Source organism: Lactuca sativa, chromosome 3 (genome assembly GCF_002870075.4).
Source record: "Lactuca sativa cultivar Salinas chromosome 3, Lsat_Salinas_v11, whole genome shotgun sequence".
Classification (NCBI taxonomy): domain Eukaryota; kingdom Viridiplantae; phylum Streptophyta; class Magnoliopsida; order Asterales; family Asteraceae; genus Lactuca; species Lactuca sativa.
This window is the reverse complement of record NC_056625.2, coordinates 312,448,842-312,593,020: the sequence shown is the minus strand read 5'-3', so window position 1 is coordinate 312,593,020 and position 144,179 is coordinate 312,448,842. Positions and strand designations below refer to the sequence as shown.

The 144,179-nt window shown below is 39.0% G+C and overlaps 5 protein-coding genes across 6 annotated transcripts; 1 reads left to right on the top strand and 4 right to left on the bottom strand.

Annotated features, from left to right (window-relative positions):
* Positions 1–2,089: 2,089 nt before the first annotated feature.
* On the bottom strand, positions 2,090–2,776 carry LOC111920225 (glutathione S-transferase T2-like). The gene has a single exon (XM_023915809.2). It carries the CDS (start codon positions 2,774–2,776, stop codon positions 2,090–2,092), a length of 687 nt encoding a protein of 228 aa, XP_023771577.2.
* A 10,881-nt stretch (positions 2,777–13,657) lies between these two features.
* LOC111920236 (uncharacterized) lies at positions 13,658–15,773 on the bottom strand. The gene is made up of 5 exons (XM_023915822.3): positions 15,601–15,773; positions 14,776–14,993; positions 14,417–14,647; positions 14,163–14,317; positions 13,658–14,006 (listed from the first exon to the last, which is right to left on the bottom strand). The coding sequence occupies exons 1-5, from the start codon at positions 15,697–15,699 to the stop codon at positions 13,834–13,836; spliced, it is 876 nt and encodes a 291-aa protein (XP_023771590.1). The 5' UTR covers positions 15,700–15,773; the 3' UTR covers positions 13,658–13,833.
* Positions 15,774–30,956: 15,183 nt separating this feature from the next.
* LOC128132708 (uncharacterized) lies at positions 30,957–37,265 on the top strand. Its single transcript, XM_052769612.1, has 2 exons — positions 30,957–31,750; positions 37,043–37,265. Exons 1-2 carry the CDS (start codon positions 30,988–30,990, stop codon positions 37,078–37,080), a joined length of 801 nt encoding a protein of 266 aa, XP_052625572.1. The 5' UTR covers positions 30,957–30,987; the 3' UTR covers positions 37,081–37,265.
* Positions 37,266–43,780: 6,515 nt separating this feature from the next.
* On the bottom strand, positions 43,781–67,214 carry LOC128132965 (uncharacterized). Its single transcript, XM_052769985.1, has 3 exons — positions 67,045–67,214; positions 63,393–63,480; positions 43,781–43,907 (listed from the first exon to the last, which is right to left on the bottom strand). The coding sequence occupies exons 1-3, from the start codon at positions 67,212–67,214 to the stop codon at positions 43,845–43,847; spliced, it is 321 nt and encodes a 106-aa protein (XP_052625945.1). The 3' UTR covers positions 43,781–43,844.
* Positions 67,215–73,929: 6,715 nt separating this feature from the next.
* Positions 73,930–81,177, bottom strand: LOC111920237 (U-box domain-containing protein 33). 2 transcript variants are annotated; one of them, XM_023915823.3, is made up of 9 exons: positions 80,310–81,177; positions 80,008–80,129; positions 79,607–79,728; positions 79,420–79,524; positions 78,913–79,333; positions 78,679–78,819; positions 76,642–77,181; positions 74,580–75,332; positions 73,930–74,305 (listed from the first exon to the last, which is right to left on the bottom strand). In XM_023915823.3, the coding sequence occupies exons 1-9, from the start codon at positions 80,560–80,562 to the stop codon at positions 74,123–74,125; spliced, it is 2,640 nt and encodes an 879-aa protein (XP_023771591.1). In that variant the 5' UTR covers positions 80,563–81,177; the 3' UTR covers positions 73,930–74,122. The 2 variants fall into 2 exon arrangements, with proteins under 2 accessions (XP_023771591.1, XP_023771592.1); XM_023915824.3 differs by having other exon boundaries at positions 78,679–78,816.
* Positions 81,178–144,179: the final 63,002 nt, after the last annotated feature.

Sequence of the window (144,179 nt, the reverse complement as noted above, 5' to 3'; positions counted from 1 at the left end):
AAAACCCACTTGATAAAGAGAATTTGGTGTCTTAAGGTGAAGAAGAAGAAGAAGAAGAAGAAGAAGAAGAAGAAGAAGAAACCCTTGAAGAAGTTGATTGAGCTTGTAGATCCAGGATCACTTCCACTTTTGCAAGCTTTTTGAGGTAAAAAGCTTACACCTTTGTGCTCTTCTATGTTAGATCTAGTTCATGGAACTTTTGTGCATCTTTTGAGTCCTTTGTATTAAAGGAGATCTTTTGATCTACTCCAGAGGCTATGGATGCTAGATCTTAGCTCCTTTCAGTCCCCACGTTCATAAAAATGCAAGCTTTATGGTGTATCTTGAACCATGCATGTGTTAAGACCTTTGTTAAGCTCTTTTTGAGCTCTTGATCCCCATTAAGCCATGCATGTGTGTAAATTTTCCAACTTTACATGATAAGTGGTCTTATAGAATCAAATTTAAGAGTTTGGCTTGAAGTCTCGATGAATTAAGTGCTTAATGGAGTAGGATGGTAAGCTGGGGAGTACGCTGGACGTACCAAGTTGGTACGCTGCATGTGTATCAAAACTCATATAGGTTCTTTCGGAAGGGAGGTAATGGGTACTGAGGGGTGATGTGTGGGTGTGGGTTAAATAAAAAAAATATACTAAAACTTAATAAAAAAATTAACTTATGAATAAAATAGTAACTTTAGATCAAATGTGAAACATCGTGAAGATTTAATGATTCGATCATGTAAGAAATTTAAACTATAAGGACCGTATGTTTCAAACAAAATAATTTGTTAACCACGTACACTATTGATATTATTTATTCTTATTTGTTTTCTTTTAAAAAGATTGTTGTTATATAAGAGCTGTAAAAAGGATCTTATAAACAATAATTATAAATTAACTTCATTTAGTTTTTTTAGGATATATGAAAAAAATAAAATAAATAAATAAACAAGTATTGGCGGTTTGATTTTGTTGACGTTAAACTATAAAGGATATGGTTTACGAAACCAAATGAAAGTCACTAGAAAAATAATACTGTTAACATCTGAAAATAAGAACAAATTGTCACATTTGCAATCATTTTGTCCTCGGTTGTTTTTTTCTTATACGGTATACCATTAAACTTCATTTTTCTTACATTATACATATCCTATTTGTGTCCATTCAAGGGCGTAACCAATACAAGGGCATGAGTATGTTTTAGCCCACCCACACAAAATTAATGTTATATATATATATATATATATATATATATATATATATATATATATATATATATATATATATATATATATATATATATATATATATATATATATATATATATATATATATATATATATATATATATATATATATTTGTTAAACAAAATTTTTAGAGTTGTAACATGGCTAATTCAATTCAAAACTTGAAATTAGTAGAAAGTGATACATTGTTGTAAAACAAAGCTTAAATAAACAATTTAGTTAATAATGCATATATAGTTATTTTATTATCATTTTCATATTTTGTATACTATTTGGCCTACCTTAAAACAAAATTCTGGCTACGTCCCGCTGTGTCCATTATAGTTGATGTGGCATCTTATTTTGGATGGATAGGTTGTGGGCGATCTTCGTATCGGTGATGATGGTGGTTGTAACTATGTTGGAGATGATGGCGAGTTTATTTAGCTTCTCAGGTTTCTTTAAGCATTAGTCGCAAGTGGGCTTCATAGAAAGGTGTTAGTGTTAAGGTGTCGTCGCTTTGTAGTATGTAAGGCCATCCGTTATACCCACCACATACCACATATGTGGTGGGTGCCACATCATCACCACATTCCACTACCACATACATGGGGTACTTACCACTAAACACACCACTCCACCTCAATTTTTTATTTAAATTTAATTCAAAAATACATTAAAAACATTTTTTAATACTATTTTTCCATTAAATTAAATTACCAAATTACATTAAATAAAAACTAAATTAATTGAAATTAAAAACTAAAATAAAAATAACAATCAAAATAAAAATTACATTAGTTAATTTAAAAAAAAAATAAAAATAAAATAAAAATAAAAAACATTAAAAAACTAAAAATTCCAACCATACATAAAATAAACTACCCCCTACGCCTACGTCGGGCTCGAACCGACTCTTTCATTGCTAGAAAAAGTTCCAAGTCTTCGCCCTCAAGGTCGTCCGCTTTCATTTTCAAGATTTCCATGTCGGTTTTTGTTTGAAGTGTCTCTTGTGCCTCTTGAAATGATGTTTGTGCTTTGATCATTTTTTGTTCCATCCGAGTCATCACCTCGGCCTTCGTTTCCTGAAGCTGCACATATCGATCAAATTTATCGCCGAACATATCCATAACACTAGAATTCGAAGATGTTGACGCCGCTTTTTTTGCTTTATTTCTTCCAACGGGCCGAGGAAGAGGTTGGTCGGTTTCAAGATCTATCGGATCGTCGTTGATGTCGATGTGTGTTCGACCGTCCGATTGTTGAGAAGCTCCATCGGGGTTTCTCGAACGCTTTGAACCGGAAGATTGGGAACTTCCTTCCGTTTGCTCTTTCCATTTTGGGGAGTCTTTCAATTTTAGCCACGGCTTCATATACGGAAAAGCTTTGCGTGTAGGCGTTGTTTTTTCATATTGGTCCATGGCCGCCTTGAAAACATCAAAATCGTTCGAGCCGCTTTTGCGTATGTTTAGGAGATTGTTGTAGATTCCTCCAAAATCGGTGCATTTTAATCGAATATCTCGCCATTTCGACGTAATTTGATCGGCATTTCGAGCTTCACTTTCCATTAACTCGTAAAAAATGGCTCAGACTTTTTCCCAAAAACTTCCGTACGTCTGGCTATCTCCTACAATTGGATCTTCGGAAGCCGCCACCCATGCCTCCGCTAACTTTTCTTCTTCTTCTTTTGTCCATGGGACCCTTTCTTGGTTGGTAGTGGGTCGGGCCGGTTTTTTTCCTTTTTTCTTTTTTGGTTGAGGTGGTGGTGAAGGTTGCGTTTCCGGAACAAAATCCGGCGAAAGTGGTGGTTGTGAGCTTGGTGGTTGTTGTTGTGACGATTGTTGTTGTAGTTGTTGTAGTTGTTGGAATTGTTGAAATTGTTGGTATTGTTGTTGCATTTGTTGTTGTTGGAAAGCCGGAAAAGGTTGATATTGTTGTTGGAAAAGTGGTGTTTGTTGGATAAGGGAACCACTTTGAAGTAGATTGATAAAACCGCCTTGAGGTGACTCCATCGTCGGGAATTGTCGAGGTGTTGTGTCTAACGCAAAAGCGTTATCGGGTTTGCGATTTCGGTAGTTTGGAGGGGTATTTTGGTTGGGATCCATAATTTTTGGTTGTGAAGATGTAGTGTGTAGTTTGTGTATAGAGAAAGAAAAGAATGGTGTAAAAAATAAGGAGTTAAAATATGGTATTTATAGGTAAATAAATTATTTTTTTTTTACAATTTAGCCGTTTAACAACGGCTACTAAAACGGATACAAATCAACGGCTACAAGAAAGAAACGAATTCATTGGGCGTTTGGGTTCGTTGTCCGGGCCACGGATGGCCACGACCACGAGCCACCACGAACCACCGGGGTGGTGTGCACGGCCGTGGTTCATGGCCAAGTAGACCACGGACCGATTCGTGCAATGTATACCGGATGCTCTAAGTAGCAAACTCGGGCTTATAATTCGTTGAAATTCACAACCGCTTAGACCAATGACAGTTGTAGAGCTTTAGGAGTGGGGGCACATTCACCCAATGGCTAAAAACTTTTACATATAAATACTCAATTTATTTTAAAAATTTACTTGTAAAACCCTTTATGTTTTTGAAAAAATTCAATAGTTTCCCCCAAAAAAAATGTTGGAATCGCCGCTGAGTTGGAGCATGAGGACTTGATTAGATACAAGTGCATCGATGTTGGAGAGTTTAGTGGCTTAAGATATTTATTTCTTGGCAATATGTTGAGATGTCACAACATTGTCGAGAATGGCATGTCTAAAGTTTACATTTCGTATAAGGCCTATAACGCTTCTTCATTCATAAGAAATATATCTTTCAAAATAGTTACACTTCAAGCATGAATACCAACCATTGCATTCATGTTGGTGACGTCTTCACCAAATGGAGCTCTTTTGTTATCTACTCTCTAAGTTGTGCATTTGTAACCTTTATACTCCAACTTAAACATCCTTTACTCTTTGCCCCTTTCAAGCTTTCTTTCTATGTACACCTTTTGTTTATCTCCCCAATTCTTCATTATTATCAATAAGAAAATGCAAGCTTGAAAGCTGTTGAAAATAGTGGAATATTTCAATCTTATATTTATTTGTTTTCTTAAAGGGTTATTATGTTAAAAGTGTTTGTTGTGGGTTTAGAGTGTAAATGCAGGGACGGACAAATGCGCGGATCTTTGATATGAGTCAGGTTGATCCATATTCGTGATACTGAGATATAAAAGAAGAGAGAGAGGGAAGATATTTCGCAAATGAGAGTCTTCAGCTTAAGAAATAGATCTAGGGTTTTCTCTTCTTTTCTTTGTTCGTACTTTTGCGTCTCTCTGATCTTGTGTTGTTAACAAGTTGTTATAGTCTTTCGATTGTTTTGTTGATAGATCAATGATCGGATGGTTCTTTTCGTATGATCTATTTCAGGTTAGGGTTGAGTGTGATTGAATGAGAGTAGATTAGGGTTTTGTAGTGAGGTTTCAGTTGTAAGTACATGAAAACCTTCTGTTTCTTTGTCCTAAATTGATATAAGAAATGAAGATGTTGGGAAAAATATTTTGTGTAATTTCAACATGGTATCAGAGCACTAAGGCTCATGTTCTTTGATCCCGACGCTTTGGTTGGCTGATCGTGGTTTGGTGATCTTCGTTCTCAACGATCTAAAAAGGTATACCGATTCCTTTATTTTTTGGTTTGTTTTCTGTTGAATCTGTTAGATCTAGGGTTCTTTTTCTATTTACCATAGTTCGTTTTTTGGATCCTGGTACTGCGAGATTTTTTGATTGATCTTGCAGATTGGCGCTTCTTCTCATTTACTTGTCGCTGAGACTACAAGTTTGGACAAGAAGAAATACACTCTGAAAGCTATCGATTAATCCCTTTATCTGAAATAATCCTCTTGGGGTCGGATTTCATCACCGATAAACCCTTGTAGGGAACGGATTCAGGGAGTCGATTTGAAGGAAAAAAATAAAAAACAACATCGCTTCCTATAGCATTGTGAGGGTGTTCTTTCTCTTTTATCTTCCTTTTTGTTTTCGCGTATACTGTGTTTGTTTCTTGTTCTTTGTTTTCGCGTATACTGTGGTTGTTTCTTGGCTGTTTCTTTGACTCTGTGGTTGACTGTCTTGGGCCCCGACATACTATGGTGACCATCTGGACTTTAAGTCAACACAGGGTCGGTTATTTGTTCTGTGTGTTATGTATTTCCTATCTTTTCTGTGTGTTCCTTGTGATTTACAATGGCAGGAGACACTCCTGAAGGGAGTGGTACTCCTAAAGATGGTACTACTGTTGATTTTGATGATCCTTTATATGTTCATCCTTCTGATTATGCTGTAGCCTCAATTATAACCATTAAACTAACTGGAAATGAAAATTATTGGTTATGGCGTAGTGCCATGTCTAGAGGTCTGAAGGCTAGGAATAAGTTGGGTTTTGTGGATGGAACTTTAACTCTTGAAAAAACTGATGTCTCTAAAACCTCTAAATGGGAGCGTGTTAATGCTGTTGTATGCAATTGGATTTTAGGGTCTATTTCTGAATCCATTTATGCTAGTCATGTTTACTCTAATAAAGCTAAGGATATTTGGGACGAATTATTTGAAACTTATAATAAGGCTGATGGATCTGTAGTTTTCAATATCCATCAACAAATTAATACCTTAAAACAGAATGGTTCGTCTCTTTCCGATTATTATAATAAACTTGACTCTTTATGGAAGGAATTTGATGGCTTGACTAGTTTAACTGAATGTGTATGTGAGGCTGCTACTAAGCTTAATGATCATTCTAAATTGATGAAACTAATGCAGTTTCTGAGTGGTCTTGATGAGTCATATAATCAAGTAAAAAGTCATATTCTTTTGATGGATCCTTTACCAAATGTTAAATCTGCTTTTTCCATCCTTTCTAGAGAAGAATCTCTTCAAAGGAATGGGTCTTTAAATTCTATTGTCCCTTCGAAGTCACAGGTGTCTGTGTTTAATAGTAAAGTTAATGATTTTAAGAAGGGACAAGGTCCAAACAGGATCAGAAATCAAGGATTGCAATGTAAACATTGTAATCTTAAAGGCCATACGATAGATAGATGTTATAAACTGATTGGCTTTCCAAAGGATTTTAAACAGAAAAATGAAAATAATAACCAAAGTAAATCTTTTTCTATAAATTCATCTTCTGTCAGTTCAAATAACAATATTGTAGGTTCTTCTGAGACTGTTAACAAGAGTGATGCTCACTATCTTACAAGTGAACAATACTCCAAATTTCTTCGTCTTATTAGTGACAGTTCTACCAATGAGGATGTATCTGTTGTTGCTAATATGGCAGGTACATGTTCGTTTACTTGTTGTAATTCTGTTGTCAGTGAAAATAATTCTCAGAGTTGGATTGTTGACTCAGGGGCAAATCAACATATGATAGCCTCTGAGTCACAACTTCGAGACACAGTGGATGTGTCTAAGCTCAATCTTCTTGTTAAACATCCTAATGGGTCTTCTGCTCCTATTAACAAAATAGGGAACATTCAATTATCTTCTCATCTTACTTTATTTGATGTATTTGCTGTTCCAGACTTTAATGTTAATCTTTTGTCTGTACACAATCTTTGTAAGGATAGTGGTTGTGAAGTTGTATTTTCTGAACATAATTGTAAAATTCAGGATTCACTGTCAAAGGAGATGGTGGAGAATGGTAGGGAATCAGGGGGTCTTTATTACCTTGATCATGTTCCCTTAGGTAATTTTACTAGTTTAACTATTCCTAAGTGTTTTGTTTCAAAATTTACCTGGCACAGTCGACTTGGTCATCCTGCTGACCAGGCTTTAAGTGCTCTAAAAGATAAACTGAATTTTGGAAATGAATCCTTACCTCCTTGTGATACTTGTCATAAAGCAAAACAGACTAGAGAATCCTTTTCTCATAGTCAGCATCATTCATCTCAATTAGGTGAATTGATTCATCTAGATGTTTGGGGTCCCTATAGATTGGCTTCTGTTGAGGGTTATAAGTATTTTTTGACTATTGTGGATGATTTTTCTAGGGCAACTTGGGCTTTCCTTTTAAAATCTAAAAGTGAAGTTTTTGATTGTTTTAAGGTTTTTGTGAATATTCTATTAAATCAGTTTGGTGTTAACATTAAGACTATAAGGTCTGATAATGGAACAGAGTTTGTAAATAATCAAATGAAGTTTTATTGTATAGAACATGGAGTCATTCATCAGACCTCTTGTGCTTACACTCCACAACAGAATGGAGTTGTGGAAAGAAAGCATAGACATATTCTTAATGTGGCACGATCTCTTATGTTTCAGTCAGGAGTTCCTGTTAAGTATTGGGGAGATGCTGTTTTAACTTCGGTTTTTTTGATAAATAGAATGCCTACTTCTGTTTTGAATGGGTTATCTCCTTATGAACTTGTTTTTAAAAAAACTCCTAATTTTGACCATTTAAGAGTTTTTGGCTGTCTTTGTTTTGCTGCTAAACAAAATGTATCTGATAAATTTTCTGAGCATGCAGAAAAATGTGTTTTGTTAGGATATTCATCTGATAAGAAAGCTTATAAACTTCTTAGTTTGGATACTAATTGTTCTTTTGTATCCAGGGATGTGAAGTTTTATGAGTCAGTGTTTCCTTATAAATTGAGGTCAACTATTGGTGATAAAACTTTTAATACTTTTGGCCCTGTTGATCCTTTTTCCTATGATGACTTTGATAAAAACGAATACTTAAATGATTCTATAAATTTAGATGAACTGAGAGTGGAGTCACAGGAGGATGGTATTAATGCAGCTACTGACTTGGATAACAGTGACTTGATTGAGTCAGTCAACCGTAGTGGCGAGGTAAATATGCCTCCTTCTGCTGGTTCTATTCCTTTATCTTCTGATATGTCTGAGGAAAATAGTCATATTTCTTCAACCCCTTCAGTAGAGCTGTCTATAGGTGCGTCTAGGTCTAGACGTGAATCACATATGCCAATTAAATTTGCTGATTATGTTATAGAAGGAAAATATAAATATGGCATAGAAAGATCTATTAACTATTCTTTGCTTAATACTGATGCTAAATGTTTTGTTTCGAATCTAAATAAGACTGTAGAGCCTAAAAATTACTATGAGGCTCTTTCTGATCCTAATTGGGTAAAGGCCATGAATGAAGAAATGGAAGCTCTTCATCGTAATCACACTTGGGAAATAACAAATTTACCTAAAAATAGGAAACCAATTGGTTGCAAGTGGGTTTTTAAAATTAAATATAAGTCAAATGGTGAAGTTGAAAGATATAAAGCTCGGTTAGTGGCTAAGGGGTATAATCAAAGAGAAGGGATTGATTTTGAAGAAACATTTTCTCCTGTTGCAAAAATTGTGACTATTCGAATTGTTATTTCCTTATCTGTGCATAATTCTTGGCCTTTATATCAGTTAGATATAAATAATGCTTTTCTTTATGGTGATCTATCTGAGGATGTGTATATGTCTCTTCCCCCTGGATATTATTCTGAAAATGATTCTAGGGTTTGCAAGCTTACAAAATCATTATATGGTTTAAAGCAAGCTCCTAGAAAATGGAATGAAAAATTGTGTGCTTCTTTGTTTATGTTTGGTTTTCAACAAAGCATAAGTGATTATTCATTGTTTATTAGAAGATTTGAAAGTTCAATAACTGTGTTACTTGTATATGTTGATGATATTATATTAACAGGTAGTTGTGAAACTGAATTAAAAAAGGTTAAAGAATTTATGAAAACTCAATTTCTGATTAAAGATCTTGGAGTTCTTAAGTATTTTCTGGGTATTGAATTAGTTAATATTGATAATGGTTTATGTTTAAATCAAAGAAAGTATTGTTTAGAGCTTTTGCATGAGTATGGGTTGCTTGGTTGTAAACCAGTTAGCACTCCTTTAGAGACAAATTTTATGATAAATACAGAAAATGATGATAAGAACAATGGGTTATTAGATAATAAAACTGAATTTCAAAAGCTGATTGGAAAACTTATATATCTTACTATTACTAGGCCAGATATTGCTTATGGAGTTCAAGTGCTAAGTCAATTTATGCACAAACCTAGAAAATCTCATTTGAAAGTTGCTTTAAGGTTGTTAAGATATTTAAAAGGAAGTCCTGGAAAAGGAGTTGCAATAACTAAATCTGATAATTTTATATTGAGTGGTTTTGTTGATGCAGACTGGGCAAAATGTCTAACTACAAGGAAATCTGTAACTGGTTACTTGGTATATTTTAATAATTGTTTGATTTCATGGAAAAGTAAGAAACAGTCTACTGTTTCTAGATCTTCCACTGAAGCTGAATATAGAGCTCTTGGGTCTATTACTTGTGAAATAATTTGGGTTTTGAAAATATTTTTTGAATTAGGAGTTAAGAATTTTATTCCAGTTTCTGTATTTTGTGATAATGATTCAACAATTAAGTTAGCTCTTAATCCAGTGTTTCATGAAAGAACTAAACATTTTGAGATTGATTTGCATTTTGTAAGAGAAAAAATTTCAAATGGAGTTATAAAACTTGTTAAAATTGTTTCTTCTGAACAGAATGCAGATATACTTACAAAATCTTTGAATATTAAACAACATGATTTTTTATCTAAAAAAATGGGCCTCATTGATATTTTTAAGAAAAACAAATAAATATTTCGATTGAGGGGGAATGTTGAAAATAGTGGAATATTTCAATCTTATATTTATTTGTTTTCTTAAAGGGTTATTATGTTAAAAGTGTTTGTTGTGGGTTTAGAGTGTAAATGCAGGGACGGACAAATGCGCGGATCTTTGATATGGGTCGGGTTGATCCATATTCGTGATACTGAGATATAAAAGAAGAGAGAGAGGGAAGATATTTCGCAGATGAGAGTCTTCAGCTTAAGAAATAGATCTAGGGTTTTCTCTTCTTTTCTTTGTCCGTACTTTTGCGTCTCTCTGATCTTGTGTTGTTAACAAGTTGTTATAGTCTTTCGATTGTTTTGTTGATAGATCAATGATCGGATGGTTCTTTTCGTATGATCTATTTCAGGTTAGGGTTGAGTGTGATTGAATGAGAGTAGATTAGGGTTTTGTAGTGAGGTTTCAGTTGTAAGTACATGAAAACCTTCTGTTTCTTTGTCCTAAATTGATATAAGAAATGAAGATGTTGGGAAAAATATTTTGTGTAATTTCAACAAAAGCTTTTAGTTACACATATTCACATTTTAAAATATAACATATAAACTTTTTTTCTAGAATGGTCTTCTAAATTTGAAAAACCATAATTTAGTCCAAAAAAAATCATTCTCACATATTTACAACTTCAAATAGTTAAACTTATCCGATTTCATATAATAAATATCGGCCCACATGGTTTTGGTAAATTTTCTTTTACGATAAGGATTTTCTTGCTAAAAAAAAGTTAAATTCCGATTAGACAAGATTGTGAAAAATATGGAAATCACAAACAAATTTATTTTCGAAAATTCAGCGAGCAATCGATTTTTTATAAACTCTACCTTGAATTATTATTTGTTTTGTAATTGTTTTTATGTTCGAACTTGCTATAAAATAAACCCCATCGAACTCAAGTAAAAGCTCGATATATTTGAAAATGTGCCATTATTATCTAGGTTTGCTTTATCAACAGTTGAGAATAGTTTAGATTTTTTGGAATTATAATTAATTTAAAATCATGTGCACATTATTTGTTGTCATTGAATGATGAGAAATTAGTGTCACATGAATAGTAGCAGAGTTAGGAAGGTCTTGGTCCTACATCATTCAATGTTTTCTTTATTAAGATTAACAATTTTTCCCCCAAAAATATTACAAATATAATTTGGAAATCGTAAATAATTTTAAAAAAATAAATAAACTGCACTGTTCAGGATCGGTCCAAAGATATAGTAGACCCCTCCAAAAAAATAGGCCCTTAAAGTTAAAAATAGACAAACCGATTCACTATTAATATTAAAAAAAAAACAAAATTATGGCCACAAAATTACAAAAACAACTAATTTAAAAAATATATATATTTTTTCTAGCATTTTTAGATAAATTTATTTATATATATATATATATATATATTCTAAGAATTTGAGCCCCTTAGAAACATGGGTCCTGGGTAACCGTCCGGTCTGCCCACCGTCTGGACCGGGCCTGACACCATTTGAATGGTCCACATCAGCACGCCTCAACGTCCACGTAAGAGGTCAATCGTGGAACACTAATGGTATTTTAGACATGCAAGAGTTTGAACATTGGGTCTCCTGTGTGGATTTTCACACCTCAACTGATATGATATATGCATATTTTATTGGGTCGTAGATCATCAGAATCACTATACCTTGATAGGGTTTGAGCTCGGCTTGATAGAGCGAAGCTAAGATCGAACTCGATTTGATAGTTCGACAATTCATTATAATTTATGATGACGGCTTGAGTTTGGCTCAAGGAAAATTCAAGCATAAACTCGAGCGCTTGAATAGCTTGAAAATATAGATCGAAATATGTTAATAAATTCAAGAGCTTGAATAGCTTGAAAATATAAGATCGAAATATGTTAATAAATTCGAGAGCTTGAATAGCTTGAAAATATAGATCGAAATATGTTAAATACATCAAACTTAGATTTTGAGTTGTGGAATTTGGTAATTGTTGAAAGTACATATCATTGTTGCAATGAGAAAGCAATTTGGTCCTACTCTTGAAAGAGAGAGCAAGGTGTAGAGCTCCATGAATATGTTTTAAGGGTTGGCTTGTATTGTATTCTTAGACCTGGAATTATAAACAATTGTTTTATATATCGATTATGTGCACTTGTAAACATGTTACAAAATCAATGGAAACTCTATGATTCAGTGTCATGGGTGTACTACAATGATCATAATCGTGTGAACTACGTCAGTGATGTTTCTTCTTTACTATTCTTTTGCATCTTATATTATGCATGTTTTGATTGAAACCTTGATACTCAACTCAAAATCATGACGACTAAAAGGTATATTTACAAGGAAAGCAAGTATAATTCGAGAGTTTATTAGCTAAAGATACTTATCAACAAGGTTGTAGAACTCGTTACTCGGTACCTGTTCGGCTAACTACCGAGTAGCGAGTACTCAGGAGAACTCGGATTTGGTAATTTATGTAGAAATATTTTTTGGGAAATAATATATGTCAAAATCATAAATTGATTGAAATATATAACAAAATTAGATACATGTAAATACACAAAAACTACAAAAAAAATAATAATAATAATAATAATGGTCTCATTTCGTGAATAATTACTAAAAATTTAAGATATATATGTAGTAATAATCACATGTGTGTGTTAAATAATAAATCATTAAATATAATATAATTATTAATCACCAATTTGATCGAGTTTTACAACACTACTCAGTTCAGTAAGGGGCCGATCGGGGAGTACTCGGGATTCTGTAATCGCCTCGGTAAGGGGCCGAGTAGCGAGTACTCGAAGGAATAATCAGCCAACTCGACGAGTTTTACAACATTGCTTATCAAAGCTATAATTAGTAGACAAAGTTGGACTTGAAAGCTTAAAAGCTAAAAACATTTATAGAACAACAAATTTTATTTGAGTTTAACCCAAAAATACTAATACATGAAAAGACGGCTTTACTACAACATTGCATTTTCTAATAATTTGTTATTAGGACGTTGTACTCTAAAAATTTATCCATCAATACACTTTAAAATTTTGAACACATATTGCATCTTAATCAATAACTAGAATATGTATATCCATTAGGGTACATGATGATGGGGTATGTATACCTTCACAACTCGAATATGCTAGTGTGTAGGAAAGTTTTTTGAAACTTTTAATATCAACAACATGAACAATATAAATTTTGTCGTGTATTTCCTCTAATTTTATTGGTAAATCTCAAGTTCAAGTTGACATGGAATTCCGCTTTAAAACTAGATTTAAATCTCAAGTTGAATCAAGACCGAAATGCATTCCAAAATAGAGGCCTAAGTGAAAGAAAAGTTTTGGACAAAGTACAGAACAACACTCTTGAAAAAGGATGAAGAAGGTAGTTCAACTTCCTTAAATAGAGGATATAATAACGATGGGTTACATTTTTCTTAAAAACAATCAGCGCATGTTTAGTGTTTGCCAATACAAACTAGGACAAGAAACCTATTCATGAAATGATTTTTTTTTTTTTTCTTTTTGTAAACATATTTAAATGTAATGTGATCTTTTGTGTATATGTTTCCTTCATGAAATGATCTTCTTGGAACATATTTGACTCGATGTGTGGTGTCTTAATTAAAAGTATAATGTTGTAATAAGGAAGGAACGTTTAATGTTAAAACCAAAAAAAAAAAAAAAAATCGATAAAAGAAATTAAGACAGAAAGTGTTCTATAAACGACAACGGCATGACATTAGAACATAATAACTAGTGACACGTTTGGTAGAAGCCATATCACAAAATGATCTGAAAAGAGCACTAATAAGTCTTATAATATGTCATACAAGGAAAAATGGAAGAAATAGCATACCTATATATATCATGACATCCATTGAATTTATAAACGAAACCTTCCTATTTTTTTTTTCCCTTAAAAAAGTAACCCTAATTCGTTAACAATATTGGTGTATAATAAAATTCAATCGATATTGTGAAATCCAGGGAGAAGAGAAGTAATGAAGCCAAAAACAATCAATTGTATCTCCTTCACAATTCCCCACCATCGATTATTGTTTCCATTATCAACTTCACCTTCTTCATTCACATCACCTTCACGGTTTTGGTTTTCATTTTCGCCTCCAACTTGTCCATCTAACAACAGAGTTTGTATTCCAAAATTAAAAAACAGTTAAAATGTAAGAAATAGCACTTCCATTTTTTCCTATTACAAAAATAGGATAAAAAGTGTTGCAGATCATTATTTTAGTAATACTATAAACTATAAAGGGCTAATAAATGCATGAATACCTGGCAAAGGAGGATTTTCATGTTCTTGCCTTGCAGCTGGAGGGATGAGATCTGCTGCCCTAACGCCCGGTCTACCTTGTTGTGGAGGTGCACCCGCCCTTTGCATTCCTTGTGAGAGCCACCGTATTAATGGTGCGAGAGCGCCCGTCTGATACCTGCCACACACACACATTTTTGTTTAATAAGTCTGAGATAATAATAAAAATAATAATAATAATATTTAAAGGAGAAATAGAAATATTAAGATAACTTACAGATAGATGAGTGAGGCAAAGAATATGAGCAGGACAAGCCTTTTCCTTGAGCCATCTTGATTGAAGAGGAAAATAACAGCTGCCAGCTTTAAAATCAGCATCAAATCAAGATGAATTGCAATTTGAAACCTCCGAACCACAACTTGTCTTTGTTGTCCTGCCCCCTGCTGTTGCTGCCCGACCTGCCCGACCTCCTCACCCCCTGTTCCACCTTCAGTAGGACTTTGTCCACTGATACAAATCAACACTTTTTTTTTTAATAACTTTATACTCAATTGAAAGTACACAGCTATTTCTTTTCTTGCATTTAACAAAAAGATGAAAGGATTTTAAAAAATCCGAATGATATGAATACTTACGTAGGGATATTGTAAGTAAAAGGGATGAGAGTATTAGTTGGAATTCCAGCAACGGGTCCCATGAATGAATTTGGAAAAGTGGGAACAGCGTAGATTCCTGCTCCATGATCCATCTGATCCTGACCCTGTTGTGGAGGAACAAGCATTGGGTACATGATTGGAAACATTGGGTGTTCCCCATTTGGTGCTGTGAACCCATAGAATGGATATGGAGGTAACTGCAAAGTTAAAATAGATTATTAACTACCAAAATTTTCTCAGAACTATAAATATCAGACTTTCAAGAAGGCCATTACAATTTGCAATCAATAAGATACTGATAGAACATCAAATTATACACTTCCATGTTGCACATATATATACGTCAGATATAAGAAATACTCCCTGTGTTTAGCTCCAGAAGTTTATACAAAAATCAAATACTTCGAAACAATTTGGGAACTATAATGAAGTTTGTTACAAGTGCTACGAATAAGAAACTGTTGGTGTCAAATTTATAAAAACATTCTACATCAAATCTACGCCTGCTAAGTCAGAGTTATATCGTTCTGAACGCAAGGAGAATTGCATATGGTTCTTGGCAAAATTTGAAATCAATTTGGTCTTTAGGGTTTTGAACGAATTACCAAAAGTGATATTTTACATTTTATCTCAAACTAGTTTAACAATTCAGCTACAAATCAACGTCGTCATCTCGCCACAAACACACAAAAATTAAAACCAATCAAACGATCGGGAAAATGTAACAAAAAAACCCCTAAAATTGATCTTGATTGAAGCTCGCAATGTCAAATCACATATTTGAAATCAATAGAGGTTCCAAACCTGCTTAGGATCGGATTGAGAAGAATTAGAAGACGGATTGAGATGTTTCTCGGATCCTGATGCTGTTGTTATTGTCGGAGTTTCGGTTTCTTCGGCCATTTTTGTTTAGAACTTTGTTAGGAACGCAAGTGTCACGGCGAGCTGCTCCGTACGAAGGTGGGGAGATCGGTAAAAGTCATCGATTCTTCTATTTGCGTGGTGAAACCAATAACATCATGCCATGTGTGCAATATGTATTATTAGATTATTAATTAAAGGGAAATTCATTAAATTAACCATTGTAAACAAAATATTTTAAACAAAAATATATAACCATTTTTTACCTTATAAAAAATGATCACTTATTTTCGAATACCCCATTCTCGAGTACTAATGAATATTTCGGAGTTGGTGGTGGTTAACCATAGTCTTGTTCGGAATCTAACATTCTCATACATTTTGGATTGTAAAAGTGCATTCTGTAGCGTATTCCAGAACATACAGACATTTTGGACTAAAGTTCCTGACATTTTATATTATGGCATTTGTATTGTCGTTGTTGGGTAAATCTGTAAAGCTTTTGGATACTAAAAAATGAGTTCCTGACATTTTATATTATGGCATTTGTATTGTTTCGGATTATATATGTTTGATGTAGATATAAGAAGTAGATTCAATATTTTTTGGGTTATTACGTTGGTTGCTTCCAAGTTTAGGTTACACACCAATCAAACATGTCTATATTTTTCATGTCATTGATCAAACATAGTTATACATATTCTTGATAATACTTATGTCAAATATTTTCTTAGTTTGTTAGTAGTATGCATCCTCACACAATACAATTGTTTGTTGTTAATCATGCTATGAAAAATGGTATTAATCGGTTTCTAGGGAAAATCGTTATGATGACAATGGGTCTTCCGATGCTAAATATAACCAAATTTGTAATTTATTACCTATGACATTAAATCATATTCCTTCTTACACTGGGCATGTAGAAAAGTTGACTTTAGTTATAAAGGTAAGGTTGTCGATGATGTTGCTCCAATATTTGATGTTGATGAATTTGTAAATGATAAGGTAAAACTAATATTGTTGATGATGATGGTAACATAATTTCACATTGATACCTGGTTGAACAGTTACAGAGCTTCACTAAATTTGCTAAAGATGAGACTAAATCTAAAGATGATGAAATTGAGAACCGACAAGCCTGAAAACCCTGACATGGAAAGTACCCTTATTTATCATATTTTGAAGAAACAAAAACTACTCATTAGGGATGTCTAAACCCTTACCATTGCCTAAATTATCATAATAAAAACGTAAAGGTTTGTAGCCCATAACTATTTTTCATATGTGAAGCTATTTCAACTGTTAAAAAACAAAGAAGACCTTAAGCTTAACTTGATATTCAAATTTTCTACTGAGAGCTTTCAAATAAGAGTGAGGAAATCTACAAAAGACATGTTTGAAGTTGTTTGTTTTGTAAAGAAATGTAGTCGTTGCCAAAGGATCTGTCACACAAGTAAAATTGTGACACTCTATATCCAACATATTCAACTAACAACGAATCATCAAGTAAGACCAAGACAAGTGTCAAAAGTAAAGTTAGACATAATGACAAATTTAGTCAAAAATAGTCTAAGAGTATGATATTATTGATATAAAACCCATAGTCATGTTTCTACTAAGTTTGTAACTTCTAAAATTAAATTAAACACATTCACCGGTCAAACATACTTGTTTATATTACAACAAACAAACAAAGAGAATCTTCTGTTGACCTTTCTCTCCCAATCCAAATATACTTCTGGATCGGCCACACCAATGAATTCATGCAATTTGTTGACCTTGCAATCTTTAGTAACCCTAAATTGCCCACGCCTAGCTTGCCTCCTATCTCCTTCTTGCAAGCCACGCAAAGCTTCACGCAAGACATTAACGAAGTTTGGATCATCAAAGTTCATGGCTCCTGATGCGATTTCAACAGCACCAACAACACAATCTGGAAATCGAATAAAATTAAACAACTTATCAAGAAAATCGAAAATATGTGCTCTGATACCACTTATGATACGAATATGGAGGGGGTTTGCTTTCAAGTATTATGAATGCAACGGAAATAATAACTTAATCAACAAGAAAACAAGAAAATATAGATTTGATAAACAATCCAGACCTATAGATTGAGTATTGATGAAGACAAATAGAAACCTATTGATTTGAATTCGATTCAATCTAGAAAACGCGTCCTAGAATTGACAAATAGCGAGTAAGGAACTCAAAAGAGCACCAAAGCTCTATTATTCAAAATTCAGTCATGCATTCATAAAGTTTGACAATGGGGCTATTTATAGTCTGAAAATGATTACAAAAAAGAAACTGCCTATTAGAGGCTTACTAGAAACTAAAATAAATAGAAGTAAATATTGCTTCCAAAAATAAAGAGAATCTTCCATCCTTAATCCATGCAAGTTACCATGCAAACCCCACGCGCCATTGATTCTAATAAGTAGACTATGTATCCCATAGTAAGCATCAATCGTTCGGATCCAATAATTAGAGATGGTGATGGCTTGCGATCGTTTGCAACCAGTCATATCCAATCGCAACCAACATACTCCTCAATTAGAACTCATTTCAGAATTTGAATTTGGATATGTGCCTTCCATTATCTTCCGATCTTTGCAACCAATCGGAATTGAAACTTTCGCTCCCAGTCGCATTTGACGTTTGGAACTGTAACGCCCGTGTTTCTGGGCTTGCAATTTTTAGCAATGTAATAGTCTAGGTTAACCTTTGTAACACCAATTTGAAATAATAAAATGTATTATTTGTGAATTATGTGATTTATGTGTGTTTTCTTAATTATTATAATTTAATGAATTAAGAATAAAATAAGCGTCAAAATTTAAGTGTAAAATAAACTTGATATCTTTGCATAAAGTTGTAGTGGTCGAAACGAGGTTTCCGAATATATATATAACGCCCAAATCTGACTTCGTATGAGGAAGTTATGATTTTCTGAAGTTTCGACTTGGCAGTATGCAGCCCGAATACTCGATTTGAGATCGAGCGGTTTTTAGTCGAAACAATCTAAACGAGAATCGAAGATCTCGTTGTTAGTAGTAAAACGATGAAAAGATAGGCGAGAACGGACGTCGGACGAAGAAGTTATGAATTTCTAACGAAGTTTTTCTGTCCCGGCCTTCTAAAAATAAATAATAAAAAATAAAGTCAAAATTAGCCAACGGAGTCTAACCGAAAGTTGTAGAGTATGGTCTCACCTACGCGTGGATATAAAGAACGTCGAAAACGGAGCTCATATGCGAAAGTTACGCAATTTAGAAGTTTGACGAGTCAAATTACGTCGAGCGTAATTTGAGTACGCCCAGCGTACTCAGACGGGTGCAACTTCTCTGACCAATACTCGAGTGCCACCGGTCGATGCACGCAGTGACGTCAAAGTACGCCCAACGTAACCCGAGTACGCCCAGCGTACTGAGTACGCCCACCGTAATTTGAAATTACGCCCAACGTAATCCCAGACCCAGCAGCCTATAAATAGAACTCGAGATCAGCCATTTTCCATGCGATTTTTCTTGCTTTCTCTCTATTTTTGCCTCGATTTGCGTGCCAATCATATCCCGAAGCCCCAGTATTATTCCCGAGCCCCTAAGCAAGTTCTGAAGTCCCGAGGATCCCGAGAAGTGAGATTTCCGAGCCGAAACCCTGCCCGCGAGGAGCCCGGTTTTTGTGACGATTTTCCAGATCTACAGAGAAACACTACTTCTGCAAGCCGTAGTGCTGCCCGATCATCTTCTGATCAAGTGAGTGTGTAGTCATTTTCATTCCAATGCAATATTATGAAGTATTCTATATAAAATACGTGCTATGCGTATATATTTTGTTGTTATATGTGTGAATGTATATTCGCTCTCTTCTATCTCATAGATATGATATATTCTCTATGAAATACGTGTTATGTGTGTATGCCTCATCTGTTATGTGGAATATGTATTGATTAAAGCATGCTATACAGGTTTTTTAAACAATGTATAAAAATGTATATTTTTATCTACTAATATGTTGGGTAGAACATGGGTAGATAATTGGTGTGAAATAAACAGATGAGAGGCCTTGGTGTTATTGGTGTTATTCTAGTCATTCAGCAGAGTATGGATGACGACCACGGACTATTCAAGACTGTCCTGTGGAACACTAGCATGCTCATTACCTGTAGGTGTTGTGAACGACGTGTTCACTGGTGTACTCTATCCCCCACATGGTTGCCTTTAGGGCACTTATTGTTGAGGAAGCCCCTCTACAGTAATGTCCGTCCCGATGAAAATCCTGAATTAGGTTCTTTATAATAGATGTTATTTTAGGGACGTAAAGCGAGGAGAACGGGAATGGGTAATCGGGTTTATTGTGGATTGTTGAAATTAAATATAATTATTGTGGGTTGAAAACCCTATATGCTCACCAGGCTCCCAAGCTTGACCCACTCAGTTTATTTGTATTACAGGAAGTGGCGCAATAGCTTAAGATGGGCGAATCATCAAGTTGTTTTGTTTACAAGTCTGTATATGTATATATTTGTTGAATGACTTGTAATGTTATCGTTTATGCTTTATGATCTGTATCGGAACATGACATCCCGACTTTTGATTATGAAATGAAATCATATTTCTATATGAAATGTTTTGATAAATATCTATTTTATCATGTTTTGTTTTTGGGAACAAATTACGCATCTCTTTTAAAATTAATAGGATTTACTCTAAATATGTTTAAAAAGCATAAATGAAATCGGTCTTTTCTGGCCGAGATTTTAGGGATATCACAGTTGGTATCAGAGCATTAGTTTAAGCGAACTAGGAATTTGTAGGATTTCTAGACTTAAACTTAGTATGCTAAGTGGAGATTGTGAGATGTGTGTCTGATAAATTTTAGACACGAGCACTAGTTTATTTTAGGAAAGTTGCCTAAAATGCTTTTATGTGCTAAATGTTATATGTTGCCATATATGATATTATTTGTTCGGATCTACGGTTTGTTGCCAACCGGATATGAAGGTTTATGTGTTTAGGATTCTAAGCGTATGGTTACGTTATTAGATCTAGCATGTAAACGTTTCGGAGTGATAAGGATGATTTGAATATCTATCGTGAATGAAGATCTAAATTTCACCTTATTCGGTGTATAGATCAAAAATGGTGAGAACAAGAAGCGGAGTTGGAAATGCTAATGAAAACAGGAATCAACCGCCTGTAATTCAACAAGTACCTGTTGTAGCTGCTGCACCTGAGCCGATAACAATGGCTGGTGTACAAATGATGATTCAAATGATGTTTGGATCGTCAGATGGAAGAAACAAGACGTCTGCTTAGGCAGAATCGTGAAGAACCGTCAATTCAAGTGGAAGAGCCTGAGGAGAATGGAGGGCAGTCTGAAGGAGAAAACTTAAGTGGGATCATTGGTCAAGACAACCCACTCGTGGTTAGGCGCAATAACCAGGATGGAGGAAATGATGGGCATGGGTGCAAGTACAAGGATTTCATGGCGTCCAAACCACCATGTCTATCCGGAAGCCCGATGCCGGTGCAAGTTATGGACTGGGTCTCCGAAATCGAGACTATGTTTGAAAGTTGCGAATGCAACAACAGGCAGAAGACCGCTCTTGCAATCCCTCTGCTAAAATCTGGCGTGTTGAGTTGGTGGAATCTGTTAGCTGACTCTATGCCCAAGGGAGAAGCAAGCAAAATGTCTTGGGAAGACTTTGTGGAACAACTAAAACTGCAATACTGCTCCGAGCAGGACCTTCTGGAAATCAGTAATGAGTTTCAGAATTTGAAGAAAGGGAAATTGAGCGTTACTGAATACGCTGCAAGTTTCACAGAAAATATGAAGTTTATCCCATATTTGGTGCCTACAGAACTCTCTAAGGTCAACAAGTTTTCCATTGGACTACCAGCGGACTATGGTCCAATGGTTAAGCAAGAAACCACATTGAAAGCCGCCATCTGGGCTGCTAGAAATGTTGAGACCCAGATCAGGGAAAAAGGTCTGGAAAGGTCAGAGGTTGGTGAGAAAAGGAAAATCGATGGATTTTCAGGGTCTAGCAAGAAAAGTAAATTCTCGAAAGCTGGTTCGAGAGGAAGTGGAGGAAAGATAGAGGCGAAGTGGTGCGAAAAGTGTAAGAAGAAGCATCATGGGAAGTGTGACGGGGAAACCACATGCTTCAAATGTGGAAATCCAGGGCATTATGCCAACGACTGCACCTTCACCAAGAATGTCTGTTATGGTTGTGGTGAGGAGGGGCACATCTCAAAGGATTGTCCGAAAAAGAAGGAAGCAGCAAGACCCAACATTCCGCCAAAGCCAAAGGTGAGAGCATTGCAGATGACACTGGAAGCTGCTAAAGATGAAGCTGATGTCGCTTCAGGTACCTTTCTCGTTAACAAATTGCCTGCCCAAATTTTATTTGATTCTGGAGCCAACTACTCCTTTATATCGCATGAATTTGGTAGAAAACTAGCTTTGCCTATTGATAGACTAGATAATGCCTTATTAGTCGAAGTTGCTAGTGGCAAGTTTGTACCTGTTAGCCATCGTATGAAAAACATCTTAATTGATCTGAATGGGAATAAGTTCCACGAGGAATTATTGCCTATCGAACTTAACGGTTTCGACATCGTTTTGGGAATGGATTGGCTTAGCGCCAATGATGCCGAAATTTTATGCAAGAAGAAAATAGTGAAAGTGAACCCGCCTGGGAAGGAATCGTTTATGGTGTACGGAGATAAACGCAGAGTAAATTCTGGAATCATTTCTCTAATGAAAGCCAGAAAATGTTTGACCAAGGGGTGTACATCATACTTAGCATTCGTGATCGACGCTAAGAAGGAAAAGAAGGTGATGCAAAATATTCTTGTTGTGTGTGATTATCCGGAAGTATTTCCCAAAGATCTTCCTGGATTACCACCCGATCGGCAAGTAGAATTTCGTATCGACTTGTTGCCCGGAACAACGCCAATTGCAAAAGCACCTTATCGATTAGCACCGACGGAGATGAAGGAGCTGATGATGCAACTTCAGGAGTTATTGGATAAAGGTTTCATAAGACCTAGTTCATCACCCTGGGGAGCTCCGGTGTTATTCGTAAAGAAGAAAGATGGAAGCATGAGGATGTGCATTGATTACCGAGAGCTGAATAAGGCAACAATAAAGAATAGATATATGTTGCCAAGGATTGATGACCTATTCGATCAACTACAAGGTTCAAGTTATTTTTCAAAGATCGACCTGAGGTCAGGATATCATCAGCTGAAAGTAAGAGAGCAGGATATAGAGAAGAATGCATTCAGAACGCGATATGAACACTATCAGTTCTTGGTTATGTCGTTTGGACTAACCAATGCTCCAGCAGCATTCATGGATTTAATGAACAGAGTTTGTAATCCATTCCTAGATAAATCTGTGATAGTGTTCATAGATGACATTCTGATTTATTCGAAAATCCAAGAGGAGCATGGCAGACACTTGCGAGAAGTGTTAGAAGTCTTGAAGAAGGAGAAGTTGTATGCTAAGTTCTCCAAATGTGACATTTGGATTCATGAAGTCCAATTCTTGGGTCACGTGGTCAACCAAGAAGGGATAATGGTTGATCCAGCGAAGATCGAAGCGGTGATGAAATGGGAACAACCGAAAAGTCCTACGGAGATCCGAAGCTTTTTGGGATTAGCCGGATATTACCGAAGGTTTATCCAAGGCTTTTCTTCAATCGCTACTCCGTTGACAGCTTTGACCCACGAAGGAGCTACTTATGCTTGGAATGATAAGCATAAAGAAGCATTCGAGAAGCTAAAGAAGAAACTATGCGAGGCACCGATACTTTCTCTACCCGATGAAGTTGAAGACTTCGCTGTTTATAGCGATGCGTCTGGGGTTGGATTGGGTTGTGTTTTGACCCAAAGAGAAAAGGTGATAGCGTATGCATCTCGACAGCTAAAAGAGCATGAAAAGAACTACCCAACTCATGACTTGTAGTTGGCAGCGGTAGTTTTCGCTCTGAAAATATGGAGGCATTACCTCTATGGCACGAAGTGCAAACTTTTTACTGATCATAAGAGTCTCCAATATCTCTTTGTTCAGAAAGAATTGTATATGAGCCAACGACGCTGGCTGGAATTACTTAAAGACTACGACTGTGAGATACTTTACCACCCCGGTAAAGCCAATGTTGTTGCTGATGCTCTCAGTCGGAAAGTCAATCTTGAAAGGAGAAGTACAAGAGTGTTGAGAATTAAAGTTGTCTCGACTATTTTGGAAAGTATAAAGAAAGATCAAAGCGAAGCTTCTGAGAAGAATGACCGAAATGAGGAACGTTTGGGCAAAACGTTGGTGTTCGGTATAAACAGTCATGGACTGAAGGTGTTCCAAGATCGGATTTGGATACCTAAGACAGGAGGAGTCAGCGATCTTCTGATGGAAGAAGCTCACAAAACCATGTACTCGATTCATCCCGGTAGCACAAAAATGTATAGGGACCTGAAACCCTATTATTGGTGGCCGACGATGAAGCTCGACATTGCGAAGTATGTGGCCGAGTGTGTGACTTGTGAAAGACTCAAGGCACAACATCAGAAACCATACGGGAGTTTAGAACCTTTACCTGTGCCTATGGGTAAGTGGGAAGACATTGCTATGGATTTTGTCACTAAACTGCCCAGAACAAAGAGTGGTTACGACATGATTTGGGTGGTCGTTGATCGATTCACTAAGAGTGCGCATTTCATAGCAGCCAATGAGAAATGGTCTATGGAAAAGCTTGCGAATTCTTACATGAAGGAAATTGTGAGGCTTCACGGTGTTCCATTAACGATTGTGTCGGATCGTGATAGCCGTTTCACCTCACGATTTTGGAAAAGTCTACAAGAGGAATTGGGTACCAAGTTGTGTTTAAGTACAGCTTACCATCCACAGACTGATGGTCAGAGCGAAAGAACGATACAAACACTTGAAGATATGCTGAGAGCATGTACCCTGGAATTCCTAGGTAATTGGGATGAACATTTACCATTGGTAGAATTTTCCTACAATAATAGTTTTCACTCGAGCATAAAGATGGCACCTTATCAAGCTTTGTACGGGCAGAAGTGTCGTACGCCGTCTTGTTGGATTGAGGCTGGGGAAAAGCAGTTTATGGGACCGGAGATAGTCCATCAAACTGTTGAAAAGTTGAAAATAATTAGGGAAAGAATGTTAGCAGCTCAGGACCGTCAAAAGAGTTATGCTGACAAAAAGCGAAGACCGATGACTTTTGAAGTTGGAGATTCGGTTTTGCTTAAAGTCTCGCCGTGGAAGGGACTTATAAGATTTGGTAAAAGGGAAAGTTAAGTCCAAGGTTTATTGGACCATTTAAAGTTCTTCAGAGAATTGGGAACCAAGCTTACAAGCTCGAACTACCCGAAGAACTGAATGGAATTCATAACACTTTTCATGTGTGTTACTTGAGAAAGTTCACGGAAGAAGTTCTCGACATAATTCCACTTTCGGAGTTAAGAGTTGATGAAAACAAAAGGTTGATTGAAGAACCAGAGGCAATCGTTGACTAGAAGACTAAGAAATTGCGACGTAAGATGGTTGAGTTAGTGCTTGTCCGTTGGAAACACACGAATGGGCCGAATCTCACCTGGGAAACGGAGAGTGACATGATGAGTCGCTACCCGCAGTTGTTTGTTGATGTGTGATTTCGGGGACGGAATCATTATAAGGTGGAGAGAATTGTAACGCCCGTGTTTATGGGCTTGCCATTTTTAGCAATGTAATAGTCTAGGTTAACCTTTGTAACCCCAATTTGAAATAATAAAATGTATTATTTGTGAATTATGTGAATTATGTGATTTATGTGTATTTTCTTAATTATTATAATTTAATGAATTAAGAATAAAATAAGCGTCAAAATTTAAGTGTAAAATAAACTTGATATCTTTGCATAAAGTTGTAGTGGCCGAAACAAGGTTTCCGAATATATATAGAATGCCCAAATCTGACTTCGTATGAGGAAGTTATGATTTTCTGAATTTTCGACTTGGCAGTATGCAGCCTGAATACTCGATTTGAGATCGAGCGGTTTTTAGTCGAACAATCTAAACGAGAATCGAAGATCTCGTTGTTAGTAGTGAAACGATGAAAAGATAGGCGAGAACGGACGTCGGACGAAGAAGTTATGAATTTATAACGAAGTTTTTCTGTCCCGGCCTTCTAAAAATAAATAATAAAAAATAAAGTCAAAATTAGCCAACGGAGTCTAACCGAAAGTTGTAGAGTATGGTCTCACCTACGACCACGGACCATTCTAGACTGTCCTGTGGAATACTAGCATGCTCATTACCTGTAGGTGTTGTGAACGACGTGTTCACTGGTGTACTCTATCCCCCACATGGTTGCCTTTAGGGCACTTATTGTTGAGGAAGCCCCTCTGCAGTAATGTCCGTCCCGATGAAAATCCTGACTTAGGTTCCTTATAATAGATGTTATTTTAGGGATGTAAAGTGAGGAGAACGGGAATGGGTAATCGGGTTTATTGTGGATTGTTGAAATTAAATATAATTATTGTGGGTTGAAAACCCTATATGCTCACCAGGCTCCCAAGCTTGACCCACTCAGTTTATTTGTTTTACAGGAAGTGGCGCAAGAGCTTAAGATGGGTGAATCATCAAGTGGTTTTGTTTACAAGTCTGTATATGTATATATTTGTTGAATGACTTGTAATGTTATCATTTATGCTTTATGATCTGTATCGGAACATGACATCCCGACTTTTGATTATGAAATGAAATAATATTTCTATATGAAATGTTTTGATAAATATCTATTTTATCATGTTTTGTTTTTGGGAACAAATTACGCATCTCTTTTAAAATTAAAAGGATTTACTCTAAAAATGTTTAAAAAGCATAAATGAAATCGGTCTTTTCTGGCCGAGATTTTGGGGATGTCATAGGAACCAACACTCAGTTCAGAACCAACACAAAGTCCAGGAACTACCCCTCCTTACTCCCTAATAGGGAAGTAAGAGTTAGGAGTTCAACTTGCCTCACTATAGGAAAAACCTCATTCTGCATTTCCCAAGGTTCTAAAAGGCGTGAGGCGTGGCGTGGCGGCAAGGCCAAGCCTCAAGCTTAACGAGCCATGGCGAGCCATGCTGTTTTTCAAGGCGTGATGTAAGGCGGCGATTTTATATTAATTTATAATTATATTACCGCATAAATATAGATTTATATCAAATATAACTAGTTTTTAGAAGCGTTATATGAACAACTAATAACAAAAAGTTAACAAAAAATACAATACTTGTATGTCCGATTAGAAAAGACATAAAAAAGAGCAAAAAAACGTGTCTCAAATGAAAAGACACACGCCATTACACGCCATGGCACGCCATATCACGCCTTGCCACGCGCCACGCCTAACAGCAACGTTATGAGGCTTTTCGTAACGGAGACGTCGCGCCTCACGCCATGGCGTGCCTTTTAGAAGACTGGCATTTCCTTGTTCACTCTATCGGATTAGTGTAACGCCCCGATTCTCAGGTATTGTTTTAAATAAGATTTCTTGGGTTAGGCCCTACTCAATGAGTTGGTTGCCCTACTCGTCGAGTAGCAGCGGGGTGGGATCGCGAGTTAAGTGACCTACTCGACGAGTCCATATTGGGACTAGGCGAGTAGGATCTGGCAGATGAAACCCTAAATCCTGGGGTTTTGCACCCTAATTAAAGGAACCTTAGTCTCCCTTGGGCCTCTTTACAATTCTAAAGTGTCCTTGAGAACCCTAATACGTGTGTGTGCCCATTGTGTGTTTGAAGCTTGAAAGGAGGTGTAGCACCTGGTTTCCGGTATGTGAATTTTATTTGAGCATTGCCCTAATTTAGCCTTAGACTCGGCGAGTCACAGGGTCCGACTCGCCGAGTAGGGACGAGACTCAGGACGCGTTTTAAGTAGGCGACTCGACGAGTCCATATCCTGGACTCGGCGAGTCACCGCTGCGGGATGAAACCCTAAGTTTCAAGGGTTTGCACCCTATTTAAACTCTCATTCCGCCCCAACTCGTCCCCATTCACCCCCAGAACTGCCCCTACATCGTTTTCCCTTGTTTTCTTGAGAGTTTGAGGTGTTCTTGGTGTGTTCTTGAAGGTTTTGAAGAGTTAGAGGAGTAGATCAAGAAGAGGAGAAGGAGATCAGCCATCCTTGTGTCATTTCAACATTTCCTTTGAGGTATAACCCGTTTTCCCCTTGATTCTATGCTTAAAACTTCATTTGGGTCCTTCTTGGTCAATTCCCCAAGTTTGCATGTCCATTATATGTTGTAATAAGGCGTTTGGCCTTTGGATCTATGTAAGATTGAGCTCCAGGAGCTCAGATCTGTTAGCTTTTTGGCCTCATGAGGATTGTTAGCCCTAGATCTACCATTTTGAGACATTTTGAGCCTTATAATCCATATTGGTGAATATCCACACGTAAAGTTGGAAACTTTACGTGTGATTCGTGTCCTAGAAGTCCAGATCTATGAATGGCATGGTCTGGAACCGAGCAAATCGGTATATTTAAGGAGTGCATGGCGACGACTCGGCGAGTCGCATAGGTGACTCGGCGAGTCTGGTCGCGAGTCACCGATTTGGTCCCTTCTTCATGTGTCGAGTTGAGCCTTGAGTCACAGGGGGTGACTCGGTGAGTTGGGAACTGAACTCACCCATGTTAGGACTCGGCGAGTCAACGCCCTGACTCGGCGAGTCCAAGGCAATCTTCTTAGCTCAAGAACAGACTCGGCGAGTTGTTCATACAACTCGGCGAGTCTTAGCATTAAGTGTTCATCGGATGAAGATGAACTCGACGAGTTGTTCATACAACTCGGCGAGTAGGATGAAGGTGTTGAATGGCAGTTAGAAGGTGAACTCGTCGAGTCATAGCCCGACTCGACGAGCAGAACCAGGGACCCAGGACATTGGTTTGCTAGGGACTCGGCGAGTGGTGATCCACTCGGCGAGTCGGGTCAACTGAAAGTTGACTCCAGCTTTGGCTTAGAGTTAATCCAGGGGTAAAATGGTCATTTTACCTAAAGGACAGTTAGCAGTGTTTGATTGAGTATGTCGTGGAAATTGCAGCCGGAGGACTCCCGGAGCAGCAGCAGTCAGTTAGTTCCCGATCTGTTCAGCAGCTACTTTGAGGTGAGTTACCTTCCAGTAGCGGTGGGTCTAAGGCCACAATGCCGACCCACCAGTAGGAGTTGTATGATAGATGATTGTCTTTGTGATATCATCTAAGTTCGCTAGTACCTGACATGTTATATGTTAGCGTGATATGCTGTATGTGATAGTAGTAGAGTTTGGTTGTTCGGACCGAAGGGTAGTCAGACACCCCAGATACGTCTGACAGTATGTGACGATATGTATGCATGTTGGCTTGTTATGTTATATGTGATCGTAGTAGTAGGGGTGAAATAGTCCCCGAGGATCGGTTGTTAGGACCGATGGGTAGTCAGCACCCCAGAATGGCTTGACACGGGTAAGACGGCACCCCAGAATGGCCGTATGGGTAGGTCGGCACCCCAGAATGGCCGTACCGGGTAGTCAGGCACCCCAGAATAGCCTGGCAGTATATATATATGTTATGTGTTTGTATGGTATGCGGTACGTTGGGGGAACTCACTAAGCTTTGTGCTTACGTTTACACTTTTGTTTTCAGGTACCTCTGCATCGAAGGGGAAGGAGCCGGCGCGGTAGCGACACGTCATACACACACTCTTCGGTTTCCGCATTTATGAGATTTACTGGGATTGTACTCTGATATTTGATGGGATGTACGGTTTGGCTTTTGAGAACATGGTTGCAATGTGTTATGGTGTGAACAAACAATGTTTCTTTTTATTTAGACAATGTTTTTATTTATTAATATTTTCTAAAGTAATATCAAAAAAAAAATTTTGGGTCGTTACAAGTTGGTATCAGAGCCCTGGTTTGAGGGATTCGGACACGCCTTCGGGAGTGTTTGGACTCAAACCGAGGGATTGAAAGATTTTTCCAAAAGAAATTATTCTTTAAAACCCGGAAGAGAGTCACGAGAAAGAGTAAAGTGTGTGACGCGCGCGACCGGCCGAGCTCAAGTAAGTATTCCCCATAGTACCCATACAAGTTTATGTTATGTTTATCAGCTTTATGAATATTGCATGCTAGAATAGGCTAAGGATCTAGGGGTGATGCCTTATGTGCCTGTTTATTTGTTCCAGCTTATTGAATATTGCATGTTAGAATTGAGTAGACAGCAGTAGGGTAGCCTGTTTAGGTTATGCCTGATAGTATGAGCTTAGCATCCTATGTTAAGTGTCGTTTCTTGTTCTAAGAACAGTTTTGGCTTGAGTCTGTTTTTCCTTATCCGAATGCTGCTTGCTTCGTGCTTGGTGGGATTCTGAGTAATGGGAGTGAGCCACTAGGTAAACACGTCACACCACAGGTAATCAGGGTTGAATAATCCCAAAGTGTTGGAACTGGCCCTATTGCGCAGCTCTTGTTTGAGTCCAACCGTTGTAGGGACGGATCTTTTACTTGAAGGATTATCTAATCCTCATTACATGTGATGGTGTTTAGGTAGTGGCCAACTGGCATTATGAGGAGACCTACAGCAGCTGAGGACCAGTTGTGTTGAACTTGAGTTCTCCCTAGGGCAAGCCTAGGGTGAGAATATCGGAGAGTAGCAGTAGTAGAGGGGAGTTGGTGGAGTCGAGGAATTCCTCGGAGAAGGTACGGATAGATGTGGAAGGTAGTATGGGCCCGTACTACTGAAAGCAGAGGATCCGTACCCGAGCCGAAGAAGGCCAAGACGAGACCAAGGAACCTGTAAGTAGTTGAGATCCCTCAGAAAGTAGCAGTACCACTAATGATTATTATTGATGTTTTGCAGAATGGTGGTACTTCGACCGAGACCGACAGATGGCGGGTCAGGAGAGGGGTCAGGTTCGGGATCTGGCACCGAGCCGATTGAGGAGAGGCTACGTGAGTTCATCACGTCGGAGATCACTAGGGGCATCCTTGAGTCGACCCCCATCATCTTTGGGTCGATCAAGGAAGGGATCGTGGAGATGATGGAGGATCGCCTACGGGCATTCAGGAGCGACTTGGCCTCTAGCCAGTCAGGATCTCGCACACTGTCCTTCAAGGACTTCAGGAGCAGTGGTGCGCCGGATTTCCATGGGGTGAAGGACCCCATTGTCGCCAGGCGGTGGATTGCGGATATCGAATCCGCCCAGTTGATCAGCTTCTGCCCCGAGGGGTCGAAGGTGAGGTACACAGCAGGGTGTTTACGGGGCCGGGCCCGAGATTGGTGGGAGTCAGTGGGTGACTCGATGGGAGCCTCGGCTATCGAGGCAATGACCTGGTCGGACTTTGTGGCTAGGTTCAGGGCAGAGTTTGCACCAGCGGTCGAGCTTCAGCAGCTGGCCAGGGAGTTCTTAGACATGAGGCAGACGACAGAGACCGTGGCGGAGATCACCGCCAAGTTTCGGGAGAGGGCTTTATTGGTGCCCCAGTATGCAGGTGACGAGGATATGAGGAGGACTCGTTACCACGATATGCTACGAGCTGACATTCGGGAGCATGTTAGTTTTTCGGCTTGCCCTACCCTGGACTCCATGATTGCTAGGGCTAGGGAGAGAGAGATAGATTTGGAGCACATCCGGAAACGGAAACTTGAGGATGGTCAGTCATCGGGGGCTTCGGGGAAGAAGCCCAAGGGATCAGATGGGAGGCCGAAAGGCCAGTCGGGACCAAGCCGCTGCAGGAGGTGCGGCAGGCCGCACGAGGGGGCGTGCAGGATGGGATCGTCAGGCTGCTACAAGTGCGGCAAGTTTGGGCATATCAGCAGGGATTGCACTGCTCCTGCGACCGTTATTCAGACATCGGAGTTGCTGTGTTTCCACTGCAACCAGAGGGGCCACAAGAAGGCCAATTGCCCCATGTTGACAACTTCAGCGCCAGTAAAGGCGCCAGCTCCAGCGACCCTGCGGATCACGGATGGCCGTCAGGGCAAGGCAGAGGCTCCAGTGGTGAGGAGTCGGGCATTCCAGTTGACTGCCGAGGAGGCACGCGCCGCGCCCGATGTGGTGACGGGTATAATTCCTTCCTTCTATCTTTTATTTTACGTTGTTATGATATTGATATGTGCTCTGTGTGTATACATGTGTATTAGGATCGTTCCATGTGAACGGCATCCCGGTTCAGGTATTGTTCGACTCGGGTGCATCCCGATCGTTCGTTTCTCTTGCTCTTAGCAAGAGATTTCATGAGACTTCAGGCGAGTTAGATTGCCCGTTAGAGGTAGAGATTGCCGATGATCGATCGGTGCGAGCATCGACGGTGTTTCGAGATTGTGTCCTGCGACTGTTTGAGGAGTGTTACCTGGTAGACTTGGTTCCCATTCCATTGCGTGGGAACAAGGTGATTATTGGCATGGATTGGTTGAGCCCTAATGGGGCAGTGATAGATTGCGCACAGCAGCTAGTGCGAGTCAAGACCCCAAGCGGGGGAGAGTTAGTGATTCATGGAGAGCGGCCGCAGTGTGGACCCACTGTATGTTCAGCAGCGAGGGCTAGGCGCTACCTTCAGCAGGGATGCGCGGGCTATGTCGCGTACGTGATGGACACCCGGGAGGCGGGTAAGGCGACCGTGAGTGAGGTCCCGGTGGTTCGAGATTTTACTGATGTTTTTCCGGAGGAACTACCTGGGATACCTCCAGAGCGACAGGTGGAGTTCAGGATTGACCTCGTTCCCGGTGCGGCTCCGATAGCCAAAGCACCGTATCGGTTGGCTCCTCCCGAGATGCAGGAGTTGTCTACGCAGCTGCAGGAGCTGCTGGACAAGGGATTTATTCGGCCGAGCAGTTCGCCCTGGGGAGCCCCTATTCTGTTTGTGAAGAAGAAGGATGGGTCGCATCGGATGTGTATAGATTATCGGGAGCTGAACAAGGTAACGGTGAAGAACCGTTACCCGCTTCCGAGGATTGATGACCTCTTTGACCAGCTTCAGGGCGCATCTTGGTTCTCCAAGATTGATTTGCGTTCGGGTTATCATCAGATGAGGGTCAGGGAGGAGGATATGCAGAAGACCGCGTTTCGGACGCGCTATGGCCATTACGAGTTTGTGGTGATGCCGTTTGGGCTCACCAATGCTCCTGCCGCGTTCATGGACCTCATGAACCGTGTATGCAGACCGATGCTGGACCGGTCTGTGATAGTCTTTATCGATGATATCTTGGTTTATTCCAAGACCCGGGAGGAACATGAGGAGCATTTGAGAGAGGTGTTAGAGACCCTGAGGAGGGAGAGCTTGTATGCCAAGTTCTCCAAGTGTGAGTTTTGGTTGCGCGAGGTACAATTTCTGGGGCACCTCGTCAACCAGAACGGGATTCTGGTCGATCCGGCCAAGGTCGAGGCCGTGATGAGATGGGAGGTTCCGAAGTCCCCATCTGAGATTCGGAGCTTCCTAGGATTGGCAGGCTACTATCGGAGATTTATCCAGGATTTCTCCAAGATAGTCGTGCCCCTGACGCGGCTGACGAAGAAAGCCGTGGTCTTTCGGTGGGGACCCGAGCAGCAGGCTGCATTTGAGACGCTGAGGCAGAGATTGTGTGAAGCGCCGATCTTAGCCCTGCCAGAGGGCGTAGAGGATTTCGTGGTTTATTGCGATGCGTCCATTTCTGGGTTGGGCGCGGTGCTGATGCAAAGGGGGCATGTCATTGCTTACGCTTCGAGACAGCTCAAGCCTCACGAGGCGAACTACCCGACGCACGATTTGGAGTTGGGGGCGGTGGTATTTGCCCTCAAGATTTGGCGACATTACCTCTATGGGGTTCGGTGTACCATCTACACGGACCACAAGAGCTTGAGGTACCTTATGGACCAGCCGAATCTGAACATGAGGCAGCGTCGGTGGCTGGATATGGTGAAGGATTATGATTGCGAGATCCTTTACCACCCGGGAAAGGCCAATGTGGTGGCCGATGCGCTTAGCCGCAAGACGGCGCCGATCAGGGACGCCTGTTTGAGGATGACTGTGGTGACACCCCTGTTGGAGCAGATTCGGGAAGCTCAACAGGAGGCTATCAAGGAGGAGCATCGGAAGAGCGAGCGCGTAGTAGGTCAGGTTTCCTCCTTCGATTATGATAGCCGAGGGTTATTGACACTACACCATAGGGTGTGGGTGCCGTATCACGGGGGCGTGCGCCAGATTTTGATGGAGGAGGCGCACAAGTCCCGATTCTCTATTCATCCCGGGGCGACGAAGATGTATAGGGATCTTCGTCTAGACTATTGGTGGCCCTGCATGAAGCGGGATGTGGCATGGTACGTCGAGCGGTGCTTGACCTGCCGGAAGGTCAAGGCCGAACATCAGAGGCCGCATGACAAGATGCAGCCGTTGGACATTCCACTGTGGAAGTGGGAAGATATCACGATGGATTTTATCACAAAGCTTCCCAGGACCGCGCGTGGAGTGGATTCGATTTGGGTCATCGTGGATAGATTGACCAAGAGTGCTCACTTTATTCCGATTCCGGAGAGCATATCGGCCGAGAAATTGGCCGACATCTATATCAGGGAGATTGTGGCACGGCATGGGGTGCCAGTATCGGTGATCTCGGATAGGGATGTGCGTTTTACTTCCAGGTTTTGGAAGAGATTCCATGACGAGTTGGGCACTCGTCTGCATTTCAGCACCGCCTTTCACCCGCAGACAGATGGACAGAGTGAGCGGACCATCCAGACTTTGGAGGACATGTTGCGGGCGTGTGTTCTGGATTTCGGTGGTAGCTGGGATACCTATCTTCCTTTGGCTGAGTTCTCCTACAACAACAGCTATCACGCGAGTATCGACCGCCCTCCCTTCGAGATGTTGTACGGACGGAGGTGTAGGACCCCGATATGCTGGGGTGAGGTTGGCCAGAGAGTTATGGGAAGCACCGAAGTGGTGCTCAAGACGACTGAGAGGATACAGCAGGTCCGGAGCAGGCTTCAGACTGCTCAGAGTCGACAGAAAAGTTATGCCGACAAGCGTCGATCCGATTTAGAGTTCCAGGTCGGGGATATGGTCCTCCTGAAGGTGTCGCCGTGGAAAGGCGTCATCCGATTCAGGAAGCGGGGCAAGTTGGGCCCGCGATTCATCGGACCGTTCAGGGTCTTAGCCCGGGTGGGCAGGGTAGCGTATAGGCTGGATCTGCCAGCCGAGCTTAGCCAGATCCACAGCACTTTCCATGTTTCGCAGTTGCGGAAGTGCCTAGTGGACGATTCTGCAGTAGTACCTTTGGAGGATATTCAGGTTGATGACAGCCTGAACTACATCGAGCGCCCAGTCGCGATCCTCGACAGGAAGTCGAAGGATTTAAGGAACAAGAAGGTGGAGCTAGTGAAGGTGCAATGGCAGCACCGCAAGGGTTCAGAGTGGACTTGGGAGCCGGTAGACGAGATGATGGAGCACTACCCCGAGCTGTTTCAGGATCAGGCAGCAGACTTCGAGGACGAAGTCTAAAATAAGTGGGGGAGATTTGTAGCACCTGGTTTCCGGTATGTGAATTTTATTTGAGCATTGCCCTAATTTAGCCTTAGACTCGGCGAGTCACAGGGTCCGACTCGCCGAGTAGGGACGAGACTCAGGACGCGTTTTAAGTAGGCGACTCGACGAGTCCATATCCTGGACTCGGCGAGTCACCGCTGCGGGATGAAACCCTAAGTTTCAATGGTTTGCACCCTATTTAAACTCTCATTCCGCCCCAACTCGTCCCCATTCACCCCCAGAACTGCCCCTACATCGTTTTCCCTTGTTTTCTTGAGAGTTTGAGGTGTTCTTGGTGTGTTCTTGAAGGTTTTGAAGAGTTAGAGGAGTAGATCAAGAAGAGGAGAAGGAGATCAGCCATCCTTGTGTCATTTCAACATTTCCTTTGAGGTATAACCCGTTTTCCCCTTGATTCTATGCTTAAAACTTCATTTGGGTCCTTCTTGGTCAATTCCCCAAGTTTGCATGTCCATTATATGTTGTAATAAGGCGTTTGGCCTTTGGATCTATGTAAGATTGAGCTCCAGGAGCTCAGATCTGTTAGCTTTTTGGCCTCATGAGGATTGTTAGCCCTAGATCTACCATTTTGAGACATTTTGAGCCTTATAATCCATATTGGTGAATATCCACACGTAAAGTTGGAAACTTTACGTGTGATTCGTGTCCTAGAAGTCCAGATCTATGAATGGCATGGTCTGGAACCGAGCAAATCGGTATATTTAAGGAGTGCATGGCGACGACTCGGCGAGTCGCATAGGTGACTCGGCGAGTCTGGTCGCGAGTCACCGATTTGGTCCCTTCTTCATGTGTCGAGTTGAGCCTTGAGTCACAGGGGGTGACTCGGTGAGTTGGGAACTGAACTCACCCATGTTAGGACTCGGCGAGTCAACGCCCTGACTCGGCGAGTCCAAGGCAATCTTCTTAGCTCAAGAACAGACTCGGCGAGTTGTTCATACAACTCGGCGAGTCTTAGCATTAAGTGTTCATCGGATGAAGATGAACTCGACGAGTTGTTCATACAACTCGGCGAGTAGGATGAAGGTGTTGAATGGCAGTTAGAAGGTGAACTCGTCGAGTCATAGCCCGACTCGACGAGCAGAACCAGGGACCCAGGACATTGGTTTGCTAGGGACTCGGCGAGTGGTGATCCACTCGGCGAGTCGGGTCAACTGAAAGTTGACTCCAGCTTTGGCTTAGAGTTAATCCAGGGGTAAAATGGTCATTTTACCTAAAGGACAGTTAGCAGTGTTTGATTGAGTATGTCGTGGAAATTGCAGCCGGAGGACTCCCGGAGCAGCAGCAGTCAGTTAGTTCCCGATCTGTTCAGCAGCTACTTTGAGGTGAGTTACCTTCCAGTAGCGGTGGGTCTAAGGCCACAATGCCGACCCACCAGTAGGAGTTGTATGATAGATGATTGTCTTTGTGATATCATCTAAGTTCGCTAGTACCTGACATGTTATATGTTAGCGTGATATGCTGTATGTGATAGTAGTAGAGTTTGGTTGTTCGGACCGAAGGGTAGTCAGACACCCCAGATACGTCTGACAGTATGTGACGATATGTATGCATGTTGGCTTGTTATGTTATATGTGATCGTAGTAGTAGGGGTGAAATAGTCCCCGAGGATCGGTTGTTAGGACCGATGGGTAGTCAGCACCCCAGAATGGCTTGACACGGGTAAGACGGCACCCCAGAATGGCCGTATGGGTAGGTCGGCACCCCAGAATGGCCGTACCGGGTAGTCAGGCACCCCAGAATAGCCTGGCAGTATATATATATGTTATGTGTTTGTATGGTATGCGGTACGTTGGGGGAACTCACTAAGCTTTGTGCTTACGTTTACAGTTTTGTTTTCAGGTACCTCTGCATCGAAGGGGAAGGAGCCGGCGCGGTAGCGGCACGTCATACACACACTCTTCGGTTTCCGCATTTATGAGATTTACTGGGATTGTACTCTGATATTTGATGGGATGTACGGTTTGGCTTTTGAGAACATGGTTGCAATGTGTTATGGTGTGAACAAACAATGTTTCTTTTTATTTAGACAATGTTTTTATTTATTAATATTTTCTAAAGTAATATCAAAAAAAAAATTTTGGGTCGTTACAGGAGGATCCTTGGAGGGAGAAGTGTAGCACCTGGTTCTTGGTACGTATTATGTTATTAAATCTTTAATTATTTTGCAATTTTGGTCTTGGACTCGGCGAGTAGAAGGACCAACTCGCCGAGTAGAAGCGGTATGAGGCGCGGAGTTTAAGTCATGGACTCGCCGAGTCGGGTCCCAGACTCGGCGAGTAGCTGCTGTTTGGACTAAAACCCTAATCCAGGGGTTTGCGCCCTATTTAAACAACCTTATGCAGCCTCCATTCCCCCTTTATGCTCCCAAACACTTCTCATCGAAAACCTAGCCGTTTGTGCTTTGTTGAGGCCATTTTTGGTGTTCTTGTGTGATAGTAAAGCTTGGAAGGAAGAAAGGAGCTTGGAACTTGAGTGGGGGACAGTAGATCCAGGGAGTTTGCTTCATCTTCAGCAACTTCAAGGTATAATGCCCCTGTCTTGACTCATCTATGTGTTTATTCATCTTTAGCTTGGGATTTCTTTGGATTGCTAAGTCATATTTCGATATTGGGAGTGTGGGGTGGGTTTTGACTTCAGATCTGGGCCTTAAGAGGGGTTTCACGGCATAAAGGTGCCAACTTTAGGGCCATGAAAGCCCCATGCACATTGTAGGACACTTTATGTGGATTTTTGAGCTAAAAACCCCATGCATGTGCATCAAGTTTGGAACTTTACGTATGAAGTGGACATTAGGAGGCCAGATCTATGGTTTTGGTGTGTTAGATCTCATTTAAATCAACTGTATGGAATTGGTCAAGACCGGACTCGGCGAGTGCATTCTTGGACTCGGCGAGTGCATTCTTGGACTTGGCGAGTCCAATGCAGTCTCCTTAGAACTCGACGAGTTATTCATCAACTCGGCGGGTTGAGGACAGATCTAGTTCATCAGATGAAGGCCAACGCGACGAGTTGTTCATCAACTCAACGAGTCGGATGAGTTTTCATGGGTCATTCGGATGAGAGAAGAACTCGTCGAGTTGACGACCCAACTCGACAAGTAGGGTCGCGGATGAGGACGAGTAGAGAGTGAGGGACTCGGCGAGTTGTTGTCCCAACTCGGTGAGTCGGGTCAACTGGAAGTTGACTTTGACTTTGACTTGACTTGGTTGGGGGTAAAATGGTCATTTTACCCTAAGAGTATAGAAATCAGTTTCTAACTGAGTGTTTGTGGGGTTTGTATCCAGAGGATTTCCAGAGCAGCAGCGGACGGAGGTTTCCCGCACTGATTATCAGCAGCTACCTGTACGAGGTGAGTTACCTTCCAGTAGGGTGGGTCTAAGGCCACAATGTCGGACCACCAATGAGGAGTATTTAGAAGATGATTGTCTTTGTGATAATTGTTTTGGTCAGGTATGTGTTTGGTTATGAGTTACATCTGTATGATATTTTACGTGCATGATAGGGGTAGTTTCCCTGATAGTGGTCCTTAGGACCAAGGGGTAGGTCAGTACCCAGATATGTCTGACTGTATGCTTATATCTTGTTATTGTATACTAGTGGTAAGGGGTGGAATAGTCCCCAGTTACCGGTTGAAAGATACCGATGATGATTACCGGTTGAAAGATACCGATGACGATTACCGGTTGAAAGATACCGATGATGATTACTGGTTGAAAGATACCGATGGTATTGCATGGTATGTGGTATGTTGGGGGAACTCACTAAGCTTTGTGCTTACGGTTTCAGTTTTCCGTTTTAGGTACCTCTTCGTCTAAGGGGAAAGAGTCGGCGGCGTAGCATGGCATCACACACACATACACATCGGATTTTCCGCATGGCGTTTTCGGGGATTGTACTCTGATATGACATTTGTTTATGTTGTGGGTTTCAAACATGATACTTGATTTCATGAGATGACGTGTTTATACAATATTTTCTAGTGAATGTTTTATGAGTTAATTAATTAAAAATGAAATTTTTGGACTTGAATTTTGGGACGTTACAAGTTGGTATCAGAGCCCTAGTTTGAGGGATTCGGACACACCCTCGGGGGTGTCTAGACTCAAACTGAGGGACTAAAAGACTTTTACAAGGAAAATGGTTTTCTAAAATCTAAATGGAAGAATTTTAAAAAAGACGAAGTCTGTGATGCATGTGACCGTCCAGGCTCAAGTGAGTTTTCCCCAAGATACCCATACTTGCTATGTTATGTTATATGGTTTTGATTCAGAAAATTGCATGCTAGAATAGGACTAAGGATCTAGGAGGATGCCTTGTGTGGCTGATATATGATTTTGTGAATTGCATGCTAGTTAGGGCTAAGGATCTAGGAGGATGCCTTATATGCCTGTTGTATGAGTTGTATGCTAGGACTGTTTAGTCAGGAGTAGGATGGCGTGTATAGGTTATGCCTGATTTGGTTACTCGATGCACGAATCTTGCTTGCTTTGTGCTATGGGGGTTCTGGATATTTCCAACTAACTAAGGAGCGGATATGTAACAGTACCTGCAAGTTAGCTAGGGGGAAGTAGTATGGGGTCCTAGCGCAGTTGATGGCGGAAGGTAGGTCGGAGAGCGCCCTAGGGAAGCCTAGGATGAGGTCAGTGGAAAGGGTATCGGAAAAAGGGACTTGGTGAAGTCGAAGCAATCCTTGAGGAAAGTACAGGTAGATGTGGAAGGTAGTATGGGCCCGTACTACTGAAAGCAGAGGACCCGTACTTGAATCAAGGAGGGCCTAGATGAAACCGGGAACCTTGGAGAGTGTGTTAGATCTCTCGGGTATATGTATGATCCTGACATTTATGCTTGTATTTTCAGCATGGTGACCACATGACATGGGCAGGAGGTTCCGGATCAGGATCGTGTGAGGGATCCGAGCAGGTTGATGATGGGCTGTGCGAGTTCATCGCGTCTGAGATCACGAGAGGCATCCTTGAGTCGACCCCTATCATTTTTGGGTCGATCAAGGAAGGGATTGTTGAGCTGATGGAGGATCGCCTCCGAGCATTCAGGAGTGATATGGCATCTAGCCAGGTTGGTACGTGCACACTATCCTTTAAGGACTTTCGAGGGAGTGGTGCGTCAGATTTCCATGGGGTGAAAGACCCCATTGCCGCTAGGAGATGGATCGCAGACATTGAGTCTGCGCAGCTGACGAGCTTCTGCCCGGAGGGGTCGAAGGTGAGATATGCAGCAGGATGCTTGTGAGACAGGGCTAGATTTTGGTGGGAGTCTGTTGGTGACTCAATGGGAGCCTCGGCTGTTGAGGCTATGACATGGTCAGACTTTGTGACCAAATTCAGGGCGGAGTTTACGCCAGCTGTGGAGGTTCAGCGGCTGGCCAGGAAGTTCTTGGATATGAGGCAGACTATGTAGACTGTGGCGGAGATCACCGCCAGTTCCGGGAGAGGACAGTGCTGGTGCCCCAGTATGTGGCAGATGAGGATATGAGGAGGACCCGCTACCACGACATGCTGCGAGATGACATTCGGGAGCATGTTAGTTTTTCAGCTTGCCCTACCTTGGATTCCATGATTGCCAGGGCTAGGGAGAGGGAGATTGATCTGGAGCACGTCCAGAAGAGGAAGGCAGTGGGGCTTCGGGGAAGAAGCCCAAGGGATCTGATGGTAGGCCGAAAGGCCAGGCAGGACGGAACCGCTATGAGAAACGCGGTCGGTCACACGAGCGAGCTTGTCGCACTGGGCTGGGTTTGGGCTGCTATAAGTGTGGCAAGGTGGGGCATTTTGGTAGGGATTGTACTGCCCCGCCCCTACTGTACAGATGACAGACCTGATATGCTTCCATTGCAATCAGAGGGCCCACAAAAGGGCCAATTTCCCGAGATTGACAACAGTGCCAGCAGCGGCACCGGTCTCAGCGACAACGCGGGTTACAGATGGCCGGAAGGTCAAGGTAGAGGCTCCAGTGGTGCGGAGCCGAGCATTTCAGCTGACAGCCGAGGAGGCACGCGCTGCACCTGATGTGGTGATGGGTATGATTCTTTTCCCTCTGATTTGTTTTTATGATGTTTATGTTATTGATGTGTGCTCTGTTTAGGACCGTTCCATGTGAACGGCATCCAGGTTCAGGTGTTGTTTGATTCGGTCGCTACCCGATCGTATGTTTCTCTTGCGCTCAGCAAGAGATTTTCCGAGTCTTCGGGCATGTTGGATTGCCCTCTAGAGGTAGAGATTGCAGACGACCGATCGGTGCGAGCATCGACGGTATTCCGAGATTGTGTGCCGAGATTATTCGAGGAGCGCTACCTGGTGGATCTGGTTCCCATACCTTTGCGAGGGAACAAGGTTATTATTGGTATGGATTGGATAAGCCCCAATAGGGTAGTGATTGACTGCGCGTAGAAGTTTGTGCGAATCAGGACCCCAAGTGGGGGAGAGCTGGTGATTCAGGGCGAGAGGCCACAACGAGGACCAACTTTATGTTCGACAGCAAGAGCTAGACGTTACCTGCAACAAGGTTGCGCAGGTCATGTTGCGTATGTTATGGATACCCGGGAAACGGGTAGGGCGATAGTGGGCGATGTGCCCGTAGTACGAGAGTTCGCGGATGTATTCCCCGAGGAGTTGCCTGGGATACCTCCGGAGCGACAGGTGGAGTTCAGGATCAACCTAGTCCCTGGTGCGGCTCCGATAGCCAAGGCACCGTATCGGTTGGCTCCTCCCGAGATGCAGGAGTTGTCTACACAGCTGCAGGAGCTGTTAGACAAGGGTTTCATTAGCTTGAGCAATTCCCCCTGGGGAGCCCCGATTCTGTTTGTGAAGAAGAAGGACGGGTCGCATCGGATGTGTATAGATTATCGGGAGCTGAATAAGGTAACGGTGAAGAACCGCTACCCACTCCCGAGGATTGATGACCTCTTTGACCAGCTACAGGGAGCATCTTGGTTCTCCAAGATTGGTTTGCGTTCAGGGTATCATCAGATGAGGTTCAGAAAGGAGGATGTGCAGAAGACTGCGTTTCAGACACGTTATGGCCACTATGAGTTTGTGGTGATGCCTTTCGGGCTCACCAATGCTCCTACCGCGTTCATGGATCTCATGAACCGTGTGTTGTAACGCCCGCATTTCCAGGCTAGGCATTATCATCGATGTAATAGTCTAGGTTAACCCTTGTAACTCTTTTTGGAGTATTAATGATGAAATATTTTGTAACAACCCAAATTGTTCCGTTACATTTCCCCGTTACCGTTAACGAAATATTCCAATTTATAAAGTTCCGTTAATTAGAGGTCGTCAAAATTAATAAACATTCCATTTGTTTCCATTTAATATGTTGTTAAGTCGTGATAAAAAGAAATAAAAACACATAACACACATTTCCATTTAAATGGAAAAGTTAGTTTTTATTATTACTACCACTAGATCGGGTGCGACCAAAAGCCCCGTTTAACGGCAGTATCGGGTAAAATTTCACTGAGCCCTCTCCCACGTCACAGTTGAAATCTCTGCCAAATTGAAGTTCGTCGTCACGAACTTCCACCAATCCTTCGCTCCCAGACGGAGCTGGTTCAAGGCGAACCGTACTCTCAGATGCTCCGGACATGAACAAGTGTAGAAGCATCCCTCGATATCAGCAATCCATCTCATCGCAGCGATCGGATCCTGCGTCCCGTCAAACTCAGGTGGCTTCGTGTTGCTGAACTCCCGAAACAGCAACGAGTCACCTCCCTGAGGTCTGGCAGAGGCCACAGCTGCGGTAGCTGCAGCGGCTGCAGCCTCAGTCAACGCGGCGTACCGCTCATCAAAGGTCTCCATCAAAGTGGTCTTAATAGACCCAAACATCTCCGGAATCTCAGCCCGGATCGCTACAGCCACCTCCTCATGAATCATCTGACGAATCTCCTCGTCACTCACATTGCTCGTACTCGGTCTGTGGCGTGGTCCAACCATGATGCCTCTGAAATACAACATAGAACTATCAGAGACTCTATCGAGCATAATCGCACTCGATAACGCAACCCTACTCAGTCTCCGATACCCAGGGATTCTTACTTGGGTCGCCCACTGACCCGGTGTCTTCGGTAGTACGGGCCCAATACTACCGACCACACCGCATTAGCATTCATCCCAAGTCCTCCTCCCCAAACCCCGGATCCTGAGTACTCTATTCTTGTTATGCACTAACCACCCGCTCGCTCACAAAGCATCTCATAGCAACAGACTTCCCTAGACTAAGGCATCACAAATCAGGCCACTCTAGTCCTATCATGAATACCTAATCTTCTAGCATGCATAACAATTCATATCATATCATATCTCTTAACACATCATTGTAAGGGTATTTTGGGGATCTTTACCGTTCGGGCACTGGCTGATCGTACACACTGCTTCATTTTTGTTTACCACAAAATCCTTTATAAAAATTTTATGTCTTTGTTTTTAAAAGTTTTCCTCAAATCCTCGGTTTGAGTTCAGTTACGCCCGAAGGTGTACCCGAATCCCTCAAACCTGGGCTCTGATACCAAATTGTAACAACGAAAATTTTAAAACAAAATTTTCATTTCTAAAAATGTATTTTCATCCAAAACAAGGCATAAATATCCAACGTATCATGTCATAATACAATCATATAAATCCCAAGATCATAAATCACCCATCAGTGTGTACAGATCACGTCGGCGCCTTCCCATGGTCCTCGCTAGTACCTGAAACACATACGCAACAACTGTAAGCATAAATGCTTAGTGAGTTCCCCAAAATACAACTTACGCACATACGCCTTTCCAGGCCCTGACCTTCCGGTCCATGTGTCTCAGGGGACTTCCGTCCCTGCTGGGTAAACCTTCCGGTCCTACCCACACCAACCTTACGGTCCATATTACAACGCCTTCTGGCCCATAACATAATGCCTTCCGGCCCATATCAAGCATATCATACAGAGCACATATAACAATTAACTTATCACATATAGCACATATGTCTCATACCATATCCGACCTTCCGGTCACACAGTCAAACCCTTCCGGGTATAGTATAGTGAGAAGACTCACCTCGAGAATATCGATAGCTAGCAAATCCCGAAATCACTCGTGCTCGATCCTCCGAGCTACAATCTCCCTATATCATCATACGTCTCTTATTAACATTTTTACCACTAAGGTTGACTACCCTTTAAGTCAACACTAGTCAACTCTTGGTCAACGGTCAACTTTGACCGGACTCGGCGAGTGCACTAGGGCGACTCGGCGAGTCTAGACGTTTTCACCAATCTCTCTAGGATTCCCTTTTGACACGTCGGGTACTCCCCCTGACTCGACGAGTTCCACCTGGAAGAATCGCGGGGCCACCCCGACTCAACTCGCCGAGTCTCAAGAACAACTCGGCGAGTCCCAGTTCAACTCAGACCACCTGCCAATCCTCTCTAACTCGGCCTGACACACTGAGTCAACCTATAACTCGACTGGACCACTCACTGGGCGATCTGAGGGCAATCTTCAAGCTACTCGCCGAGTCTGATCGTCAGACTCGGCGAGTCCATGCCATGCAATCACTCAAACTTGCTTCTAAGGTCAGATCTGCTCCAACAATTCATAGATCTGGCCTTCCTAGACTGATTCATCATGTAAAGTCCTTATCTTGGTGTTCATAACACACCCCATGGCTCATAAATGGCATTTTGACCTAAGGCATAAGGATTCCAATCCAAAACCTCCATTGATTCACAAAAAGCTTGGGTAAAGGGACACTCTAGACCTCCAAGGGTCCAGATCTATGGTCTAAATCGCTTAAGGGACCAAGGGAGCACTAGATCTAGCCACAAAAGGGCTCAACAAGCCCTAAATCAATGAAAACATCAACATAGCAGAGGATAGCTCGAAGATATTACCTCAAATGTGATGTTCTGGACCCCAAACCCAACTTGTTCCATTACATTTCCCCGTTACCGTTAACGGAATATTCATGTTTATAAAGTTCCGTTAATTAGAGGTCATCAAAATTAATAAACATTCCATTTGTTTACATTTAATATGCCGTTAAGTCGTGATAAAAAGAAATAAAAACACATAACACACATTTCCATTTAAATGGAAAAGTTAGTTTTTATTATTAGGACGACTAGATCGGGTACGACCAAAAGCCCCGTTTAATGGCAGTATCGGGTAAAATTCCACTGAGCCCTGACTCGGAACCCTATATAAGGGTGAGTGGAGTCCATTGGAGACTTTTTACACTCTCTCTATACTCTCTCTCTAGACCCGTTTTCGCCCCGAATCCGCAACCAAACGCTTCCAGATTGTAAGTCCGCTTACCCTAGCTTACTCTAAACATTATGATTCGTGTTTATAGCATAGAATTGGACTTAGAACATGTGTTTACGGCCAAGGAGCATGCTTGGGCCGTAAACACTTAATAAGTGGGTTTTTAAGCAATTTAACCCCTCCAAACCAACATTGGGACTTAGATACGACCTTATGGCTTGCAAATCCGGACTTAGAACACCCTAGAGATGAATTTTGAGGAGTAAATAGGAGTTTATGGCCAAGGAATGTGCTTGGGCCGTAAACCCCTCAAACATGGGGTGTAAACTCATTTTTACATGCTTAAAAGCCATAGAACTCCACCAATAGCCTTGGAATAAATCCTAGACTCATCTAAAAATAGTTTGGGGACCTTAAGCATGTCAAACACCCTCCATTTAGGAGTTTACGGCCAAAGCTTCCCAAGAAATAGTTCCAGGGCCGTAAACTCATAAATACATGTTAAATAGTGCCCTAAATTCATACCAAGGATTAAGACATAAATTAGGGGCTTGTCCTTTGGGTTTGGATCAATTAAACTCAATAAAATGAAGGAGTAAAAGGAGTTTACAGCCCAGACATGTGTCAAGGCCGTAAACACCCTTAAACATGATCAAAACATTGATTTAATCCCCCAAAATGGCATCATACTTCATCATAAATTACTAGCAAGGCAATAAGGGCTTTAAACTTCACAAAACTCTAAGGATGAGAGTTTACGGCCGTAAACTCCCTTAGGAGTTGACCCTAGGCCGTAAACTCCAAGATAATGCCCTTAGAAGCCACAAACCTACTCATGCCTTTTTGGAAAAGTACTTAGAATAATCCCATGAACAAGCTAGAAGCCTTAAACACCCTAGAACCCTTCACCATGAGTTTATGGCCGTAAACTCATGGTGAGTAGTCCATGTGCCGTAAACTATGTAGCAAGGGTTTACTCTTGGAGAGTAAACTCCATTCCTAAGCCATACGCACCTTTAGACGCTACCCGGGACACCCAAACACTTATCCAAAGTGTTTTCCGCTCTTTTGAGCGCGTATATTTGTTTAATTAGTATTAAATATAATAATTGTATGTGAACATATGTTATCATATGTTAAAATAGGTCATTGTGTGTGTTCAAGTCCTTGTGTGACACTGAACGCCCAAACGACACTTTCGTCGGACCTACTTGCACCAGGTGAGTTCATACCCCTGAATGAACCTTTTAAATGTTTTAACATGTTTTATAGGGGGGAATACAAGTTAAACATGCCAGTTATCATATCAATCACATGTGATTGATAACCCGCATGCACAAGATTTTACCACTATACACTGTTTTACCGAGTAGGACACTATAAATGGCTTTCAAAAAGGGTTTTCACTTGTTCAAGTTCTTACTTTTATTGCTTTATCAAAGTTCCATTTTCAAACTGATTTATGAAAGATTCCCAAATATTTCTAAAGGTTTTCACACTTACTTTACCAAAGAATACAAATGCGATTTTCCTGAGTATAAAGGTTTTTCCAAGGTTTTCATGTATACTTTTACTTGTTAGTTACTACTGCTTCACTTATACTTATTTTTAAACACCTACTCAATAACGCTTTCACTTTGTGATGCGTTTATACTTGGTATTGTCTCTAGTTCGCTTATACTTGTAGTCGCTTATACTTGATAGACGCTCTTACTTCACTTATCGTCGTTTCCTCTTCGTGATACACTTACACTTGGTACACTTATACTTCACGATTCGATTATCCCACACTGTACGCTTATACTTCACGACTCGGATGTTCCACTGTACACTTATACTTCACTGTATGATACCACTTGATACACACTCAAGCGTAGTTAGATGTATGTTTGTGCTTGTATAGATGCATATAAATAATAATCGAAGGACTTAGGAAGGCTTGTCCGCCCTATTTCCTTTTCTTCGTTGAGATGTGGTCTGGTGGGATCGGATGTCCATCCGAAGGTCGTTCGATTCATTAGTTATATATTATGTACACAAGCATAGACATACGGGTTTTCTTCAGTCAATTCAGTTAAGAGTCTCTACCTCTAGGTCAACACTTACATTAGAAACCTACTACCCATTGTTTGGAAGTCATTACCCACTATTTGGGATGCATCTTCGGGACACGACCTTCTCCGTCGTCTAGTTGGTAACCAGAGTCTCCTGTAGGGAGAGCAGACATTGTGTGTATAGATCTATACGGGATTGACACCCCCGCACCCTGACTGCTAGCTACAGTCCACGGCTCACCAAGCCAAGGGGTGACAAATGTCACATTATATAGACGCTTGTAGGGCGTCTGGTACTCTAGTGTCGGTTAGTATGGTTACACTGTATGCTGGTAATTCAATTTCAGAGTCACACTATTTTGACCTTACAAGACGTATCTTTCATTTGATACTGTCTGGGGTCTGGCTCCTCTGTTTTGACCTTACAAGACGTATCTTTCATTTGATACTGTCTGGGGTCTGTCTCCTCTATTTTGACCTTACAAGACGTATCTCTCATTTGATGTTGTCTGGGGTCTGTATCCACTGTATTCACAGTATCCACTGTAATCACTGTATTCACTGTATTCACTGTTTTAGACCTTGCTAAACATATCTTTCATTTGATATTGTATGCGGTCTATATTCACTGTTTTGGACCTTACCAGCTGTACCTTTCATTTGGTACCTTCGGGGGTCTGTGTCTCTATTTGTTAGACTGAACCAGGCGTGTCGTTCGTTCGATACTCTCCTGGAGTCTATGATTCCTTTGCCTTAGTCAGCAGTCCTCACTGCTGAGGCATATGTTATTTCCCTGTTGTCTCATGCTTTCTTTAATAATCAAATTCAGTATTTTGATAATGATAGCAATTAAGGGAAAACCACTTTTTATCACATAACACTAACCAGTCTTGGTAGAAGACTGCTTTGATAAAAGAAAATATAGGATTTTCTGGAAAGAACTCTAATACATAGTAAACACTTAAACTACTACTTTATAAAGTTATTTGGATAAATGTCACTAAATACTTATGAACTCACCAGCATTTGTAAAAATGCTGATACTCGCTTTTCAAATAACTTGTATTCTCAGGTTAGCATTAGACAGGTACATTCCCGGAGCTGTTGATGAAGATAGCTTAGTACCGCGCTGTATTTATTCTATTACTTGTATTTCTTTGATGTACTAATGTAACCATGTAAAACTATTACTATTAATGCAATGTTTTGTTGTACTTTGATTACTATAATGCATGTGTTGTGATACTTGACATGACGTCATCCACCCCAGAACGTTTCCGCCGTTCCGGTTTTGGGGTGTGACATATTTGAGTATTATGTGAATTATGTGTTTATTTTATTAATTATTATAATTTAATGAATTAAGAATAAAATAAGCGTCAAAATTAAAGTATGAGATAAGCCCGATATCTTTGCATAAAGATGTAGTGGTCGAACCAAGGATTCCGAAGATATAAAGAATGTCAAAATCCGAGTTATAACGAACAAGTTATGACCTGTCGAAGTTTCGTGACAGAACCGACAACGCTGAATGACGTAAAAAGTTAAATTTACGTTAGAGCAATATTTAGCCTTAGTGATCTAAACGAAAGTCGTAGAGTTCGTTAAACCGAGAGCGTGCATAAAAAGAACGCCCAAATCTGACTTCGTATGAGGAAGTTATGATTTTTCGAAGTTTCGACTTAGCAGTATGCAGCCCGAATACTCGATTTGAGACCGAACGGTTTTTAGCCGAAACAATCTAAATGAGAATTGAAGATCTCATTAATTTTAGTGAAACGATGAAAAGATAGCCGAAAACGGACGTCGGATGAAGAAGTTATGATTTTATAACGGAATTTTCCTGTCCCGGCCTACGAAAAACAAATAATAAAAATAAAGTCAAAATTAGCCGACGGAGTCTAAACAAAAGTTGTAGAGCGTAGTCTCACCTACGCGGGGATATAAAGAACGTCGAAAACGGAGTTCGTATGACGAAGATATGAATTTTTGAAGTTTATTAAATATTTTCGATATTTAATTTATATATATATATATATATATATATATATATATATATATATATATATATATATATATATATATATATATTTATATATATATATATTCCGATATTATCTGAAGGGGGGGAGTCAGCGAGCTGATCCACATTACGCCCAGCGTAATGTAAATTTACGCGTAATTGGGTTTCCAGCCCCCTATAAAAGGGTGTCGAGGGCAGCCGATTCTTTTGCTCATTTCTTCCCTTTCTCTCGTGTTTTTGTATCGTTTTTCGTTCAAGAATTATCCCGAAGCCCCGGTATCATTCCCGAGCCCCGAAGCAAGTCCCGAGGTCTCGAAAGATCCCGAGAAGTAAGATTCCCGAGCCGAAGCTCTGCCAGCGAGAAGCCCGGTTTTTGTGAAGATCTTCCAGATCTACCGAACAATACTACTTCTATAAGTCGTAGTGTTGTCCGATCATCTTCTGATCAAGTGAGTGTGTCGTTACTTTCTTCTAACGCATAATTATGAAGTATTTTATATAAAATACGTGTTATATGTATATTTTGTTGTTATATGTGTGAATGTATATTCACTTTCTTCTATCTCATAGATCTGATTTATTCTCTATGAAATATGTGTTATGTGTGTGTGCCTCATATGTTATGTGGAATATGTATTGATTAAACATGCTATACTGGTTTTAAACTATGTATAAAAATATATATTTTTATCTACTAATATGTTGGGTAGAACATGGGTAGATAGTTGACGTGTGATAAATAGATGAGAGGCCTCGATGTTGTTTTTGATTTAGTCATCTAGCGGAGTTTAGATAACGACCACAGACTTTTCTAGACAGTCATGTGGAACGCTAGCAGGTTCGCCACCTGTAGGTGTTCATTCACTGTACTCCATCCCCCTCATAGTTGCCTTATTTGACATATATTGTCGGGAAACCCCCGAATGCATGTGTTGTCGCCCCGACGAAATATTCTAAGACTAGGTCCCTTGTGTTAGTTGTTTTAGGGACGTAAAGTGAGAATAACGGGAATGGGTAATTGGGTTATTGTTGGTTGGTGGAATTAAATATAATTATTTATTGTGGGTTGAAAACCCTATATGCTCACCAGGCTCCCAAGCTTGACCCACTCAGTTTATTTGTATTACAGGAAGTGGCGCAAGGGCATAAGATGGATGAATCATCAAGTTGTTTTGTTTACAAGTCGTATATGTATTTATTTGTTGAATGACTTGTAATGTTATCGTTTATGCTTTATGGTCTGTATCGGAACATGACATCCCGAGTTTTGATTATATGATGAAAATACATTTCTTTATGAAATGCTTTGGTAAATATTATTTTATCACGTTTTGTTTTTGGGAACAAATTCCGCAACTCTTTCAAATCAAAAGGATTTACTCTGAAATTATTTTAAAAGCATAAATGAAAATCGGTCTTTTCTGGCCGAGATTTTGGGGATGTCACACGTATGTAGACCGATGTTAGACAGGTCTGTGATAGTATTTATTGATTATATTTTGGTTTATTCCAAGACGCGAGAGCAGCATGAGGAGCATCTGCGGGAGGTTCTGGAGACTTTTAGGAGGGAGAACTTGTATGCTAAGTTCTCCAAGTGTGAGTTCTGGTTGCGCGAGGTGCATTTTCTTGGGCACCTTGTCAACCAAAACGGGATTTCGGTAGATCCGGCCAAAGTGAAGGCCGTTATGAGTTGGGAGGTTCCGAGATCTCCATTTGAGATTCGGAGCTTTCTGGGATTGGCAGGCTACTATCGGAGATTCATTCTGGACTTCTCGAAGATAGCAGTTCCACTCACCCGACTGACTAAGAAGTCGGTGGTGTATCGCTGGGGGCCTGAGCAGTAGGCCACGTTCGAGGCACTGAGACAGAGATTGTGCGAGGCACCAATCTTAGCCCTGCCAGAGGGCATGGAGGGTTTTGTTGTGTACTGCGATGCATCCATCGCAGGTTTGGGCGCGGTATTGATGCAGAGAGGACATGTCATCGCCTACACGTCAAGGTAGCTGAAGCTTCACGAGGCGAACTACCCGACACATGATTTGGAGTTGGGGGCTGTTGTATTCGCCCTCAATATTTGGCGTCATTACCTCTATGGGGTCCGTTGTACGATTTACACGGACCACAAGAGTTTGAGGTATCTCATGGACCAGCCAAACCTGAATATGAGGCAGCGTCGGTGGCTTGATGTGGTAAAAGATTATGATTGTAAGATCCTCTAGCATCCGGGGAAGGCCAATGTCGTGGCTGATGCGCTTAGCCGCAAGGCAGCGCCGATCAGGGATATCTGTCTGAGGATGACAGTGGTGACTCCGCTTCTGGAGCGGATCCGGGAGGCTCAGCAAGAGGCTATGAAGGAGGAACATCGGAAAAGTGAGCGGATTGTGGGGCATATTTCCTCCTTCAACTATGGTAGCCGAGGGTTGTTGACTCTTCACCGTAGGGTGTGGGTCCCTTATCATGGAGGCGTGCGCCAGGTCCTGATGGAGGAGGCACACAAATCCCGGTTCTCCATCCATCCTGAGGCGACGAAGATGTATAGGGATCTTCGTCTGGAGTATTGGTGGCCCTGCATGAAGCGGGATGTGGCATGGTACGTGGAGCGGTGTTTGACCTACAGGAAAGTCAAGGCCGAGCATCAGAGACCACACGACAGGATGCAGCCATTGGATATTCCATTGTGGAAGTGGGAAGACATCACGATGGATTTTATCACCAAGCTTCCCAGGACCGCGCGAGGAGTAGATTCGATCTGGGTCATCGTCGATCGATTGACCAAGAGCGCCCACTTTATCCCCATTCAGGAGAGCATTTCGGCCGAGAGATTGGCCGAAATCTATATCAGGGAGGTGGTGGCGCGGCACGGAGTGCCGGTCTCGGTGATTTCGGATAGGGATGTGCGGTTCATTTCCAGATTTTGGAAGAAATTCCACGACGAGTTGGGTACTCGTCTGCATTTCAGCACCACATTTTACCCGCAGACGGATGGCCAGAGTGAGCGGACCATCCAGACTTTGGAGGACATGCTGCGGGCATATGTTTTAGACTTCGAAGGTAGCTGGGATACCTACCTTCCGTTTGCGGAGTTCTCGTATAATAATAGCTATCATGCGAGTATCGACCGTCCTCCCTTCGAGATGTATGGGAGGAGGTGCAGGACCTCGATATGTTGGGGCGAGGTTGGCCAGAGGGTCATGGGGAGCACCGAAGTAGTGCTCAAGACGACATAGAAGATTAAGCAGGTCCGGAGCATACTTCAAACTGCTCAGAGTCGGCAGAAAAGTTATGCCGATAGACGTCGATCAGACCTGGAGTTCCAGGTAGGGGATATGGTTCTCCTAAAGGTGTCGCCTTGGAAGGGCGTCATCCGATTCAGGAAATGGGGCAAGTTGGGTCCCAGGTATATTGGACCGTTTAGGGTTGTAGCCCGGGTGGGCAAGGTGGCATACCGGCCGGATCTGCCAGCCGAACACAGTCAGATCCACAACACTTTCCATGTCTCCCAGTTGTGGAAGTGCTTGGTGGACGACTCAGCAGTGGTACACTTGGAGGACATTCAGGTTGATGACAGCCTGAATTACATTGAGCGGCCTGTAGCGATCCCCGACTGGAAGTCGAAGGATCTGAGGAACAAGAGGTTTGAGCTGGTAAAGGTGCAATGGCAGCACCGGAAGGGCTCGGAATGGACATGGGAGCCGATGGATGGGATGATGGAGCATTACCCAGAGCTGTTCCAGGATCGAGCAACAGACTTCGGGGACGAAGTCTAAAATAAGTAGGGGAGATTTGTAGCACCTGGTTCTTGGTACGTATTATGTTATTAAATCTTTAATTATTTTGCAATTTTGGTCTTGGACTCGGCGAGTTAAAGGACCAACTCGCCGAGTAGAAGCAGGATGAGGCGCGGAGTTTAAGTCATGGACTCGTCGAGTCGGGTCCCGGACTCGGCGAGTAGCTGCTTTTTGGACTAAAACCCTAATCCAGGGGTTTGCACCCTATTTAAACAACCTTATGCAGCCTCCATTCCCCCTTTATGCTCCCAAACACTTCTCATCGAAACCCTAGCCGTTTGTGCTTTGTTGAGGCCATTTTTGGTGTTCTTGTGTGATAATATAGCTTGGAAGGAAGAAAGGAGCTTGGAACTTGAGTGGGGGACAGTAGATCCAGGGAGTTTGCTTCATCTTCAGCAACTTCAAGGTATAATGCCCCTGTCTTGACTCATCTATGTGTTTATTCATCTTTAACTTGGGATTTCTTTGGATTGCTAAGTCATATTTCGATATTGGGAGTGTGGGATGGGTTTTGACTTCAGATCTGGGCCTTAAGAGGGGTTTCACGGCATAAAGGTGCCAACTTTAGGGCCATGAAAGCCCCATGCACATTGTAGGACACTTTATGTGGATTTTTGAGCTAAAAACCCCATGCATGTGCATCAAGTTTGGAACTTTACGTATGAAGTGGACATTAGGAGGCCAGATCTATGGTTTTGGTGTGTTAGATCTCATTTAAATCAACTGTATGGAATTGGTCAAGACCGGACTCGGAGAGTGCATTCTTGGACTCGGCGAGTCCAAGGCAATCTCCTTAAAACTCGACGAGTTGTTCATCAACTCGGCGAGTCAAATGAGTTTTCATGGGGCATTCGGATGAGAGAAGAACTCGTCGAGTTGACGACCCAACTCGACGAGTAGGGTCGCGGATGAGGACGAGTAGAGAGTGAGGGACTCGGCGAGTTGTTGTCCCAACTCGGCGAGTCGGGTCAACTGGAAGTTGACTTTGACTTTGACTTGACTTGGTTGGGGGTAAAATGGTCATTTTACCCTAAGAGTATAGAAATCAGTTTCTAACTGAGTGTTTGTGGGGTTTGTAGCCGAAGGATTTCCGGAGCAGCAGCGGACGGAGGTTTCCCGCACTGATTATCAGCAGCTACCTGTACGAGGTGAGTTACCTTCCAGTAGGGTGGGTCTAAGGCCATAATGCCGACCCACCAATGAGGAGTATTTAGAAGATGATTGTCTTTGTGATAATTGTCTTGGTCTGGTATGTGTTTGGTTATGAGTTACATCTGTATGATATTTTACGTGCATGATAGGGGTAGTTTCCCTGATAGTGGTCCTTAGGACCAAGGGGTAGGTCAGTACTTGGATATGCCTGACTGTATGCTTATATCTTGTTATTGTATGATAGTGGTAAGGGGTGGATTTGTCCCTAGTTACTGGTTGAAAGATACCGATGATGATTACCGGTTGAAAGATACCGATGATGATTACTAGTTGAAAGATATCGATCGTAATGCATGGTATGTGGTATGTTGGGGGAACTCACTAAGCTTTGTGCTTACGGTTTCAGTTTTTGGTTTCAGGTACCTCTTTGTCTAAGGGGAAAGAGCCAGAGGCGTAGCATGGAATCACACACACACACACATCGGATTTTCCGCATGGCGTTTTCGGGGATTGTACTCTGATATGATATATGTTTATGTTGTGGGTTTCAAACATGATACTTGATTTCATGAGATGAAGTGTTTATACAATATTTTCTAGTGAATATTTTATGAGTTAGTTAATTAAAAATGAAATTTTTGGACTTGAATTTTGGGACGTTACAAGAAGGCTTGGAGGAGAAGGAGATTGGAGCAAGTAGAGTGTGGGAATCAACACTTATCTCAGTTATCATCTTCTAGAGGTACCCAAATCGCCATTTTTCCTTGTAGATCTCTTGTATTGGTTGAGTTTAGGGTTTTTGTTGAATATTAAGTTGGTAAGATGAGCTATGGGCTAGATCTGAGGTTGTAACTTCAGATCTGGACCCTCGGATTCTAGAAGCATAAAGTTATAGTTTTGGTCATGATTGAGGTCCCTCCTAAGCATGAAGCTCCATTAAGAACTTAAAATAGGCATTTAGAGCCTCTATAGCCATGCATGCACGTAAAGTTTGCAACTTTACTTGATAAGCATGTCATAGAAGCTTGGATCTGTGATTTGGAGCCGTTGCATGGCTCAAAACAAGTATGTATGGAAAAAGGACTGAATGGACTCGACGAGTCACATGAAGATGGCCGCGAACTCAATGAGTTGGATGAACAACTCGATGAGTCTGATGAAGATTGCCACATACTCGACGAGTTGAAGAACAACTCGGCGAGTCGGATGAGTTTTCTCCAGGATATGTATGCGTAGGTATCCGTCTAGTTGCAAGGAGGAAACTTGATGGGTGGCATTAAAGTTTGATCGAAAATCGAAGGAACTTGACGAGTCACCCCGATGACTCGGCGAGTTGGAATGTGCTTCAAGGAACTCAGCGAGTAGCCGAGGGTACTCAGCGAGTTGAGGTCAACATGGACTGTTGACCTTGACTAAGGACTTTGACTTTGAACAGGGGTTGACTAGTGGGTTATGGAGTACCCTGTATGGTTAAGGACTTATGAGTATGTTGTACTATGATAATAGGTGGTGGAGCCTGTGTCAAGTGATCCGAGAGTTGGAGTTTACCTTTCGAGTCGACATCTGCGAGGTGAGTTATCCTCACTATATCGATAGGGTCTACGGCACCAAGGCCGACCCTTTAGTTGTTATTGTTATGGTATGCTACATGTGGTTATGATTTGTTAGATCGGAATCAGGGTAGACAGTATGTTATGCTCTTATGATCCGTAGGGATTGGTATGTTAGTGACCTGCTAGGTTGGTGCTCTAGTTACGAGAGAATTCTATGATTGATGATTAGTGAGATAGATATGTTTTCTGTTTGTGTATGCCAATATATGATAGTTATGTACACATGGTTAGTTGTTTGTTGGTTGGGTTGAGGCGGTCCTGCTTCGTGCTGAAGGCTAACATACCTATGAGCAGTCCAGGGAACCTGTAGGCCCACGTGGCAGACCATTCATGCCGAAGGCTCGGGATAGATCCAGATAGACTGTAGGCCCTATAGGGCGGTCCAGTCAGGCTGATGGCCTAGTATGCATGTTGATTGATTGATTATTACTAATATGGTATTGTCAGTGTGGTATTAGTTTTTTGGGGGTAGCTCACTAAGCCCTCGGGCTTATAGTTTTCAGTTTATTGTTTCAGGTACTTCAGGAGATCATGGCAAGGCGAAGGTGTGACTGTACCGCTCGTCATCCTTATGATATGATTTTGGGACACTCTGATGGATAATGATTTGAAAACATTTTTGTAAACAAATGCTATTTGATTTTTATTTATGATTGAAAAAGTTTAAATTTGGCATAAAATTTATGGGTGTTACAAGTTGGTATCAGAGCCTTGGTTTGAGTGAATTGGGGAAAACACACGTATGAACCCAGTCTCAAATCAAGGAGATTTTTTTTTGGAAAGTAAGTTTTAAAATGGTTTCAAAATAAAGGATGGAGGGTGCAAAGGGTACGATCAGCCGGAGCCTGTAAGTAAACCCCAAAATTCCATACAGTTATTTGATATTATGATATGTTAGAACAGCATGCTAGTGCTAGGCTAGGGATCTTTAGGAATCGCATGATAGATTTGCCTGATTATATGATGCCTATTAGCCTAGGGTTTCTTGTATGTGGAATTGACATCATAATTGTAGATGTTTAGTGTATGAATCATGGTTGTGCATAATAAAGACCTTATAGCCTGAGAATGTTGATTCGGCCTTCGGGTAGGACTGGATATTGGAAAGTCTATTGGGTCCAGCGTTATGTGCAGCTAGCATGCACTAGCGCTGCAGGGAATGATGGGAGTTTCATGGATGTGTGAGTCATGAGAAGTGGTGAGACTAGATGCAAGATAGTTGATATTCCTCTAGAAGTGAGGGTTGAGCGCATTTCTATGTTGATGATATTGTTAGGGCATTGTGGTGATACATGAGACAAATATAGGTAGGTGTGGAAGGTAGTATGGGCCCGTACTACTGAAAGCACAAGACCTATACGCGTAGCAAGGAAATCACAACCCATAGGGTTTGTGGGTTTTGGTCTCCCGACATTATGTTATTTATCTGATGACTTGTATATATATTTCAGTATGGTGGTGACGAGACGTGTTGCTTCTGGATCTGGATTAGGATCAGGATCGGGGTCGGGGTCGGAAGACGGAGGGTTGGAGGTGCCGGTAGCACCTGAGCTCATGGTGCAGATAAGGACCCAGGAGTTGGATGCCAGGATCCGGGAGATTATACACGACGAGATTGTTGCAGCGTTCCGAGCGCAGCTGCGAGAGATGTTTGGGTCGATTAAGATCGCGATGGTCGAGTACTTTGATGAGCGATATGCAGCTCTAGCAGAGACAGTTGTCGATGTAGCCACTTCGACTGTAGCTGCGGCAGGGGTTGGAGGAGGAGCCAGCAGGGCTTTCTAGTACCGGGACTTTGATAACACGAAGCCCCCGAAGTTTGATGGTACACAGGATGCGATTAGGGCTATAAGGTGGTTATCTGACGTGGAGGGCTGTTTCTTAACGTGCTCATGTCATGCTGACCAGAAGGTCAGGTGTGCCCTAAAACTGCTGAGGCTTGGGGCAAAGTACTGGTTGAGGTTGAAGACTGGGTCGCATACTGATGATCAACGGGCTGCTATTAGTTAGGATCAGTTCAAGGATATGTTCCGCAGCCGCTACGTTCCACGCGTTGAGCGGGAGCAGCTTGCTCAGGAGTTTTTGACATTGAGACAGGATGAGGAGTCTGTGATGGAGATTACCCGTATGTTCATGGAGAGGGATATGTATTGTCCAGAGTTTGCTTCAGAGCAGTCTTAGATGACTCGTTATCTGAGTATGCTCAATACTGATATTCGACAGTTTGTGTCTACATAGCGATGTGATACCCTCCTGGATCTTCAGGAAGCCGCAAGGCGGTGTGAGTTGGAGATAGAGCTACAGTTGAAGGAGCGGTGTCAGGCACCGACACAGTCTCAACCGGTGCCTAAGCGGTCTAAGACCGCTGATACTCGTTCTGGGAGTCAGCAGAGCCGCACTTGTGGATAGTGTGGCAGGGGTCATTCGAGAGTTTGTCGAGCAGGAGGTGGGTGCCACAAATGTGGAAAGTAGGGGCATTATGACAGGGACTACCGTCAGTCTGCCCCTCCAGTAGATATGAGGATTTGTTACCATTGTCATCAGGTTGGTCATGTGAAGACCAACTATCCGCAGCTCGCCGCCAAGCCGGCGTAGGGTCCCGTGCCAGCTACTGTGAGGATCGGAGATGGGAGGCCAGTCACGGTGGAGCCTATGAAGGCTCAGGGTCGTGCCTTCCAACTCACGGCCGAGGAGGCCAAGGCAGCACCGGAAGTGGTTGCTGGTACGTTTATGTTCTCTGTCTCAGTTATTGTATTTGTGATATGCTTATTGGTTGTACCTGTGATTAGGTATGTTTTTAGTGAATACTTTGCCTGCTCTGGTATTATTTGACTTGGGGACGAGTCGGTCATTCGTATCTCAGACTTTCAGTAGAGGTTTTAGTGTGCCGATAGATGAGCTTGAGTGCCCGTTGCGAGTTTCGATCGCCAACGTGCATGGGGTTTCTGCTTCTTTGGTCTACCGGGGATGTGAGTTGGAGATTTTTGGGATGCCCTTCCCGATAGATCCCATGGGGGAAGTGTGCGTACTCGTAGGGATGGATTGGCTCAGTCAATTTGGCGCCATGATCAACTGTGAAGGGAAACGAGTGGTAGTTCGAACCCCAAGTAAGGGAGAACTGGTGGTATATGGCGAGGGCACCAGGATGGGATCAGGGTTTTGTTCGGCGGCCAGGGCTCGACAGTATATACAGCATGGGTGTGCCAGTTATTTAGCGTACATGGTGGATACGCGGGTTAGGGATCAACCCTCAGTTTCGGAGGTCCCTGTAGTTAGAGAGTTTGCTGACGTGTTTCCAGAGGAGTTACCCGGAGTGCCTCCGGAGAGACAGGTTGAGTTTAGGATTGATCTAGTGCCGGGTGCGGCCCTTATCGCTAAGGTGTCGTACCGACTGGCACCGCCAGAGATGCAGGATTTGTCCTCTCGGTTACAGGAACTGCTGGGTAAGCAGTTTATTCGTCCGAGTAGTTCGCCTTGGGGAGCACTGATCCTTTTCGTCAGGAAGAATGACAGTTCGCACAGGATGTGCATTGACTATAGGGATCTGAACAAGTCAACTGTAGGGTGCATCTTCGTTTTCCAAGATTGATTTGAGGTCAGGATATCACCAGGTCTGGTGAGGGAGGAAGACGTAGAGCAGACCGCTTTTCGGACTCGTTATGAACCGAGTAAGCAAACTGATGCTCGATCGCTCGATCATTGTGTTCATAGATGATATTTTGGTGTATTCCAAGACCCGAGAGCAACACGAGGGGCATCTCAGGGAGCTGCTGGAGGTCCTACGGCGAGAACGACTATATGCCAAGTTCTCGAAGTGTGAGTTTTGGTTACGAGAGGTCCAGTTCCTCAGACATCTCGTTAACCAGGAGGGGATTTTGGTCGATCCGGCCAAGGTGGAGGCGGTTATGCAGTGGGAGACTCCGAAATCTCCCTCAGACGTCAGGATTTTCTTGGGCTTAGCAGGGTACTACCGAAGATTTATTCGAGACTTCTCCAAGATCGTAGTACCCCTCACTCGTCTTACGAGGAAGGGGGTGGATTTCCGGTGGGGCCCTGAGCAGCAGAGGGCATTTGAGACCCTTCAGCGATGTTTATGCAAGGCGCTGGTGTTGACACTCCCCGAGGGAGTTGAGGATTTTGTGGTATTTTGTGATGCATCCATCACAGGCTTGGGGGCATTCCTCATGCAGAGGAGACGAGTGATAGCCTATGCGTCGAGGCAGTTGAAGCCGCATGAGACGAGATACCCCACACACGACCTTGAGTTGGGAGCGGTGGTCTTCGCTCTCAAGATTTGGAGGCATTATCTGTACGGGGTCCGTTGCTCGATATACACGGACCACAAGATTTTGAGACACATCATGGACCAGCCGGACCTGAACATGAGGCAGCGCAGGTGGCTGGATGTGGTTAAGGACTATGATTGTGAGATCCTTTACCATCCTGGTAAAGCGAATATGGTTGCGGATGCTCTGAGCCGCAAGTCAGCTGGGTCCTCTACCCCAGCCAGGTGTATGAGGATAGCGGTGGATTCCCCGTTGGTGGATTTCCGATCCTTCTTACTTCCTAATAGTCCACTGTCGATAATCTGAGCTTACCAATGCTAACAATCAATTACCAATCGAACCTTAAGATTGGCCTATCCTCTAAAATCTCAAACAGTACTCCTGAATTATGGTCCAGTCTGACACCCCAATCCACCTGTCATGCTGCCCATTAGAGACCTTAATTCTTAATCTGGCTGACGAATCCTCGTCGTCACTTCCAATCCTGCAGCACCACCGAATTCTAACTTCGCTGGAGAACTATTGCTCTAATCCTGATCGAGGATCCTCCAAACAATACTCCTACACAGATCTCAACAAAGATCCAGAATGATAACGGTACATGCGGAACCCGCTCCGCAAGGTACGTCCCTCTGTGGGTTCATCAAGGACCTTTTGGCATGCAGGATGGCATATATGATCCTTGATAACCCAGAAAATAGAAGAAAACTGACACGAGGTCTGACTTATCCAAACTCACTCACAATTCCAAAGCGATGCGTACTCCCAACATCCATCTAGCAGCAGTAGAAGATGACATAGCCGCAACATCTGGAGGGATACAGATCACCTTCAGCTGACATGATTAACCCTGCCACACTTATAGCATCCTAAACCCTTGGAGTGACAAACTCCCTTGTGCATTTTCCCGTACGTGCAGTACTGACTCCGGCCCTGCTGGCCTTTCACATGAGGATCATAAGTCATGGATCTCTTCCTGGGACCCTCTACTATATGCACCTGGCACGAACCTTTCTTCCCATGGTGCTCCAAATCGATCTCGCATCTACAACTCTTGGAAATCATATCCTTCAGGGTCTGACACCCTATCACACTCACTAGCTCACTTGCCAATGGCTAAGTTGCAACAACTGCAACTTCCTCTGTCCCCAAACCAGGTTACAAACTCCTCCCATAAGCTTCTTAGATTCTCCAAGACTCTCACCGATTCAAGTATGGATCATGTGCTTTCAGCAGTACGGGCCCAATACTACCTTCCACACCTATCCATACTTTCCTCAGCAATCCTCTCGAATCCTCCAAGTCACTTCCTCAAACTGGTACACCCAGTCTCACTAAACCTCACTACTAACCCACTGAGACATATCCTAGGCTCTCATAGGTTCCCGAACTCACCCAGTCCTCAGCTGCTGAAAGATTCCTAGTAATGTCAACTAGCAATTTCATGAATATAGCTAGCTCACATTACTAAGAGTCCCACAAAGCACAGAGCAAGCCACAATCAGACAATGGAAAATCTAACCATCATACTCCAATCAAACCATTCTATCCTCTACTCAGAAGTTTGTACATGCAATTCAAAGGTTCATACAATCATACATAACCTAAACATGTTATCCTATCACTGACTGATCAGTACTAGCATGCAAGTCTACAAGCACATAAAATAGGCATATAAGGCAGCCTCCCTAGATCCTTAGCCCTAATCTAGCATGCAGTTCTGATAATCATATCATATCACAACATAACATGTATGAGTATCTTAGGGAAAACTTACTTGAGCTCGACTGATTGCACGCATCACACACCTTGTTCTTTTCAAAGTTCTGTTTCTTTCTCAAATTCTTTTCACTTCTTTTTATAAAAGGGTTTTACCTTGGAAAATTTTCACACCAAGTCCTTAGTTTGAGTTCAGACACACCCGGGAGTGTGCCCGAATCCCTCAAACCAAGGCTCTGATACCAACTTGTAACATCCCAAAAATACAGGCCAAAAATTTTGTTTTAATTAAGTTATTACATAACACCATTAATATAAAAACATTCATATTAATATCTCAGGTCAAAGCCAAAGTGTCAATAATCAAAACATAGTATCATAAAACTGTATCAGAGTGTAATCCCAAAGATCTCGTGTGCGAAAATCATGGTGTGATGCGCTGCAATCGAGCCGACTCCCTTCCTTTGAAAACAAAGTACCTGAAACCAAAACTAAAAACCATAAGCACGAAGCTTAGTGAGTTCCCCCATCATACCACATACCACATAATGCCTATCCCTCGGTATCTTTCAACCGGTATCTGTCTGGCATAACTGGGAGTTGGACTCCCCTTCGGTATCTTTCAACCGGTACTCGGGAACTAACCTTCCTTTCGGTATCTTTCAATTGGTAACCGGGAGCTGACCCCCCCTTCGGTATCTTTCAACCGGTATCCAGGAACTGACCTCCCCTTCGGTATCTTTCAACCGGTATCCAGGAACTAACCTCCCCTTCGGTATCATTCAACCGGTAACCGGGAGCTAACCTCCCCTTGGGTATCTTTCAACTGGTATCCGGAGACTATTTCACCCCATATCACTATCACATAATAACAGGTCATATACATATTGGTACCATGATAACATAACATAAACATACTGAATCACATAATGGCATATCATAACCATATTTGTCACATAATATCATATCATAAACATACTGCTCACATAATGGCATATCATAATCATACAGGTCACATAATAACATATCATAAACATACTGCTAGGCATGCATAGGTTATGTCCACCCCTTCGGTATCTTTCAACCGGTAACCGTCTTCGGTATCTTTCAACTGGTAACTGGGGACTATTGCACCCCTACTATTACTAACACATATCTTATAGCATCCCAACACAATAAGCATATCAATTAATGGCAACCAGATAATTATCACAAAGACAATCATCTCAAACATAATCACCTATTGGTGGGCCGACATTGGTGCCTTAGACCCACCCCTACTAGAAGGTAACTCACCTCACACTGCTGAAGTCCGGCAGACTCAACCCCACATTGTTGAAGTCCCGCAGACTCAACCTCAACTGCTAGATGATAGATTCCTGAACTGTCAACACCAAAATAACACCCAATTAATAATTGGGTTCCAATACATAATCATAAGTACATACTTTGGATAATTAAGACATTACCCCAAAGTTGGCTTTATGCAAGCCCAAGGCCCAATCCATAGGCCCAAAAGTCAACTATGAGTCAAAGCCCATCATATGGCCCAATTTTATAAATTGGGCCCAAACCCTTACAAGGTCTTACCATAAGGCCCAACCATTTAGTCCAGTTCAACATTCAACATTCTAATGGCCCAATAACACATAATCATAAAGGCCCAAACTATGGCCCATCTATGGCCCAATTTTCCAAATTGGGCCCAACTCCTCATATGGGCCTTACCACAAGCCCATTAATTATTCTAGTCCATTTGCTTGATCTTGGATGGCCCATTAATAACCCAATCATCAAGGCCCAAATGAAAGGTCTAATAATAAATCCAAGTGAAATTAGGGTTTCACATAAAATGATGATTAGGGTTAAGTTTCCTACTTAACCCATTAAGGACTTAATCCTCTAAAGACTTAATCCATTGAGTCCATTATTGCTTAGATTAATCTTGCCAATGATTATTATTTATTATTCCACGTTATTAATAATTCCCGTGTGTTCCGATTAAATTCCCCAAAATTAGGGTTTTGATGCATTAGGGTTTTCCAAACCCTAATTAGGGTTTCCAACCCAAATACTAGCCCATTTATTACTTTTTTGGGTTTTTAGGTCATTTAGGGATTTATTGGGCCTATTAAGGTCTCTTTGGGTCAATTAGGGTCCATTAGACCCATTAGGGTTTCCTTAAGCCCATTGATCACATACTTGGGCTTTTATGTCCATTAAGCCTCATTGGGCCCATTAGGGTTTCAGTACCTTGTCCAAACATCCCTAACTAGCAATCCCAACACAACTAAGCACACCGCTACCCGACACAGTGGCCGATGGCGGCAAGAGGCGACAGCCACCACCATACGGTGGTGGTTTGATTTTTCCTTTTCATTATTTCGTGATGGTTACAGTTTACAATGCTAACTCTCAAAATAAACACACACTAACAAAATAAACACACACAGCCACCCTATGGTGGCCGGTGGTGGCCTTTCTCATAATTTCTGGCCAAAATAAAGTCACACACTACAATCGAAACACACACACCCACACGTTCCTGCTTGCAAAGTGAATCCAACACCCACCTGTGGTGGGTGGCGACGACAACAGCACCCAAAACGGCGGTAGAGGCGGTGGTTGCTGCAACGAACCGGAGAAGAGGAAGCTTTCGTGACGTCACAGCCACGTTCCAGCTCTTTCCGGCTTCTCCCGACGTCCTCATCGTTCCTTTCGTCGCTTCACGTTTTTCACCGGTGATGGCCTTTTCCTCCTGATGGCAAGAGCTGGCCGGGTGCATCCCAATTGTGACGAGCCCTTAGTGACGGCACCAGCGGTCGTAAACCGTTGTGTAGCTGCGTGAGGACACGGAGGAAGCGATAACATCAACCACAACAAACACAACCTCCGAGCATCACGATTGGAAGCCGACTCCCCCCTCCTCTTCGTCAGCGGTGAGACGACGATGGCGCTCCTGGTGGTCTTCGGCTTCGACTACGGCGGTGGCGACCTCAACGGAGGTGGTGGAGTTGCGTCGGAGATCATGAGAGTGGAGGTGGCGGCTAGAGATCTCCGATGATAGCGGCTGCACCCTCTTAGCTAGGGTGAGGGTTTGGTGTGACATATATACCCGCCTCCACACCAAACTTGTTACCATAATGGCAAGACTGACCCCTCCCCATGACATTTTCTTTCAAAATAAGGCCGTATTTGACAAAGCAGCCCCCCAGCATCCAAAATCCTTTCACAATCAGTCCATAAGTTATCATTTGAACCCCACCATCTAAAACCCTTTACAAATTAGGTAGGCAATTTACCAAACAGTTCCCCAATGCCTTAATTATAACATATTCAGCCCCTCCACCTCACTTCTTTTAAAAAAAATCTCGGTAATTACCACAGAGCCCCTGTCTTCATAAATATTTATAAAATGAGTCCCAAACTCATGCTTTTAACCCCCGACTTCTAAAAATGTGGCAATTAACTCCTCGAACCCAACACCCTGCATATATATCTATTTATTTTAGGCTACCATTCGTTCATTAATTTATTTATTTAACTAATAAATAAACGAGTGTTACAAGTTTGTGCTTTGATATATTACTCTTATAATGCGTATGTACATATCTCCTTGTTTTCTCTTTGATTTTTGTGTTATGTTCGAAATATATTTTATTACCTTTCAAACCATTATTAAATTCCAATAAAATTATATTGGTAAAGTTCTATTTCTTACCTATCCAAAAATATAATGATCACATTCTAATGATTTTTGGTTGATTTTATATTGATTATACAAGTTAGCAACTTTAAGTTGTCACTTTCTCTACCACTCAAAACTCTTGGAATAAATTGTACTAATTCACTAGGAATTTCTTCAAGCCCTTAATATGGAGGAAACTAGACATCCATATATAATTACAATATTTGGAATTTTGGCATTTCGAGTTTTAATAAATTTATTATGATTTTTAGAAGACAATGCATGAAATTTGTGACAGCACAGACCAGTCTGAGAAGATTGACTATTTTACCCATCAAGGAGTTGGAATCAGGAAAAGTGATTCAAATTTTGAAGAAAGTAGACACACTAAGCTTTCCATAAAACTGTCTCATTGTTTTTTGGTATTCTAATTGCCTTGTACAAATTTTAGAAGTTAAAGGTCAGAATCGAAAAGATTAATCATAATAGCTTTTAAGTGATCACATTTGATGTCTCATTAAGAAATTAATGGTTAAGCTTTAGTCTTAGCACTTTATACATAATAATTGGTTACATATGATGTTTCCAAAGTGTATTAATCATCTTTACTCAAAATTCTTAATGCATGACTTAATGGAGTATAAAATTAGGGCTTACCCATGAATTATAAACTTTTACATATTTTAGGGTTAAGCTTCCATCTTAACCCTTTAAGCTCTTTATGGCATCTAGAACTCAATATGGGGCCTTATACAGAACCAGCATTTATTGGTGGTCTGATGGTGGTGTTTTGATTGGTGGTCCGATGGTGGTGTTTTGACGGTCAATGGTGGTCAAACCACCATAAACAAAAGTATGCTGTTATTATTGGTTTGCCATAAAAAAAGACAAGTTATAAGATTTCTTGTTTTTTTTAGTCTAGGGATTTCCATTAACAACTAACCCACAGGCCACAGCCACCTACCCATGGTGGTTTATGGTGGCAGGAGGTGTCACACACCGGCGACAGGAGGCTGCCGGTGGTGGCTTTATGGTGGTTCACGGTGGCGACAAAAGAAAAACCATACATAACACACACACGAAACACTGAAAAAGGAATTACTTATGGACTTTCACATCAACACACACGCACACAACCACAAGCACCTAGTGGTGGTGGGTGGCGGTGAAGAGAAAACACGCCAGCAGCCTAGGCTACCGGCCATGGCGACGATGGTGTTTCTTGAGAAAAAAAAAGCGAAAAGAAGGAGAAAGGCATACCTCAGGCTGGACGAAGATGGCACGAGCTTCTCCCCCTTCCTCCTCCTTCGATGGTAGCTAAACTTCAACAGACAACAGCCCTCCTTCACCTCGTCGCAACTCGTTCTTGGCCGCCAAAAACGAACGAAACAAAGACTAGGCTGATTAAGGTTAGAATTTGGAGGGTACATGAGCTAATAGGACCAATCGGCCCCAAGAAGAGAGCCCAAACAGAATCCCGTCGTTGTTGTGGGGATATTAGCAAAATTTTCACTTTTTTCCCCACACTTTTTCATAATAACAATTTCTACCCCTAAAATAAAACTCTTGACAAAGGCAGCTTTAAATCTTGACCCCACACTTTTTCATAATAACACTTTTTCGTTTTATTCACTGCTATAATTCTTTAGATTTTTATTTTTATTTTTTAATCCCAATTAAAGTTATTCATTTTAATTAATACTTGGTTCTTGAATTACCAAATGAGAATTAGATCGTTACATGGATAAACCCATAAAGCTTTTTGATACTAAAAAAATGAATTCTTATAAGGAAATGTTTAGAGTACTTGTTTTTAATGGAGAGTAATGAACACGAATTGAGAGATCTATATAGTATATTGATCCAGACTATACATGTTTTAATGTAGATATAAGTATTGATATCAATTTTTATGTGTTAATTATGTTGGTTGCTTCCAAGTCCCTAATACTCTCTCCGTCTCAAAATTATTGTCCACCTTACTATTTTAGTTTGTCCCAAAATTATTGTCCACTACCAAAAGTAAATATACATTTTTACCATATTACCCCTAACATTTAATAAAGTAAACTTGAATAATTACAAATGCATATTTCCCATTAGTTTTAGAAAAGGGCAAGGGGGTCATTTTACTCAAAAAGACAAAACTAATGATTGTTTTTCTTAATCTATGTATTTTATGTTTGTGGACAATAATTTTGGAACGGAGGGAGTAAAACATATGTCTATCTTTTCAATGTTCTCAATTAAACATAGTTATGCATATTCTTAATGGTAGTGATGTCAATTTTTTTTTTTTAGTTTTGTTAGTAGTAAGTCTCTTAACACAATACAATTGTTAATCATGTTATGAAAAGTCGTATTAATCGATTTTCAGGGAAAATTATTATGGTGACAATGGGTCTTTCGGCGCTAGGAGTAACTAGATTTGTAATTTATTACATATGTCATTGAATCATATTCCTTCTTACAATGGGCATGTAGAAGGGGGTGATTTTAGGGATAAAGGTAAGGTTGTTGATTTTTCTGCAACACTTGATGTTGATAAATCTTCAAATGATAAGGCAAACTAATATTGTTGATTAATGATGGTAATATAATTTCACATGGAGACCTAGTTGAACAATTCCAGAGCTTTACCGGATTTGTTGAGGATGAGACTAAATCTAAAAAGAAGAAACTAAGACCCAACAAGTTTGAAAACCTCGACATGAAAAATATCGTTATTATTTTTCAGATTCTAAAAAAATACAAATTACTCATTTGGAATGCATGAACCCTTACCGTTTACGAATTATCACAATAAAAATGTAAAAGTGTTGTAGCCCAAAATTATTCTTGAAATGTAAAGCTATTTCAACTATTCAAAAACAAAGAAGACATTAAGCTTAATTTGGGGTTCAAATGTGCTACTAAGGGCTTTCAAATAAGAATGATCAAAATTCCAGAAGACATGTTTGGAGTTGTTTGCCTTGTAAAAAATATAGTCGTTGCCAAATGATCGATCACACAAGTAGAAATTGCGACTCTTTGTATCGAGCATATTCAACAAAAACCAAATCATCAAGTAAGTCAAGTGTCAAAGATGAGGCTAAGTTTAATGTCTAAGTTAGTCGGAAAAAAAATGTCAAGAGTATGATATTATCGATCTAAAAAAACTCAGTCGTGTTTTCTGGCAACTATGTAAGTTCTAAAATTAAATTAAACATGTTCTTCGGTCAAACGTATTGTTTACATTACAACAAATAAAATTGTTCCAAACATACTCAAAAGCCAAAAAAAAAAAAAGGTAAATATGTTGTGTCCATCCATGCCCAACTATTACCTGATAGACCATGACGATATCGACAAGATGCCTTCTGAAAAAACCGCTTTGGCGCCCAGTTGGATGGGATAAAAGAAAGTCAGCTACATCGTCGGAGGATAAGCAAATGACATCAAATGACTTACATTATTTATGGTGGAAAATTGGTGAATACCTTCAACTACAAAAATATAACATAACATTGCTTTGAGACGTGAGCATTAGATGTTACTAATATGCAAATTCTTAAAATGTCAATCGATACCTCAAGACTATGTTATCCGTGAAAATGACGATTCGGGGAAAATATACAAAAAAAAATTATGTGTAGATTTTTATTTATGTAATGTCTTTTGCTTTTATTTTTTATTTATGTAATGTCTTTTGTTTTATTTATGTAATGTCGTTTTTTTTTAATGATTATTTTTATTTTAATTAAATATTATGTAATGTTTTTTAAAGATTATTTATATTAAATAGATAAATAGCTAGGTGAAATTTAACTTTCGATAGGTGCAATTTTCTTGGGTAAGTGATGTTGAGCAAATGACAAGCAACAAAACTTCATGGTGTTGGGCTGATGGATAGGGCTGAGCATGGGTCAGGTTTTGTCGATTTTATGGTAAAACCGAATCCAACCCATAAATTTCGGTTTCTGAGTTTAAGAACCCGTTGGGTTCGGTTTTAAGTCGATTTCGGTTTTTGAGTTTGTGGGTCGGTTTCATCGGTTTTGGGTTCAACCCATGGGTTTTGAGTTTTGGATTTAACCCGATGGGTTTTGGGTTGTAACTCATTTTTAGCAAATCTTTATGACTTAAAAAATAAAACAAAATTAACAACCTAGATTAAGAAAACCGAAAAATAAAAAACAATCACAACACCAAAGTCTAATGATGGGTACACTTCAAAGTCGGTTTTGGTTCGGTTTCGGTTTTTCAGTTGCAGTTTTGCTCACCCTTACCGATGGGTACACTTCAAAATCTAATGATTCACTTAACTTATATATTTAACTTTTAAAGTTTTATTAGTTCTGACATGTTATTTTATTTTCAAATTTTCTCAAATATTAAATATTAACTCGGAATTAATCATATGACATTTTTATCGTTTCTTATTTTTATAGTCATATACGTAATGTGGTGCGATGGGATGAAAATGAAATCTGAACTATAGATTTAGTAGTATTTATTTTAATTCCGTGTATTGTATGTAATATATTGATTTTATTAAGGTGTTGTTTATTTTTCTCTAAAAAACCACTTCTGATTATTTATTGCTGCGCCACACAACACTTGGTCATTCACAACTGTTTGTTTTTCAAAAGACTTATAACTTAAAAACCGTTGTGCGTGTATTGCGTGGCGCAACACTAAACCATCTGCTTCAAACATTTTCACACTTTACTTTAACTTATTACAGCAGTCTGCAAACGTTAAAAACAAACAAACTTTTTATTAAATGTTGCAGCCGTTTGGTCTACGTCTCTGTTACAGAGGGTTGCAGAGGTGGTCCGTAGACTTCAACATTTTTGCTTCGAAAAAACAAACAACACTTAAATATTATTGCTAAGTAACTTTATATTTTATAAATATCAAGGTTGTAAAAATCGTTCGGCGGTAGCTAGGCGGTCGACTGGTGATAAACGATTAATCGGACTAGGCGGGGATTAATCGGAAATTAATCAAGGACCCTTAATTATTAATAAAATTATTTAAAAAATTAATATTTCCTAAAAAACTAAGTATTTGAAAATTTAAAAATTTAAAATTTTGAAATTAGTTTAATATTTTAAAATTTGAAAGCTTAAAATTTTGGTGTAATATTTGAAAATTAAAAAAATTTGAATTTTTTAAAAAATTCCCGCCTATGACCGCCGAGACCGCCAAGACTGACTTTGACTGATTTTGACCAATTTCCGCCAAGCACCCTAATCGTAATCGATTTATGGCCGCCAAATGATTAATCGCCGATTAATCGGCCGCTAAGGCCGATTTCTACAACACTGATAAATATTTCATTTGCTTTAAAATAACAAATTATATAAGAGAGCTTTATAAAATATGTCACAAAGATGAGAGTATATTAGTTAAATTTTACAAAAATGATCAATAAGTGTAAAAGGTTTAAGTTACTAACATTTTTAAAAAGTTTGTGGAAATGATGTGACAAAAAGAAAAAACATACATGAGCTCGATGATTTGAGATGCCTAAATTGAGAGGATGACCAAAAATAAAGTGGGAAGACATGAAATCTTACCATACAATTTGTTATATAGGTAGGTAAATGTTCTTGTTCATCATGAATATCAACAGTATAATGGTATTTGTCAATTTGATATGAAGGAACATATTTTTTTCGAAAAACATGACTTCATATAGAAAGGGTTACAGATTGTGGTGTAGCATAGGTCATTGTTTAGGTCGTGTGTAATATTTGTATAGTTTATTATTCTCTGTCTTGTCTTGGTACTCATTAAATATTTTTATGCGTTGTGTGTATTTATTTGTCGCTAATGTTGTTTTTTACTACTTTATTCAACATGCATATGCAAAGATGTCATTCTAATGCAAGTGAAACAGAGTCCCTTTACCTCCGTAAGGGTAAAGGTATGCCTAACTTCTACCTCTCATACTCCATTTTGAATGAGAAAATGACTTATAAGGGTAAGAAAGTTTTATAAACGTTCAAAAAAAACCATTGAAGTTTTAGTTGTTCAAAAAATAACATTTAACTATAGGCGTCGTACAAAAAATACCAACGAAGTTTATCTTTTGTTCAAATCTAACCCAGTGGTAACCGGATCTCCAGGTGAACGGATGAGTTGGCAAAAGTAATGCTTAGTTGGCATATTTAGGTAGTGTGTTGCACATCTACTCGGCATTAAATGAAAATTACATATTATAAATCGATTTAGGGCATCAAGTGGATGGTCATGCGTCTCCTCTCCTCTTGACAATTGATTTTCTGTAAATCGTTCAAATCCAGCTCAAATAAATTGATTTGGGGCATCAGGTGGTCATATGGCTCCACTCCTCTTTGAATCTGTTTATTATTATGCAAGAAAGAGCAAAGGAAGTACAATCATTAATGAGAAAAATAATGAAATTACTTGCATGGCTATAAGTTCCTGCTTTCTTTCTTTTTGTCTTGAAAGGAATTAACAGAAAATGAATTTATGTAAACAAGCTAAGAAAGAATTTATGTAAACAAGTTATGAAATGATCTTTTCATTTAAAACAATGTTACCTTGAATCTAAAGGAATCACAACAGAGGGGCAATTTGGTCACAGTTAAAGGAATCACAACAGAGGGGCTGTTACAATTGAGTGTAGGGACTGTTTTGGAGGGTTTTGAGTGCAGGTCATGTTTTGATGCTGTTACAATGGAATGCCATTTAGATTCTTTATTAACCTCTTTTTGTTGGTTAATAAAGTTTGCTGCTAAAAATGACAAAGTTTAGTCCCTGCAATTGAAGATTTGTTGTTGGAAATGCCAGTATTATTTACTGTTACCTTGAATCTTTGTAGACGTTTAGTTATTTTTTTACTATTTATAGCAGCAAAATGTAACAAATTTGACATATTTCCAGCAGTAAATAGTCTTAAAAAGCAATAAAATTGTCAAAATGGCATTCAATTTTAAGCTGAATCACAATTCAGATGGGGTCAAACCTGTTAAATAGTATATACGGGCATTTTAGTCAAAAACTATTACATCGTTAATTTTTTACCAAAAAAAAAAGTATATAGGGGCATTTTGGACAAAATCTCTTAAAATCAATATTTTTTTTTATCAAAAATATAGTATGGGTTGTATATTTTACAAAACAAACCATTATTTCATTATATATGATTATTTAGAGAATATTAATATAGTTATATGTACTTTTGTTGCCCAAATTACTTCAGCACCACTTTGCAAAGTACACTAACAAGAATTATATAAATGTTTGTGGATTAGTTGCACACAACAACAAACGGATTTTGTATATTTTACAAAACAAAACATTATTTCATTATAGCTTTAAAAAATTGTCAATTTGTGACACTGCAATTCAAATTTTGGTCATTTAGAGAGTTGCCCCACTTCTTTTCTTATTAGTTGATATGTAGTGAGAAATTGGTATTAGCTTTTGTATAGAAGTGTCATATTTTTCTAGGACATGGGGTGTTTTTAATAATAAAAAATATGTATACATGGGCAGTTTGGTCACAATCAAGGGCAAATTCGTCTTTGTGCACGAGCATGTAAATGGTCTTGGATACTAACAGTTTCTAAACAACACCTTAATTGACTGGTAAAATCAGTCAATTCTAACAAAAAAAAACTATATACAGGGGCAATTTGGTCATAAAAAAGATGTATGTGTGATTAGCCCAAAGCAGGAGCAGATTCGTCCACTGTTAAAATCAGTCAATTTAAACAAAAATAACTGGGGCAGAAACGAACCCTAGAGAGGGTTCTGTGTTGACTCCCTCCTGATTTTGAGAAAAAACGCTGAGAAAATGGATCTTCCCTTGCAATTAATCCACGGAAGACTAAAAAAGGATGTCATGTCATTTATAGATTTGACAAAATGATAAACTTGGTTGGTGTTTTTTATACAAATATATAGTTAGATGGTGTTTTTTAAACAAACAATACTTTGATGGTCTTTTTTAAACGTTTTAAAAATTTTCTTACCCATATAAGTCATTTTCCCCTTTTATCACCCAATTAATAGGGTGTTTTTTTTATGTACTTGATTTAACTGTCCTAGCTTGTTGGAATAATAACTTTAAAAAAAAAAAGGTAAACCACTCACTCACTGACTCACATAACATGGATTTCAAAAAAAACGTGGATAACAAAATATATGCATTCTCTAATAAAGTTTTACTATATCCGAGAACTACAACACTGCAAATATAAACCAACCGTGTTTAACACAATCAAGGTAACACAATGGATAGAATCAATAAATTTTTACCATTTCCATATATACATATATGTATTATAATTTATATATATCGCATTCAACGGGTCATTCTCATTCATGATTGTTGGAGCCATTCCTGAATGGCAGACCTCAGGGCGTGATTAGGTACAAGGTTGGAGTTGACCAGGTCAAGGTTGGTCATGGGTGAGGTGTTATGCCCGCTGTCTAACCATCCTTTTAAAGCTTCTGCTTCGTAAGTAAATCCATCCGCAGCAACCACCGGATCTTGCATGATTTCCTGTATAAGGGTAAAATTGTCATTTTCAACTATTATATTGCTCACAGAGTTCAGACACTTGGTTCAACGCAATATCATAAAGAAACAGCATTTGTTCAATGCTCTAATAGTATAAAGTATAAAGATGAACAAATAAATCAAACTATGCGGCTATTTCTTGCATTTAGCCCCCAAAAATCAATCCATGTTCATATAAATGAGTTGAAATTACCCCCAAAAGTAAGATAAGAGAAAGCAATTTTAAAAAAAAAAAAAAAAAAAAAAAAAAAAAAACCTGAAAGATTGGACAGATGAAGTAATGTGGAATCTGACATTGTCCATCAGAACCAAATCGAAACGAAGACAATCCACACGACACCCTCATCGGTTCAAGCACTCTCCATGCCTCAGACGCAAGATCCGGTCTATTCTCACGAACACTATCACAACAATTCATCGCTAACAAAGCCAACTGTTGAGCTTGCACAAATGGCCAATCGCCAGCTGTCGGATCCAAAACACTTTTCAAATTCTCTTTATTCATCGCATACTGCACTTCCTTCCTCAACCCCAAAGCCGGTTTCCCCGTCAACAGCCTCAAAAGTATAACACCAAAAGAATACGTATCTGATTTCGAAGTCAACTCTCCGGTCGAAAGAAACTCCGGATCCATATACACGAAAGTCCCCTTCGGATCTGTTCTGCAACATAGCGATGTGTTGTTGGATGTTAATTCGTTTTCTGAAAGGACGCGACAGATTCCGAAATCACTTAGTTTTGTGACGAGGTTTTGATCGAGGAGGAGATTAGCGGGTTTTAGATCGCCGTGAACGACGCCGCATGAATGGAGGAAGATGAGAACGGAGCATAACTCGGCGGCGATTCGGATTCGTGTCTGCCATGATAACGGCGGAGTGTTGTTTTTGCATGTGAGTCGATCTTCTAAGCTTCCTCCTGAGAGATACTCGTAGATGATTATCCATGCGTCTGGACATGCTCCGATCAGGGTTACCAGATTTGGGTGCCTCAGTTTGCTCAAAACGCTAACCTGAATAATAACACAAGACATCATTATTAAAAATCAGGGCCTAATCGGAAAAAGCGGTAATATTTTTTTTATTATTATTTTATTGCCACAACTTTTTCGCAGAATTATCATTCTAATTCTAACCCTCTTAACGAGTTTTATGTTTTATGGTTAAGTTAATATGATTAACTTCTTTACAAAATCAGTCCTAAAACATTCAAATTTGGTTCCTAGGTATGCAAAAAATTACAACACATGGTTTTTTACTTTATTTTTCATTTTTTATATACTTTATTTATTTTTGGTTTTTTTTTATAAAAATATATATATTTTTTATTTCTTTTTTATATATTTTATTTATTTTCATTTTTTAACTTTTTTTTTCAACAATTTGATTTTTTTTTTATCTTTTTACCTTTTGTTTTCTATTTTTTTCTTATTTTTAGTTATTTATGGTTTTTCTAATGTTTTTATTTACTTTGATTCAAGTAAACGAACTTGAATTTAATATAAATTACTATAACAAGTTTTTTTTATAAAGAACGACTATTATTATTATTATTTTTTTAGTCTATTATGAAATTGAAAAAAATTATCTTGAATTTAATCTATTGATATCACATAGAGAAATTTGATTTAATTTGCAAGTTATATAACACATTGAAACACTAATTCTCAGTAAACAAACTATTTGTTTTTAATTTTCATTTTTTCGTAATAAGATGAAAAAAAATAAAATATAATATGAAACGAAATATGAAAAAAACCTAAAAAAAAAAAACTCTAATATACTTTATATATACACTAAAAAATAGAAAACAAAAGGTTAAAAGGTTAAAAAAAATTGTTGAAAAATAAAGTTAAAAAATGAAAATAAATAAAGTATATATATAAAAAGAAAATAAAAAATGTACATATATTTATAAAAAACTGAAAATAAATAAAGTATACAAAAAACGAAAAATAAAGTTAAAAAACCATGTGATGTAATTTTTTGCAAACCTCCGAGACTAAATTTGAACTTTTTAAAACTGATTTTGCAAAAAAATTAATCAACTTAACCATGAAACTTCGTTAAGTGGGCTAGAATGATAATTCTACGAGAAAATTATGGCCATAGCAATAATAAAAAAAAATATTAGGGTTTTCTCCAATTATACGCTTTTATAATATTAGTCCTAAAAATTACCCTCCGTAAAATACAATTTTGGTCCCTCTACTTTACCCAAAATTACAAGTTAGGTCTAAGTTTTTAAATCTGTCACGTTAAAATTTCAATTTCAAATCGTATATAAGTTATAAGCAAGAAAAGGGCAAAACCGTCATTTACCTCTTGTTGAAATTCTGAAGGTCCTTGCAAGCTATGAGAATGCAACATTTTAATAGCCACTTCAGTATGCCTGAGTGACACCCTAAAAATACTTCCATACCCACCTTCACCAATCTTCAAAGACTGATCAAAATTACACGTGGCATCTTTAATTTCTTCAAAAGAAAACTCGGTATAAAACTGATGACTCATCGCATTTGAACTCGACCCTTCATCTCGTCTTTCCTTCTCTTTCATTTCCTCTAAAAGCCTAAGTGCATCATCACATTCCACTTGTAATTCATCGCGTTCCTTTTTGTAGTTTTTCAAAAGGTCAACAGCTGAGAACATTTTTTGCTCAAGTTCGTTGACCGTTTGGTCAATGTCTGCGATTTGACTTTCGAGATGTGATTTTTGTTGGAGTGCAATTTGGAGTTCTTGTGACACTTCGTTTAGTTCCCTTTTGATGTTTTCGTGTTCTTCTTTGGTTTTTTCAAGTGATTCGTTGATTTCGTGTCGGAGTTTTTGTTCGTTCGCATATAAGGCTTCTGATGCTTTGACCTGTAAGATTTACAATCTTACTGATGTATTTTTAAAGTTAAAGAAATTAAATATCCTCCTACTTTTTGTTCCTACATATCCTCCTACCCAATTAAATGGTGGCATGTGTAACATTTAATGCTCATTTAATGTGATATTTTAGAATACTAATATGACACATGTCATCATTTAAATGGGTAGGATGATTAGTAAGATCAAAAGGTAGGAGGATATTTAATTTCTTTCAAAGTTATGTTATTGAAGTGTACTGTGATTATAAGACAATTCACATCAATACAATCTTTCAACAGATCAACACCTATTTTTTACTTTTTAACAAATATATCAATTATCTGTGCGAAAAACAAATCAATATGCTCTTATTAAATAAACAATGATGCCATTTTATGTGAGTATTTTATCAATTACTTGTATTAGGTCAAAGTCAAAGTTTTTCGTGTTTATGTATTTTTCCTTTTATTAATCTATATGTCTGCTTTTAATATTATTGTATTTGTTTTATAATGTAGAACTTCTAAAAAAAATACAAATTAAATTTTATTTAATATACAAATATATTTATATAATAACCAATTATAACGTATTATATTAAAAAACCATTATGTTATTTTTATGTCTATTAAAATCATTATATTTTCTGATTTTTGTTACATATAGATTTTTTTTTTATAAATACATACCTAAAATCTACTCTAATAAATCAAGGTTTTTTTGCCACTTGTCACACTCTCATTCAATTTGCCAAATGTCATTTTGTGATTATTTTTGAATTAATTTTTATTCCAAATGTCATTTTATGGTTTTTCTAATTTATTAATTTACATAATATTTAAATGCAATAATAAATGCATATTAATTTCCTTAATGAACTTTCCTTTTAATTTCAAATTTACTAAATTAAAGCTTCATTAATTTCATTTATTTATTTATCTAAATTATTTGTTTAAATTTAGAAAAGAAAACACTTTAATTTTTATAATTCAATATTTTTTTTATTTTTCTTATAAATTCAAACTTTTCAAATGTTTAGAACTTTTTATTTAGTTTTTTATTTTAAATAAACCCATGTGATACATAAGTCTCATACCTAGTGTTTTAATAGGTATCCTAACAAAATAAGTTGCGTAACCAACGAAGAACTAAAAAAGTTACGTGACATTATTAATTTTCAAAAACATTAATTGTTATTCCAATACCATTTTGACAGAAACTGTAATGTCATTAATTTCTAGAAACTGTAATTTCTATTCCAAATAAGCTTTTATAATTTAAATCAATAATGTCATATAATCTTTTTAACTCCATGTAGGTAGGCTATGCAACCGGTTTTCTTGGGTTATCCAAAGCATTAATTTAATCAAATTCAATAATAGACACAAAAATAACATAATGGTTTTCTAGCATATGTTGGGTTTTTCTAGGGTTTTCCTTTTAAATTAATTAAACATAAGAACGTAACAAAAAATGATAATGGTTTTTCAATTGTATAGTTTTTACCCTTCGTTTAGCCTCAATGGCAGCTTTTTCTGCTTTTCTACGCCTTAAAGACTCTTCAAATGCATCTCGTTTTGAATTATCTGCTTCAGCCATTGCTTGTACAAGTTGATCATAAAGCTCATCATTCACACCTCTTTCCTGCTATACATAGTTTCATGTATAAACTCTTCATTAATATAAACATATTTCATCATGCAAAATACTTTCATAAAAAGAGGGTATCATAACACATACCAAAACACTTGGAGGTGAAGTATGGCGAATATCAATATCCTCCTTGAAACCATACTCCAATTCAATTTCACCACTTTCAATTATTGCATAAGGCTCCACCACTTCACTGGAACATGTAGACAATCGAGACCCTGTTGAAGGACTTCGACTTCTCTGTGAAATCCCACTCCATTCATCGGATGTTCTTCCTACACTTACCCTACTTGAAGAAATTAACTCAACATTAAAATTTGGTGAGGTTTTAATCCCACGGTTGTCGGACATGGCTCTATGGTAGTCTCGCATTGGACTATTCAGGGGTAATCCTGTAATTTCACTAACGGATCTTGACCTCAAGGAACTCGGTCCGGAATTAGAGGTTGTGTTTGGTTGCAGTGATAGAGATGAAAGGGAAACATTAACTCCATCTACCCTTCCTTGTCTACATTCATATGAGTAGTATTGTTAGTTGATTGCTTCTTTTTTACTTGATTCAAAAAGAATGACACATAAAGAGTAATATAATACCTAGTGAAAATGATGTTTCCTTTGCATATAAACTGAATCTGACATGAAGCAGCTGCTTGTAAACGTACATAGATGGCTTTCTTGGACTTTAAGTCAACCATTTTCCTATATTATTATCGAAGGTGTAATAGTAAGCATAAAAATGTAATATTGATTTAAGATCAAAAGCTTTTATTTTAAAACTTGCCTTGAAAAATGCTTGTCTGCAGCTGCCCCCATGACAAGCCTTCTGACATTGTGATCGATTATGAATTCAACAATACCTTTCTCAATAGAATCGTTATCAACATCATACAACTCTGCAGTCACCTAATTTAATTTAAAGATTCGAGATCACATAAAGTAGGGTTAAAAACGTAATTTAAAGATTCAAGACTCATTTGTTACACACGATAATGTCAATAGGACAAAAGTTGCAATTTTTTGTGGGGATAGGATAGGAACTCGATTTTAATCTCTTGTTTGTGCAAAAGACGTGTGTACCCTCCTCATTCGCATTGAAAATAGCCTTAGAAAGCTTGTGTCCAGTCCAGTGTAACAAAAGCAGTTTGAAAGAAGATGAAAGTATATAATAGTAAATAGTATTACCCCTGCATTCTGACATATTTGATTATATTCATCAAGAAGTTGACGCATATTTTGCTTCTCTTTCTCATGGTATGATGAGACTTGATGTGCTTCCAGTTGGTTTATTCGAAATTTTGTGCCCACTGCAAATTAGAATATACATTAAAAATTGTGTACCAAAACTGCCCTTAAAATTTTTATAAACAAACTTATCAATCTAATAGCATGAATCAAACAATAACAAAACTATTTGAATTCCATGATTGATTAAGGCACAAGAAAGAAAGAAACAATTCAATAGGGGAAAAGAAAAAGGAGATTACTAATGGGGATCTTGTCTGCAGGTTGATGAACATGAAGGATGCATATCTGTCTGCCTCCTGAATTGCGTAGTGCCCATAGCAGAGTTGACTGACTCTCTTTCAAATCTTTCCCCACTGCCACATAAATTCTATCTTCAACTTCTCTAGGAGTAGGAGGTGTTTCTGCAACGATTTCATGCCTACTTCCCATCAAATCGGAGGTGTCAACAACAGGATACCTTATCTGATTCATTCTTTGTGCGCCCACAGCCATCTGGAACAATTCCAAAACCTAAATGTGTGTTTTTGTGTGTTCTTCAACACAATCGAACTCCTGATCGATTGAATCCAAGAGAAAAACGCTGACACACTTTTTCCCCCTAATAATTCTACTTACATATACATGTATCTATCTTCTTCAACCGAAAATCAAACGCTATTGCAATTATGAACAGGAGAAATCAAATTATGGAAGGGAAACACTCGGGACACTTTCAATTTCTCTCAATTTACTATATACACCACATGTACAGATGAAAACGCTCCGACACTGTAAAGTAAAATCATACACGAAGGAACTGAAACCCCCAAGTTCATCACATATGAAAAACCTAAATTGAAGACGAAGTTGTGATGTCTACAGAGAAATGAATTTTAAAAAAGAGAACTCCAGAAGACTATAGAGAATGTAAGACATTGAAATTTGACACCTTATGTTAACGAACCATTGCAAAAAATGTAATCGATGTTATCGAAAAGGATTTCGGAAAGTGATAATGACTATATCATGAAAAGGGATAACTTGTTTAGTTGTTTTGAGCTATATACATTCTTTGACTAAGAATAAGATAGCTATACATACATACATGCATGTATGTATACTATTGAAAATTATGTTGAATTTTCAAGTGATTTACAGGTGCAATTTCATGGACCTCTCTCTCTCTCTCTCTCTCTCTCTCTCTCTCTCTCTCTCTCTCTCTCTCTCTCTCTCTCTCTCTCGGTTTATGATTAAGAAGATATCATATTGCAAAATGGTCCTTGGACTATTTCTAACATGCATTTTGTACTTTTCATTTTTTATTTTTTGTATTTTCTGTCCTTCAAACGACAATTTATTGTTAATATGTTTTTTTGAACATATATGGATTTTATACAGAAATAAAAGAATAAAATCATCATCATGTTCATACTAAAATAAGTTTAAAAAATTCGAACATTCCAGTTTCTCATGTATGATAAAACCTAAGAAACAAACTTCTCTAATAATGATTTTATATTCAAAAAATTAGCATATCTATTAATTTTTATATTCAAAAAATTAGCATATCTATTAATTAATTTAATGGAAGATGGGTTATGGGTAACCACACGCTAACCCACCATGTACTTTATTACGTTTTATGATATGATCTCTTATTTATTTATATTAGTTACAAAAGTGAACCATACACTTTTGTAATTTATCATTCATTTTGTCATTTTACCTTTGGATTCTCATTAATAATAGTATTATATACTATAATACTATGTGTGTGTGTTTATTCAAAGGGTAACCAAAATACTGATACGACTAGCATGTATGATCTTTCCTTTTATATATATATATATATATATATATATATATATATATATATATATATATATATATATATATATATATATATATATATATATATAGAGAGAGAGAGAGAGAGAGAGAGAGTTAGGTTCAAATGTTTTCACTTTCTATTGTGTGCATGTATGATTGATTCTGTACCAATCATTTTAGTTATTTTAAGAAAGTAATTAATACATATTAAATGTTGAAGATGTATTTAATATCCATTATATCTTCAACATGTAATATGCATTAATTACTTTCTTAAGATAATTAAAATGATTGGTCCAAAATCAATCATAATGCACACAATAGATAGTGAAAACAAAATAACCTAACCATATATATATATATATATATATATATATATATTAAAAATCCAGGATTAATTAACTGGTGTAGCAATTATTTATATTTTTAGTTAAGTTTAGTAACAATGTATTTTCTTTGTAAAATAGATCACTAAACAATGTGTTACCGACCAGAGATAATCTTGATAGTGGTGAATGAATGTTTCTTCTATAAAAAGAAGAGTTTGAGCATTTTATCTATCCGATGTGAAATGGTTCATAATGTTTATGGAGCAGTTGGTAGATGGGTAAATATAGATATGATGGTTCTCACAAATGTTGATGTTTCCCTTGGATGGAAACCATGAGGATTTCGATGTACAAAAAGATGGCAATGGAAACGATCATTTTTCAGTTTTGCGGATGCTTTTGTCAATAATGTAATGATATCGTGTTGGAGAACAAAACAAATAAGAATAATATGATAGTTGAGCTTATTGTACATGAATATCATACACTTGCATATATATAACACTCATACCAATCTAACAGATCACCAATCATAGCAACATCTTATAACCAGGATACCGACCTAACCAGGTCACTACCATAGCACCATCCTATATACCAGGATACCGATATAACAATCATAATAGCATAACAACATACTATAACCAGGATACCGATCTATCCGAAATCTAACATAGCAATCATCCTAAACCAGGATGTAATCTAGCATATCAATAACATAACAACCATCCTAAACCAGGATGTAACCTAGCATATCAATAACATAGCAACCATCTTGCTAACTTTTTAGTATAATATTTCAATTGTTAAAAAAATTTTGCTAAAACTTAAGAAAACTGGTTATTTGGATCAACGGTCAATGAGATTGTGGATATTCTTTCATTAAGAGCAGATATTGGTAAGGGTGTGATAAAAAATCAAAACTGAATAATTGAACCGAACCAAATAATATTTGGTTTATGGTTCGGGTTATTCGATTATTTGGTTAATTCGGTTTGGTTAACCGAATAAAGATATTTTATTTGGTTTAGTTTTGGTTAAATTTTTCTTATTAAGGTTAAGCCGAAAAAAACAAATAAACTATATAATTAATATATAGTTTTATAGCTTTATATCTATAAATTAATATTTATATTTAAATTGATGGATTAGTTACTAAAAGTGCTTTTGATAACTCATTATTTAATTATTAACGATTATAATCTTATAATTGTTTATATATTGCATTAAAAAGCAATTAATTAGCCAAGTGTTAATTAACCTTAGGTTATTTCTTTCCTCTTCATATACGAGTAAAGTTTTATTAAATTGTTTTACAACTTGTATGACTACATCGACACTTCAAGACAACATATCGTGAAAGACCGAATATAATATGTGATGTATTAATGTATTTTTTTTCATTTGGTAAAATTTTAATAAGTTTTTTTTTCTTTTAATTTAAATATTTATTTTTACATGCAGAATTTTATTTGGTTTACCGGTAAATCGAATCGAATTAACCAAAACCGATTAAACCGAACCTTCTTTGGTTTGGTTATGGTTAGTTTTAAGATGTAAAAAACCGAAAAAAACGACCAAATAACACCCCTTGATATCGGTGCTTATTAGCATAAAAAGTATGTGTAATGGCATATTTAGTATGAAAATTTTAGTTTAGTGATACAATTGTTATACAAAATATTAGATTTGTAACATATTTTAACATAGACATTATATATGTATATGTTGATTTGGCACACATCATAGAAAAATAGAAAAATGGTGTAAAATCCTAACAGGTAAATAATATTTACTGAATGTTTTTTTATCAAAGAATTATATTATAAACATATTTAACATGAAGAAGTTAATATGATAACGTAAGTGACAAATAAACTAGTTTGTGATCAAAATGAATAAATCATTACTATATTAATTAACTGAAAAAAAAATACAAAATCATAAACTAAAAAACATTCATTCCCCCATATAAATATAAAATTTCGTCCACTTTGCAAATTTAGTATAGAAGCTGTAGTTTAATATTCTTTTGGTAGAAAGTATTGATAAAGAAATAGTAGAAGGACCAAACTTATAATCCACGAAAAACTCACGGTTTCTTCATTGTTAAGCTTCCAATTTCCAAGCAAGAAAAACCAAGTAAATTTATATATAATTTTGTATAATGTTAGAAAAATATAAATAATTTAGAAGAAGGTAACCAGCTATTAATATTGTTGGTTGAAAGATTCGAAGACTCTATAATAAATTTTCATTTCTCAACCTTTGACTTCTCATCATGGGGATAAATTTTAAGTTATAGTTGAATACTTGAATAATATTTTTCAGTATATACAAGCAATTTGAACATATATCGTTAAACATAATATTAAAAATATATAAACGTTTGTGCTAATCAGAAAAATCTATGTAAAATCTTTCATTTTATTTTATAATACCGGCTTTAATTTCTTGTAACGGGTATTTAATCTTATTATAATGTTATTACTTTTTGTCTTTTTTTGCTCCAAATCCTCAAAATATATCATATATCTATGTCGGATTTAAATTAGTTATCAAGTATTTAATGTTTTAAACTTCGATTTTTTAACCGGTCCAGTGTGGCAAACGTTAACTGCCGGGTCAACTCAGTATTAAGAAATGTGACCCAATATCATAACCTTTTGTACTTAGTAAGCTTAATGAACACACCAAGATTTAAACTTCGATTTTTTAACCAAATATTAGCAAGTCTCTTTCAAAAATCGACATACACCCACTGTTATTTAATGCTAGTGTTGACTTTCGTGGTCATAGAAGTCATTTTCAACTCCAAATCAAAAATATCTAAAATATGTTTTAAACCTGATCAGTTCAATCCTCATAAATAAAAAAAATCTGCTTATGTTAAATTGTATATATAACATAAAAAAATAGATGATAGGTTGCATTTTGAAACAAATATGTCTAAGCATACAGAATATTGTGATTTCTTTATTAATCGAAGAAACCGAGGTACGAAGGAATATCCTAGTACGAGATGCTCAAGAGAAATAGTCAATTGTTGAACAAAACGTATAATAGTGTTAACAAATAGAGGACTAAGTCTTTAAATTAAACCCGATGAGAAGTTGCAATAAAATATCTACAGATAAAATAAAATAATTACCCAATCTGTCGATTTTTTTTATAAGCTCACCACACCTTCAAAAAATCGTGTCTGCAAAACAATATAATTTGCACATATGTTTATATCTATTCTATATACAGGGTGATAACTATAAAAATGGTTCTTTTTTTTTTTACTAAGGTCTAAAAAATCCAACTTGCAACAATGGTCTTTATTTGAAAGTTTCCTTATGGTTTTAGTCCCTCAAATTAACACCGTGAATTTATTTATATGTTAAGTCACTGTTAAATTACCATTTTGCCTCCATTTTATATTTTCCATCCATTATTATTTATACTTTATTGATTTTTAGGTTAGATAAAAGAAACTCTCTATATTTAAGTCCAAAACATGTTTATCACCCAAGACAACTCAACTGACATCCATCACCATCCACGACTTTCGTCCGTCGATGTATGCATCCACCTTTGCCGGCATCCCACCACCTATACCGTCTTCGTATCCATGGATGGAGCTAGACATCCGACAGTCCCTCCATTCTCTCTGCCACTGTGTGTATCATCCATCACCACCGGCGTCGCCACCCACCCCCACAATTACTCTATTCTTCACTGCAACGTTCCTCTCCCCAACCCTAGTGCACCTTAAACTTCATCTTCATGTACGACCCTCGAGAGTCTAACCTTTAACACATTGTAGCATCTGGGATTTTCCAGGTATTATTAGTATTCATCCTAATTGAAGTGTGGAGTGGTTTGGTTTGGGCTTTGACCTTTGGGCCTTGCTAATGGGTTGAGGAAGCTGCGTACGCGGGGCATACATTGCCATGTACGCCGAGCATACTCACGGAAAGGAAGTGTGGAGGCCAAGCACGTACGCCCAGCGTACGTGTGCATCTCTTTAAACCCTAAAATTTAGGGTTTACTCTCTATATAAAGAACATTACCCCTGGTTGTTCAGCCTCCCTTCACCCTCATACAGCCTCCACGAAAACCCTAGCCTACTTTTGTGTGTTCTTGTGATTTGGGAGCTATTTGAGAGTATTTGGTGTAGTTTTGGTGCTTTGGAAGAGAAAGGAACTTGAAGAAGGAGCAAGGATCCACAAAGAGCTTGTAGATCCAAAAGATTAGCACCATTTCTGACTTATTTGAGGTATCAAGTTCCAACCTTGGCCATTATATTCTTAGATTTGTTTTTGGGGGTGTTTAAAGTTACTTTTGGACTCCTTTGTTGAGGTTTCTTGCATCTTAATGATTTCATACCATAATAGTTGTCCTTTTGGGCTCTTAGAGACACTAAGAGTCATAAAAATCAGACCTTGATGGTTAAGCCACAACCATGCAAGTGTTTGTGGGTCTTAAAGTTGTTAAAAGGACCAAAATCATGTTTTGACCCCAACCTTACATGTAAGCACATAAAGTTCGTGACTTTATGGTTTAGGAGGTCTTAAAGGACCTGAATCTGCATTTTGGACGTAAAGACTTAACGGATTAAGTCATGAATGAAATCCATAAGAAGTTGGCCAGTACGTTGGGCGTACTCCCTGGTATGCCGCGCGTACTGGGTCAACCCCCCGTCCTGGTCAAGGCCAACGTACGTGCCAAGTACGTCGCGCATACACATACATAATGAATGTTTTGTGCTTTTGGGCCTTAAGAAAATGGGCCTGGACTTTTAGGCCCCGTGGCCTACTGTGAAGTTGTGACAATCCAAGTTGTCCCGTTACATTTCCCCGTTACCGTTAACGGAATATTCCACTGTATAAAAGTTCCGTTAATTAGAGGGCATCAATTTAATAAACATTCCATTTGATTACCTTTAACATGTCGTTAAGTCGTGATAAAAGGAAATAAAAACACAGGACACACATTTTCATTCATTTAGAAAATGTCAAGTTTTATTATTACGACCACTAAATCGGGTGCGACCAAAAGCCCCGTTTAACGGCAGTATCGGGTAAAATTACACTGAGCCCCGACTGTGAAACCTATATATGGGTGAGTGGAGTCAAATGGAAGACTTTTTACACTCTCTCTCTATACTCTCTCTCTAGACCCGTTTTCGCCCCGAATTCGCAACCAAACGCTTCCAAATTGTAAGTCCGCCTACCCTAGCTTATTCTAAACATAGTGATTCATGTTTATAGCCCAAAAATCATCCAAGAAGGCATGGTATAAGGAGTTTACGGCCCAAGAACATTCTAGGGCCGTAAACCCCTAAAATGGTGCCAAACATGCCTCTAAACTTGTCCATAAGCTTGGAAATAATTAGGGGATATAGCCTAGGGGTGTTTAAACATTAAAATGCATGATTTTAGGACTCAAACAAGAGTTTACGGCCCAAGCACAAGCTTAGGCCGTAAACTCCTCAAAATCATGTCAAAAGTGCCCCAAAACACTCCCAAACTCATCCTAGGGCTTATTACATAATTTAGGGACTTAGCCTCTTGAGTTTAGACCCTTGAAACACTCCAAAATGATTTAATGAAAGGAGTTTACGGCCCAAACATGGTCAAGGCCGTAAACACCCTAATCCATGCCCAAAATTGTAGTTTTTGCCCCCCAAATGACCATAGGCTATTTCTATAAAATGCTAGAAAGGAATTAAGGGCTTAAACACAAGGAAAATGAGGGATTTATTGGAGTTTACGGCCCAAGCATTATCTAGGCCGTAAACTCCCCAAAACCCCCTCAAATGTTGGTTTTAATCACCCAAAATGGCATCACACTTCATTAGAAATCACTAGAAAGGCATTAGGGGCTTGAAACATCACAAAACTCAATGATTTAGAGTTTACGGTCGTAAACTCCTTTAGGAGTTGTTCTTAGGCCGTAAACTCCATTATAAGGCCCTTAGAAACCTCAAACCCACTCATGCCTTTGAGGAAAAGTGCTTAGAATAATTCTATGAACAAGCTAGAAGCATCAAACACCCAAGAAATTGACCTTGGGAGTTTACGGCCGTAAACTCCCTTAGTTTGGGCCGTAAACTCCTTGTTTGGTCCATTTTGGTGTTTTAAATCCATTTACACACTAGATATGCGAGTATAGCAAAGTCCCACAGCTGATAGGAGACCCTTAGCACCCTTAAATGCTACCCGGGACCCCAAACACTCAACCAAAAGTGTTTTCCACTCCTTTGAGTGTGTATAATTGTTTAATTAGTATATTATATGCTAATTGTATGTGAACATATGTTATCATATGTTAAAATAGGTCCTTGTGTGTGTTCAAGTCCTTGCGTGACCCCGAACGCCTAAACGGCACTACCGTCGGACCTACTTACACCAGGTGAGTTCATACCCCTGAATGAACCTTTTAAATGCTTTTAAATGTTTTTTTATAGGGGGGGGGATTACAAGTTAAACATGCCAGTTATCATATCAATCACATGTGATTGATAACCCGCATGCACAAGATTTTACCACTGTACACTGTTTTACCGAGTAGGACACTGTAAATGGTTTTCAAAAAGGGTTTTTAAATTGTTCAAGTTCTTACTTTTATAGCTTATCAAAGATTCATTTTCAAACTGATTTATAAAAGGTTCCCAAAGATTTCTAAAGGTTTTCACACCTATTTTACCAAAGAATACAAATGCGATTTTCCTGAATAATAAAGTTTTCAAAGGTTTTCATGAATACTTTTAATTGTTAGTTACTGCTGCTTCGCCTATACTTATTTTATACTCCTACTCTGTAATGCTTTCGCTTATACCTGAAGTCACTTATACCTGATGACGCTTATACTTATTCACCCTCTTACTTAGTGATACGAGTCTACTTCACTTATACTTGATACGCTCTTACTTCACTTGTGGTCATCTCCACTTCGCGATGCGCTTATACTTATTCGACACTTATACTTCACTTGCGACCGCTCTCACTTCACTTGTTAGACACTCCTACTTCACGAGAATCACTTTTACTTGATACCCACTCAAGCATAGTTAGATGTATGTTTGTGCTTGTGTAGACGCATATAAATAATGGTTGAAGGACATAGGAAGGTTTGTCCACCCTATTTCCTTTTCTTCGTTGAGATGTGGTCTGGTGGGATCGGATATCCATCCGAAGGTCGTTTGATTCATTAGTTATATACTATGTATACAAGCTTAGACATACGGGTTACTTCAGTCAATTCAGTTAAGAGTCTCTACCTCTAGTTCGGCACTTTCATTAGAAACCCACTATTTGGGATGCATCTTCAGGACACGGCCTTCTCTGTCGTCTAGTTGGTAACCAGAGTCTCCAGTAGGGAGAGCGGACATTGTGTGTATAGGCCTATACGGGATTGACACCCCCGCACCCTGACTGCTAGCTACAGTCCACGGCTCACCAAGCCAAGGGGTGACAAATGTCACATTATATAGACGCTTGTAGGGCGTCTGGTACTCTAGTGTCGGTTAGTATGGTTACGAGTATCCCGGGTTACCTTATAATTCATGGCCTTAAGGTAACGGTATTTCTCCGGAAATTTACACTGTATGCTGGTAACTCATTTTTAGAGTCACACTGTTTTGACCCTACAAGACGTATCTTTCATTTGATACTGTCTGGGGTCTGTCTCCTCTGTTTTGACCCTACAAGACGTATCCTTCATCTGATGTTGTCTGGGGTCTATATCCACTGTATTCGCAGAATTCACTGTATTCACTGTGTTCACTGTTTTAGACCTTGCCAGACGTATCTTTCATTTGATATTGTCTGTGGTCTGTATTCACTGAATTGGACCTTACTAGTTGTACCTTGCATTTGGTACCTTCTGGGGTCTGTGTCTCCACTTGTTAGACTGTACCAGGCGTATCATTCGATAGATAACTTCCTGGAGTCTATGGATTCTTGCCTTAGTTAGCAGTCCTCACTGCGGAGGCATATGATATTCCCTGATGTCGTTTGCTTTCCTCAATATTGAAATTCAGTATTTTGATAATGATAGCAACTTAGGGAAAACTACTTTTTACCACTCATCACTGACCAGTCTTGGTAGAAGGCTGCTTTATTTAAAGAAAATATAGGATTTTCTGGGAAAAGACTCTAATACACTGAAACCTCTTAAACTATTACTTTATTAAGTTATTTGAATGAAATGTCACTAAATGCTTATGAACTCACCAGCATTTGTAAAAATGCTGATACTCGCTTTTCAAATAACTTGTAATCTCAGGTCAGCAATTAGACAGGTACATCCCCTGGAGCTGCTGATGAAGATAGCTTAAGTACCTTGCTGCACTTTATATATTATGTTTGTATTACTTTGATACTATGTAATGTAACCATGTAAAATTATTACTATTAATGAAATGTCTTGTTGTACTTTGATTACTATATGCATGTGTTGTGATACTTGACATGACGTCATCCACCCCAGAACGTTTCCGCCGTTCCGGTTTTGGGGTGTGACAGATTGGTATCAGAGCATTGTTTATAGTGATCTAAGTATATCAATTCATAAAAGATATACAACCTATAAATACAATGGGATAAAACACTCTGACCAAGAATTATACTTTAAAATATAACCATATTTTACCAAAGTATAATAACATCCAGAATCTAAACACTCGAACAAAAGTATCACAAGAAGAACAATAATAAAAGTCTTCGGATGTTGAGCACTACAGTCAAACCTGGGCAGTTATGTAATCGTAAGCTGGGATAAATGTAACCTGATCAACTACATTTATCCGAGATGCGATGAACGTGTGCTCGGGAGTGATAGTGGTGTGCAGCAGGTCTGAAACTTACCAACTAGGAATGCTAGAGCCAAACATAAAGTTAAAATACTATAGGAGTATTTTAGAACGCTAAAAGTTCCACACTAATCCCAGAATCATAATCAGAAGATAAGACTCAATCAAGAATTAAAATACCATGGGGGTATTTTAGAATCTATAAACAACCTTGCGTGAATAACTAAAAAGATCCTTGTTGATATACCTACAACTACAGAGGGTATACTTCCAAGATTTTATATAATAAGGATCCCATAGGCTAAGAATGTGTGGTTTCGCTCTGTTTCCTTTTCCTCGTTGGGATGTGGTCCTAGAGTAGTATCACATATTCGAAGGCCTATCGGATCTAAGCTATATAGGATTTGTATACCCTGTGTAATCGTAGCAGGACTCGATATGGATCATACAGTGAAATGTTAATAATCCCTTAGGATTCTTTAGACATTTCCATTCTCACGCGAACCCTATAGAAAATCCTACCCACTTCAGTGCTTGACAGAAGAGTTGATTCCGACCCCGAGGAGATTCATTGAGAAGATTTCCTGTTCGGAAATAAATGAACTGGGTCGAGACTATTGAATGCACCAAGTGCCCATATTCTCTTAGGGACAATGGTGAGAGATTCGCCTAAACTTCGGAGATTCCCAGTCATCCATCCTGAAGTGATGACACCCACAGTTGGAATCAGAAGGAAGGCGGAGTAGAAATTCGATATGTCCATATGAGAAGAGAACCCTAGGAAACTACCCCAAAGGAAGCCAACGCCGATTCTAGTCAAAGATACGAGGCAGACCGAGGGAGCTAGTACATGGAACCCGGGAATTGTCTTTTCCTCGTATTCGTCACGATAATTCACCCTTAAAATGATGCAGTTTAGTGAGTTAGTGGTTACACTACTCACGCTATGTGTTAGGTAAATTGTCGTTTCCCGTTGCCAGATACACGATTAGGGCGGATCCCCGCATCTCTATTGAGAAAATTTTAGCTATCTGCCCTTGTGAACCTCTCTTTCCATGGTTTCGTTCCAAACCGTTCTCAAATCTCTCCAGGCCGGAGAGTGAAACCTTTCCCCGGTATACAGGTAACTTAGTAGGAACGACTCGCATCTTATGGCCTTTTTCCGATACTCATACTCCTACTTCGATTACCAGGACTACATCATAGGGATGTAGGTCAACGTTCAAACAACCAGTACCCGAGGCACGGGGAAATTTAGGCCTGACCTATTTAGGACAGAAATGTCCAGGGTTAACCATCGTCTCTCATTACCTTGTATTCCTTTCCGTGTAGGAAAAACCATGCCACCGAAGAAGCGTAACCAATCCGCAAGCAAGAAACCTGCCCTCTTATTCGATGAAGCTACGTTCCAAGCTACAGTCTCAGCAGCCGTAGCAGCTGTCATGGCTCACCTGAATGCTAACAACGCCAATGTTAGCAAGGGCCCTGTCGGGATTTCCAATCCTGGCAATGGACGGCAGCAACCCACTCTTCCACACTCAGCCACCCAAGAACCTCCACTGAACCCACTAAAGAGAAAACTCAAGATAGAGGAGGGAAGTACCTCGGCTCCAGGACCTTCCGAAGGGCAACGAGCTGAGGCAGTCGATACCCCTGTAAATCCTTCCCTCCCGACCTCAAGAAGACCATACCTAGGAGACCTTCCCCACTGCAGCAAGTGCAGCTACCATCATCATGGTACCTGCCGGGAACTCTATTGTGCTAGGTGCCACATGCTGGGGCATACTGCTCGTGTCTGCAGAACCCCGGTTGAGTTCATTACACCAACCACCAATGTGGCGACCCGTATAGTTTGCCACCTATGTGGTAAAATGGGAAACTTTAAGAGGGACTGCCCAACCGAAGAGAAACACAAAGACATAGAAGGAGCCTGACACTACTGCTTAGGGAGAAGCAGCAAGGAAACTCGTTAGATTTTTGGTACGTCTCTCGATCCCGGATAACTAAGCTAAGAACAATAAAAGACTAATTCAAATATAAATTCTTTCCAGTAAGGCGAAAGTCGCAGCACTGTTAAAGAAATTTAAATTCATTAGGTAAAACTATAATGGCTAAACATATACGTTACGGCCATGTATATTTAGGATGGACAGACCTAGAGTGAGTGAATGCCGCCTCATTTCCTGTTCCTCGTTTGGTTGTGGATTTAGGGCGGGGTCGCTCAGTCAACAGTCCTCCCCACCTTAAATATACATGACTAGTATATGTGAGGCGATTATAGAAATGCCTCGTGAGAATCCATTCAAGAAAAGAAACTCTAATCGGAAGCACCTAGAACTCTCTATAGTTCCGCGTCGACTCTAATCGGTCCAAGTATCCGCAGTAGTGATACATAGGACGAAACCCTAAGACGCCTAGAACTTGTGTGCCTATTCGGCACATGACTCTATCGATCTTCACTTTATATCATGTCGAAGTGTGCCAACTTCGACGACTCTATTGAGCACGGTTTGACTTCGTGCAACCATGTGTACATTCTTAGTGCTGTGAGCTTTCTCCATGGCCATATCGGCAAATAAAGGTTCCTCCGAACCCGAACCTAACACAAATAATCACATCTAATGCAATTCGTCAATCGTCCCTCTTATCTCAAACCTTCCGAAGTACTCAAGTGAGGGTACCCCACGCCGTCGACCGACCCCTCGTAGTCAAATGAACACCGAAGTGAAAGGCACTGCAGATACCTCAGAAAACGACAACCATCCGAGGCATACTCCGTTGAGTCCCCTGGGAGACCCTTCTCACCTCACACATCAGGTTCATGAACCCAGAGAATAGAACTCATGAGGCTGGCCACTTTGACCAGGTATACTATTGGCATCCATCAAGTATTGGCGGTTAAGCCAAGCATGAGTTCTACCATGAACCTCTTCGCAAAACACTTTCACCCCATTCGATAACATAGGAGCAGAAATCAAGAGAACTACTGCGGATTGAGCTAGTAAAGTTCCGAGCGAAGAGACCCTATACCCACTAGATTTGACTTAGACCGAGAAAAACTCAGAACCTTCAGGAGAGTAGTTGCGGTAGGTGCTCGCACTACTCCTGCACCTTGTCCACCCAGTTATAGACCAGTGGTGCTTATCATTCTCCACCCTCTCGCAAGGAGGAAATCGTCGTCGCCCTGTAGACGATAGACTTCATTCTCCGAAGTGAACACTAGGATACCGAGAACCACAGGGTAACCTTCGCAGCCAAGAATACTTGGTCAAGTGCGAAGGTAGTTGCGTTAAATCTCATGACCCGGATCCCGAATAGATTATAGACTCGACACCAGCCTTGGTGTTAGTCGAGGGATTATGCAGGAGCACGCACTTTCCACACTAGAATAAACCACAGTCTTAGAGATTCCTTGGACTATTAGGTGTTCCACGAATACTATCTCGGGCAGAGATAGTAGAACCACCTCCCGAGATAGTCCAACACTCGTCTGGTGAAACCCTATCTCCCCGACCCTTAGGGTTTCCGTATCTCAAGGTTCGTTAGTGCAGGTCCATGTTGCACAAGCTTGAGATAGACACTCTATAGCAAACCGATGACCATAGTCGCGCAACCCACTTGACGATCTAGGAAGTCTCTATCAGCCAGTTGACAGAAAACACGAAACTGAAGACCACTTGAGATTCCTAAGAACCAACCCGAAGGACTACACTACCCGTACGAGAGAGAGAACGTTAGGAACTTCGGAATGGCGATCATGCCAATGATGATCTTGCCATAGAAGTACACTATGTTCTAAGTACTGAAAGGCTCTAACCTTCCGAGAGCGTAGGACCATCCGAGAATACTCATGGAGACATGGTCCAACCCTTTTCAGGGCGCTACTACCTTCGGATATGCCACAAGATTCACACCCGATCGATCCACTTATTAGACTTGATATGTGATTTCCCGACAACACTCTTCGTGTCTCACTCATCTTGATAGAATCCATCAAGAACCCTGACTTCATAGATACACCAGTCGGAACCCGCTAGCTACACTAGGCGGAATCCGCATCCCGTATGTGAAGGTCTGTGAGAGTGACAAACATAGACTAGAGATCACTTGGGATTGCGAGGACAACCGCATAGGAAGTACCCTCTTACCTCTACTTGGCCATTCATACCTACTTCCTTGCCTAGACTTGAATTTCGGGACGAAATTCCCTCTAACGGGGGGATGATGTGACAATCCAAGTTGTCCCGTTACATTTCCCCGTTACCGTTAACGGAATATTCCACTGTATAAAAGTTCCGTTAATTAGAGGGCATCAATTTAATAAACATTCCATTTGATTACCTTTAACATGTCGTTAAGTCGTGATAAAAGGAAATAAAAACACAGGACACACATTTTCATTCATTTGGAAAATGTCAAGTTTTATTATTACGACCACTAAATCGGGTGCGACCAAAAGCCCCGTTTAACGGCAGTATCGGGTAAAATTCCACTGAGCCCCGACTGTGAAACCTATATATGGGTGAGTGGAGTCAAATGGGAGACTTTTTACACTCTCTCTCTATACTCTCTCTCTAGACCCGTTTTCTCCCCGAATTCGCAACCAAACGCTTCCAAATTGTAAGTCCGCCTACCCTAGCTTATTCTAAACATAGTGATTCATGTTTATAGCCCAAAAATCATCCAAGAAGGCATGGTATAAGGAGTTTACGGCCCAAGAACATTCTAGGGCCGTAAAGCCCTAAAATGGTGCCAAACATGCCTCTAAACTTGTCCATAAGCTTGGAAATAATTAGGGGATATAGCCTAGGGGTGTTTAAACATTAAAATGCATGATTTTAGGACTCAAACAAGAGTTTACGGCCCAAGCACAAGCTTAGGCCGTAAACTCCTCAAAATCATGTCAAAAGTGCCCCAAAACACTCCCAAACTCATCCTAGGGCTTATTACATAATTTAGGGACTTAGCCTCTTGAGTTTAGACCCTTGAAACACTCCAAAATGATTTAATGAAAGGAGTTTACGGCCCAGACATGGTCAAGGCCGTAAACACCCTAATTCATGCCCAAAATTGTAGTTTTTGCCCCCCCAAATGACCATAGGCTATTTCTATAAAATGCTAGAAAGGAATTAAGGGCTTAAACACAAGGAAAATGAGGGATTTATTGGAGTTTACGGCCCAAGCATTATCTAGGCCGTAAACTCCCCAAAACCCCCTCAAATGTTGGTTTTAATCACCCAAAATGGCATCACACTTCATTAGAAATCACTAGAAAGGCATTAGGGGCTTGAAACATCACAAAACTCAATGATTTAGAGTTTACGGTCGTAAACTCCTTTAGGAGTTGTTCTTAGGCCGTAAACTCCATTATAAGGCCCTTAGAAACCTCAAACCCACTCATGCCTTTGAGGAAAAGTGCTTAGAATAATTCTATGAACAAGCTAGAAGCATCAAACACCCAAGAAATTGACCTTGGGAGTTTACGGCCGTAAACTCCCTTAGTTTGGGCCGTAAACTCCTTGTTTGGTCCATTTTGGTGTTTTAAATCCATTTACACACTAGATATGTGAGTATAGCAAAGTCCCACAGCTGATAGGAGACCCTTAGCACCCTTAAATGCTACCCGGGACCCCAAACACTCAACCAAAAGTGTTTTCCACTCCTTTGAGTGTGTATAATTGTTTAATTAGTATATTATATGCTAATTGTATGTGAACATATGTTATCATATGTTAAAATAGGTCCTTGTGTGTGTTCAAGTCCTTGCGTGACCCCGAACGCCTAAACGGCACTACCGTCGGACCTACTTACACCAGGTGAGTTCATACCCCTGAATGAACCTTTTAAATGCTTTTAAATGTTTTTTTATAGGGGGGGGGGATTACAAGTTAAACATGCCAGTTATCATATCAATCACATGTGATTGATAACCCGCATGCACAAGATTTTACCACTGTACACTGTTTTACCGAGTAGGACACTGTAAATGGTTTTCAAAAAGGGTTTTTAAATTGTTCAAGTTCTTACTTTTATAGCTTATCAAAGATTCATAGGAAGGTTTGTCCACCCTATTTCCTTTTCTTCGTTGAGATGTGGTCTGGTGGGATCGGATATCCATCCGAAGGTCGTTTGATTCATTAGTTATATACTATGTATACAAGCTTAGACATACGGGTTACTTCAGTCAATTCAGTTAAGAGTCTCTACCTCTAGTTCGGCACTTTCATTAGAAACCCACTATTTGGGATGCATCTTCAGGACACGGCCTTCTCCGTCGTCTAGTTGGTAACCAGAGTCTCCAGTAGGGAGAGCGGACATTGTGTGTATAGGCCTATACGAGATTGACACCCCCGCACCCTGACTGCTAGCTACAGTCCACAGCTCACCAAGCCAAGGGGTGACAAATGTCACATTATATAGATGCTTGTAGGGCGTCTGGTACTCTAGTGTCGGTTAGTATGGTTACGAGTATCCCGGGTTACCTTATAATTCATGGCCTTAAGGTAACGGTATTTCTCCGGCAATTTACACTGTATGCTGGTAACTCATTTTCAGAGTCACACTGTTTTGACCCTACAAGACGTATCTTTCATTTGATACTGTCTGGGGTCTGTCTCCTCTGTTTTGACCCTACAAGACGTATCCTTCATCTGATGCTGTCTGGGGTCTGTATCCACTGTATTCGCAGAATTCACTGTATTCACTGTTTTAGACCTTTCCAGACGTATCTTTCATTTGATATTGTCTGTGGTCTATATTCACTGCATTGGACCTTACTAGTTGTACCTTGCATTTGGTACCTTCTGGGGTCTGTGTCTCCACTTGTTAGACTGTACCAGGCGTATCATTCGATAGATAACTTCCTGGAGTCTATGGATTCTTGCCTTAGTTAGCAGTCCTCACTGCGGAGGCATATGATATTCCCTGATGTCGTTTGCTTTCCTCAATATTGAAATTCAGTATTTTGATAATGATAGCAACTTAGGGAAAACTACTTTTTACCACTCATCACTGACCAGTCTTGGTAGAAGGCTGCTTTATTTAAAGAAAATATAGGATTTTCTGGGAAAAGACTCTAATACACTGAAACCTCTTAAACTATTACTTTATTAAGTTATTTGAATGAAATGTCACTAAATGCTTATGAACTCACCAGCATTTGTAAAAATGCTGATACTCGCTTTTCAAATAACTTGTAATCTCAGGTCAGCAATTAGACAGGTACATCCCCTGGAGCTGCTGGTGAAGATAGCTTAAGTACCTTGCTGCACTTTATATATTATGTTTGTATTACTTTGATACTATGTAATGTAACCATGTAAAATTATTACTATTAATGAAATGTCTTGTTGTACTTTGATTACTATATGCATGTGTTGTGATACTTGACATGACGTCATCCACCCCAGAACGTTTCCGCCGTTCCGGTTTTGGGGTGTGACAGAAGTATAATTATGGACTTAGGAATCTAGAACTTGAGTATTGGGCCTATTGGGCCATGATTGGACCCTTTGGAATTATTATATATTAGGATTCAGAACTTTTGGGCCCATTTAGGGGTTAAGGCCCAATTCTGATATTGGGCAATTAGTGGGCCCTTGGGGAGTCCTTGATGGGCCATATGAGGGTTGGACTTAATAAGCTAGAATTGGGACTTATGAATGTTCCACTCGGACCACAGGGGTAAAATGGTCATTTTACACTAAAGGGCGTTATAGATGCTGAGTAAGTATATTAAGATTATGATAGCCGGGAGTTATCGGAGTAGCTGTTAGAGGTTACTTCCCATGCGATTCGACACTCAGCTTGGCGAGGTGACTTACCTTCCATTAGAAGTGGGTCTAAGGATACAATGTCGGCCCACTAATAGGAGTTCGTCATAGATAACTGTTTCTGTGATAGTTATTTTGTATGCCACTATCTGTTATCTTTTATGTGCTAGCATGATATGGCATTATGTGATAGTAGTAGTAAGGGGGAATAGCCCCCGGCTACCGGTCGATAGGGCCAAAGGGGTAGCCTAGTATCCAGCTATGCTAGACAATATGTTTATGTTATATTATTATTGTTGGGTTTTGAGCATTCTAACACTTCCTAAGTGTACATGCAACCCTAAATACCTTGGATCTATGTTTTCTCTATTATACATGCAAATAAGAACTTCCAAGGTATTATCCTAATCTAGCATACAAAACAATGAATGTAACAAGATAGAATACATACCTCTTGATGTAGAAAGTCTTCATGAAGCTTGAGTGCTTAGTGCCCCAAGTGTGACACCTCAAATGGAATCACAATCATCAAAACACTTAGAATGATTTGAGAGAATTCTACACTCTTCAAGTTCGGCTAGCCCTTTCTTCACACACACTAGTGGCCGATTTTTCCTCAATAATAAGATGCTTATATAGTTACACAATTAGGGTAAACTCTTAATTGTCATGGCTTTCCATTTCCTTGGATCCATGGGTACAAATACACCATGGAGCATCCATGGACCATCCTATGGGTTTTAGCCCAACTTGATTATCCATGGAGCATTAGCCCACTATACAAGTATGGATGATTTACACAATCAACCCATATATTTAATTAGTCTTCTTTTGATCACTTAATTAATCCTAGATTAATTCTTGATCAATACTAATTAAATAATCTTATTATTCTTATTATTAATATACTAGAACTTATAATATATTAATAACCATAAGTGTCTTATTTCTCTCATTCAAGTGCATGATGGTATGCAACCCAAATGGACCATGCCGGGTCGGGTCAAGTCTTACCAATTATAGTTATGGACTTAGACATTAATCCAACAGTCTCCCACTTGGATAAGTCTAAAACTATTATTGCGTATGACTTCAGGAACCAACCGGCAATCGTAGCTCTCAAAAGCTTCTGTCGAACTCTGACCTTGTCGATGAACTCTGACCTTTGTCAGTGACTTGTCCATTAGATAAGGGATCATATATTCCTCCATTCTAGATATCATATGGACTGAGACATGGATTATAATCATTCTCTCTGTCCATTTGTTGTTTCCCGATTTCCAATTTATGACGACTGACTAATTGAACAAATCAAATCAGTCCTGGCTCGGCCGAGCACTTCCATTTGTCATCATCAAATCATCGAGGGGCCCACAGATATCGCTTTTATCCCGAAGGTAAAAGGAACGGATAAACTTCGACTCATATGGCTTGTTCTACTACTTGTTGAATCATACACAAAGGCACGTTTTATAGCACCGAGTTACCAAATGCGTTTTCGTGCTATCAATGTACTATCAACTCATAGTAACAACTCATATCTCTAGGTTTGAAGAATATAAGATATTATCGTCTCATGATCACTCGTGATAAAATCCATGAAGTGATTCCAATGAGCGCGGGTTGAATCCAATACTCAGAACTTATGAGCACTCATGATTGTTGTAGCCTTGTCCAACACCTTAGACCTCTACAACCCATCATGACAGTCTTAATTCATATCTACTTCCAAAATATGACCGACTGTGGATGGTTTGAATAACTTAGTCATTCCGGAAGAATAACCTAGTTTATTCGGGAAGTCAAAACATGCAAAGTGAAACACAATAATAATTGATATGGTTTCTTAATCATTAAGATGATCACAAAACTGATACTAAAGTACTCTCCCATCTTTTCAGATATGAGAAACTTTTATCCTTCTGCCTAATTTGATTATTCTTATTCGCCCTGCCATACATTGGAACCTTTTCCAATGTCTCAGAGTTACACTTAAGCTTGTAAGTATAATCATATTTACTGAGCTTTAGTAAACTATGACGAATAGTCTTATCAATCTTTTGTGGTGGACTTAATCAGTGCACAAGAATGTGTACTCGATCCCTTAGTCCTTTACTTGACTCACACATCCATGTGGCCGAGTAATTAGTCTTAATTTTCCAAAACTTGAAAGTTCTCATTCATCATGCTATACAACTTGCATGATTCCAAGTTCCGGTCCAATTGAAACTTGGGTGATGAGAATCTTTCCTTATTTGGTAAATCTAGACATTACCACAAATGAAAGAATCAATTTCATATTTCCACTCTTGCTCTTAATGGAATCATATAAGCAACAATTTTTCCTCAAAAGCCATTGTAAGGATATTTTAAAATAAATAAAATCAAAAAAATTTTCTTTTATTTTAAAACTTTGCGGAAAAACTTATCCTTACAATCCATATGAAAACTTGTTGTTATCTATTCCTAAGCAATATCTCATAACTCCTAAGAAGTTGCTCAAGAATCCGATCTTCAAACTATGCGATAGAAATCCATCTACGCCATCAGATTCAGCAGATTCTTTCTTTTAGTTTCTTCACTTTTCTTTGATTCTTAAAACATCACCATGTGACCCAGTCACATCATGTATCAGGAATCTCAGAATAGAAACTTAACAGAGTTAGATAGTGGTCTTTACCTGAAGTAGAGTCAAACTTATTGACTTTAACATCCTTAGGTAAATTTGGCAGCTTCGCAACCAATGCCCCTTCCCTTGGCAATATAAACGTATGGACCCTTTGATAATGGTACACGAGACTATCACAGACTTAGCTTTTCTCTTTACCATTTGGTCAACCGAGTTGACTATGGCTGATCCCTTTCCATTGGGAAGAGAATGCTTTACTGGATATCCAATGTCATCATTGTCAATGTCCATAAAGTTTTAGGAAGTTGATCTTAGCAAATAGATAAGATCATTAAGGGTCTTGTCATAGTCTGTTTCATAGGTTTCCCAAAGGAACTCACTATGTGACTTAGAAAGTGATTGAACCACCAACTTTCTCAAGACTTTGACACCCAACTCTCCCGGCTTGTCAATATGTGACTACATCTCCAAGATGTGTTCACACCTAGACCTTGCCTTGCCAATAGGGCTTGAGTGACCTTAAACTTTTCAAGAACTTGTGGGTTGGGGAGAATAATTGGAGGAGGTGAAAGAAGTATGATTTCCAAAGGACATCATCTTCATTTAGGAAACCTTGTTTCACTAGATTTGGAAAGATCATAGGTGTCTATTACAGACATCTTTTGGGAGATATTCAAGATAGTTGATTTAAAGTCCTTAATATGACACCCAATATGAAATATTAAGGCTAGGACCCAACAAACTATTTTATAACTTAGAAGAGGTATGCCGTAATCCAAGCTATAAAATATTTGAAGGTAGGTGAATGACGATTCACCAATTTCCACCAAGATAAACGAAATGTATTATTAGGTTTTAATTGGTTTTGAAACTCCTAAATCTTTGAGATTCATTGAACTTTTCAAAGGCATGTTTCAATCTCGAGTGTGCCCTTCAGGTTTTGTGACTGGGATGCTGAGGATCACAAAACAAGGTGTGAAGTAACCATGCAAATCACTTGGTACCCTTAATAAATTACCCCTCAATCGATGTGCCGGTTAACCACACACGCTCCATCGATACTATGATAAATATTAAGTCACCCTTTACCTACCTTGTTAAGTCCAAGTTAGTGTGCCGGTTAACCACACACGCTCCACTAACGACTTAGACAAAGTGTAAAGTGTAATTTCATGGATTAGCACCTTATTCACATTTTTCCTAAGTAACTAAGATTGGGTATTATTAAGAGTTTAGTTACTTAGTATTATCATTAATACTTTTAATGAAGGGAGAATTCTAGTCCTGTCAAACCCGTTCGGCTAACGACCCTCCACCAGTCAAGCAAGCGGTGGGTGAGAGTGGACACCCATTAAGTTGCCATTTTATAGGCAACAACCTTATACCCACCTTATAGACCGGCTTCGTGAATGAGGCGTACTAGCGGTAAGACTGACTTTACTCTTATACATATATATATTATTAACTTATAATATTATAAAGTATAAGGGTTGAATTTTAACTTTTAAAATTCTAAGGGCTAACTTGGAATTAAGGTATTCATAAGAGAAAACTTTACAAATTCCAAAACTTGAGGGCAAGTTTTGAAACTATTCAAAACTAATTAATTCCATAACTTATGTGTTTAAAGTAGTTTTAATCCAAAAACTCTTCAAGTTCCATAACTTGAGGACAAGTTATGGAAGACTTTAAACTAATAAAAGAATTAACTTTTCTTTATTTTATAACTTATGGAATTAATTAAGGTTACACCTTTTTTTATTTTATTTTATTTTATTAAATGAAGAGACTCTTGGTCCTCCATAACTTGAGGACAAGTTATGGAGTCATAAAACCATTTAATTAGAACTAGACTCTTCATTTTTGTAACCTTTGCCAATTTTTATGAGTTTTATGATTCTTAAATGTGACTTTTCATATAACTTGAGGACAAGTTACAAAAACACATTTTAGAATCAATTCTTAGATTAATTTGGATTAAAACCAACTATCACATAATTTTATTCATTAATCTAAATTTACTCATAAAACAAGGTAACACAAGAAACTTTTGGTGATCCATAACTTATTCTTAAGTTATAGAATCCTTTAAAACATTAACACCAAATTTTGTAACTCCAAAAAAACTTTGAATCAATTTTTTTTAAAACCTTTTCAAATCCATAACTTATGGAGGTTTCAAAAAAATAAAACTTTTTAGATCAAACTTTTAAAACTAATAAAATAATCATATTATTTTATCTTTTATTAAATTTGACCTAATTCAACTCATAAAACAAATTATTCAAATTTTACAAATAATTAGTTTTTTCACAAGAACAAGTAATTATTTTAAAATTTGACAAACTTCATGCTTTTTTTTCCTTTTTTTTTTCAACTTTGAAAATAAAATATTTGCATCAATATAACAGAAAACAACCCGTGGCTCTGATACCACTGTTGGGTTTTGAGCATTCTAACACTTCCTAAGTGTACATGCAACCCTAAATACCTTGGATCTATGTTTTCTCTATTATACATGCAAATAAGAACTTCCAAGGTATTATCCTAATCTAGCATACAAAACAATGAATGTAACAAGATAGAATACATACCTCTTGATGTAGAAAGTCTTCATGAAGCTTGAGTGCTTAGTGCCCCAAGTGTGACACCTCAAATGGAATCACAATCATCAAAACACTTAGAATGATTTGGGAGAATTCTACACTCTTCAAGTTCGGCTAGCCCTTTCTTCACACACACTAGTGGCCGATTTTTCCTCAATAATAAGATGCTTATATAGTTACACAATTAGGGTAAACTCTTAATTGTCATGGCTTTCCATTTCCTTGGATCCATGGGTACAAATACACCATGGAGCATCCATGGACCATCCTATGGGTTTTAGCCCAACTTGATTATCCATGGAGCATTAGCCCACTATACAAGTATGGATGATTTACACAATCAACCCATATATTTAATTAGTCTTCTTTTGATCACTTAATTAATCCTAGATTAATTCTTGATCAATACTAATTAAATAATCTTATTATTCTTATTATTAATATACTAGAACTTATAATATATTAATAACCATAAGTGTCTTATTTCTCTCATTCAAGTGCATGATGGTATGCAACCCAAATGGACCATGCCGGGTCGGGTCAAGTCTTACCAATTATAGTTATGGACTTAGACATTAATCCAACAATTATGTGGTAGCGTTAGGGGTGAAATCGTCCCCGTAACCGGTTGAGATACACCGGAGGGTAGGTCGGGCACCCAGATACACCTGGCAGTATGTGATTTGTATAGTATGTGGTATGATGTGGGAACTCACTAAGCTTCGTGCTTACAGCTTTCAGTTTTGTTTCAGGTACCTCTTCAACGAAGAGGAAAGAGCCAGCACGGTAGCTGCACATCACACGCACATCAGATTTCCGCACTATGTGATTCATGGGATTGTACTTTGATTTTATTACTATTCGATGTTTTGATTTTGAGACATGTTCATGATGATTTATGGATTGATATGATATCGACAATGTTGTTCAGTAAACGATTTTATAAAGTACTTAATTAAAAACGAATTTTTGGACTCGATATTTGGGATGTTACAAGTTGGACTCACTTGTTAAAGTGACGACTTGAAATTCGAGCAGCGCTTCGGTTCTAAATATTATGTTTTTCTTCGACGAAACCTAGCATTATTATTGCTAAATTTTAGTGTAATATTTACTGCGACTAATTATCAGTCTAGATTCATCATTAACTCAAAGTCTACTTCATGATCTATCAAGTAAGGAACAACTAGGTAGGATCATATCGGACGTAGGGTTCGTTTGGTATACGAAGTATACTGTTTGGAAATCCCACTTTAAACACATCACTAAATCACAACCTAGAGATCATCCCCGTAAGTAGATCAATCAGTATAACGACTTGGAATCACTGATAAATCTTGTTTATAGGTTCATAATAACGATAATGAACTTAAACATAAGTTATACTTAAAGTAGGGTAAGCATAACCCACTTAATAAGGGGTTTGGTTAGGAGCCGGGCTCTGTGGGGGCGGAACTTCTGAGCCGAAAGCTCTTCTTCTTGGAGCCTTCCAGCGCTCCGGGACTCGCCTCTAACACCTAGGAGGTGCTAGGGAAGAGGGAAGAGGATTTGGGGGGTAATGGGAGAGAAAGAGTATGAAAGGTGTGAGTTTTAGGGGTGATTTACGCCTCTATTTATAGGTTTTCTGGGCCGATTCACGTCGTGAGCTTGCGTAGGCTCCAAGGTGAAGTCGGGCGCTGACACGTGGCGCTGGACGCAAGTAAAACAACCAATCTTTAGAAGTTCATAACTTTCGCATACGAACTCCGTTTTTGACGTTCTTTATATCCATGGATAGGTAAAGACAAGATCTACAACTTTCCTTTTGACTCCATCGGCTAATTCTCGAACGGTTTTAAATTTACCAGTATGAGAAGATGATACTGTTAAATGACTGTGTAAAATTCATAACATCTACATACGAACTCCGTTTTCGTATTTCTTTTTATCGTTTAGCTCCAATTAATGATATATTGAATTCTCATTTAGGTCGCGTTGGCCAAAAACCGCTCAATCTAAAATTTGAATTTCGGGTTGTGCACTGTTATGCCAAATCTTAGAAAAATCATAACTTCCTCATACGAATCTAGATTTGGGCGTTCTTTTTTTTGTATGTTTTCGGTTTAATGTATACTACAAATTTCATTTAGATCTATAAGGATAAAAAGTAGTTTATCAAAAAATCATTTTTTACGATTGTCGATGTTGTGCCGGTTTTGCCGTAAAACTTCGACAGGTCATAACTTCTTCGTTATAACTTGGGTTTCGGTGTTCTTTATATGTACGAAACCCTTGTGGCATATACTATAACTTGGTTAAGATTATTTATTCTAAATAATCTTCTATCAAAAAGTCATTTTTGATGCTCATTGTCTGTAAATTGACTAGCCCGACGCTGCGGTCTTAACAATTATCTCCCCCTTAGGATCATTACGTCCCGGAATCATCAACAAAATAAGGCTTGTATAATGACTCCATATACTATCTCTTCATCCTAGGAAATAATCGTAACTTCTATATTCCTTTGAATCAATATCTATCTCTTAGTCTTATTGGCTGTAAGTAATACTTGATCGTGCACCCACTCTCTATCTCATGTTAGTCTTCCAATCATGACCTTCGAGTCGCAATCTCGATTCCTTATTGGAGACTCCTGCTTCTTAACAAACTTAAGATAAGTTCTTTGATTACCACCATGGACCAATGGGTCATGTTCTAATGACCTCTCCTCGTATGATGCGACGCTTAGACTCAGGTCTTTTAAAGTCAAATTCCAGACTTCATTTATGCTCTAATGTGATATAATCACATTCTAACATGTAGCACTTCTAGCTACAAGCTCTTATAATGATCGTGATACATCTATTGATCGCTTCGATTTCACATAAACCTTCTGGCTTAAGTTGTATGCTATATCGATCTTGGTTCTCTGAACCATGTAACATACTTGTCTTAGTCGAACTCAATTTGATATGACCACTAGGGTAGAAATAACATTCACCATCTTAATCATTACCGAAACAATGGTAACGACATACTTGAATAAAACGAAATCAATTACTAGCTTCTTGGTAACCTTGTGACTTTCCCTTATCCAAGCGTGGGTCCTGTGCTTCCGGTAGTATAGGCCTCTACTACTTTTCACACCTACTCATACTCGACCCAAGTATTGTCTCGTAGTTGTCCAAGTTATTATCACAAAAACAATTTTAACACATACCAATGTGTCCAAAGAATCATATAATTTTCCCTAAACTCTACTAGGACTTCTTCCATGCGTATCTTCAATCATCAATTCTGCTTTAACTCGGTTGGTGATGGAAATGTCAGACGATGGGATATCTTCATGGATAATACCAAAAATCTTTCTTTCTGCTAATCGAAAGTGTACTTCTCTGATACTAGACGTATTATTTATCATATGTATTCTAAAGGCAAGATATCACTCTTAAAATATCTTCTGATAGGTATCATTCACTATCGTAAGCCTTCTCATTTCCTCCATTTTCTCAGTCTGCTACGAGTCCTTATCATGACATTTTATACACCAAAGCAGGCGTTTGGTGTATCTAGACGAGAATATAGATAGAGGAAGATTTAGACACGTATTCCTCCTTATTACTCCGAAAAGTTACATGTCAGTTCTAATATTGTATTTAAACGTTTAGAAATCTGAACACATAAAGTTTCCAAATCCGGTCAACAAAAAACTATAGGTCCAATCAAACGATAACATAAAGCATCATAAATCATTTAGCACGTAAAAACATTTTAGGCATCTTCCCTAATTAAGCTAATGCTTGTGTCTATTCGGGTGTACTTCCTAAAATATATTAGACACACTCCTCACAATCATCACTTAGAATTCTAAGTTTAAGTCTAGAAATAAATCATTATTCCTAGTTTGCTTAAACTAATGCTCTGATACCAACTGTGACATCCCCATTTTCACGGCCTGAAAAGACCGATTTTGTTTATGCTTTATAAAAATCAGAGTATCTCTTTTAATAAAAATGTTGCGGAATTTGTTCCTAGAAAAACAAGATAAATATATTATCAAAGTATTTTCGAAGAAATGTATTTTTATTCATTTTAAAACATTTGGGATTTCATCTTCAATACAGAAACATAAGCATAAACAGAACTTACATTCATTTACACTAGTGATCTACATTTCTTTTAAATCTCTCAGTGTAAAGTGGCTTATATCAACACCTATGATACAAATAAGCTTGAGTGGGTCAGGTTGGGAAACTTGGCGGGTACATAGGGTTTTCAACCCACAATAATATAATTATTATGTTTAAACATTAAACTATCAACCAAATTACTCATCCCCATTATCTTCTTTACTCTTAAGGATCTACCCTAAGAATCAACTATTTCTCGTTCATTTATTCCTAAGGATTATCCTAAGGAATAGGTACGAAGTCCGTCGTTGTCAATGACACAGCTGTCAAGCATAGCTGCTAATATTATCATTTAGGTGCAACTGTCGATATTTTCCTCTAGGCGCAGCTGCCAAGATTTAGGCACTAAGTCTGCATAGTCTCCAGGGTTTATCTCGTTTATTGATAGTATCATTTTCGAGAGTCCACTTGCAATACATGTCAATGGGTTTTTAGAGTACACTGGTGAACACATCGTTCACAAAACCTATAGGTTGCGAGCCTGCTGGTGTTCCATTGGACTGTCTAGAATAGTCTGTGGTTGTCATCCATACTCTGCTAGATGGCGGGGCCAACACTTGGGTAAAAGGCTTCTCTTATTGTTAACCTCTCACCCTTATCTCATGGTCTATATCACCTCTCATCTCATCATCCAACTCATATTTCATCTACCCATGTTTTACCCAACATATTTTGTAGATATAAAATACATATACATTTTAAATAATTTAAAACATGTATAAAATCGTTCATCCAACATAGATAGCAAGTATAAAGATAATATGCACACATAGCATGTAATTTATATAAAATACTTCAAATCTATGTGTAAGATGAAAGTAACTATGCACTCACTTGTTAAAGTGACGACTCGAAATTCGAGCAGCGCTTCGGTTCTAAAGATTCTATTTTCCTTCGACGAAACCTAGCATTATTATTGCTAAAATTTAGTCTAATCTTTATTGCGACTAATTATCAGTCTAGATTCATCATTAACTCAAAGTCTATTTCATGATCTATCAAGTAAGGAACAACTAGGTAGGATCATATCGGAGGTAGGGTCCATTTGGCATACGAAGTATACTGTTTGGAAATCCCACTTTAAACACCTCACTAAATCACAACCTAGACATCATCTCCGTAAGTAGATCAATCAGTATAATGACTTGGAATCACTGATAAATTTTGTTTATAGGTTCATAATAACGATAATGAACTTAAACATAATTTATACTTAAAGTAGGGTAAGCATAACCCACTTACTAATGGGTTTGGTTAGGAGCCGGGCTCTGTGGGGGCGGAACTTCTGAGCCGAAAGCTCTTCTTCTTGGAGCCTTCCAGCGCTCTGGGACTCGCCTCTAACACCTAGGAGGTGCTAGGGAATAGGGAAGAGGATTTGGGGGTAATGGGAGAGAAAGAGTATGAAAGGTGTGAGTTTTAGGGGTGATTTACGCCTCTATTTATAGGTTTTCTGGGCCGATTCACGTCGTGAGCTTGCGTAGGCTCCGAGGCGAAGTCTGGCGCTGACACGTGGTGCCGAACGCAGGTAAAACAACCAATATTTAAAAGTTGATAATTTTCGCATACGAACTCCGTTTTTGATGTTCTTTATATCCACGCGTAGGTAAAGACAAGATCTACAACTATCCTTTTGACTCTATTAGCTAATTCTGTAACACCCATAAAGTTTGAGCCAAATTAAAACTTTCTAATACATTTTAAAACCATCAAGTTATTATAGTTTGTTTTCAAAATAGTTTAGACATTAGAGTATCCCCAGAATCAATTCATAAGACCATAAACTATGAGGAGCTGTACGATCACGCCTTTGCCTTCCTACGATCATCTGATGTACCTGAAACAATAAACTGAAACTGTAAGCCTGAGAGCTTAGTGAGTTACCACAGAATACCAACACCATACAACATAACCATATCATATAACCAATACAGAACAGCATGCATAATAAGTCGCCAGCCTGACTTGTGACATCCCCAATTTCTCGGCCAGAAAAGACCGATTTGTTTATGCTTGGTTTTTAAAATCAGAGTAATCTTTTAAATAAACAGTTGCGGAATTTGTTCCTAAAATATGATAAAGATTTATCAAAGCATTTCTTTAAAGAAATGTATTTTTATTATATAACAAAATCTCAGGATGTCATGTTCCGATACAGACACATAAGCATAAACAGAACTTACATTATTTACACTAAAGATTTTACATCTCCCTTAATCTCTCCGTTAAATATATCTTCGTATCGATACCTGTGATACAAAGAAAACTGAGTGGGTCAGGCTTGGGAGCCTGGTGAGCATATAGGGTTTTCAACCCACAATAATATAATTATTATATTCAACCATCAAACAATTAACCAAATTACCCATCCCTATTATCTTCTTTATTTCTTAGGATTTTACCCTAAGAATTCAACTACCCATCATTCATTTATTCCTAAGGATTGACCTAAAGAATTAGCACAAAATCTATTGCTACATAAGGCGCATCTACCAACATCATCCTTTAAGCGTCTCTGCCAGGATTACGTCATACACTATGAGGCGCGACTGCAGGTTTATGACATTCTCTTTTAGGCGCATCTACCGACATTATCCTATAAGCACATCTGCCAGGATTACGACATTCACTACTTGGTGCATCTACCGATATTATTCTTAAGCGCATCTGCTAGTTTTATGACATTCTCTAATTGGTGCATCTGCCAATATCATTCGTAATCATCTTTCATACCTCCTCATTTTATCACATACCAACTATCTCTTATACTCATGTTCTACCCAACATATTTGTAGATATAAAATACATATACAGTTTAACTCATTTAAAAACTATATAAAACATCCATTCCACACTCATCTCAAATAAACAACCATATATAAACACATAGCACATATTTTATAACAAATACTTCATATTTATGTGTTAGAAGAAAGTAACCACACACTCACCCAAACATATACTTAATACATTCAAACAATACTTGTATTATACCCGTGTTTATGAAAGAGACTATACACCCACACATATAAGCAACTTTATATTATACACATAACACATATTTTATAGCAAATACTTAATATTTATGCGTTAGAAGAAAGTATCTACACACTCACTTGATCAGAAGATGATCGGACAACACTACGGCTTGTAGAAGTAGTATTCTTCGGCAGATCTGGAAGATCTTCACAAAAACCGGACTCCTCGCGGGCAGAGCTTCGGCTTGGGAATTGCACTTCTCGCGATCTTCGGGGCCTCGGGACTTGCTTCGGGGCTCGGGAATGATACCGGGGCTTCGGGATAATTCTTGCACGAAAAACGATGCAAAAACGCGAGAGAAAAGGAAGAAATGAGCAAAAGAATCGGCTGCCCTCGACATCCTTTTATAGGGGGCTGAAACCCAAATTACGCTGGGCGTAATTCTATGTTACGCTGGGCGTAATGTGGATAAGCCCGGTGACTCCCCCCCCCCCCCCCCCCCTGAATAATATGCGAATTTTTATATAAATTAAATACTTTAATTATTTAATAAACTTCAAAAATTCATATATTCCTCATACGAGCTCCCTTTTCGACGTTCTTTATATCCCCGCGTAGGTGAGACTACGATCTACAACTTTCATTTAGACTCCGTCGGATAATTTTAACTTTATTTTTATTATTTATTTTTAGTAAGCCGGGACAGGAAAACTCCGTTATAAATTCATAACTTCTTCATCCGACGTTCGTTTTCGCCTATCTTTTTATCGTTTCACTACAATTGAGGAGATCTTAGATTCTCGTTTAGATTGTTTCGGCTAAAAACCGCTCGGTCTCAAATCGAGTATTCGGGCTGCATACCGCTAAGTCGAAACTTAAAAAAATCATAACTTCCTCATACGAAGTCAGATTTGGACGTTCTTTTTATGCACGCTCACGGTTTAACGAACTCTACGACTTTCATTTAGATCGTTAAGGCTAAATATCGCTCTAACGTAAATTCACTATTTACGTCGCGTTGTGTCGTGTCGGTTCTGTCGTGAAACTTCGACAGGTCATAACTTCTTCGTTATAACTCGGATTTTGGTGTTCTTTATATGTACGAAATCCTTGTAACATATACTACAACTTATTTAAGACTACTCATTCTAAATAATCTTTCATCAAAAATTCATTTTTGACGCCTATCGTCTCTAAATTGACTAGCCCGGATCTACGGGCGTTACATGACTGGAGCGTCTCACAGGCCTTCAGTCTATATGGACTGTTCTCCGAGCCTTCGACATGCCTGTACCGCCTCTCAGGGCCTACAGCCTAATCGGACCGCTCGTCGGGCCTTCGGTCTGACTGAATCCTTTTGCAGGGCATTCAGGTTATCCGGAACGCCCTGGGAATGTTGGCCTCCAGGACAAAGCAGGACTGCCTCAACCCAACCCCAAATCAAACAAGCATGTGTACATAATTATCATAGACTTGCATATATATATATATATATATATATATATATATATATATATATATATATATATAACAGTCATACTAATCTAACAGATCACCAATCATAGCAACATCCTATAACTAGGATACCGACCTAACCAGGTCACTAACATAGCATCATCCTATATACCAGGATACCCATATAACAATCATAATAGCATAACAACATACTATAACAAGGATACCGATCTATCCGAAATCTAACATAGCAACCATCCTAAACCAGGATGTAATCTAGCATATCAATAACATAGCAACCATCTTAAACCATGATGTACTCTATCATATCAATAACATAGCAACCATCCTAAACCAGGATGTAAATCATAAAGGGTCGGCCTTGGTGCCGTAGACCCTGTTGATATAGTGAGGATAACTGTAACAACCCGTTATTTCCAGGCATTATAAACCGAGTCTTGTAACCCCTTTTGAATGTAATGGGAATATCATCGATAAATGAATTATTCAAAAGCTCTGATTTGGAGTACGCTATGTAGTAGATATCGTCTTAAAGGTTCCAAATATATAAAGAACGTCCAAATCTGACTTCGCATGGGGAAGTTATGATTTTTCAAAGAAATTCCTTAAAAACGATTAGTTATAAAATAAATAAAAAAAAAAAATAATAATAATTTTGGAATTTGCCAACGGAGTCTAAACGAAAGTTGTAGATCGTAGTCTCACCTACGCGTGGATATAAAGACCATCGAAAACGGAGTTCGTATGAAGAAGATGTGAATTTTTGAAGTTTATTAAATAAATTAATTATTTATTTAATTCAAAATTCGGATATTATCCGAAGAGGAGTCAGCGTCCTTCTCCGAAGTACGCGCTGCGTACTCCTGTACGCCCCGCGTAACCGAGAGGATTGGCCTCGGATCGTCCACGTCGCCTTATCCGAGGAAGCCGACCCGTCCGACCCGTCCGACCCGTCCGACCCGACGTCCCATCCGACCCGGCGTCCCATCCGACCCACCTCCCCAGCAACCCGTCCCATCCGACCCGAGAACCCAAGAACCCGTCCCATCCGAACCGAGGCAGTCGAGGCTTCGGTCATGCATGACGTACGCGTACGCAACGCGTACGAGCGTACGCCCCGCGTACCGAGGCAGACCAGCCTTCCTATAAATAGAATGCGAGGGTTTCCAAAGAAAGGGTTCATTTCTCTTCTCTCTCTCTCAGCATTTCCTTGTTTTCCGTGTCCGTTCAAACCCGAAGCTCTGGTCTTTTTGGCTCAAGTCCCGAAGGCCGATTCTACTCCCGAGATTCCCGAGAATCCCAAGAAAAATCAGTTTCCCGAGACGAAACTCTGCTCGGTTTTCCACCTCGCAATCTTCAAACTATCAAGTGAGTTCATATCCCCTTCGAACACTCTTTAAATACATTTTTAAATGTTTTATACTCTTTTTGGGGAGGAATACAAGTAAACACATGACTAAAATCGTGTGAAACATTAACCTTTTGATATACTTTTCATACTGTTGTTTTAACTATCTTGTGAAGTTATTATGATACAAAACCCCTCACAACACAGCTTTACCCTCTTGGGATATAATATGTTTATAAATAGAAATATGTTTTATTTATACGTTTACATACAAAAACATCATATCAAGGGTAACATTCTTTACTAAGTCATTTTATGCATTTAAAAGAACTTATGATTATGCTTTGTCAAACATTGTGAAAGAGGTTAAACTTTGCATACAAACTACTACCTTATTACGGACTTAGTTGAGAATCCATGAGTCGTGTATATCTTCAAACGTTACTTTCTTTATTAGAAAATAATGCTACAAGTCCTGTCTATAACCAGAGTCTCCCGTTCGGAGAACGTGTCAAATGTGTATAGATCTATACGGGAAGTCATGATCCCGCGCCCTGACTGTTAGCTACAGTCCGTCTTTTGGGGTGACAGTTGTCATAACGCTACGACGCCTGAAGAACGTCGCTACAGGCATATTATGTTTAGTATGGTTATAAAACTCATCGGATATACAATTATTATGGTATTATGCTTTTATGAACAAGTAGTCATTAAAACTATTCTTCATTTAATAAGGGCGATTTTCGTATAGCTTTACTATGTAAAACTATGACACGACTTACAAGCACGTCGCTTGCTTGCGATTTTCGGTCTTAAAGACTGCCAGTTATGTCAGGAAAATAAGGGTTTTTCCTGTATACAAACCAAACAACTATTAGGAAAATAAGGGATTTTCTCGGTACAATTAGTTGCAATTCACATCACGAGCATTCATATGCATTTCATACTTTTATAGGAAAATAAGGGTTATCTTTTCTGGAAAACATGCAAACACTTTCGAATGGCATACATCTTCTCAAAAACACTACTTATGAACTCACCAACTTAAATGTTGACACTTCTTCTTTGAAATAACTTGTATTCACAGGAAACCGCTAGCCAGGTAGCAACTACTTCTGAAGACTAACGCACTGGCGTTAGTAACATATTTTGGATCACCATTTTATATTTGATTTCTTTTGCAAACATGTAACACCTACAATCATGTAAACTTTTCAAACATATTTATATTATGGTGGTGTGTACTTTCCTTTCTATGAACTGTTATGATACTGAATATGACGTCCTCCGCCCCCGAACGATTCCGCCGTTCTGGTTTGGGGGTGTGACAGATTGGTTCAGAGCTTCGTTTATAGTGAATTAAGTATATCAAAACCATTTTTTTTTATATACAACTATAAACTCAACTGGGCAAAAACACTCTGAGAAGAGTCATACTTTTGAAATTAAATCTATTTAGTTTTTGTAAAGTAAGCATGCATTCATTTAGTAATAAATAACAGTTCCACATCGTACCATATTAGAAGTATTATTAATGAGTTGTGCAGTACAGGTACGCCTTGGGACACGTAATCGGAACTGGGAAGGATATAGCCTGATCAACTATATTTGTCCGAGAGCCGACTAACGTGTGCCGAGGGGTGTCTGCAGTGGACAACAAATTTTAAAAACTTACCAAACCGTTATTAGAATCAAACACAATAATTTAAATGCTATAGGAGTAATTGTCATTTAAACTAATTTACATGTTTTGCATGTTCCGGCTTTATTCAATTCTTATGACCCTATTTCTCGTACAGTCAAATGGCTGGATTTCACCACCCCAATGACCCCTACTTTCCCAACCAAGGCAATGGAGGATGGATCGAAGATGATCCAGAAGAGGATGAGGAACCCATAGAATTGGGTGATGACTCCGGTACTGACTCAGAACCTGAAGTGATCGATCCACCACCCATTCAACCTCCTGTCCATGTGAGGAACTTCCAAGGACCCACTCCCGTCTGGGGAAGTCACCTACATCATTGGAGCCAACAACAAGGCATACGCCCTCCCTACGACATGTGTCGGGACTTCTACGATGTTCGCGGTGGCAGTTCGGCTGATCGAGCACTCCCGGTAATGGTGGGTAAGTTAGCCAATCAGTCCTATCAGTCCGGAGTACAAGCAAGCCGACTCCGGGATATCAACGTGGAAGTGCAGGTTCACACTTCCGATATCCGTAGGCTGGACAAGATACAAGATAATGTTCAACTCCAGTCTGAGGCATTTCAGGCACAGATAATTGCAGCCCTAGCCGAGTTAAGGGAGCAACAAGCCGCTTTTGATCGACGCCTAATGGAATCGAAGCAATCAGATGCGGAGTCAAGCTCCAAGCGCAACCTACGTCGCAAGTAGTGCCTGCCAGGATTTCAAATTTTGTTATAAATTAGGACTTCGGATAAGAATTTTCTTTTCGTTAAAACTTTCTGTAATCGGAGACCTTTAGAAAGGTCAAAAAGTTTTGTCTAAACTCGGATGTAACACAACTATATGTTATATATATATAGGGCATACCCCCCCCCTTTTCCGGTTTTAAATATGTGTATTCCGTTCAACTCATAAGTGCATCCATTCAAACGTTATTAATAAATCAAGCTCAAAACCCATTGTTGATCAAACCAAATTCTTAATCTATTTAAGGCAGTTAACTCAATATCATTCAACTCACAACCACCAAAACTCATAATATCTCATTTTTCCTTTTGACAGAGCAATGCCTCCTCGTAGATCAGCACGTACCAACGCAACCCCACCACCACCTCCACCACTAACTTATGATCCGGCAATGGTCCAGGCTGCTATCACAGCAGCAGTAGCAGCAGCCCTCTCTCAAATAAACTCCAATGCCAATGGAGGTACAGGAAGCAGCACGAATCATCCCAATAGTGGCACCGGCCAGGGCCATGTTAGAGAGTGTACCTACAAGGAGTTCTCCAACTCGAAGCCAAAGACTTTTAATGGCAGTGGCGGAGTCATTGCACTAATGCAATGGTTCGAAAAGACCGAAACTGTCTTCGAGATCTGCTCGTGCCAAGAAACAAGCAAGGTCAAGTTCGCTGCTTGCACCTTCATAGATCGAGCCCTCACTTGGTGGAAAAGCCATGTGAACTCAGTGACGCTCACTGTCGCTAACGCCATGAGTTGGGAAGAACTGAAGGTACTACTACTGGAAGAATACTGCCCAAGGGGTGAAGTGCAAAAGCTTGAGCAGGAGCTCTGGAATTTGAAAATGGTCGGATCTGACCTAGTCACTTACACAGCTAGGTTCAACGATCTCGCTGCTTTGTGCCCTACCATGGTCAACCCAGAATCAAAGAAGGTCGAAAGGTACATTTGGGGGTTGTCACCCCAGATTCAAGGGCATGTCCTAGCCTCCAACCCTATCACCTACAACAGCGCTAAACGCCTGGCGCAACGACTCATCGATCACGGAGCGAAACAGAGTACCATCACAACAGCCGCAAATCCACCTAGGGAGGCTCAGGGACAGAGTAGGCCTTGGAACAAGAGGAGGGGACAAATCCTCCAGGAGAACCCCAAGAAACAACAAGTGATAGCGACCCACGCTATTACTGTACCTACCAACTCTGCCCCCACAAGTTCATACAATGGAAAGCTACCGAAATGTAACCAGTGCAACTTCCACCATCACGGTCTCTGTCATGGCCTTCAATGCACCAGGTGCAATAAGAAGGGTCATACAGCCCGCTATTGCAAGGAGCCAACCCAACAATCCGCCCCCACTGCTAATACCGGAGTAAGCCGCGCTTGCTTTGAGTGCGGGAGCACAGGGCACTACCGCAAGGACTGCCCGAAGGCAAACAACAGGAATACCGGCGGAAGAGGCCGAGTTTTCGCAATGGGACAAGATGAAGCCATTGCGGACCCTACTGTTGTTACGGGTACGTTTCTTCTCGATAACTCGTATGCATGCATTTTGTTTGATAGTGGAGCGGAAAGGAGTTTTGTGAGTCACGACTTTAAAAGCATGCTAAAACCAATACCACAATCATTAAGTGAACCGTTCATAGTAGAAATGGCCAACGGGAAAACCGAAGGCACTAAAGAGATATACTTAAACTGCACCCTAACTCTGAACGATAATCCCTTTCAAATCAACCTCATGCCAGTCTCGATTAAGAGTTTCGATGTCATCATTGGCATGGATTGGCTGAGTTCACATCGTGCGGACATTCTATGTTACGATAAGGCCGTTCGCCTTAATCTGCCAACCGGCGAAACCTTCCTTGTCTTGGGCGACAAACCTAGTACCACTCTTAGAATCATCTCAAGTATCCAAGCTCAGAAGCACTTACGAAAGGAGTGTCACGCATTTCTTGCACATGTTGTAGATGTGAAGCGCGAAGTCCGGAACATCAAGGATGTGCCCGACGTATGCGATTTTCCCGATGTGTTTCCCGAGGACCTTCCAGGGATACCACCCGTAAGAAAAGTCGAATTCAGAATCGACCTGATTCCCGGAGCTACCCCAGTAGCCAAAGCACCCTATCGATTAGCCCCGGCAGAGATGCAGGAGCTATCCAGTCAACTGAATGAACTACTGGGAAAAGGATTCATCAGACCGAGCTTCTCACCATGGGGAGCACCCGTGTTGTTTGTGAAAAAGAAGGATGGATCGTTCAGAATGTGCATCGACTACAGAGAACTCAACAAACTGACGGTCAAGAATCGTTATCCTCTACCGCGCATAGATGATCTATTCGACCAACTGCAAGGGGCGAACTATTTTTCTAAGATTGATCTGAGATCCGGGTATCACCAGTTACGAGTGCTAGAGGAGGATGTGCCGAAGACCGCCTTCCGAACTCGTTACGGACATTACGAGTTCGTGGTGATGCCATTCGGATTGACCAATGCGCCAGCAGTCTTCATGGAGTACCAACGTCCATCATCTCAGATAGAGACAGCAGGTTCACTTCCAGATTTTGGCAATCACTGCAAAAATCCATGGGAACAAGGTTGGACATGAGTACAGCATACCACCCTCAAACTGACGGACCGAGTGAGAGGACGATCCAAACCTTGGAAGACATGTTGCGAGCATGTGTAATCGACTTTGGCAAGGCATGGGATATTCACTTGCCTTTGGTCGAGTTCTCTTATAACAATAGCTATCATACTAGTATCAAGACCGCTCCGTTCGAAGCCCTTTACGGCCGTAAGTGCAGATCACCCCTGTGCTGGACGGAAGTGGGCGACACCCAATTGGCAAAAGGTCTAGTCACTAAAAGCACCCTTACTGATCCAGAGATCATCAGAGAAACTACCGAAAAGATCGTGCAAATACGAGAACGACTAAAGTCCTCAAGGGATAGGCAAAAGAGCTATGCCGACAGGAGACGTAAACCCTTGGAATTCCAGATTGGCGACCGTGTGCTACTGAAGGTCTCACCCTGGAAAGGCGTGATACGCTTTGGGAAGCGTGGAAAGCTAAACCCCAGGTACATTGGACCCTTCGAAATCATTTCGAGAGTTGGTCCAGTGGCTTACAAACTCCAACTTCCAATCGAGCTTAACAAAGTGCATCCAGTATTCCACGTGTCGAACCTGAAAAAGTGTTTATCCGACGAAACACTTGTAATTCCACTCGATGAAATCGCGTTAAACGAAAATCTTAACTTTGTGGAAGAACCCGTCGAGATCATGGATAGGGAAGTTAAAAGGACCAAGCAGAGTCGCATTCCAATAGTAAAAGTCCGATGGAATGCTAAGAGAGGACCCGAATTCACATGGGAACGGGAAGACCAAATGCTACAGAAGTATCCGCATCTCTTCCTCAGCCCCTAAAACTCTTACCTTGTATTAAATTTCGGGACGAAATTCCCTCTAACGGGGGGATGATGTAACAACCCGTTATTTCCAGGCATTATAAACCGAGTCTTGTAACCCCTTTTGAATGTAATGGGAATATCATCGATAAATGAATTATTCAAAAGCTCTGATTTGGAGTACGCTATGTAGTAGATATCGTCTTAAAGGTTCCAAATATATAAAGAACGTCCAAATCTGACTTCGCATGGGGAAGTTATGATTTTTCAAAGAAATTCCTTAAAAACGATTAGTTATAAAATAAATAAAAAAAAAATAATAATAATTTTGGAATTTGCCAATGGAGTCTAAACGAAAGTTGTAGATCGTAGTCTCACCTACGCGTGGATATAAAGACCATCGAAAACGGAGTTCGTATGAAGAAGATGTGAATTTTTGAAGTTTATTAAATAAATTAATTATTTATTTAATTCAAAATTCGGATATTATCCGAAGAGGAGTCAGCGTCCTTCTCCGAAGTACGCGCTGCGTACTCCTGTACGCCCCGCGTAATCGAGAGGATTGGCCTCGGATCGTCCACGTCGCCTTATCCGAGGAAGCCGACCCGTCCGACCCGTCCGACCCGTCCGACCCGACGTCCCATCCGACCCGGCGTCCCATCCGACCCACCTCCCCAGCAACCCGTCCCATCCGACCCGAGAACCCAAGAACCCGTCCCATCCGAACCGAGGCAGTCGAGGCTTCGGTCATGCATGACGTACGCGTACGCAGCGCGTACGAGCGTACGCCCCGCGTACCGAGGCAGACCAGCCTTCCTATAAATAGAATGCGAGGGTTTCCAAAGAAAGGGTTCATTTCTCTTCTCTCTCTCTCAGCATTTCCTCGTTTTCCGTGTCCGTTCAAACCCGAAGCTCTGGTCTTTTTGGCTCAAGTCCCGAAGGCCGATTCTACTCCCGAGATTCCCGAGAATCCCAAGAAAAATCAGTTTCCCGAGACGAAACTCTGCTCGGTTTTCCACCTCGCAATCTTCAAACTATCAAGTGAGTTCATATCCCCTTCGAACACTCTTTAAATACATTTTTAAATGTTTTATACTCTTTTTGGGGAGGAATACAAGTAAACACATGACTAAAATCGTGTGAAACATTAACCTTTTGATATACTTTTCATACTGTTGTTTTAACTATCTTGTGAAGTTATTATGATACAAAACCCCTCACAACACAGCTTTACCCTCTTGGGATATAATATGTTTATAAATAGAAATATGTTTTATTTATACGTTTACATACAAAAACATCATATCAAGGGTAACATTCTTTACTAAGTCATTTTATGCATTTAAAAGAACTTATGATTATGCTTTGTCAAACATTGTGAAAGAGGTTAAACTTTGCATACAAACTACTACCTTATTACGGACTTAGTTGAGAATCCATGAGTCGTGTATATCTTCAAACGTTACTTTCTTTATTAGAAAATAATGCTACAAGTCCTGTCTATAACCAGAGTCTCCCGTTCGGAGAACGTGTCAAATGTGTATAGATCTATACGGGAAGTCATGATCCCGCGCCCTGACTGTTAGCTACAGTCCGTCTTTTGGGGTGACAGTTGTCATAACGCTACGACGCCTGAAGAACGTCGCTACAGGCATATTATGTTTAGTATGGTTATAAAACTCATCGGATATACAATTATTATGGTATTATGCTTTTATGAACAAGTAGTCATTAAAACTATTCTTCATTTAATAAGGGCGATTTTCGTATAGCTTTACTATGTAAAACTATGACACGACTTACAAGCACGTCGCTTGCTTGCGATTTTCGGTCTTAAAGACTGCCAGTTATGTCAGGAAAATAAGGGTTTTTCCTGTATACAAACCAAACAACTATTAGGAAAATAAGGGATTTTCTCGGTACAATTAGTTGCAATTCACATCACGAGCATTCATATGCATTTCATACTTTTATAGGAAAATAAGGGTTATCTTTTCTGGAAAACATGCAAACACTTTCGAATGGCATACATCTTCTCAAAAACACTACTTATGAACTCACCAACTTAAATGTTGACACTTCTTCTTTGAAATAACTTGTATTCACAGGAAACCGCTAGCCAGGTAGCAACTACTTCTGAAGACTAACGCACTGGCGTTAGTAACATATTTTGGATCACCATTTTATATTTGATTTCTTTTGCAAACATGTAACACCTACAATCATGTAAACTTTTCAAACATATTTATATTATGGTGGTGTGTACTTTCCTTTCTATGAACTGTTATGATACTGAATATGACGTCCTCCGCCCCCGAACGATTCCGCCGTTCTGGTTTGGGGGTGTGACAATAACTCACCTGGCACTGCTGAAGTCCCGCAGATAAATCTCTAGCTGCTGGTTGACAGCTTCCCGAACTGTCAACATCAAACAATACCCAATTAATAATTGGTTCCAAGTCCAAGGTCCAACTCACACTCCAAAGAACCAAAAGTCAAGTAATGAGCCAAATTACGACATATGGCCCAATTTTCCAAATTGGGCCCAGACCTCTACATGGTCTTTCCTTAAGGCTCATCCAATTATTCTAATCCAATTCCCATGGACCAATATCACATACTCATAAAGGCCCAATTATGGTTCATCTATGGCCCAATTTTCCAAATTGGGCCCAAGGCTCTCACATGGCCCTTATCCTTAAGCCCATACAATTAATTAGTTCGTTTACTTATTCTTGGAAAGCCCATTATTAGTCCAATCACCAAAGCCCAATAGTAAGGCCCAATTCAAGGCCCGAGTAAGATTAGGGCTTGCACATGAAATGATGATTAGGGTTAAGTGTTTCTTACTTAACCCATTAAGGACTTAATCTATTAAGCCCATTGTTGCCTTACATTAATTTACCAATGACTATTATTTAATATTTCAAGTTATTAAATAATTCTCGTGTGCGTGCTGATCAATTCCCAAAAATTAGGGTTTTATGCTATTAGGATTTTCCAACACAATACTAGCCCATTAGGGTTTCAAGCATCCCAACGAATCAATACCACAAAGCAAAGCACACCGCTACCCGACACGACGGCTGGTGGTAGCAGGAGGCGGCAACCACCACCTCACGGTGGTGGTTAGGGTTTTCTTCTCCATTATTTCACTTTCTTGTTACAAGTTACAATTCTTATATCAAAATAAACACACACACATACACACACTAAATAGATAAACATACACAAACCACCCTATGGTGGCCGGCGGTGGTGCTTGGCGGCAGCCACCATGGTCGGCGGCCATGGTGGTTTTTTCCGTGGTTCCCGGCTAAAGGCACACCCACACAATACAACAACACCAAAACACTCAACCACAAGAGCTGAACTCGAAAAACACCCACCCATCCGAAATCTTGGTGGCGGTTGGTGGTGTTTGACGACAATGACACAACTATCGTTCTTCCGACGCCTGACGTTGCATCGACGACTTCAACCCCGACTACACCGGCGAGAGGAGCACCGGAGATGTATCAGACGGCAGGAGCCACGACGACGACCTCATCCGCCATCGGAGTCACCGCAGCGAGGTGGCATCTGAACCTAAACGGAGGAGGAAGAGGAATCATTCCTTTCTAACCACGAACAGCGGCAGCTACAGCAATGATTCGTGTTATGTCGGCAATGAAACAGGGGCGAGGGGCGTTTCCTCCGACAACAACATCTGTCGGTAACCTTGGTTATTGATCTGAGCAGCACCATGAGGAGGAGGGGGCGGCTGGTAGGTTACGTATGGAGTGGTGGCGGCTGCAAGACTACTTAGGGTTATGGTTTAATCAGATGTGCAAGGTGATGGGTTTTATACCCGTGCATTCAAACTATAATCCATATTGACACTATTTGTCCCCCCTCATCCTGTTTCTTTCAGTTAAAGTCCATAAATTACCATTTCTACCCTGGCTTCAAGAATTCTTTTCAAATCAAATCTGTAAATTACTCTTTTAACCCCAGTCATCCAAACCCTTACATATTAAATCCAAATAATACCAAATGCCCCTTTGCTTATGAAAATCTTTACAAATTAAGTCCCAAATTTTCACTTTAACCGTTGGAGATTCAAATCTTGTCATTTGGCTTCCCGAAACCAACTCCTAACTAATTATTATTTGGTTTTTGGATTATCAGAATATAAAATAAAACAAGAATTACTTCTCGGGGTTCTGGGTTTATCATTAATTATTCTATTTTTAAAGGGATGTTACAACTCTTCCCCACTTAAATTTGATTTCGTCCTTGAAATCGTTTCTATCATTCCTTACACGGCAATAACTTGAACTACTTGGCTACAACCCCAAGCAAAACGCTAGCCTCTCCAAGGCAACCATATCCAGCCCTCGTAGGGTTCTAAAACCAGGAAAATAAACGAGTCCCTTACAATATGATCACATTTACTCAATCCGAAATCTGAAGTCTCGAGATGATCTGGCTTCCTGACAGACTGCTCATACTGAATCAGTTGTAACATCCCCCACTGACACGTATCACAATATTGTCCGCTTTGGGCCCCCGGTATGAAAATTGAAATCATAGACCCAATTATCCCTGCATGTCACTTAGCCTAACCCAAGCAATCTATTATTTTGTTCGTATTTGCAACCCAACACAAATATCAATACTGCCCAAAAGCGGAAACTGCCCGCACACTGATCTGCCTGAAGCAGTATGCTGCCACATGACTGCTTTCCAAAATCTACCGAGGCCTGCCTGGCCTCATATCGTTCGCCAATCATTTGAAATACTGGATCCCGGCCCGGTCACTGAGACTCTAATAACCTCCTGATCCAACCGATCGGATCCATGCGTCGAATCTCGTCGCTACCAATCCATGGCTAAAATCGATTGCTACATGACCAATGGTAGTCGTACATCACACGCAACCTTAAGCAATCCATTGCTTTCTTGGTCTCATAAATGTAGTGGCGTTCCTACAGTCTTATCACTAGCTTAACCAAGTCTAATTCGGTTCCCAGAACCTGAACAACAGAGCATTCTAATCCCAAGCCTTCCTAAAACGAACGGATACCCATTCAGATCTACTCCCGGTTCCCAACTGGAGTATTACCCGATCCAAATAGATTAATCCTATGAGACACTTCGAACTAATAATGACTTCCGATCAAGCCAAAAAATACACCGGGTTCTTCAGCCTACTCTAGCAACATGATCAATACTTGGAAACAAACCTATTGATTGATATAGCATAACAGCATACTCAATACCTTACATAAATCTACAAACACATACAAAGTCTTCAACATGACTGGACCGCCTCACCAGGCCTTCAGTCATCTAGACCACCCTAAACTGTTGAGCATCTCAATACCTCACATAAATCTACAAACACATATAGAGTCTTCAGCATGACTGGACTGCCTCACCAGACCTTCAGTCATCTGGACCACCCTAAACTGTTGAGCATCTCCTTGGACCACCCCCTGGTGATCTTTCCCATCAGACTGTTCTCACCCACTTAGGGTTCCAGACTCCCTATCCATTTTGTGGACTCTAACCCCGGCCTAACCCTAGGCCTCATGTCGATCGTCCATCCTCTTGGAAATTCGTGGTCTGTTCCCTGACCTGCGTGTCTACTACATACGCTAATAACCCGCACACCCGCGTTGAATGTACTGCCGAGCCTTGGCAGCTAACAAAACCCTCAATCTATCAATTCCAAGACTCCTTAGAGTCGAGCACACCCTCGCCCGAATACTCGAACTAAACTCGATTCATGACTAGAACTCTAATCTGGTTTCCCGACTTCTATTATCAAACACCAAGAAGACGTGATACACATGCTCAAGAGTTTTACCGAACTCCTAATTCACACAACCCACAAACCGAACATCCACTTGGGTTGTCTTCCTTCCTGACAACAATGCGAGACTTATCCCTTTTTCAACACTGCTCCTGCTTTTGTATCTCGGGACGATTCTCCCCCACTTAGCTTTAACTAAGTCTTCACAATGCATTGAAATTTGAAGAATTCCCGATCCTTATCACTTTTCGAAGATCGATCCAATGACAACTAACTCTTTCACACTAGTGCTCCAATACTAGCCAATCACAAGGGATCACACACTCCTAATAACTAAAGGAATACTTCCAGAATCCCAGGGAACCAGCAGTCCCTAAAGCTCGAATGATCCCCCACCCAAATCCTGAAGTCCAAAAGGTAGATGATCTAACTAATATCTCAACAACAAGATACTTCCCTTGGTGCTTTCCTCCGCCAATCAATAACGGTTACTAAAACCACTAAAAACTGACAATGCTGAATAACCATCCTGTGGGACCCTGTCCGTAGGCCTCCCACATCGTACGGCTCTTCCCAAAATACTCCAAACAAATTTCCCGCCCTCAGGCTCTAGAAATCATATCACTCAGGGTCTCGTACCCTGACTCCTTCACCAGCTGAAACAACCTCGGCCCTAAACCAACTACAACTACTCCCAAGACATAATCTCCAACCCCGAGGAGTGCAATAGATCACACAAACAATCCTTACTGTCCGATGCAAGAGATCCAAGGCGAATCAGATCTTACAAGATACTTATGCCACATCGACTCACCCGCGCTCACCAACGCTGAAATACTGTTGCCAACCCTTACGACTAGCTGATCCCGAGTTGTAATACTACCTGATCCTGGGGTCACAAGCCTGCTCAATCCTTCGAGCTCGTAAGCTGTAAGAGCACAATCCTTGCCCTATAAAGCGACATTCCAATCCTATTAATTTATCATTCTACTTCTAGCTGCAAAACTTCAGTTGATCATAATCATCACTCCTCTTCTGGAGTCCCCGCACTTGAATTTCGGCCTCAAACAAAAACCCCAAAGCCTCTAACTAGAACTCCTATGCCAACATCTCCCACTCAACTCGGGGAATGAGTACAAAACATCTCCCTGATCACAGTTGACTGCATCCCTCTACTCATCATAATAGGTAATAGTTACAAATCCCGGTACTGGAAAGCTCGATTAGCTCCTCTCCCTGCCGTTGTTACAATTGTTGAAGCTGCAAAGGCAACCGTCTTAGCAATGGCTGCATGACGCTCGACAAAATACTCAACCATGGCAGTCTTGAAAGACCCAATCGTCTCCTGAATCTATCCCCAAACGATCTCGATCACCCCCTCCTGGATAATCTCCCTGACACGATCCTTTGACAAAACTGTCCTATCCTGGCTGCCAGCTCTCGGTCCTGATCCGGATCCGGTCTCAAAACGTCTCGAATAAAGCATACCATAACAGGGAATCAACTTCCAACTAAACCCCAGGGGTTTTGACTTCCTTGCTACACATATGGGTCCTGTGCTTTCAGTAGTACGGGCCCATACTACCTTCCACACCTACCCATAGTTGTCTCAAGAATCACCACAACACCATAACAGTACACATAAACATAGCGAGCGCTCAGTCCTCACTCATAGATGAATGCTAAATATCTCATAACTGGCCTCCTGGCCCCACATAACCCACCCATTCATGAAATTTCCACCAACCCTGTAGCACTAGTGTATGTTAGTCATACATAACGCTGGGCCCGAAAGACTTTTGAATATCCGATCCTACCCTAAGCCCCCAGTCAAACAATAACATAACATAAGGCAAAATCAAACATTCTCATGCTATAAGATCTTAATTATGTATAACCGTGATGCATACACTAAGAAACTACAATAATGATGTCAATCTCATATAAAGGAAACCCTAGGCTAGCAAGCATCATGTCATCAGGCAATTCTATCATGCAATTCCTGAAGATCCCTAGCCTAGTACTTGCATGTTGTTCTAACATATCACAATATCGAATATCAGTATGGTATTTTGGGGTCTACTTACTGGCTCCGGTTGATTGTACACTCTGCGTCCTCCTTTACTTATCTTGAAAACCATTTTAGAAATCATTTTGAAAACTTCTCCTTGATTTGAGACTGGATTCACACAAATGTTCCTCCAATTCACTCAAACCAAGGCTCTGATACCAACTTGTAACACCCATAAAATTTGAGCCAAATTAAAACTTTTTAATACATTTTAAAACCATCAAGTTATTATAGTTTGTTTTCAAAATAGTTTAGACATTAGAGTATCCCCAGAATCAATTCATAAGACCATAAAATATGAGGAGCTATACGACCACGCCTTTGCCTTCCTGCGATCATCTGATGTACCTGAAACAATATACTGAAACTGTAAGCCCCAAAAGCTTAGTGAGTTACCGCAGAATACCAACACCATACAACATAACCATATCATATAACCAATACAGAATGGCATGCATAATAAGTCGTCAACCTAACTGGACCGCCTCACAGGCCTTCAGTCTATATGGACTGTTCTCCGAGCCTTCAGTCTATATGGACTATTCTCCGAGCCTTCGGCACGTCTGGACTGCCTCTCAGGACCTACTGCCTATCCAAACCGCTCGTCGGGCCTTCGGTTTGACTGCCTCAACCCAATCCCAAATCAAACAAGCATGTGTACATAAATATCATACACTTGCATATATATAACACTCATACCAATCTAACAGATCACCAATCATAGCAACATCCTATAACTAGGATATTGACCTAACCAGGTCACTAACATAGCATCATCCTATATACCAGGATACCGATATGACAATCATAATAGCATAACAACATACTATAACTAGGATACCGATCTATCCGAAATCTAACATAGCAACCATCCTAAACCAGGATGTAATCTAGCATATCAATAACATAGCAAATATCCTAAACCAGGATGTAATCTAGCATATCAATAACATAGCAACCATCCTAAACCAGGATGTAAATCATAAAGGGTCGGCCTTGGTGCCGTAGACCCTGTTGATATAGTGAGGATAACTCACCTGGCACTGCTGAAGTCCCGCAGATAAAACTCCAGCTGCTAGTTGATAGATTCCCGAACTGTCAACATCAAACAATACCCAATTAAAAATTGGTTCCAAGTCCAAGGTCCAACTCACACTCCAAAGACCCAAAAGTCAAGTAATGGGCCAAAGTACAACATATGGCCCAATTTTCCAAATTGGGCCCAGACCTCTACATGGTCTTTCCTTAAGGCTCATCCAATTATTCTAATCCAATTCCAATGGCCCAATATCACATACTCATAAAGGCCCAATTATGGCCCATATATGGCCCAATTTTCCAAATTGGGCCTAAAGCTCTCACATGGCCCATATCCTTAAGCCCATACAATTATTTAGTCCATTTACTTATTCTTGGAAAACCCATTATTAGTCGAATCACCAAAGCCCAATAGTAAGGCCTAACTCAAGGCCCGAGTAAGATTAGGGATTTCACATGAAATGATGATTAGGGTTAAGTGTTTCTTAGTTAACCCATTAAGGACTTAATCTATTAAGTCCATTGTTGCCTTACATTAATTTGCCAATGACTATTATTTATTATTTCAAGTTATTAAATAGTTCTCGTGTGCGTGCCGATTAATTCCCAAAAATTAGGGTTTTATGTTATTAGGGTTTTCCAACACAATACTAGCCCATTAGGGTTTCAAGTATCCCAACGAATCAACACCACAAAGCAAAGCACACCGCCACCCGACACGGCGGCCGGTGGTGGTTAGGGTTTTCTTTCCCATTATTTCACTTTCTTGTTACAAGTTACAATACTTATACCAAAATTAACACACACACGCTAAATAGATAAACATACACACAGCCACCCTATGGTGGCCGACGATGGTGCATGGCGGCAACCACCATGGTCGGCGGCCATGGTGGTTTTTTCCATGGTTCCTGGCTAAAGGCACACCCACACAATACAACAACACCAAAACACTCAACCACAAGAGCTGAACCCGGAAAAACACCCACCCATCCGAAATCTTGGCGGCGGTTGGTGGTGTTTGACGACAACGACACAACTATCGTTCTTACGATGCCTGACATTGCATCAACGACTTCAGCCCCGACTACACCGGCGATAGGAGCACCGGAGATGTATCAGACGACAGGAGCTACGACGGTGGCCTCGTCCGCCATCGGAGTCACCGCAGTGAGGTGACATTTGAACGTAAACGGAGGAGGAGGAATCATTCCTTTCTAACCACGAACGACGACAGCTACAGCCACGATTCATGTTATCTCAACAATGAAACAGTGGCGAGGGGCGTTTCCTCCGACAGCAACATCCGACGGTGACCTTGGTTATTGATCGGAGCAACACCATGAGGAGGAGGGGGTGACTGGTAGGTCACGTATGGAGTGGTGGCGGCTGCATGACTACTTAGGGTTAGGGTTTAATCAGATGTGAAAGGTGATGGGTTTTGATACCCGTGCATTCAAACTATAATCCATATTGACACTATTAGTCCCCCCTTATCCTTTTTCTTTCAGTTAAAGTCCATAAATTACCATTTCTACCGTGGCTTCAAGAATTCTTTTCAAATCAAATCCGTAAATTACTCTTTTAACCCCATCCATCAAAACCCTTACATATTAAATCCAAATAATACAAAACGCCCCTTTACTTATGAAAATCTTTACAAATTAGGTCCCAAAATTTCACCTTAACCTCTGGAGATTCAAATCTTGTCATTTGGCTTCCCGAAACAAACTCCCAACTAATTATTATTTGGTTTTTGGATTATTAGAATATAAAATAAAACAAGAATTACTTCTCGAGGTTCCGGGTTTATCATTAATTATTCTATTTTTAACGGGATGTTACAAATTCTCGAATGATTTTGAATTTCGGGTTGTGCACTGTTATGCCAAATCTTAGAAAAATCATAACTTCCTCATACGAAGTTACATTTGGGCGTTCTTTTTTTTGTATGTTCTCGGTTTAACGTATACTACAACTTTCATTTAGATATCTAATGCTAAAAATTAGTTTATCAAAAAATCACTTTTTACGATTCCCGGTGCTGTGCCGGTTTTGCTGTAAAACTTGGACAGATCATAACTTTTTCGTTATAACTCGGATTTCGGCGTTCTTTATATGTACGGATCCCTTGTGAAATATACTATAATTTGGTTAAGATTATTTATTCTAAGTAATCTTCTGTCAAAAAGTCATTTTTGGATGCTCATTGTCTCTAAATTGACTAGCCTTAAGCTGCGAGCATTACAGAATATGTATTTTATACCTATAAATATGTTGGGTAAAGGTGGGTAGATGAAACCTGATATAGATGATGAAAGATGAAGCCTTGACTTTAAAAATGATCAAGTCGTCTAGCGGTGTATAGTTGCTGACAACTGACTATTGTAGATAGTCCAGTGGAACGCTGACGGACTCACAACATATACATGTTTTTGAACCAAGTGTTCACCAAGTGTACTTCATCCCCTCATGGTTGCCTTACTGCCATATATTATTGAGGAATACCTTAAGCATAATTGTCTATCCTAAAGATACTCCTTAGGATAGGTCCCGTAAAATTAAATACTTTAGGGACAAAAAGTAAGGATAACGAGAATGAGTAATCGGGTTGAATGATTTGATGAAAATAAAAAATTTAATTATTGTGGGTTGAAACACTATGTGCTCACCAGGCTCCCAAGCGTGATCCACTCAGTTTCTTGTATTACAGGTAGTGGCATACGGGCACATTTGTGATGAACAAATGAGAGATTTATGGATCATAGGCTAGTAGAATAATAGATGTTTGTATGGCATGTACTATTTCCGTTTATGCTTATGTATTGTATTGACGATGACATCCCAACGTTTTTAATATAATTAAAATACATATCTTCAGAAATGCCTTGATAATATTTTTATCATATTTTTGGAAACAAATTCCGCATATTATTCTTCAAAAGGATACACTGGTTTTAAATAAAGCATAAACAAATCGGTCTTTTCTAGCCGTGAAATTGGGGATGTCACATAATTTTTTGTCCGATCTACAAATGTGGTGACCTAATTAACTAGATTGGGAAGAAGTTAGGGGTTGTTTGATAGTTGCTGGTTGAGTCAGAGTCAAATTTTTGACTAACCGAATCTACATCTGGTTGAAACTATGTAGTTTGATAATGCGTCTGACTGACTATGCTGAATAATAAAAATGACTATTTTAATCTTTTGTTCAGTTTGGAGCTCAAACGATACAAATTCATATTTTCTAAATAAATGCATCAAAAAAGCAAATTCCAAATAGTTTTTGAATGTATCACTAAAAAAATCAAAAAATATGTAATAATTAACAACAATAAATATACATTTTTAATAATATCATTAACTTTTAGAGTAACTTTCACATAATAGTGTCACAATAAGTTGGTACGGAATTAAACCAAATATATAAAAACCCAAATTAAAGAAAAAGGAAAAATGACTTTTGAGGGTAATTAACTTTTGCGTTTGTACTCATTTGGTCCTTTTTTGTATTCAATATACCATTGAACTTGTTGTTTGTGTTCACCATAACCCTTTTGACTGGCTTTTGACCTGTGATAGCTGGTCAAAAGGTTATGGTGAACATAAACAACAAGTTCGATGATATGTTGAGTACAAAAAAAAAAGAAATGGACCATATGAGAACAAACTCAACAGTTGGTTACCCTCCCGAGTCATTTTCCCCAAAAAGTTAAATGAAATTAAAGTTGCAAAATTATCAAAGACTACAACCTTCTTTGGCTATAACGTATATGAAAAGCGTTTCAGAGGGATAACTTCGTTAAAACATGGTTTATGTTATGCTTATTGTGGTTAGCTGTCAACACCTCTCTTCAAAAGGATATGATTGTGTATGAGAGGTATATTTATCAGTATAAACGTTTACCTCAAGGTATATTATGGTGATGTGTCTGCAAAAGCAGCATGATATTATACATATTGATGTTGTATCTCATCCCATGAATTCGATCTTAAAGCTAAGTAAACTCAAAAATCACAGTACTTGTGATTCCACTCGTTTGTAGACTTGTCTAAAATCCATGATACGATAAATCATTCGATTGGAAATGTAAATGTAGTCATGAAATGCACCTGCTTAGTCAAGATTTCGTTAATAAATATTCAAGTGCATTACAAAGTTGTACATGTATGAATAGTGTTCTTTCGTGGGTTATGTTTTGAAGAGAAGCAAGAATGAATCTCATAAAGTCATTAACATCAGTAGGAGATGACGTGGGATTTGCTGTAAATGAGTAAAGGGAAAATGACTCAAGAGGGTAACCAACTGTTGAGTTTGTTCTCATCTGGTCATTTTCCTTTTTTTGTACTCAATATACCATCGAACTTGTTGTTTGTGCTCACCATAACCCTTTGACCGAATATCACAGGTTAAAAGCCGGTCAAAAGGGTTATTGTGAACACAAACAACAAGTTCGATGGTATATTGAATACAAAAAAAAAAGGAAAGGGACCAAATGAGTACAAACGCAAAAATTAATTACCCTCAAGAGTCATTTTCCCAAAGAAAAATGTTATGTGGACTTCATGTTATCCACCATAGAAAGAATGTCAAACCACAACAAATTCTTATATGATAAGGTAGAGATTAATACATCATACTATCTCATAAAGTATATGGCAAGGCACAAAGTTTGAAGCATCTAAAAATACACGAAAGTAAAAATACATATGAATCCTAACTTATTCCATATATAATACTATGAACAACCGTATTCATTTTGCATAAGAAGTAAGGGGGTGCAATTACAATGTGGAATTCCTTCGAACTCTAACAAATTCAATTCAATACAAGTAAGCACGAATAGTTAACCAGAACACACCAAATCATGTTTCCTTGTCAATTTAACCAAAAAAATTAAATATAGATCATTTGATTTCACTTTTCTTGACTTGATATCTCCCAAGACTTCAATAAGGACCAAAGCTTATAGACTAGAAAAAAAAGATAAACTCTAATGGAAAAAACGCAGTGATGCCAATGATAGAAGTTCTTAACAATAAAAAGAAAAACCAAAATTCATAGCAAAGTCGATGAGGGATATACCGAGGCGTCACTCTCTGTCGGAGAGGAGGGGCTCCGCTGGAGCTAGGTGTCATTGGATAGTGCTGGAAGATCAGACACGGATTAGGGATGGGCGGAGGAGACATTGGATGGAGGTCAGAGGTGGGAGGAGTCGATGCAGGGCTGAAGGAGGCATTCTAGTCCCCCTTCACCTATTTTCTTTCTAAAATCTGATTTTTTTTTTTTTTTTAAATTGTAAAGAAATGACATGCCATAAAAGCTACGAAATCAGCCCATCAATTTATTTGACACGCTATCTTAATTCTTAGCAGGTAACTTGTTGAAAATGTTAAAACTAAAGTTACGTGATTACAATGGTTTTATATCCTTCTTCGTTATAAAGACAAAATTGCAAAAATGGTCCCTGTGGTTTCTTATTTTATGTGGTTATGGTCCAAACGTTTGAAAAATTGCAGATTTGGTCCTTTTCAACAAGTTTTATTGTGGTTTTGGTCCCTCATCCGTTAAGTTTAACTGGTTGGCTGTTAACTTTTTTAAAATGACAATTTTACCCTCAGGGACCATTTTTGCAGTTTTGTCTTTTACCATACCATAAGGACCATTTTTACATAAGTTCTTTTTTATTTTATTGAAGTATTATATATTAATAAATATTATTTTTAATATATAATATTATATATTAATAAATAATTTTTTATGGGATTATTAATTTATTATAGTTGTTTTTTTTGGGGGAACGACTATAGTTGATTTTTTTTTTAAAATTTTTTTTGTTTGAGTAATTCTTTTTATTGAGTTATTATATATAAATATATATAGTTTTTAATATATATAATTTATATCATAATAAATATTATATTATTGGATTATTAATTTCTTTTAGTTAATATTTTTAATTCTTTTTTTAATTATTTTTATTGGATTATTTCTTTTATTTCTTTTAATTTATTATTTTCTTCATATACTAAATATTGTTTTATTGGATTATTAATTTATTTTAGTTAATTCTTTTAAAAAAAATTGACGTAATTATTTTTTATTGAATTATTGTATATCAATACATATAGTTTTTAATATAAAATATTATATTATTGTATTATTATTATCTTCTAGTTAATTTTTGTAATTTCTTTTTTTTTTAACTAATTTTTGTTGGATTATTACTTTTAATTTATTATTTTCTTCATATACTAAATATTATTTTATCGGATTATAATAGTAGTTCTTGTTAATTTTATTGGTTCCACCACAAAGTCATGGGATACGCAAAATCATGGTCTCTCATCATCGAAATCGTTAGGATCGTTGCCAAACACTTTCATTTCATCTAGCTTATGATGAGAAACCATTGGAAAAAATACCACCACCATCACTCGGTCACCACCACCACTTATAAATGTTATTGGGGTTTGTTGCGCATTATGTGGGATATGAAGGATTTCATTGGATTATGAAGAGGTTGTCGTAGGTGGCTACCAACAACACTGGGTGGAATAAGATATAATATCTATGGAACCTCCGATGAAGGTGTTTGGAGGTGATCCTGATAATTTTTGACGATGATAATCGACACTTTTACGTATTTCGACGACTTTGTGGTGAAACTAATAAATTTAAAAACAGTTAATAGTATACATTCAAAAAAAAATAATAATCCAATAAGATAATATTTACTATATTAAAAAAATAATAAATTAAAAGTAATATTTCAATAAATTAATAATTCAAAAAAATTACAAAAATTAATAATCCAATAATATATTATTTACTATGATGTAAATATTATATATTAAAAATAATATTTGTTGATATATAATAATCTAATAAAAAAGAATTGCTCCAACTAAATGAAATTATAAAAAGAGTCAAGTAAAAGAAATTAATAATCCAATAAAATACTGTTTCGTAATATGTAATAACCCCATAATATAATATTTATTATGATATAAATATTATATATTCAAAACTATATGTACTGATACATAATAATTCAATAAAAAAGAATTACTTCAACAAAAAAAAAATAAAAAAAATAATTAGATAAAATAAATTAATAATCCAATAAAACAACATTTAGTATATGAAGAAAATAATAAATTAAACGTAATAATACAATGAAAAATGTTTAAAAATTATAAAAATTAACTAAAAATTAATAATCCAATAATATAATATTTATTACGATATAAATATTATATATTAAAAACTATATGTATTGATATATAATAATTTAATAGAAAAGAATTACTCCAACAATTTGTTTTTAAAAAAAATCAACTAAAATAAATTAATAATTCAATAAAAAATATTTATTAATATATAATATTATATATTAAAAATAATATCTATTAATATATAATACTTTATTAAAATAAAAAAGAATATATGCAAAAATGGTCCTTATAGTATAGTAAAAGACAAAACTGTGAAAATGGTCCCTGGGGGTAAAATTGTCATTTTAAGGAACTTAACGGATGAGGGACCAAAACCACAACAAAACTTGCTGAAAAGGACCAAATCTGCAACTTTTCAAACGTTTGGACCATAACTACATAAAATAAAAAACCACAGGGACCATTTTTGCAGTTTTGTCCGTTATAAAATTTAATTTGTGTTTACGTCATAAACTAACAAAAAATTTATGACTTTTTCGCATATTTCCCTAATATTAACGGGCTTTTGAAGTTTTTTATTGGAGATTGAAAACAAGAGGAAAGTGAACATGGGCCTACGAATCTAAGACGAGGGAAGGATGGATTAAGATTTAAGATTGCCAGATTGGTGGGTCGAGACTTTACTGGAGCGAATTTCCAAATGTCAGTTAATGCATTGCTGGGTGCGTGGATTTATTTGAATTAACTATGGGCCTTAATCTCCCTGTAAACCTTTTATAGGAATAGAGTTCATAGGTGCTCTTTTTGTAACTAAAAATAAAAAACATTTGAATTGGACTATTGTTGACATTATTATGGAAACAAGGAGTGTCTGAAATGTATAATTTGTGGCTTTGAAATATACAATTTAGTCTGTAATATCATATTTCAGATTATTGTATGTTCCTCTCGACAGTTTTTCAACAGCGAACACAAAATAAAATAATGCGAAATGTGACGTTTCAGAGTTGATATTTTCATAATTATAGTAAGAGATTGATAATTTGGAAATATTCTTTCATTTCTATTGGTCACTTTTATAGTTTTCGGAATATCAATTTTTTTTATTTATGTTGCTTATAATCTAATTATGTTAATTTCACAAAAGTAAATTAGTGGCAACTATAATGATGCTTCGTTTTTCTCTTTGGAATTGGGAATCATAGAAATTTGTCTCTTGTTGTGGGAAGGATCTGGTGATCAAGCTAATAATAAATATGGTCCCCATTCCATTACCACCCCCTTGATTAAGGCTGCTAATACCAAACTACTATCATCCAAGGATCCAAGGATTGATATTGTAACACGTGGCAACCTTATGATGGATACTTTTGGATCGGTAAACCCACTACATCCATAATAAACTAATGAGTCATTATCCTCATTGTGTGTCAATGTGTTGCCATTTTTCATGCCATCAATCATTAAAGTGATTAGCACTTGTAGTTATACCTTAATTTCACTTCAAAGATTATTGGTGCCAATAGAAGTTGTAACTTATAGATGAAACAAAATATATTAAGGTTGGTGCCAATGATATTTGAATTTATATTTTGAAAGTAACGGAGATACATATTATACTTTTACTTTTATATTTTGGTAATGAATTTTATATCATAACAATAAAATTAAATGTTAAAAAAGTTAAGACGTGTTTGATAATGAACTTTTGAGTTTTTAGCTTCTAATTTGATAAAAAAAAACTTGAAAAAAAAGTTGTAGTTGATACTAAGAGCTTTTAGATTTTATTTAAAACAAAAAATTTATTATCCAAAAATTACTTGTAACACCTAAAATTTCAAAACCAATTTAAACTGTTAAAAGACATGTCAAGTTGATCAAAACATTACAACTTTGTTTTTAAAATACTAATTATCAGAGTTTTCCCAGAAACATAAACATAATAGGAGGAGCTGTACGATCACGCCTTTGCCTTGCCGCGATCCCCTGATGTACCTGAAACAATAAATTGAAACTGTAAGCCCGAAAGCTTAGTGAGTTACCCCCAAAATATCGACACACATACAGTCCACATAACCATGTCAACGATAACACATTATGACAAACTGAACAGAACAGCACGTAACAGGTCCACAACTCTACCGACTGGAATACCCCTGGGCCCACAGTGTGAGTCTGGAATGCCTACCGAGCCTCAACTCACATCTGGATTGCCACTGAGCCCTCAGTACGAGTCTGGAATGCCTACCGGGCCCTCAACTCGTATCTGGAATGCTTCTGAGTCCTCAGTATGAGTCTGGAATGCCTATCGGGCCCTCAGCTCATATCTGGAATAATCTAGGGTTTGTTGGCTACCGCATGGAGCAGTACAACCTCAACCCAACCCACATAACATATAACATAACTACTGAGTATGCAATAATCATATAACATCACAGGTAGTCCTACAGGTCTACCTAATTGGCATAACCTCTAGCATGCAACACAAACTCATACTCAACATGTAACACTACTAGGATAACATATCCAATGGGTCGGCCTTGGTGCCTTAGACCCCTTAGTATAGTGAGGATAATTCACCTCGTAGATGTCAAGTCAGTAGATAATCCCAACTCTCCGATCACTTGCCAAGGACTCCACCACTTATTACCCTAGTACGAATATACTCATAAGTCCTCATCCTTACAAAGTACTCCATAAACCAACTAGTTAACCCCTGGTCAAAGTCAGAGTCCTCAGTCAAGGTCAACAATCCATGTTGACCTCAACTCGCCGAGTTCCTTGAAGCACATTCCAACTCGCCGAGTCATCGGGGTGACTCGTCGAGTTCCTTCGATTCTCGATCAAACTTTAAGGCCACCCGTCGAGTTTCCCCCTTGCAACTCGATGGATACACACGCATACATATCCTGGAGAAAACTCATCCGACTCGCCGAGTTGTTCTTCAACTCGTCGAGTCTTATGGCAATCTTCATCGGACTCGCCGGGTTTTTCATCCAACTCGTCGAGTTCTCGGCCATCTTCATGTGACTCGTGAGTCACCCTTGCGACTCGCCGAGTCCATTAAGTCCTTTTTCCATACAGACTTGTTTTGAGCCATGCAGCGGCTCCAAATCACAGATCCAAGCTTCTAGGGAATGCTTATCACGTAAAGTTGCAAACTTTACGTGCATGCAAGGTTCTAAAGGCCCTAAATGACCAATCTATGCTTCCAATGGAGCTTTACACCTTGGGGGAGTCTCATTCTTGCACAAGCCGGAAACTCTATGTGCTATGAAGCCCAAAGGATCTTAGTTCTGAAGTTACAACTTCAGATCTGAGGTTGCAAAGAAGAATAGCTTCCAATCACACTATGAAAACCCTAGAATTTGTCCCAAGAGGGGATCTAGAATGAATGGGGTTAGGGTAACGATTTATACCTTCCAGAAGATGCTAACTACAATAGATCTCAGGTCCTTCAAGCTCCTTCCTTCTGAATGCTTGATCTCCAAGCTCTTCTCTCCAAGAAAATCCTCCTCCAAGCTTAAGAATGCACAAAATGAGCTCACACACGAGTAGGGTTTTAGAGGGGCAAGAAGCAGTGAAGGGGAGGCTAGGGGATGGCCAATGATCCTTTAAATAGGGTGAAATACCCCGAAATTTAGGGTTTCATCTGCCAGCTCCTACTCGTCAAGTCCCTTTATGGACTCGGCGAGTAGGTCACTAAATGTGCGATCCCACCTCGCTGCTACTCGACGAGTAGGGCACCCTTAACTCGTCGAGTAGGAATTAAAACCAAAGAAGTTCTTACTTAAATCAATACCTGAGAATCGGGGCGTTACATTACTTTAAATAGTTTTTTTTTTTTTGAAGTTTTTAGCTTTTGATTTTTCTCTAATTTTATAAAATTCATTAGATACTTTTGCAAGAAGAAAGGGTATATCTTTCAACTTCCAACTACCAATTAGTTTTGTCAAATACGAGTTAGTTTTGCCAAATACTCATTTACTGTTATGTTTGACAAATCAAAAAGTTGTTTCTATACTGACATTTTAAATTGCTACTCAGACTAACAGTTCGATGAACTTATTGAACTTTTTTAAAATTCTCCTAATAATATCATTTTTTTAATTAAAATAAAAAAACTCAATATTCTACGTATCTTTTATGTTATCTTATATATTTCAATGATTTTTTTTAACAAGATAGTTAAGCTAATTTATCAATTATTTTTATCAAACTTATTTTTTTCAACAAATAATAACTAATTTTTTAGGTATGATCTAACTTTTCTACTAATTCATCAAATATAACATTAAATCATTATAATCTATTATTGTAATATGTAATGGGAAATAATTATTTTTAATGTAGACCCGAAAACGCATAAGGAAATGAATGATGCTATATTTTTGTAAATTAACCTAAGAAAATCCTTGTAAGGAATATTTGACAAAAGTATCCTACACATAAAAGGTCAACATTGTTTATTACTTATTGTAAGATAGTTATGAAGATATTAAACCACTATAAAAACTTTTAGTAGTTGTATTTTTTTTTCTATCTTTTGTAATGAAACTGATATTTTTTCTTTTAAAGTTTGTCTATCTTTTATTATAATGATTTAATAATGTTAGAACTTTCATTATACAAGATTCAATTATCTTATCATTGTTATGCCATATTTCTAAACTTGTTATTGGTCAAAACATCTTATAAAGTTGGGAATTATTCCAAATATTGCATTTTCTACGGAGTGTACGTCATCCGCCTGATGGGGTGAACAACACCCTATAGGTGGCGTTCTTCCATCATTGTGAAGATCCATGGTTTCGGTTAGGCCTTTTGATTAACAAAATTCTTGGGAAAATGCTCCAACGGATTAAGTAAAAAAATCAATTGTTTTCTTAAAATCCTACATATACCGGCCTATATTTTACAATTTTCAAACACTACTATATTCTATGCAATTCTTTCTATACTCAAACACCCCAAACATACCAAGTACTCCTAATTATGATTCAAATCAAAGGTTTATGAATTTTTATTTTCAATAATGCATTTTCAACCACTTTTTAACAAAACCCAAGGGCTTATTTAAGAAGCATTAAGTCCTAGAACCTAACTAAGATTTGTATTTCACTTATAATATATTAGTTTATAATCCGTGGTTCCACGGTTATAAAATTTATCAAACTTTTATGGTAAAAACTTAAAATTATTAATCATTTATTTTAAATAAATTATTTTAAATATTTTATTATATAAGAGATTTTTCTAGTTATATAAAATTATAACCATTTATTTAAATAAATATGTGAAATATATCATTTTATAATTTGTATTAATTTTTATTCTATTGTTATTAATTTAATTTAATTAGGGTGAAAATTTTAAATTTTGAAATTTAAAATAGAGCATCAATATGTTGACAAGTGGCATGCATTAATTAGGATGACAAAGGGGGAATAAAATATGCATTAATTAGGAAGCCTAATAAGATGACACATGTCGAAAGAAGAATAAAACTATTCTTTTATTAGAATAGAGAAGAGATATGCTAAAAAAATTAGGAAACACTTTAGAAAAAAATAAAGGATCTACCTTGAGTTTGTTTTTTTAACATGTCTTAAAAAACCATTTTAAAAGGAGAAAAAAATAAGTTACATGAGACATTTATGCTGTTAAATATATAAGATTAAATATAATATATAGTTTTTATCAAACAATAAGGTATCAATGTACTAATAATCAACTTGTTTTTCATTAAATCGTTCGGTTTTTTCAATTATATTTTAATCGGTTTTTTAAAATTTTAATTGGTGGTGCCTCATCAGTTTTTTCAGTTATATTTCATTAAATCGTACACGATCCGACCCGACCCAACCCCTCACAAGTGTTGTTGATTTTTTTTATCGGCTTCACATAATTTGGGAACCACGTAATATTTTGTTCTAGATTCGTTACTGACAAAACCCTTACCCTTTTCAACAAAACACAAACCTCATCCAACAAAACCCTTACCCTTTTCAACAAAACACAAACCTCATCCAACAAAACCCTAACAATTACCTACAACTCAATCCTAACCAATTTCAACACCCACAAAACCTTTTTCACTCTTGACAATCCCAACATTCTCAACCATAATCTTCTCATCGACAACTTTCACATACTTACCTTTACGATGACGACGCCTAAGAAATTGTTGCCGAAACTCAAGCATATAAAATAGAAACAAAAAAGAAAAATAAAATGATGGTCCTAGGCAAAGGAAAATTGGAGTGGATTGAAAACGAGGAAGTGGATTTGGTGTAAGATTAGATAGCGATATCCGACGATTTTCAAAAAGGAAACAACCAATTTTCGACATCTTTTTGGGAGAGAATTTTAGCACACTTCCACGATATAATAGGAAAGGACATTTACTGAATCATCGAAGATTTAACCGAAAAATCAAGCGAGTTAAGGAAAACTTGCACAAGCTTCAAGACATATTTAATAATCTTAAAAATATAAATATTGGTGGTGCAAACAATTTCGACATTTTTAGTACGACGCTTGAATCTTACAAAAAAAAAAAACAAGGGCAAACATTTTCCCATCAACAAGCATGGCGAATATGTCGTAACGGACCAAAATGGGTCCTTCAACTGGGTTTGGCTTCACAATCAAATGGATCGAAATGGTTGAGAACATCGGAATCGAACGTCGGTATAAGACTTGACCTCAACAAAATTTTTGAGGAGTCTACATCGGAGGTATCATTGAAATGACCATCTGGAACAGATAAGGTCTAGAATTAGAAGTAGATTCAGTAGGTATGTGTGTTTGTCGTTCTAAAAAAATCTAGAACGGATAAGGCGAGACGAGAGGGACCATCATCGGGAAAAAACATTGTTGAATATGTCGCGGAAAATCATGCATCAAAATTGTAGAATGTAAGAATTCAAGATAGGTGAGGAACTCATTTTTTGTATATTGATTCAATCATATATACATGTATATATACACACACATCATGCTAATAAACTTTAATCTACAAACTATTCTCTAGGATCTAGATAATATTTACAACTAACTACCCCTCCTTTTATGGATCTCGTCAACACTTCTCCTCAAGGTGGAGAATGTATGTCAGACATTCCCAGCTTGTGAAGAGAGCAATGAAATACTCTCCCACATAGAACTTTCATAAGCATGTTTGCAAGTTTTTCTTCTTAAGAAAAATGTGGAAGGTTGATAGTTTTCTTTTCAAGGTGATCCTTGATAAAATCTTGGTCAACTTCTACGTGCTTAGTCTTGTCATGTTGGACTGGGTTATTGGCTATTTTCACAGTAGATTGATTATAACAGTATAATTTCATAGGAGTTGTTAGAGGAATTCCTAGATCTCTTAAGACCCTTTTTATCTAGAGGAGCTCGCATACTCCATGAAACATTCCTCTAAATTTATCTTCGGCACTTGATCTTGATACAACTATAACATTTGATTCTAGGTATTTTCGTCTTTGGTCCTTGAAGTTTGAAAATTTTGTGAAAATGGTCCCCTCGTACGTTGGTCATACGTTTTGGTACGCTTAGCGTACATGCGCGCTTTTGGATCGGGGGAGCTTAGTCACGTACGCTGAGCGTATATTATGTACGCAGCACGTACGTAGCCGAAGACTAAACCCTAAATTTTAGGGCATGAGCCTTATTTAAACAACATTATAGCCTTTGGACACTCACCCCCGTCATCCTCCACTGTTCATTACGTCCCATCTAAGCGTAGTTCACCCCCTTTGAGTGTTATTAAGCTTTGAAGTGATTTTGTGTCCTTTTAGTGTGTATTCAAGAAGAAGGAACTTGGAGACCAATCATTTGTTGAGGTTGACCTTCTAGATCCAGAGTCTTCATCAACTTTGGAAGCTTTTAAAGGTAAAAGTTCTTACCTTGATGATTCATTTTGATTGTTAGAGTTTAGGGCCTTTTTATGAGTTTATTTGTTCCCATAGGTTCTTTTTGTGAGTTTGGGAAACTCTAGAAGTTGAAGGTGTTATATCTCAGTCCCTTTGATGTTTAGATGCATAAAAATATCATCTTGATGGTTGATATCAGTCCATGCATGAATTTAAGTCCTTAATGTGAGCTTTGTTGGACAAAAATGGATGTTGGGTTCCATTATGACATGCTAAGGCATAAAGTTGCTAACTTTATGTCTTAGAACCCCATAACGTCTGATATCTGAAAGTTAGATCGAATGACTGTAAGGATTAAGCACCAAATGGATTAAGATGGCAAGCAGCTTAGTA

What these genes read in the sequence shown, in the direction of transcription:
- LOC111920225 (XM_023915809.2), bottom strand. Translation starts at nt 2,776, where the DNA reads ATGGAAAGTGAAGCTCGAAATGCCGATCAAATTACGTCGAAATGGCGA.
- LOC111920236 (XM_023915822.3), bottom strand. Translation starts at nt 15,699, where the DNA reads ATGGCCGAAGAAACCGAAACTCCGACAATAACAACAGCATCAGGATCC. An exon ending in TTTACTTACAATATCCCTAC is followed by an intron (nt 14,648 to 14,775) that starts GTAAGTATTCAT and finishes GATTTGTATCAG; the next exon opens with TGGACAAAGTCCTACTGAAG. An exon ending in TGAAAATCCTCCTTTGCCAG is followed by an intron (nt 14,007 to 14,162) that starts GTATTCATGCAT and finishes CTCTGTTGTTAG; the next exon opens with ATGGACAAGTTGGAGGCGAA.
- LOC128132708 (XM_052769612.1), top strand. Translation starts at nt 30,988, where the DNA reads ATGGGAGCCTCGGCTATCGAGGCAATGACCTGGTCGGACTTTGTGGCT. An exon ending in CGCGCCCGATGTGGTGACGG is followed by an intron (nt 31,751 to 37,042) that starts GTATAATTCCTT and finishes TTTTGTTTTCAG; the next exon opens with GTACCTCTGCATCGAAGGGG.
- LOC128132965 (XM_052769985.1), bottom strand. Translation starts at nt 67,214, where the DNA reads ATGTACCCTCCAAATTCTAACCTTAATCAGCCTAGTCTTTGTTTCGTT. An exon ending in CCATCTTCGTCCAGCCTGAG is followed by an intron (nt 63,481 to 67,044) that starts GTATGCCTTTCT and finishes TGGTGTTGACAG; the next exon opens with TTCAGGAATCTATCATCTAG. An exon ending in CCGGACTTCAGCAGTGTGAG is followed by an intron (nt 43,908 to 63,392) that starts GTGAGTTACCTT and finishes TATGTGTTTCAG; the next exon opens with GTACTAGCGAGGACCATGGG.
- LOC111920237 (XM_023915823.3), bottom strand. Translation starts at nt 80,562, where the DNA reads ATGGCTGTGGGCGCACAAAGAATGAATCAGATAAGGTATCCTGTTGTT. An exon ending in TGCAGACAAGATCCCCATTA is followed by an intron (nt 80,130 to 80,309) that starts GTAATCTCCTTT and finishes TCTAATTTGCAG; the next exon opens with TGGGCACAAAATTTCGAATA. An exon ending in AAATATGTCAGAATGCAGGG is followed by an intron (nt 79,729 to 80,007) that starts GTAATACTATTT and finishes AAATTAAATTAG; the next exon opens with GTGACTGCAGAGTTGTATGA.